Source organism: Suncus etruscus, chromosome 11, assembly GCF_024139225.1.
Source record: "Suncus etruscus isolate mSunEtr1 chromosome 11, mSunEtr1.pri.cur, whole genome shotgun sequence".
Lineage (NCBI taxonomy): Eukaryota > Metazoa > Chordata > Mammalia > Eulipotyphla > Soricidae > Suncus > Suncus etruscus.
The window spans coordinates 40,432,681-40,576,859 of NC_064858.1; the positions used below are offsets into that span (position 1 = coordinate 40,432,681).

A 144,179-nucleotide genomic window follows, 5' to 3' on the forward strand; every position below is an offset into this window, starting at 1 on the left:
AAAATCCAAAAATCAAAACATTTTCAGCACTCCATAAATCCTCTAGTACTCCCTAGCAGAGACTTCCACATTTTTTTCACCTTTAATCTGTTTGTAGGAGAGGAGAAATGTAGTTCTGAAGGGCCAGGGATCCAACTAGCAAGGCTCATGGGCTATGCTATCCCAGAAACTGAATCCAGATCTTCACTCATGTAAGATGTGAGATCTTACTATTTAAGTCACATTTCTACCCCTTCACAACTTTCATTAAAAAACAAATTTTGGTGATAGTGCATTGCTTGTAGATATAGACAGCATCAAGTGTGTCTCTTGACTTTCTATTTTTTTATTTTTGGTGGATTTTGAAAGCTATACCTGAGATCATACATGTATGCCCAGGGATCATACATGGTATTAGGAATTGAACTGGGGTTGGCTGCAATCAAGTCTAGCTATGTTTTGTTTCTGAGCTACACTCAATGGACTCAGGCTTACCCTTGCCTCTGACTTCAGGAATTACTCCTGGCAATGATCAGGGCAGTATTCAGAATACTGGGAATCAAACCCATGTATGCCTTGTGCAAGGCAGGTATCATACCTACCTGCTGTACTATCACTTCCACCCAAATAAGGCAAGCTTTTAACTCCTACACTATTTCTCTGGCCCTAAAAGTCACACTATAACTACTTTTCCCACACTGCTTGGTGTCAGGAAACTATGCTATGCTAAAAGCACACAGTAGGAATATGTGAGTTTTGGGGCCTTTGCTCTTTGGACTTTCCCCATCTGGAGATTTAATCTTAGATGATTCCTAATAGAGTGGGTCCAAGAAAATGAAATCCATATTAATTATTGAAACTGTCAGTTCAGCTAGGAGAAACCTTTGAGGCTTCCAAATACAAAAACTTCTAGGTGTTAGAAGAGGATTGAAATTAGCATGGTGAGAGCCCAAAATCACTACTAGCACATGAAAGGAAAAACAAATGAAAGATAATGTCCTGTCAGAGCCTGGATGACAGTCTGTCAGGGAAAGCCAGAATTACAATGGAATTTCCATAGAGAAACTGGCACCTTTGGGCAAAGGATTAAGGTGTTTTCCTTGTGGGTGCTTAACTTGTTTAATCCCAGTCACCACATATGAACCCAAGCACAACCAGGGATCAGTCCTGAACATAAAGCCAAAAAAGTTCCTGAGTACCAATGGGTATGGCCCAACCACCACCTCCCATAGACTCCTAATAAAAATTAGTCTCAAGAAGTCCAGAACCCTGAGATGGGGAAAGCAGGTATTCTGTAGGGCTCTTGGAGGCAAATAACTTTTCTCTATCTGGCTTTGGGCTGAGATGCCAATCAGCTAAGTAAGAGTGATATAGATTTTGCCTGATATATGATTAGGTTGGGAAGAAGGCAGGAAGGGGAGGAGGTGGGATGGTGGGAGCTGGAAGCAGAACATCCAGTAAGTCAAGATCCAACACCCACCCTTGCAGATGTGATTCCAGTGGCTATTTTGCATGTGTGATACCCAGAATTAAAGATTTAGTCCCAGCAAGGCTTGGCTCCCCCAGCCCCACAACAATAGCAACAGCTCAAGTCAAAATTAAAAAAAAAAAATCAAAAAAATTTAATTAAAAAATTAAGTGGTCCCACAATAGCAACAGCTCAAACAAAAATGTTTAAAGATCAAAAAAATCAAGACAAAACAAATCAAATTAAATCAAACAAATTAAATTTAAAAAGCCCTTTTTGAATGTTTGAAAGGGAGAGAATTTGCAAGTCTGCAGCGTGGGTGTTAGTGATAGCTAAATGTTTGTTCTGTGATTGGTTGGCGGGAGATGACGTCACGCAGAGAGAGAGGGTTGCGTGACTCAGAGGCAATTTTACTCAATTGGTTAATGATGCGTTCCACTTAATAGCAGCTACTTTAGATGTTCACAGTTGCAGAGTAACACAGTGTCCTTCTTGAACGGGGGTCCCACCTTTCAGGTCTCGCAGACAAACTTGTCTGAAGATGAATCCCTAACTAGCCGGAGACAGAACTATTGAACTCTCTCCGCAGAGGAACTCTATGAGTTCCTAACTACATCACTCCAGACCTGCTTTTCAGCCTCAATTATGCCTGCTCGAGGCTCAGGGCTGGACCAGAGGTTGAAATATTCTGCACAGAATACCCTTAATTTTTTCTGTTGTGAGTCTCTGATTTCGAATTAGACATATCATCTCTCTAAAGGGAAGATTTTACCAACCTGTGCTTATTGAATTGTTATATAATTCAGTCATTTCTTAACCCTTTACATCCAGCTAGCTGCACTTACAATTAATGTGTTTACTGTGGTGCCAGGGAATAAACTGAGGTCCTGACATGTACAAGGCAAGCAACACTGAAACACTTCCCATGCCCTAGTATTTTTTTAAATTTTATTTTATTTTATTTTATTTTATTTGAGGAACAGTTTGGCCACACCTGGCAGTGCTCAGGGATTACTTCTGATTCTGATCAAGGATCACTTCTGATGGTGCTCAGGGGACCATACCGGGTGTCAGGAATTGAAACTGGGTCAGCAAGTGCCTTCCCAGTTGTACTATCTCACTGGCCCCTAGCAGCACTTTTTTAGCAGCACTGTTCGATTATTTCTTAGGAAATCTATCTGAGGCTGCCAGAGCCTAAGGTGCTCAGCTGCCATTCCTGGCTCTCAACTAAGGAGTGACCCTTTGGTAGTGTTCGGGTACTGTATGCAGTGTTGGGGGTTGAGCGGAGCTGTGTGTGCTGATGCACTTTGCCCCACAGTATTTTACAGCTACTAGCTGTTTGCTCTGTCAGGAATGAACTCTTGCAGTACTTTGGAGACATATGTGGTGCCACGATTTGTACTGGGGTCGGCTGCATGCAAGGCAAGCACCCTGTACTATCTTTCAGACTCTCAAAATTGTCTTAATTGTGTCCTTCTTGTACTAAGATAATCCCTTTTCATTAGTGCTCTGGTTATTAAAGTGCATGCTCTGTCTTTTTTAAAGTGCTTTGTCTCAATCAAATAGTTTCCATAAGCTTGATCAAATAAATTAGGGATCTCACCAGTTAGAATCAACACCTTTTTATTTTTTTCTCATTTAATAAATAATTTCTTGAGGCCTGAGCGATGGCACAGCGGTAGGGCATTTGTCTTGCACATGGCTGACCCAGGACAGACTGAGGTTCGATCCCCCAGCGTCCTATGTGGTCCCCAAAGCCAGGAGTGATTTCTGAGTACATAGCTAGGAGTAACCCCTGGGCATCACCGTGTGTGGCTCAAAATCCAAAATAAATAAATAAATTTATTATTTAAGCACCATGGTTACAAATATATTTCTAATTGGGTTTCAGTCATAAAATGCACACACCCCCTTAACCAGTGCAACTTTCCCACAACCATTGTCTCCCCCATTTCTCTCCTCCCATCTCCTGCCTGTCTTCTGGTCAGGCATTGTATTTCTCTCTATATCATTGTCATGGTACCTATTAGAGTAGTATTTTTCAATTGCACTTAATCACTCTTTGTGCTAAGCTTCTTATCATGGGCTAGTCCTTCTAGCCCTCATCTCTATTGTCTCTGGGTGTTATTATTATACTGTCTTTTATTTTTCCTAAATCCCATATATCAGTGAAACTAATCTGTGCTGATCTCTCTCCCTCTTACTTATTTCATTCAACATAATAGTCTCCAAAACCATCCATATATAAGCAAATTTTGTGACTTCATTTTTTCTAACAGCTGCATAGTGTTCCTGTTCCATTGTATAAGTGTACCACAGTTTCTTTAGCCACTCATATGTTGTTGGGCATTTGGATTGTTTCTAGATTCTAGCTATTGTAAATAGTGCTGCTATGAATATAACAGTGCAGAGAATCACCAGCATCTGACAATATCTTTGCTGTCTAGGAATTTTAAAAATTTGGGTGTAGCATGAAAAAAAAATAGAGTGATGGGGTCATAATACATATATGACCTCCTATGACTTGCCTCATTCTCTGGTAGCTGTTCTTACAAAGTCTATCTTTGAGAGGCCAGAGAGATGATGGATCAGAGAACTGAAGTAACGTGCAAGAGGCTTTACACATGTTCAGAGAGCACTGAGCCAGCAGTGGCCTCTGTTCCTGACAGGCATAACACATACATACTATAAAGAGTCTATTTTTGAGGACAAGGATAGAACACTTGTTTTTTTTTTCTGCTTTTTTGGAGGGCCACACCCATCAGTGATCAGATGCCACCTGGTTCTGCTCTCAGAGATCACCCTGGCAGGTTCAGGGAACCATATGAGGTGCTTGGGATCACATTTGTGTCTGCTGAATAAAAAAAAAAAAATTCCCCCTGCTCTCTGTATAATTGCTGTGGCCCCATAGCTAACTCTAGAAGAGGTTTATAAATCTACCTCTCTTCCCTGTGCTCTCCTCACTGCAAGAGATGTACTACATCTCAATACAAGAACCTCAGGAGGGGAAGGAAGGCTTCCTTTCAAGTGCCATGGAGATGAACCTTCAGAAGCATTTGAATAGCTTTGAAAAATAGGCAGTGTGATTCAGGGCCTCACCTAGACCTTTTATTGCTTTGAAGATCCTTCTTCTTACTAACAGGCTGCACTAATATGGCACTTATCAGCAAATAACAAATATTCATCCAGATCTCTGTCACCATTCACTAGGATTTCAATTTATACTTGACAACTCTTTTCTTGCCTATATTTCTTCTCTTCCTGAGAATGTTAAGGAAACATTTCCTAGTGTGGCATAATTGTCTACTCCATTGGAATACTTTATTCTTTTGAAATTAAAAATCAATTTCTAGTGCAAATGCCATTTTTTCTAAAAGCCTACCTAGATTCATCTCAGCAAGACTGACTCAACCTCCACCATGCTGATTGCCCTTCTTTTGTTGCTATAGCAGAATACCTCAATGCTAGCATAGGAAGATTGTAGGGTGTGTAGGGAACCCAGAGCCCTTGGAATTAGGTGAGCCTTAGTTTGCTTCCTTTTGAGGCAATTATAAGGACTTTACCACGCTGAGCCCCAGTTGTTTCATTGATAAAAGAAAGGGATCAGTAATTTCTAACTCTTATGACTGTTGTGAAAATGAAAAAAAAAATCCTGTACGAGGTAACACAGAACACCTCATTTGGTAGTTGTGTTCTTGGCACATATTGAAGACTCAACTTGATCTTGAATGTTGTTAATAGTATCTGTTCATGGTCTTGATTAGTTTATTATGGAGTATCTTAGTCCACTTGGGCAGTTAAAACAAAATGTTACAGAGTAGGTGGGCTTGCATATAGACAGTGAAACTGTATTCCCCATGAGCACAGAGGCTGAACAACCAAGGTCAAAGTAACAGTAATATGGTGAGAAGCCTCTTCCAGATTGTATAGTGCTTAGTGCTTGTTGTGTGGCACGGGAGGTGGGCGGGGGGGGGGGGGAATGAGGGGCACTGCATCTAGGGACTTCTCTCACTTTTCCTTTATGAGGACACCCATCTTCTTCTCAAAATTCCTCCTCTCCTTTCTTAAGCACCTCTGAATGCCTTGTCTCCTAATAGAACCCCTTTATAGACAAGGATTTCAACACCTGAATTAGCAGGGCTGGCAGTATAACCATTCAATTCATATTAACACAGTAAAGCCCACTAGGGAAGTCCAAGCCCTTCTAATGCAAATTATAATTAGATGCCAATGAAGTAGATCTGTCTATCTATGTATGCCTGGGATCAGGAAGCCACTGCTGCTCTTTGTTTCTATCAGGTTTTTCTAGTATTAGCTCCATTTCTTCTGGATTCTGGATATTTCCCATCTCCCTGTTGCTTTATGGTCCTATTCCCATCTGTCTAATCTACAACTTACCCTTCACTAACTCCTCTAATACCAGAGACTAGTATCTCATGTAAGGTCTTTGTAAGTTCTATGATGTTGGCTAGATTTTGAAACAAATGCAATATACTTTTTAGTCTACAAATCAGAGACCAAAAGTAACTATCTTTATTTTTCTATGGCTAAATATAGTCTCCATCTTCAAACCTCCGTTGACTCACTGGTTGAAAATTGGTCTAGTCCATTTCAAGGCTATTTTGGTGATTTAAGGACTTTCCTGTTATCCCAAGTTTAAAATTATTCTTTAAAATCTTTCTTTCCAAAAAGAAAGTATGTTGCACAAAGGAGGCCTGGGTTGAATCCCTGGCAGTGCACAATGTTCCAAATGTAACAAGATGATCTCTCCATACCATCTAAATATAGAGCTTGGGAAAAGCTCCTAAACACTGCTGGGTATGACCCTGGAACAAATACCTCCCACCCATTCCTCTGCTTCTCTCCATGGTAGCATTCAAATGCACAGGAATCTACAGTTAGCATATTGGAAGAAGAAAGAAGAAAGCTGATCTAGCTGTGATTCCCCACTGCTCACTGATTTGGTTAATTGGTTTATTATTATACCATACCCAATAGTGATATTCATATGTGGTGGTGGGGGGAACTTTAAACGGGTACTTGGGGAAAATTAAATAAGAACTGAAGAGATAGAACTGTGAATATAGAGCTTGCCTTTCCGGCATCCAACTAGAGTGTTGATCCCTAACTGGGATCTGATCCCCAGACTGGAAGCCCAGCCAAGTGGTCCCTGTGCACAGAACCATGAGAAAGCCCTAAACATTGCCAAGGTGATCCAAAACAATAACAAACACACACACAAAGAAGACAAAAACAAAACCACATGGTGCTTGCAATACTATGAAGTACTTGGAGAGATCACTCCTGATGAGGCTCTGGGAACCATACATGGTGCTCGGGATGAAAATTAATTTGACCTTTTGCAAAGTAAACTCCTTCCTGGGTCCTATCTTTTGATTTTGGAAGAGGGCAAAGGAGATAACTTATAGGATGGAGCACATACAGAAGTTCCAGGTTCTGGGGCCAAAGTAATAGCACAGTGGTAAGGCATTTGTCTTGCATGTGGCTGGCCTGGGATGAATCCAGGTTTGATTCCTGTCATCCAACATGGTCCCTGGGGCCTACCAGGAGAGATTTCTGAGCGCAGAGCCAGGAGTAACTACTGAGCACCACAGGGAGTGGCTCCAAAACCTAAATAAATAAATAAATAAATAAATAAATAAATTATTAAATAAATGTTAAAAAAAAAAAACAACAAAAAACACAGAAGTTCCAGGTTCCATATCCTACACAGTATGTTTCCTCTGGGTAGTGCACCAAGATCAGCTGCCAATACTGTTGGGCATGCTCCCATCCAATAAAATTAAATTAAAAAATAAAAGATATCCACCTAAATTATTTTCCTTTAGTTCATATTCCAACCTGACTTAAAAAATGTTTTTTACAGTGTTGAAGAAGAGACTGGAGCACATTTTTTTCTAATTTTCATGTGAATCAAGGCTCTTGAATTCCTGACAAAAGTGTTCCAATTGCAGGCAGATAGGGGGCCCTGATAATGAGTTTTGGGAAATAATAAAATTAAGAAATAATTGCCTACCCCTGATGTACCCAAAGACATGAAGAACACATCTCTTTTGAAATGCAGCTACTAAGCCCTTTGGAAATGAAGAAACTAAATCCAGAGATAGGTGAACCCCCTTAGAAAAGGAGAAGATACTAAACAAAACTAAAGATCCTGATATTGAGCCTAGAGTTAATGTGGGTAGGGTGTGCCTTGCCCACAGCTAACCTGGGATTGGTTCCCTGCACCCATATAGTCTCTTGAGTCTTCCAAGAATAATCCCTGAGCACAGTCAAGGGACTAAGTCCTGAGCACAGTTAGGTATGCCCCCCAAATCAAATAAATGTCCTGATAATAATATGAAAGGAGGGCATTCTCAGAAAAGGGGGGGGGCAGGACAGACTCCCCTTTTTGCATGAACTACAGCAACCCAATACAACTCCAGAAAAAGTCCACGTCTACAACTAAAATCAAATAATATGAGCAGATAAATTCTCCCAGGTAAGAACAGACTATAGAGTTAAAAACTCTGGGTCTTGTCTTTTGAAATGAGATTGGGCTTTGCCCCCGCACCTGCACCTGCATATCCCACCACCAGAAAATGAAACAGCCCCCACACCACTGCCCTTTTCCTAGCACCAGCTCCAAAAGAAAATAATGGCCTCTGGTACTTCCCAGGTAGCTGGGTTCTGGCTGATACTTCTGTGGTATTCTCAGAAAGGGGAACAGATTTCTCCTTCCTGTGTGAACAGCAGCCTAGTGCCACCTCCTAAACCTTCCAACAGAAACCTCCGAGCTTCATGGCTTAACCTTTTCAAACTTCTAAGCCACCAAATTTGCTTTAGGTACATAAGTCGTGGACCATGAAGCTGCATATGGCCATGAGACACCTCAATATTTTCTAGTAGTGTCAGCCCAGCCCAGTAGTATCACAGGAAATCTGAAGGGATAGCTACATAAGTAATCTACCAACCTCAGTGAGCCTAAACAGTAACACCAAAGGCTCAACTAACACCAATCACAGCCCAGTAAATCCTTAGACACCGACTTTAGTAACACCATAAGGAGATATAACAATCATTTCAAACTGACTCTGTTGATCAAAGTTTTAATCATTTCATTTGCCTTTGTGTTGAAACAAGCAATATGTAGTAACGTTTTTTGCCTAGTTAGATGCAGGCTATGGTGGTGGGTGGGAGACTGGGGATACTGGTGAAGGGAAGGTCCTACTGATGGTAGGATTGATGTTTGAGCAATTATTTCCTGAAATCACTGTATTATGAACATAATATGATATAATAAATATATAACAATGTTACAATATTTTTTTTGGCTTTAGAGTCACATCCAACAGCACTCAGGGATTACTGGCTCTATGCTCAGAAATCGCTAATGGCAGTCTCGAGGGACCATATGGGATGCTGGGACTCGAACCACCGTCCTGCATACAAGGCAAATGCCCTATCTCCATGCTATCTTGCCGGCCTACAATAAAATATTTTTTAAAAAGAATATGAAGAACTATCAAGAGTCCAAGGCTTTTCCTGTGACAACACCCAGATTAAATTTTTATAATTTTTATAAATTTATATAAATTATACATATTTACATAATGTATAATATATTTATTACTTATAATTTTTTTGTGCAGAGAACTGCAGGCCAAGACAATTTGGAGAAATTGTATGTAACCTCTCAAAAATCTAATCTCTGCTGTTTAGTCCCTAGAGAAGCCTGTGTTCTCTCTTGAACATGTATCTCTTTTTCTCTGCCCTCACATCTCTCTACATTGCTTTCAGTAAAAAACTATTTTGCCTTCTCCTTACATTCTTTTTTTTGTGAGAAAAAGTGATGGGCCTGAAACCCCTGTGCCTAGGAGAGGACTTTGCTTTTTCTGCAAAGAGCAAAATTTTCACTCCAGCTTGAGTCTACAGATTCCCGAAAAATTAGGTGGTGGGATTCCATTCTCACACTGTGCAGAACAGTGAGTTTGTCAGCTTCCTTGTGAAACTGGCAGGACATGTCTGTCTGTGTCTGTACTGTATATGTGTTTGGAGCAGCCTATACCAATCCTGACACAAATCAGCCTTTCCTCCGGGCAGGGGGGGGGGGGGTCAAGGTGAACGAGCAAGAAGTGGTAGCACTGCTTTCTCTAGGCAACCTCCTTCATGCTCCCACTTTACTGTTACCTGCACTACCTTTGTCCTCTAGCTCTGTTCCTCTGAAGCAACTAAAGACTAATATCCATTGACCTGAATAGGTCAGAGGGCATGAAAAGATCTCAGAGGGGAAAACACTGACTGATATTTCACAATACCATGTTGCCACATTTGTAACTATTTACACTTTTTAATTGCTCTTAATCAAGGAAAAGATTGAGTACAAGTAAGACAATTATTCCCGAGACAGAATAGGAATAGAATAGGGACAGGGTGCTCAAAGATAAGAGTCCTAGACATCTCTAAGAAGGGTTTTGCAACTTGAGAAGGGTGTGGGAACTACTCACTGAGGGAGAAGTAGCCTATGTTGCTCTGGATCAGAAGTACCATGCACATCAGATGCCTCATTGGTGTGAAGAAAACTAGGGGTAGGAGTATATTCAGTAGTTGTGGCTCTGTCCACAGGTGGGCTGAGGCAGGGAAACTGCTTGTTGGGTTCTAGTGAAGCTCGATAGAAGGGAGTTCTGCTGACAGCAGGGAAGTAAGAGTAATGGAAAAAGCTAGTCAAGGGGTGGAGATTTAGTAGAGGGGTCACTGCACTTATATTTCAAGTGACGCAGTCCAGTTCGATCCCTGGCACTGCGTATAGTCCCTGAACAAAGCCAGGAGTTACCTCTGAACACAGAGCCAGAAGTAATCCCTGAGCACCACAAATTGAGACCCACAACAAAAAATAATAAAAGAAAAAGAAGAAAAAAGGAAAAAGGAAGAAAAGAAACAAAGAAAGAGGACTAGGAAAAGACCCCTTCCTCTTAAAGTTTCCCTTCAGTACCCTTTATTGACAAATTGAATGTTGAACATAGTATCATCAGTGATGGAGAAACCCCTTCTTACCAGGATTAGTTCCATTAAAATAGAGGTGGAGACAGTGAAACTGAAGCTGAGAGTTGATAAACGTCGAGAAACAGATAAAATTGTGTTGATTTTATCAATGAAATGTTTTACCCTCTTTATTTTGTTTTGTTTGGGGAGCACACCTGGCAGTACTCAAGACTTTCTCCTGGCTTTGTGCTCAGGTATCAATCCTGGCAAGGCTAAGAGGAGGCATATGTGGTACTATGGATCAAACTCAGGTTGACTGAGTTCAAGAGAAAGTGCCATATTCTTTTCTTTAATATTCTTGCCCCTGATCAAAGGGGTGCTACCTTGGTCTCAAGAAGAATGTTGTTTGATAGTTTGTTATAAACCAGACAGTAAGGTGGGTGCAAATGATAGCCCAAAGAATGCAACAGACCTAACCATTTGTCCTAAAGCAGGTCAGTAAGATAGACAGGTATAGGTTTGATAATCTTTTATTAACTAACTAATAATAATAATAATAACAACATTGGTGCTCTGAAGAAAGAAATGTGATAGATACTAAGAAGGGAATGAATAGACATGAGAATGCTCTATAAAATGGCAAAAATCTGAATAAATTTGAAATGGGTAAAAAAAAAAAAGATGGCCTTTAGTCTGCATCTTTCCAGTAAGTCATTGTCACTCATTATCTTTGAGCTCTACAACTCAGTAATAGATAGAAAATAATATGGTTCTGGGTGTGGAGATGAATGGGAGGGGAGCTAGGGGATTGAGGTGGAAGGGGAAGTGCAATTGATTTCCCTGCCCCCACTCTTTTGTAGAAAAAGCAGTTTGTATATAAGCAAATTCAGCTTTAATGTTCTGGGTAGTCCATATGAGTAACAGCTCTTTGAATTTTCTTTTTTTCCATTGTAACCACTGGCTGGTTCCCTTTTATTTGTTTGCTGATGTAAATTTACATCAGTAAATTTATTCCAGCATGCTGGGGTCCAACATCTCTTAAGAAATGAGGATCTTTACCCTAGGAACACAAAAATACAATACAAAAACCCCTTCCTTACACCTATATTCATTGCAGCACTATTTACTATAGCAAGACTATGGAAACAACCAAGATGCCCTTCAACAGACAAATGGCTAAAGAAACTATGGTACATATACACAATGAAATATTATGCAGCTGCCAGGAGAGATGAAGTCATAAAATTTTCCTATACATGTATGTACATGGAATCTATTATGCTGAGTGAAATAAGTCAGAGAGAGAGAGAGAGAGAGAGAGAGAGAGAGAGAGAGAGAGAAACGCAAAATGGTCTCACTCATCTATGGATTTTAAGAAAAATGAAAGACATTCTTGCAATAATAATTTTCAGACACAAAAGAGAAAAGAGCTGGAAGTTCCAGCTCACCTCAGGAAGCTGTGATGAGTTTAGTTAGAGAAATAACTACATTTTGAACTGTCCTAATAATGAGAATGTATGAGGAAAATGGAGAGCCTGTTTAGAGTACAGGCGGGGGTCGGGTGGGGAGGAGGGAGACTTGGGACATTGGTGATGGGAATATTGCACTGGTTATGGGCGGTGTTCTTTACATGACTGAAACCCAAACACAATCATGTATGTAATCAAGGTGTTTAAATAAAATTAAAAAAAATTTTAAAAAAGAAATGAGGATCTCGTTCCCTTTTAAATGGATAAGTTCCCTTTTAAATTTCCCTTTTAAGTTGACACGTCTTTTTGTTCATATTATGTGTTCCTTTCATTTTCATACGAGAATGATCATTTTTGGAAAATAAAAAAAGGTAAGAATAGTGGCTGGAGAAATAGTATAGAGAGTTCTGTGCTTGCCTTGCATGCATCTGAATGGATTCTATCCCCCAGAGCCCTTTCAGGAGCAACTTCTTGAGTGCAAAGTCAGGAGTAAGCCCTGAAAATTGCAGCTGTGTCCCCAAAACCAAAATAATAATAATAATAATAATAATAAAGAATGCTAGGGTATGGAGAGATAATATAGAGCTCAAGGTATTTTGCTTGCATGTGACTATGGTGACAACAGTAGTTCAAATTCAAACTCTGCATATAACTACCCTTTGTCCCCACCTAGCACTACCAGGAATTATTCCAGAGCACAGAGTCAGGATTTTTTTTTTGTGGTTTTTGGGTCACACTGGCAGTGCTCAGGGGTTTTTCCTGGCTCCGCGCTCAGAAATTGCTCCTGGCATGCACGGGGGACCATATGGGATGCCGGGATTCGAACCGATGACCTTCTGCATGAAAGGTAAATGCCTTACCTCCATGCTATCTCTCCGGCCCCACAGAGTCAGGATTAAGCCCTCAGCTCTGTCAGGCATGACCCCCGAATTATATGTATATCTGCTCTACATATACATACATACATACATACATACATACATACATACATATCAACACATTGTCCAACCTGCCAAAGCCTCTGGTGCACATGTTTGGGTAGGGTGGGAGGGAGTGGCACTCATACAAGGGTTAGCAGCCTAACATTCTCCACATTAAGACGTAATGAAAAGGGGCCATACTGACATCACAGCTTAACCTGGGTTCAATCTCTGGCATTCCATATGCCCGCACCCCCAGCTTGCCAGGAGTGATTTCTGAGCGCAGAGCCAGGAGTAACCCCTGAGCACTGCTGGGTGTGCCCCCTCCCAAGACTAAATGAACTGATCACACTACTAACTTCATTATTTTAGTTGATAACACAAACTGGAAATTCTCTAAGATGGGGTCAACAGACCCCATGTAAACACTGATACACTTTTATGAAGAGTGCTTGTGAAATCAAAGAGCTATGGTTGCCTGCTAAAAAAAATGTTTAACAGCATCTTAGATACCTTTGAGACTCTGGAATGGTTGTTCATAAAATCAAAACACTTTAAAATAGTCTAGGAAATCATCTTGTTAGAAATCTTCCTGGAAATCTTGGAACTCATTTACTTCAATCCAATCATTTTGTAGATGAAGTAATCAGCCCAAGAAAAAGTAATAGCCTAGTCAATGTCTTAGTCACTAGACTCTTTCTACCACACTGAAGATAGTTCCAAACAGAACTTTCTCAATTTCTCATCATACTCTTCAGTCCTTCTTGATTCTTTCCTCCTCAACTCTGGGTGTGGACCGACTCTTCCTACAAAATTAAAATAAAAAGCAAATGAAATGTGTGGAGCAGAGAGATATTTCAATGAGCTTTCCTCACGCTTTCCATGAGGGAAACCCAGATACAATATATCCCACCACCACCACCACCACCAATGGCTTTCCAGAGTGGAGCAGTCTGATTATGGAGCCAGAAGTTTTCCCTGAGTACTGTTGTGTAAGGGCCTTTCCCCTAACTCCCATTTTTAGGAAACCAGGGAGAGGATGCTGTGTTATCCCCCATAGAAATGGGAGCAGGAGTTGGGAAGGCCAGCTGACATATTGGTTGCTAGATGACCTATATATTATACTGTAAATATATAATTATATATTATACTGTATAATGTAGCTGTATACATTTGCTAAAGGCCTTAAAACTTGTATCATTAACAGGGTGGTTTTAGAACAACAGGAATTTATTGCCATATGGTTCTAGAAGCCTGAAAGCAAAGTGTATGGCAGGACTATGTTCCCTGATATTTTTTTGTTTTGTTTTGTTTTGAGATGCTGGAGGTTGAATTCCATGGCTTCCCACATGAAAGGGCCGATACTTTACCACTGAATTACAGTCCATTCCGATGGACCATGTTAACTGTGAAGATGCCATATAAGGGGACTTCTTCCCATTCTCTCTCCTAGCTTGGGAAGTTCCTTGGACTATGGCAGCATTAATGTCATTCCTCATATGGTATTGTCCCTTGAATAGACTTCAGGACCATGTAGTACAGTGGATAGTCTGAGACTCCAGCTATTTATATGCTTGGTTTTGAGAAATCATATTTGAGAAAAACTCAGAGAAGCATATGATGATGGTTACAATTACAACACTTACTTTTGGCTGTGGTGTGTGTGTGTGTGTGTGTGTGTGTGTGTGTGTGTGAAGGGGTGTGGTATTTGGATCACAGCTGACAGTGCTCAAGTTATTTAGGGTCTTCTTCGAATCTGTGCTTGAAGATCACTTCCAGAGGTGCTGGGGGACCATGTGGTCCCAGGGGTGGAAACTGAAATCTTCTTCATACAAAGCCTATGCTCAGCCTATTGAGCCATCTCATCAGTCCAATGCTAGGTGCATTTTCACTTAATCTTCACAATGCCCAGAAGGCTGAAAGAAGTCCTCAATCTGCTCTAAAAACAAGAATATCCTCACAAATTATGTAGTACTTCATCTGTGCCTAAAGGGGACCAGAAAGAATAAGAGGTTGAGGGACTTGCCTTGTATCATATTGATCCCAGTGTGAATCTCTGGCATTGCATAGGGGTCATCCCTAACTCAGCGCCAAAATAGCTCCAGACACAACTGGGTGTGGTCCAAAATGAAAATTAAAAGCAAACTAAACACATGTCTAAAGGGATGGGTGGAGGGCCAAAGAGATGGTACAGTAAATTGGGTGTTTATCTTGCATGTGAATACCCCAGGTTTGATGCATGGCAACCCAGAGTCCATGACCCCCAGAGCAATACCAGCAGTCATTCTTTAGTATTAGTCATTCCTTAAGAGCCAGAAGTAGCTCTTAAACATTCTTGGTGTGACCAAAAAATAAGAACAAAAAGATAAAATAAAGGAATGAGTAGAATCACACAGGTAGCTCAAATACTGCGAATAGAGTCCAAAGAAACATCTTTTTATTGTTTGAGAATACACTCAGAAGTGTTCAGAAATTACTCCTAATTTCTGTGCTCAGAAATTATATAACTCCTACTTCTGTGCTCAGTGATCACTGCTAGAATTTGGGACACTGTATAGGATGCCTGCATATAAAGGAAACTGTTCTTTATACTTATCTATCTCTGACCTGAAATGATTCAGAAAATAAACTCTACCATGTCTGGGATTTAAATTTATTTTCAGTTTATAGCACATGTTCACAATAGTGTTAATATTTGATTTTTATATACATATCCACTTTACCTTACCACCACCAAAGTGCCCAGGATCCTCCATCAATGTCCCAGTTACTTACAATCCAACTCATCATTATCCCACTCTCACTACCCCTCTTGCTTGGTAATCTCTAGTTTAGGGTTAAGAGTTTATTTAATACTATCCATTCCCTTGTTTTGTTTCTACATACTACTGATGAGTCAGACAATGATCTTCTTCTGATTTATTTTACTTAATATTTTCTCTCCAGTTTCAAGTTATAGCAAATTGTCTTATTCCATCTTTTCTGACAGCTCTGACACACACACACGCACGCACACACACACACACACACACACACACACACACACACACACACGCGCGCGCGCACAAACACACTGGGTATATATGTATCACAGCTTCTTTATAATTTCCTTTGTCATTGGAGATTTGGGTTCTTTCCATATCTTGCTCTCGTATGAAGCATTGCAGTGACCATAGGTGTGCAACTAGCTATTCAAACTGGTTTTGTGTTTGGGGAGGGGGGAATAGATGCCAAGAAATGCACTCACTGGGTAGTATGAAAGCACAAGGCTTCGTGAGAAATCCTGGTACTGTTTTCTATGGAGAATGGACCAGCGGACATTCCCACCAGCAGTGAAAGAAGGCTCCTAGTTCACTACTTCCCACAACTTCCCTGACATTGCAAACCCAAGCAAGGATCCATCATGAAGACCAGCCTACGTCCAGTCTAAGAGATCAAGGCTGACATGCTAACCATATACAATATCGATTTCGCATTAAGGAACGAATACTACTAATAAATAGTAGTAGTATTATATAATATAAATATATTATATAATATATAAATAATATGAATATGTTAAAATATTTATATATTATTACGTATATTATATAATAATATATACTATTATATTTATAATCATATTATATCATAATACAATATGTATTATATATAAATATATAATATACATAGATAATACTGCTCTCCTCAGCAGAGCACATCCAAGGGCCCCTGGAAGTCCAGAATGGAAGGAAGAAAGGGAGGAGCACTAGCTCTGACGTAAAAGGAAGAATGAATGGTAGAAGCACCAGCCCGCTCATGACAAAGTAGCCAGAGCTCTAGTCATCGCTTGACAGGAAGCACAAGGTTTCTGCCCCCAAACTCTGACGTGAAAGGCAGTCCTCTCCCCCTCATTCCATCCTGAACCTACTCCCCAGTGGATCCTGACGCTGATGACTACAGCACGGAGGAATGCCAGACCCACCAGAGGACCTCCCTGCGAGCGCTTTCCTAGCCTCCCGCTAGGACGCTCTGGAGAGGCGCCTCCTTCAGCCAAGCGCGCGCGCGCGCGTTCGCGAGCTCCCCCGCAGCCCCGTGCTCATCCGGGACTCTGAGCGCCCCAGCCAATAGGAGCCGCCTCCAGTCCCGGAGGGCGTGGCTAAGCCTGTCTTCACACGGGGGGAGGCGGGGCCTGCGAGGTTCTCTCTCGGACTGTCGCCGCAGGAAAGAAGGGAGCGAGGTGCGAGAAGCTCGCCGTCTGACTGACTGCCAAGCGCCGGCGCCGCGAGCGGAGAGCGGTTCTCTCCGGAGAACCGGAAGTACGGCTCGGGCCCCTCATTCGGAGCCGCCGTAGTAAACACACTTCAGAAACGTGAGGTGCCGGTGGTCACGTGGGGCGCGCGCCGCCCAATCAGGAGCCCGAGGGGGCGGGGCCGAGACGCGGCTGACGCGGCGGTGGCTGTGGAGACACACACACTCCGGGGCGGCTTCGGGGACCGGCAAAGCGAACCGTCCCGCCGCCTCCGCCGCCTCCCTCGTCGGTGGGCTGCTTCCACCGGGGCTGCGTGCCTCTCCTCAGGCCCGTCCGCCCTCAGGGGCTTGCCAAGCGTTCTCGCTAACCCGACGGGCGGGCGCTTTTCTCCTCAGGGGCCGCCTGTGTGGGGCGAGGTGCCCGTGACGAACGTCCTGGGGCTTGAGTGGAGGCGTGCGGGTGTCCCCCGCAGCTGCCTCACGCGCGGGGGCTCCTCGAGACCCGCCGAGTGATGCGTCCGGTGGCGGGCGCCGTCTCCTAAATTTTGAGGGCCCCCCCCACACCCACACCCATTCATCGTCCCTGAGCGCGCTTTCGCCACCTCTGACTCTCTTCCCCGGCCCTCAGTGGTCGTCGTCGTCGTCGTCGTCAGCCCGTGACTCGGCCGGCGGGGTGCTGGTGGTGGAGGAGCCGCACCCCGAAACCTAACCCCGCCATGGGGGTGAACGCCGTGCATTGGTTCCGCAAGGGGCTGCGCCTGCACGACAACCCCGCGCTGAAGGAGTGCATCCAGGGCGCCGACACCATCCGCTGCGTCTACATCCTCGACCCCTGGTTCGCAGGCTCGTCCAACGTGGGCATCAACAGGTGGCGGTGAGTCCGGGGCTCCCGAGGAGAAAAGGGTTTCGGGCTTTGAATGACAGGAGGGACTCGGGGGTGCTGTGCGCGGGGTGCGATGGGGAAGTGGCGTGGCATGGGGAGACTGTGCAACGGGGTGAGCAGGGCTTGCCCCCTGCCACCTCCCAGGGAGATGGTGGGGTTCCACTGAACCCCAGCTCGAGGGTGCCTGGCCCAGGTAAGTTGTGTCTCTGTGTGACACACACACACACACCCAGGTAAGTTATGTCTCTGTAACACACACACAACACACACACACACACACACACACACACACACACACACACACGAGAAACTTCTCCCCCACTTCTCCCCACCCGGATTTTGTGGCGCAGTTGAAGTTTTAACACCCGCCCGAATCTCTTCAGTGACCCCTGGACTGACTTCCTTCGCCTCTTTTTTTCATGAGTTTTCTTCCTTCCCAAAGGACTTGGAGCTTCTGAATGGTTGCCATTCTGCCTGTCTTAGGTTAACTCCCATTCGGAGGGAAATCATTCATTCAGTCATTCATTTCCGTGACTGTCCGTCCCTTGCTTCCAAATCTAGTTCGGCTTCCACCTGGAGGTTGCCGGAGGAAAAGCAAGGGAAATTTTGCACGATCTGATTTCTTCCTCGCCGGACGCTTTTTTTTTTCCTCTTCGACTCCTCCTTGTGGTGGACTAGACAAAGCGCAGTTCTTTCTAGGCAAAGTCAAAACCTTCTAGGGAATCGGAGCACTCACTGCATGAAATCTTAGAGCTGTTTTCTCTGATCTTTCCCTGAAAAACTGAGCTGGCCAGACTATTCCCGGCCCCTTGCAGCGAAGGAACGTGCTTTTTTTTTTTTTTTTAAGTAGATGGGCAGTTGATCACCTGTTTTATGGAAACTGGGGAATTATAACAGTGAATGAAACAAATGCAGGTCTAATTCCAGACCAAGTCCCAGGAAATAAAATAGGTAGTATTTACTATAGCAAATACTGTAGAAGAAAAGAGAGTAGGTTAAAAAAGAAAAATACAAGGGAAGGGACCAGTGAAATAGTACAGTGGGTGCCTTGAATGCAGATGACCCTAGTTGGATCCCTTGCTTTGCATATGGCCCTTTGAGCACTGCCAGAAGCGATCCCTGAACACTTAACCAAAACCAAATAAATCAAAAGCAAACAGAAATAATACAGGGGGGGGAGGTGCCAGAGAAATTGTTCAAAGGGCTAGAGTGTTTGCTTTTTATTTAGGACCTCCTTTCCACTCTCTGCACTACATGGTGCTCTATGAGCATCTGAGAGAATGGTCCCCCAAAAAGGAGCAGTGGAACAACCACTGAATACTACTGGGTATAACCCCAAACTAACCCCCCAAAAAAAACTATTGGTATTTAGGAAAGTTCCTGGATGATGGCTTCCCACTGAAAATATTAATCCATGATTACAAACTTGGACTTCTCAGTTTTCCCAAATTCTCTTGAGAAGGGTGGACTAAAAATAAAATTAATAATTGATCATGCCATGTGATGGAAACTCATCAAAATTCTCAAAGTAATTTTCAGAGAACTTCTACATATATGGGCATGTTTATACACTAATAAAATAATCTACCTAAATACACACACACACACACAACCCATTGGTAGTGAGGTGAAATAGAGTTGTATGCTAAAATCTGAATCAAGAAATCTAGGCAGGTGGCAATCAAATAAGGGGACGAGGCCAAAAATGGTTTGTAGATATCTAGGGGAAAGCACTCAGGGAAAGGTGGTGTGGGATAAATCCTTGAGGAAATATGCTTAATCTTTGGTAGAAGCTACCAAAGATTGATTGATCCAAACTAAGTGAGCAGGGGAATGGAGGGAAGTAGGAGGTGAAGCTAGAAATTCGCAAGTTTGGGGTCGAGAGATATCATGGCGATAGGGCGTTTGCCTTGCATGCAGAAGGACAGTAGTTCGAATCTCGACCCATGTGGTCCCCTGAGCCTGCCAGAAGCGATTTCTGAGCATAGAGCCAGGAGTAACTCCTGAGCGCTGCAGGGTGTGACCCAAAAAATAAAATAAAATAAAAAAAAAAGAAATTCCCAAGTTTGTTAATAGGCTATAGAGATGTTATCTGTTCTCTGTTTTGGGAGCCACACCTGATGTTCTTTAGGGTTACTCCAGGCTCTATACCCTCAGTCCTTTGAGTTCCAGCCCTAGTAAAGTTATCTGACTTTAGTTCTTTCCTATGTTTTTGGTTTGAGATGAGGGAGTGACTACAGACAGGGTCTCTGGGTACCACTCCTGGTGAAACCAGCTTTCCCAGTTGGTTCAGTGCTAGACACTACTGTGGCTGTTTAGACCCAATGATGCCCAATAGATGAAAGGTGGGGTGGACAAGAAGCAGAATAACTATTAAAGAGGTTACTACAGTCCTCTAACTAATAGGGGAAATGACTTGTAACCATGTGATAGTGGTGGACAGGTGAGAAGTAATTAGATGCTGAACATACTTAGAGGGCACGATGACTAGTATTTGTTGGCTGATTAGATATTTAGTGTGAGAGAAAGGAGAGTAGGAATTAGGAATGATTTAAATTGGGAGGAGGGGCTGGAGAAATAGTACAGTGGCTAAGGTGCTTGCCTTACATGTGGAACAAAACCAGGAGTAACCCCTGAGCATGGCTGGTGTGGCCCAAAGCAAAACAAAAAAAATTTTTTTTTTTAGTTTGAGAAACTAGAAAGATAGATCTGTGTTATTCTACTAAGAAAGTGAAGTCAGTTATGGGCCTAAGGGAACTCAGTGGTCTGACTACATGCTTTGCATGTGGGAAGCCCAGGCTCAAACTCTAGTACCACATGGTGTCCTGAGTTCTGATGGGAATGACCCAACTATTGAGTGTGAACCCCCTCCCCCAAGTGGGGAAAAACGTAGTCAGAGCTTTTAGGAGTCAGAGGTTGGAGTTAATCCCCCCCCCCCCCTTTTTTGTTTTGCCATCCAACAATGCTCAGTGTTCAGAGGTCATTACTTATGGTGTTTGTATCGCATACAGAGTTGGGACTCAAACAAGGGGGCTTCTAAATTCACAGTTTGTTCTTAGTCCTTTCTGTGTGCTATCTCTCCACTTTGGAATTCACTTTTGAACTTCATTAAATTTGAGATGTTTTTGACACGTCTAAGTCGCAGATAGAGTTGAATATATCTGGAGTTCAGGATAGATCCAAGGAGAAGGGAGGAGCACTGAGGGTGAGGAGAAGAACTGGGAAAGTCATTGATTTGTATATTTCATTCTGATATAAGTAGATTCTCTACATATTGATCTGCTGTTTGAATGGATTATGTTATCTTCTGCAGGTAAAGCACTGTACTTGCACAAAGGGAATTCACAGGGAAGCCTGAACTGAATTTAGTTCAGGGAACCATATTTGCTCTCCCAATCCCTGTTAGGTGTGCTCCCTGACCACAATGCCAGGAGTAAGCCCTCAGCACCACTAGCAGTGCACAGAAATAAACTTCTGAAATAAAATTGAGTTCATCTTCTCTTTTAAATTTTTATGAAAAATAACACTAATAACAAAACAAAAAACCTGTTTCCTCTTTTTATAATTCACCATTTTTCCACTTCCTTAGACAACTCAGATTATGAATCCTGTGTCTGATCAATTTACTAATTTCTGTGGGTAAATGGTAGTCAATAAGTTATTTCTTTGTCCTAGAGAAATTGAAGTATAATCAGGGATTTGTTCAGAAATTTTAGAATTATAAAATTTTTTTCTTCTCATTGCCATTTTGGTTCACACCACTATTCTTTTTGCCTAGAATACTTGAGTATTTTACAAATAATTGTCCCCCATGCTATTCTCTAATTATAGAAACCAGAAGTAATTTTTGAAAATCACAAATTGATCTTGTTTACTCTTTAAAATCTTTTAGTGATATTTGTTTAACCCTGGGCTAAATAAAATTCAAAAAGGTGAGGAGAGAATTTACCCCTGGCATCACTTTGCATATCAACACCACATTACTGAATAGATCTAAGAGATGTTAGGGCCACACAGTATTGCTGGGAAGATACCTTGGTGTTCTGTGCACACAACCTGACAGCCACCCTCCCTCCCTTCACAGAAGAGTCCAAAGGCTCTAATCATGTTGCTTAATATCCCTACTTTAAAATTTAGGATGTTACTCACTGTGAGCATTTGCCTTACCAAGCACTGGGTTTGCTCTCAGCACCACATCATGACACCTTACTAACCTCTAACACTGCCCTGAGTGGCCCTACTAACTCACAAGCACCATTGAGTGTGGCTCCCACATTTAAAAAATAAAGTTTAAAAAAATACCTATATTATATGTTCCTTCACTTTATTTTTTGTTGGAATTGGGGCCTACCTAGCAGTGGTCAGTGGCCACACCTGCACACTTAGCATTTTTTCTGATTTAAACTATTGTCACAGCCAAAGCTGCATACAAGATGAGTTCTTTCACCTACTACTTCTCTGGCTCCCTCCATTTGTTTCCCATCCTGGGAGACTTGCTTCACTGAAGTATTTGAGCTGGTTCTTACAATGTGAGATGTATCTTAATACAATTACTGGAGGGTAGGGACTTGCAGGTTGAAGAATTAACAGTGAGGCAGAAGAGAGTTATTATTTAGTACTGTTTTGGTTTAGAGCATAGTTCAGTGATTCTGGATTCCCCCCCCCCCCACCCAGTTCAGTGATTCTTAAAGCTCATTGCACACTGGAATCACCAAACAGATTTAAAAATACTGAAACCTAAATCTTTTGTTAGTTTGTTTTTTGTTGTTGTTTTTGTTTTTGGGCCACACCCAGTGACGCTCAGGGGTTATTCCTGGCTATGTGCTCAGAAGTCGCTCCTGGCTTGGGGGACCATATGGGACACTGGGGGATCGAACCGCGGTCCATCCTAGGCTAGCGCAGGCAAGGCAGGCACCTTACCTCTACTGCCACCACACCGGCCCCCTGAAACCTCAATCTTTTTTTTTTTTTTTTTTTTGTGGCTTTTTGGGTCACACCGGCAGTGCTCAGGGGTTATTCCTGGCTCCATGCTCAGAAATTGCTCCTGGCAGGCACGGGGGACCATATGGGACGCCGGGATTCGAATCGATGACCTTCTGCATGAAAGGCAAACGCCTTACCTCCATGCTATCTCTCCGGTCCCCTGAGACCTAAATCTTACCTGCAAATTATTCTGATGTTACTGTCATGCTGTCTGGTTCTCAACCACATTATTAAGAATATTACGAAGACCAATGAGAGTGTATTTGTGTGGTTTTGGGCCACACCTTGTAATGCTGAGGACTGTTCACTTGGGGAGTCACTTCTCTTACTGCTTGGGAGACCATATAGGCTGGGAATTGAACCTGGACCTCCTGCATGCTAGCTCTCAGCCAACTAAGCTAGCTTTTTGTGCCTTCCATTGGGGATTTTAAAAGCTCTCCAGGTCACCCAAATAAGGAAAGTTCAGCTACCTTTGCTCTAGTTAGATGTTTCTTTTTTCCAACCTTAATCTTCTTTACTTCCCCTTCCCATCCTATTTACACACACACACACACACACACACACACACACACACACACACACACACACACACACACACCTGTAGTTGCTTGGCTCAAACAAGCATAAAGAAGAAAGTTATTGGCGGGTAGAATTGAACAATTTAATGGAAATTGTCTTTAACATTGGTTGGCTTCAGACATTGGCTGAGGCTCAAGTGTCTCCAGAATCAAACTTTCCTCTTTAAATGTCCAAACTTATTCTCTGTTGGCTTCTCATAATGATGTCCTTTTGTGGTAAAATCTAACAATAATAGAGCAGTTAAAGAGGTAAAAAACACATGCCTCTGCCCTAGAAGTCGGCAAGACTGTGGCACTTCCATGGCTCTGTTGGGATAATATCTGAATCAATTATTGTGAGACTCATTGTGTACAGGCAGAATCAGCTCAACTGAAATAGAATAAGGAGGAAGAAAGTGGATATCCCAAAACAACAGATGCCTGTTACATAACAACCCAGAAAATGAGACCAAATTAGAAAAACTTTGACCCTTGACTGAGAATATAACACTGGATTCTGAGTGAATGATAGAAGAGGTAGTATAGCAGCATGGAGGCTTTGACAGTTGATTAAAGAAAACAGAAGTTTAAAGAAAAGACTTAGAATAGGAAAGACAGTATAGTGGGTAGAGTACTTGCTTGCACGTGGCTTATCCAGGACCTCATCTGATCTCTCAATTCGCCAGTAGAGATTCTTTAAGTGCAAGCCAAGAGTAAGCTCTGAGCATTGCTGGGTATTGCCCCCAAAAAACAAGCAAAAAAAAAAAAAAAAAAAAAAAAGCTATAGGAAAGGGCTAGATCCAAAAAGAGTGGTTTTGGAGCCACAGTGGATACCACTTATATGGTTGGAAAATGCAGCTTTAGGGAAGAAGAAAAAGAATAAAACATAAAATTTGTATTCTTTGTGCTGTTACAGTTAGAAAACTGTAGGATAAACCATACCTAATCATAGCCAAGAGTTAAGTTTAGGTCATTGATGAATATGAGATTCTGCAACATCAACATGGCCAATGAGGAGTATAAAAGTTCAAGTTGGGAGATGTGTACGTTCGAGCTATAGATATGATAGTAATGCTTATATAATTAATAGGTGAAACATTACTGGATGATATTGAATAGAATTACATCCATATATATACATATATACATATATATATGGGTATATGATATATTTATAAGATGAATAGGAACTAGGGAGAGAGACTGGGTAGAATCAGAGTGGGAGAAGAGGAACCAGGGGAATTCTGTGGAAACCAAAGATGGCAAGAATTGTTCTGCAATGCCAGCGAAGTCAGATTAGAATGCGTTTTAATGTTATGTAGGAAAAAATTTTCAAGATTTGGAAATGGTTGAAAGAAATCAGCAGTCTGAAATGCTAGATGTTATCTAGAGCAGAGGTTCACAGACTTTTTACTTGAGTCATCTGGAGAGCTTTTAAAATCCCTAATGCCTTTTTCTTTTACCTAATGATGTGGTTGAGACCAGACCACAACCATGGCATTGACATCAGAATCATCAGAGACAGGCTGCAGAGTTTTAAGTCTGTTTAGATCAGGGGTCTCAAACTCGTGACCTGCGGGCCGCAAATGGCCCTCCATATAACATTTTGTGGCCCTGCCCTAGAGGAATCTTTTTCTGTTTTGTTTTGTTTTAGTTGTTTGGGTCACACACACACACACACACACACACACACACACACACACCAATATTCAAGGCTTACTACTGACTTTGCACTCAAGGATCACCCCGACTTTGCCTCCTGTGGCCCGCAGGTAAATTGAGTTTGAGACCCCTGGTTTAGATAATTACAATATGCAGTCAACCTTGAGGATTACTAAAATGGTCCCTTTAGGAGTTTCATTATTCTGATTTAGGAAGTGCAACTTTGCCCTTGATTGACTAAACTATTTTACAACTCTGTAAAAGAGAAAACAGTAAAATCATAGTAATCTGGTAACAAAACAACTGTTTCCTGCTTACATCAATGAAATTATTCTTCATGCCATGCAAATGTTTTTTATAGTATAACAATAGAAATCTATTTAAGTCAGAATTTCATTTGAACTGATTTTAAAATGTTACTGGTTTCATTAATGAAATAAATAAAAATCTTTGCCATATTTATTTTATGTTTGGATAATAATTGTGATTTTTTTTTTTTTTTTTTTGGCCACAGCCAGCAGTGCTCAGGTGTTACTCCTGACTCTGAAATTTCTGGCTCAGAAATCACTCCTGTCAGGCTTGGACCATATGGGATGCTGGGGATCAAACCTGGGTCGGTCATGTGCAAGGCAAATGCCCACCCTACCCACTGTGCTATTGCTCTGGCCCGATAATTTTGATCTTACATTTGAAAATTACACTGTAACAAAGGCCTTTGATAAACTGAGAAAGCAGTGTTGATGTACATTTAAGGACGGAGTTAAGATTGTATAAGTTTACTGAAAGTATGTGCAAACAGTATATGAGAGAAACTGGAGGTTTTTATGGGAAAGGCAAGATAAACTTGGATGCGTTCATTCTGGGTAGGCTGAGGAAAGTGAATTTTGAACAGATCACCAAACTTATTTTCAAGACTGTGCCTAGTGAATTTATGTATAGGATGATAGATAGAAAATAAATATTAATAAATAAGATAAGGCCTGAGTGAGGTTTTTGTGAAAGACAAGAATTTAGATCATGGAGTTGTCTTAAATCCCAGATTTTAACTCCTACTTTACTACTGAGTAGCATTGGAATGAATTGGGCCAAATGAATCCTCTTCATTTTATTTATTCAAGAAACATTTCTAAGAGCTTGTTACCTTTAGATACTTTTCAAATTTATGGTTCCTTTACATAAGAAAGTTTTTATAACATTTGTGTCCTGAGAGATAGTACATTGGCAGAGTGCTTGCCTTGCACACGTCCAAGCTGGATTTGATCCCTAGAGTCCCATATGGCCCATGGATCACTGCCAAGAGTGAACTCTGAGTATTGCCAAGTATGGCCTAAAAAATAAAGGCCAATAAGGGGCCAGAGAGATACGCAGTGGTAGGGCATTTGCCTTGCATGCGGCCAACCCAGGACAGACTGGGGTTTAATTCCTGACATCCTATGTGGTCCCCTGAGCCTGCCAGGAGCGATTTCTGAGTGCAGAGCCAAGAGTAACTCAATCATCATTGGGTGTGGCACAAAAACCAAAAACAAAAACAAAGCTTTTATACCACTAAAAGACAAATTAATTGTAAAATGCTTAAATTAATTCTCATATGGTCTCTAGAAGTATGCAAAGAATCATATGGGGCACAAAAGAGGATTCTGGGGGAGGAGAAGAAAATTTAAGGAATTGTTTATATCATAGTAAGAGTGGGGGTGGGCCATAGTTTAGGGGTTAACCATCTAAGTTAAATTTTCAGCATTGGATGGCACCTTGAACATCTTGGAGTGTAGCTCTGATGGCCTGACTGAGCACTGCTGGCGGTGGCCCTCACTGTCCCTGATTAATACTGAATAGCACTTGCCACATCTATCATTGAACTCTTTGCCTCCTTTGGTCAAGTATCTCCAGTAGTAGCTCCAAGGCTCCCTGTGCACTGCATGGGAGACCATACCTGCTATTCTGATGAAACACAAAGAGGCTAAATGGATTTAACTGTTTATAAGAGACTCACTTTGTGTAAAGGTTAGCATTTAACTTAAATAAGGCCTAGTTCAGTAATTTTTCAACCACTGTGCTGCGGTACACTAGTGTGATGTGAGATGTTGTCTGGTGTGCTGTGGGAAAAATTCCAATTTCATCTGTAACATGCGGCTTTGGCTCACAAATAGACCAATCATTATTAAATACTTTATTACAATAAAGTATTTATAAAATAATTTCTTTGTTTATTTGATTCCTATTCAAGAGACTTACTTTATATATAGTCAATATAGTTACAGAGTTAATGTTTTTTTTTTTAACATTTTCTAATGGTGGTGTGCCTCATGATTTTTTTTCATGCAAAAAGTGTGACTTTGCACAAAAGAGTTGAAAAACACTGGCCTAGTTGGTGCAGGATGATGCCCCTGGTATCTCTAAGCACCACATAAAGGCATTTTTCTTCCAGTCTCCAACAGATAAAGAGCATAGTAAAAGACAGAGATGGATGTTGATTGTATGGAAGAAATCAATTAAAACTTAGCATGTCACTAAAATATATGCACTCAAAATAGCATCAAAATTATGCAAATGTAAATAATTATCACCTTGATTATATTATCAGAAAAACCCAAAGAAAACTATAATATATGGAACATAGCAAAAAAATCTGTAGCGATTAGTGTTGGCAAGAATGTAGTGAAAAAGAAAAATCTCATCCAGTGCTGGTGGGACTGCTGCCTCATTCAAGCCCTACAGAAAACAGTAAAGGAACTCCTTAGAAAATCTGAATAGAGAAGTAGAATGCCTGTCTCTAATACAGGCAGGGGTGGGAAAGGAGGGGGCCATTGGTGGTGGGAAGATTGCACTGGTAAAGGGGAATGTTCTCTTATGACTGAAACCCAACTACAATCGTGTGTATAATTATGGTGCTTAAATAAAGATTTTATTAAAAAAATGAAAAAAAATAGGCAAATATTAGCAGACCTAAATGGGAGAAATAAAATTTGACAATAAAATAATAACAGGCTTCAGGCTGGAGATATAGTAGGGTGCTTGCCTTGCAGACAGCTAAAACCAGTTCGATTTCTGGCATTCCATGTGGTTCCCCAAGTACTACCAGGAGTAATATCTGAGTATAGAGCCAGGAGTAACCCCTGAGCATCTCTGGGTGTGGCCCCCCATAAAACAAACTAATAGGGGCAAGAGTGATAGCAAATTGGTAGCCTTGCACATGGCTGACCCAGGATGGACCTAGGTTTGATCCCTGGCATCCCATATGGTCCCCCATGCCAGGAACAATTTCTGAGTGCATAGCCAGGAGTAGCCCCTAAGTGTCACCAGGTGTGGCCTAAAAACCAAAAACCAAAACAAAAAATAGTAGATTTTAACCACCACACATTCATCAATGGATAGGTATTCACCAACAAGGAAACTGCTTTTAATTATATATAGACTAGATGGACTTAATTATATCTATATCTAGAACATTCCATTCTAAAGCCAGCAGAATTATCTCAAGTGCAGATGAAACATTATGAAGAATAAGTCATATTGGATACAAAATTAATCTCGGTAAGTTTTTTTAAATGGCAATTATATCAAGTATCTTTTCTAATCATACTAGTATGAAGTTAGAAGGAAACTTGAGAAAAACTGAACTATATAGAGATTGGGTCAAAAAATAGATCAAAGATTTAAATAAAAAAATACCTATTTATGACAAAAAATACTCCTTACCAATCTAGCAATTCTTACCAAGTAGCAAAAGTGGTACTACAAGGTTTGTTGTAGTCATACAGACTTAGTATGTACGTCGATATAACTAATATAAATCAGAGTAGAAATAAATAAAACAGACCAAAAGAAGATTGTATAAAAGATAAGTGAAACTAAGAGTTTATTGTTTGAGAAAGTAAAATGACAAGACTTTAATTGTCAAAAAAGGGAAAGACTGAAAATTAGAAGTTGGTCAGAGAGATGGCTCAAAGATTGGAGCACATGCTTTACAGATTGGAACCTGGGTTCAGTCCTTTTCATTGCATAGCCCCACAGTGGACAGATTGGGAATTGTCCCCAGAGTGCTGCTAAGTGTTGACCCCAAAACCAAAACAAAGAAACAGAATCTGAAATTTACTTAGAAGAAATTGTTGAAAGTGAATACCACAAATATTCAATAGATCATAAAAGACTGCTATGAATATCTGTATGCCATCAAATTGAACAACCTGGAAGAAATGGGTCAATTCTCAGAATTGACCTTCCAAGACTGAATCATGAAAAATAGGAAATCTAGTGAGCTAGTAAGAAAATTGGTACAATAATCAAAAACTCCTAATTTAGCCAAGTTAAAAATCAGAGGATTTCACTGGCAAATTTATTTATTTTTTATTTTTGGGCCACACCCAACTGTATGCTCAGGGCTTTATTGTGGCTCTGCATCCAGGGATCATTTTTGTGAGCTTTGGGAATCATATAGGATGTTGGAGATTGAATTTGGGTCAGATGCACTTAAGGCAAGCCCCTCACCCACCATACTATCTCTCAGTCCTTCACTGGTAACAGATATTCATAGATGATTTGACAAATATTCTTAAACTATTAAAAAATCAAAGAGGAAACATTTCCCAAATGATTTTGCAAGGTTTTATTAATAATATCACCAACCCCCTAAGAAAAACATTTGGGTTAAACCCCCCCCAAAGTTTTTCATCTTTGAAGAAAAGTGAAAAAGTCCTCAATAATATAATTATGTTAACATTTTAACTGAATTTAATGATACAGTAAATGATTCTATTGCAGAGATGCAAGGATAGCTGACATGTGCAAATAAAAATGAAAGGGCAATTTGTTTCTGAATGTAAAAAGATATTTTCAAATAATAATCAAAAGGATTTATATATAAAATAAACAATTGGTACCATTTACCAATAATAATAATACTGACAAAAATAAAACAACTGGGCAGGGATCTAATCTACATTACACACAAGATGTGTACATGTCCAACAGATATATAAATTTTGTCTGAAAGTAGTGTCTTTCTGCCCTTATTTATTCTTGGTAGAGTCTAAGTTGATATTTTTCCTCTCGGTAATATTAGTTTTCATTCTCACTGTCACTATTTTTGTGTTATTTTCCCATCTCTGTTGTTATTTTTGTCTAATATTAAATTTATTTATTATTATCAGTTTTTCAGTGGTGAATTTTCCTGTGAGCTCTTTAGTATTCTTTTGAATTTATAAGACACTCGACCTGCAAATTGATATCTTTTATCAGATCTGAAAATATCTCAGATATTACTTTTTCCTTTTTTCTATATTTGCAGTACTGGGGATCAGACTAGGTGCTTCATACCTATAAGGCATGTTCTCCTGCTATGCTATTTGCTTGTCCTCTCAGCTCTAACCTTTTCAAATATTGCCTCTACCTTATTCTCTAGGACTTCATTTGTATACCTGTTAGATGTTTTCGCTGCATTCTTCATGTCTTCTCTATATTTCCATCTTTTTGTCTCTCTTTTGCTCCTTTTGTAATATTTCTTTCTTTGGTAATGCCAGGCTCCATGTGAAACATGCAGCCAAGTTGTTTTTCCACTAACATGACTAGTTCTCCAACTTTTCCTTCAGGTTTCTGCTCAAATGTTCCTTATCATGAAGGATTTTTTTTTAGAAGACATATAAAATAATCTCTATTTCTTTATTTACTAAAATCTCTATTCCCCTTTAATCCTATTCACTAATTATCATCTGACTGATCATTTCTTTTGTCTTTTTTCTCCATTAGAATGTAACCTAACAAAGGTAGAAATGTCTTTATGGTTTTTTTTTATGGTGCTAGGAATTGAATTGAGGGCCTCAGCTCAAAATTAAGAAGTGTATACTTTCCCACTGAGCCCAAGAATCTGACCCTAGGAATATCTCTCTCTTTTTTTTTTGGTTTTGGTTTTGGGCCATACCCAGTAATGCTCAGGGGTTCCTCCTGGCTAGGCACTCAGAAATCGCTCCTGGCTTGGGGGACCATAAGGGACGCTGGGAATCTAACCGAGGTTCAACCTGGTCAGCTGCATGCAAGGCAAATGCCCTACCACTATGCTATTGCTCTTGCTCCTCTTCTGCTTTTTGCTTTGATTTTTTTTTTGATAAGTCAAAGCAATGCTTAGGATTTACTCTTGGCAGGGCTAAGGGGCCCATATATGTGATTCTGAGGGATAAATCTGAGTTGGCTGTGTGTAAGGCAAGTGCCTGATCTGTTGTACAGTATCTCTGACCCCAAGGAATGCCTTTTTGTTTGTTTGTTTTTTGGGCCACACCTGGTGACACTCCTGGCTATGCACTCAAATTGCTCCTGAATCAGGGGACCATATGGGATGCCTGGGGATTGAACCACAGTCCATCCTAGGCTAGCACGTGCAAGGCAGATGCCTTACCACTCGTGCCACCACTCCAACCCAGGAATGCCTTTTTCTTTTTTTTAATTTTAATTTTTTTTTTTGGTGTTTTGGGCCACACCCATTTGATGCTCAGGGGTTACTCCTGGCTAAGCACTCAGAAATTGCCCCTGGCTTGGGGAGACCATATGGGACGCCGGGGATCGAACCGCGGTCCTTCCTTAGCTAGCGCTTACAAGGCTGACACCTTACCTCTAGTGCCATCTCTCCAGCCCCAGGAATGCCTTTTTAAAGTGAGTCATTGTTATGTTCTTAATGTGTAATAGGTTATCAATATTTGTCAGATTTATGATATTGTGGCATTGTTCAAGTGACTATGATTATGGTGAGTAGGTACTGCTATTTGGGGAACAGGTTACAAATTTGTATTAGAATATTATGGTTTCCTATTCTTTAACATTGTCATGTTAGTTGTTAGTGTAGTTATTTTCCTAACAGAGTTCACCACTCTTTGTGCTGAGCTTCAAATTGTGAGCCGATCCTTCCAGCCCTTCCAGCCTTTAACTTTATTGTCTCTGGGCCTTATTAAATGTCTTTAATTTTTCTTAAAACCCATAGATGAGTGTGACTATTCTGTATCTATCTCTCTCTCTCTGACTTACTTCACTCAGCATAATAGAGTCCATGTATATCCATGTATAGGAAAATTTCATGACTTCATCTCTCCTGGCGGCTGCATAATATTCCATTCGGTATATGTACCACAGTTTTTTTTTTTGTTTGTTTGTTTTTTGGTTTTTGGGCCACACCTGGCGATGCTCAGGGATTACTCCTGGCTATCTGCTCAGAAATAGCTCCTGGCTATTTGACCATATGGAATGCCAGGATTCAAACCAACCACCTTAGGTCCTGGGTCAGCTGCTTGCAAGGCAAACACCACTGTGCTATCTCTCCGGCCGTACCACAGTGTCTTTAACCATTCATCTGTTGAAGGGCACCTGGGTTATTTCCAGAGTCTGGCTATTGTAAATAGCGCTGCAATGAAGATAGGTGTGAGGAAGGGATTTTTGAATTCCGAGGGTATATCCCTAGGAGTGGAATAGCTAGATCATATGGGAGTTCAATTTCCAGTTTTTTGAGGAATCTCCATATTGTTTTCCATAAAGGCTGGACTAGATGGCATTCCCACCAGCAGTGAATAAGAGTTCCTTTCTTTCCACATCCCCACCAGCACTGATTGTTCTCATTCTTTGTGATATGTGCCAGTCTCTGTGGTATGAGATGGTATCTCATTGTATCTCATTTGCATCTTCCTGATGACTAGTGATGTGGAACAATTTTTCATGTGTCTTTTGGCCATTTGTATTTCTTCTTTGAGGAAGTGTCTGTTCATTTCTTCTCTCCATTTTTTGATGGGGTTATATGTTTTTTTTCTTATTAAGTCTGTCAGTACCTTGTATATCTTAAATATTATCCCCTTGTCTGATGGGTATTGGGTGAATAGTTTCTCCCATTTTGTAGGTAGTGTTTGTATCTTAGGCACTATTTCCTTTGAGATGCAGAAGCTTCTCAGCTTAATATAGTTCCATCTGTTTATCTCTGTTTCCACTTGTTTGGAGAGTGCTGTTTTCTCCTTGAAGATGCCTTTAGTCTCAGTGTCATATAGTGTTTTACTTATGTGTTGTTTATATACCTTCTGGTTTCAGGCCTCATATAAAGGTCTTTAATCCATTTGGATTTGATCTTTGTGCATGGTGTTAGATGGGGGTTTGAGTTCTCTCTTTTGCAAGTGGCTAACCAGTTGGGGGAGGAAGGATGGCATTTGTGGTGGGAATGTTGCACTGGTGATGGGTGGGTGTTCTGTTTATAACTGAAACCCAACTACAAACATGCTTATAATTATGGTGCTTAAAGATTTATAAAAAAAGAATATTATGGTTCACTGTGACCTTGATTTTTTTCTTTTTCTTTCTTTCTTTTTTTTTTTTTTTGTGGTATACATTCCTAATTGGTTAAACTGGGAAAAAGTTTGGCAACTTCAGCTAAGTGTATAATTTAAGTCATAGATCAGAAAAAAAATATCAGGTTATATTTCAACATGTTTTGGTTAAACATTTTTTAAATAAATAATTTGTTAATATAGAAAACAATTATGTGTAGCTCTTGAAGACAATTTGCTTTTTACATATGTTTAACATATTTTAATTTTATTCCATATAAGTTTCCTAAAGTCTTCAGATAGTTGTCTCTTACCTGATTTGCCATCCTTTTGAGGACACAAAACCAAGCTTTCTAAAAATAGACAAAGTATTAGGAGGCTTACATTATGCTTATATTACAGATACTAATATGAGATTTTTTTAAAATAAGAGTAGCATCAGTTACATGTTACTTCTATTATAGTAATTTTAATACCAGGTGATATCAGACCCTTTATTCTTTTTGTTTGTTTGTCTGGGAGCCACACCCAGCGCAGTGCTCAGTGGCAACTCCTGGCTAGTACTTGGAGGGAACCGTGTGGTGCTAGAGATTGAAACCAGGCCTCCTGCTTGCAAAGCATGTGCTTAACCTGTTGAGTTATCTCTCCAGCCCATGTGAGTTCGAATTTTTTTCATTGAAGAGTGTTTCATCTCTCACAGTTAATTCTTCAGTAATTACTTATAAAAAATATGAAAATTTACTTTATTCTTTGGGTCTTTTTTTGGGGGGGGCACGCCCGTTTGATGCTCAGGGGTTACTCCTGGCTAAGCACTCAGAAATTGCCCCTGGCTTTGGGGGACCATATGAGATGCCGGGGATCGAACTGTGGTCCTTCCTTGGCTAGCGCTTGCAAGGCAGATACCTTACCTCTAGTGCCACCTCACCAGCCCCGGGTCTTTTCTTTTAATCTTAATTTATTATTTAATTTATTCTGGTTTGGGCATTCATCTTGTCTTCAACATGCACCCATCTTATTTATTATGACTGCTTCCTTCTGTTAGGATCATACCCAGCAGTGCTTAGGGCTTATACTCCTTGCTCTGTGCTCAGGGATCATTCCTAGTGGATACAGTGAACCATATGGTGTCCTAGGAACAAACTCAGGTTGGGTGCATAAAAAGCCAAGGGGGATTCCCTTTTCGAATGATCCCAATATTTACTGTACCTATGCAGGAGGAAAAAAAAAGAGACAAAAAGCACAAAATAATCTTTTTTTTTCTTTTATTTAGTTTTTATCGATTTCTTTGTTTTGGTGTGGATGTTGAAGTAGTTGTCCACTTTTTTTTATTTATATAGTTACTTTTTCTTTCTTCTTTTCTCTTCCTTTTTGCGCTCTGTCATGTTTTTTTATCTGAAAACCATGGCAATTATGTGGTGCATATCTTTATTGCTGCAGTGCTTACTGGATATTTTATTTGATACTTCTTTTTGAACTTTTGTGGTGTTTCACCTTCTTTTTTCCCCTTGGTCTCTCAAACCGAGGATAAGAGCATCTACAGGGGTCTCAAACTCGCAGCCTGTGGGCCATTTGCGGCCCTCCGTACAACATTTTGTGGCCCTGCCCTAGAGAAATCTTTTTTGCTTTGTTTTGTTTTAGTTTTTTGAGTCACACCCCCCAATGTTCAAGGCTTACTACTGACTTTGCACTCAAGGATCACCCCAACTTTGCCACCTGCAGCCCCCCAGGTAAATTGAGTTTGAGACCCCTGAGAAGGACTCTGCCCATTATTGGCATAGTTGATTTTTATCCCATTTTATTACTTTTCTCTTCTTCAAACAAAACCACGTAACTTGAAGTATCTAGTCCCGCCTCCCAATTAGAGGGGGAAGTAATGGAGGTACCAAGACCAAATAGTTATAAGATCACTAAGTAGTAAATGAGACACAGAGGAGACCACTCATTGTAGCAGTCCCCGGGATGAGGGTGGAGGATATGGGAGGCAGGATGGGAGCGGAGATGGAGGGAGGACAATTCGGTGATGGGAATTCCCCTGATTCAATGTTAAAATGTACCTGGAATATTACTGTGAACGATATGTAAGCCACTATGATTAAAATAAAAACTATATTTTAAAAAAGCAGGTATTCAAGAAAAGAAAAAAAAAAAAAGCAAGTGCCCTACTCTCTGTACTATTTGCTCTACCTCTGCTTTCTTTCTTTTCTGATATCATGAATTGTACCAGCCCATTTCATATTTTTCTACTCAGCCCTGGAAATAGTCACTGCTCTGTGGAACTCCTGGTCCTTTTTGTGTTTTGGGGTTTTTTTTGTTGTTGTTTGTTCCAGGGCCACACCTGGCAGTGTTCAGGGGTTACCCTGACTCTGCACATAGGAATCATTCTCACACTGGCCCCTGATTCTTCTTATTGGAGAAATATACCGTATTTTCTGGCGTATAAGACGACCCCCTAATTTTGCAGTTAAAACGTAGGTTTAGGCCTATATTCGCTGTATCAGACAGAACATTCCTGTGCTGCAACTGTATGTACCACAGTGAGCCAATCACAAGCAAAGATTCAAAGGTTATACTGTAATAGACTTCCTCTCTGACTCTGGCCAATCTGAGCAGGCTTTTTACAGTGTAGATTCGGGTCCAGAACATTGTCTAATTTGCATGCATTAAAAGCCTGCTTGGATTGGCTGAGTTAGAGAGGTGGTCCGAGCAGCCTGGCAGTGATTGGTGCAGGATCGAGTTGGAAAATTCGTTTTGTGGCAATATTCAGACAATATTCAGACAATTTTCGTTTAGTGGCATATTAAAACATTTTTTGTGATATACTTGGCATATAAGATGACCTCTGATTTTTAGTTGACTTTTTTTTGTTTCAAAAGTCGTCTTATACGCCGGAAAATACAGTATTTAGAAATATTTGGCTGAATGTTTTTATCATTTTTAATTTTTTTTAATATTTTATCATTTTTTAATTTTGTTATTTTTGTTTATGGACCACACCTAGTAGGGGCTACTTCCTGTTTGGTGTTTGGGATCTCTCCTATTGGTGCTCTGAGAACCATGCAGTGCAGGATATTAAACTCAAAGAGTTTAATTAAACTCTTTGAGTTTAATATCTGGTCTGCATGCTTTATCTTTGAGAGTTATTTATTTTAAAACCTGACATATATTTGACCCTCTAGTCATAACAACAACAAATGGAAGGTAAGAGTACATCTGTTATTGTTGTTATTGTTTTTTGTTTTTGTTGTTGTTATTTTGGGAGTCCATCTAGTGCTATCAGGGATTACTCCTGGTTCTCTTCTGAGACATCACACTTTGCAGTGCTCAGGGGATCATATGCAGTTCTGGGGGTCAAACCCAGAATGTTGCATGCAAGCCACGTGCCCTATCCTATCTCTCCAGCCAGTCCCCAACTTTTTAAAATTTAAAACAAAAGTTAAGTCTCTTATTTATTTATTTATTTATTTATTTATTTATTTATTTATTTATTTATTTATATTTGCCTTTGGTGCACACTGGCAGTGTACAGGACTGTTTCTGGAATAATTTCTAGAAGGCTTTGCTCAAGGGACCATATGGAATGGCAGGAATCAAACCCTGGTCACTGGTCACCTTACTTACTTACTTACTTACTTATTTATTTATTTATTTATTTATTTATTTATTTATTTATTTATTGCTTTTGGGCTACATGTGTCTACTCAGGGCTTACTTCTGGCTCTGTACCCAGGTCACTTCTAGCAATGCTTAAGGTACTGTATGAGGTGCCAGGGATTGACAGCCTACAAGGCAATGTTTTCGTATCAGTCCCCTCAAGCCCAGTTTTTGCACATCTTAATCTCTTTAAACTGAGAGTCTAGAATTTTACTTAAGGATTTATTGTTTTATAACGTATTTGGTTTCTCAGATGTTGATTATATAGTTGAAAGAATCTACCTCAGGATATATGATACACAGATAATTAGTTTATTAGTAAATGACTCAAATGTATATAAAGAGAATAAAAGTTCATGTGACTCAGAGGTTTTTTTTGTTGTTGGTTTTTCGTTTTTGTTTTGAGTACATACCTAGTGGTGCTAAGGGCTTACTCGTGGCTGTGCTCAAGTATCATCCTTCCTAATGGTGATCAGGGGATTGAACCTGAGTTGGCTACATGCGAGGCAAGTGCTTGACCCTCAGCATTATCTCTCAATCTCCCAAAGTTCATGCAACTCTAAATAAGAATCTTTAAAAATAAGAAGTGAGGGGCTGTAGTACACTGGGTTTGGTGCTTACTTTGCACACAGCTGACCTGAGTTCAATCCTTGGCACCCCATTTGGTCCCCCAAGCACTGCTAGAAATAATTCCTGAGTGCAGAGCTAAGAGTAAGCCCCGAGTATCACTGGGTATGCCCTCTAGGAAGGAAGGAAGGAAGGAAGGAAGGAAGGAAGGAAGGAAGGAAGGAAGGAAGGAAGGAAGGAAGGAAGGAAGGAAGGAAGGAAGGAAGGAAGGAGGGAGGGAGGGAGGGAGGGAGGGAGGGAGGGAGGGAGGGAGGGAGGGAGGGAGGGAGGGAAGGGGGAGGGAGGGAGGGAGAGAGGGGGAGGGAGGGAGGGGGGAGGTAAGGGGGAAGGAGGGAAGGAGGGAGGAGGAAATGATGGAGAACTAGTTTACCTTCATTTACTTTCACTTTAGATTTCTCTAAACCAAGTTCTCTATATAGTTAGATAGTGTACTATATCATTGTACTATCTTTTTTGAATAAGAATGAACAGGTACAAATGAAGTGAGGTAGGTTGCCATAAAATGATAATATGGTCAAAAGTGGGAAGGAGGAAGGGAGGTAGGAGGAAATGATAGAGTACTAGTTTACCTTCATTTACTTTCACTTTTTAGATTTCTCTATACAAAACAAGTTCAAAATATATAGCTAGATAGTTGTATTATATCATTATACTATGATCCTTTTTGAACAAGAATGAACAGATACAAATGAAGTGAGGCAGGTTGTCATAAAATGATAATATGTTCAGAAGTGGGAGAGAGGTGGTAAAAAGGGAAAATCAATTCCAGATTTTAAAAACTAAATCTTTTTTAAAATATCTTTAAACACCTTGATTACAAATATGATTGTAACGTTAGGTTTCTGTAATATAAAGAACACTCATCTTCACCAGTGCAACGTTCCCATCACCAATGTCCCAAATCTTCCTCTTCCCCACCTCACCCCTGCCTGTATGTTAGACAGGCTTTCTACTTCCCTCATTCATTCACATTGTTATGATAGCTGTCAGTGTAGTAATTTCTCTTAACTGCACTCACAACTCTTTGTGGTGAGCTTCATATCATGAGCTGGACCTTCCAGCCCTCGTCTCTTTTGTCTCTGAGAATTATTGCAAAAATGTTTTTTTATTTTTCTTAAAATCCATAGATGAGTGAGACTATTTTGTGTCTATCTCTCTCTCTCTGACTCATTTCACTCAGCATAATAGAGATTCCATGTACATCCATGTAGAGGAACATTTCATGACCTCATCTCTTCTAATGGCTGCATAATATTTCATTGTGTATATGTATCACAGTTTCTTTAGCCATTCATCTATTGAAGGGCATCTTGGTTGTTTCCAGAGTCTGTCTATTGTAAATAGCGCTGCAATGAAGGTAGGTGTGAGGAAGGGATTTTTGAATTGTATTTTTGTGTTTCGAGGGTATATCCCTAGGAGTGGTATAGCTGGTTCGTAAGGGAGCTCAATTTCCAGTGTTTTGAGGAATCTCCATATTGGAAAAACTAAATCTTGTTTTAGTTTTTAGGGACAATGAATGGTTAATTTTCTTAATTACTAAGTTATAGTCATATAGCTGCAAAAGACTGTTTTCATTTTCAGCCATGTAATGCAGTATATATAGATGTGTTTGAGGTTCATGACAGCTTCATAAACCATTTACTAGTAATTTAATAGAATTGGTCCCCTTTGTTACTGAAAACTGCATCAGATTTAGAGTTCTCATATTTTGATGTGTTGTGTTTTTGTTGTTCTATTGTTTGGATCCACACCCATATGTGCTCAGTGCTTCTCCTGGCTTTGTGCTCAGGGATCACTCCTGACAGTACTCAGGGAACTGTATATTGTGCCAGAGATTGAACCAGAGCTTCCATGTGCAAGACAAGTACCTTAACTATCTCTTCAGTCTAGGCCTCTCAAATTTTGGGATTAGTTGTTTTCCTTCTTTCTCCTCCTTACTTTTAACTCTTCACTATATTACTATCCCCTGACCTGTCCTCATTTATGTCTCTCTATTCTTGTTTCCTTTACACCATTTAGATTTTTTTCTCTTCTGTATATCTTTTCTCTTTTTTTCTCCCATTTGTCATTGTCTTTTTATAGATTTATCTGTCTACCTTCTTCACCTTCTTTCCATCAGTCATGCCATCTTGCCTTCCTATATAATATGTATAGCTGTACTTTATTTTTATCTATCCAGCCTTTATTTCATCTAGCCATTTTTGTTCTTTTCTTTTCTTTCCAGTCTTTTTTGTGTCCTTTCTCATTCCTTTTATTCAAAAATGGAATATATTTCCTTTCATTAGTATTTTTTTTTTGTTTGTTTTAGAACCATAACTGGTGACACTTACGGTTTACTCTTGGCTTTGCACTCAGGGATTATTCCTTATGGGGTCAGGGGACTATTTAGAGTGCTAGGGTTTGAACCAAGACAAACTCCCTACCCATTGTATTATCATTGTGCTCTCACTTTTTCTGATTGAGGAGTGGTCAGAAGCCACTTGCAGTGCTGAAGATATCAGAAAGCAGAGCTGCCAGATGCAATTTGATGCATGTGAGGGTGCCAGGTATCAAACTCTTGTATCAAGCTTACAGAAGGTTTAGCCACTCAGCTATCTCCTGAGCCCCTAATATCTATTATCTGACCATGTATTCCAAGTGACCATTTTAAAAGCTAAATTACGTCCTTCTTTTTTTAATTTTTTTTATTTTTCTTACCCCCACCCCTTTTTTATTTTTCCTACCTACATCCTTCTTTACATTTGTCAAAAACCTTTCAAATGATTCCTTCTACATTCAAAATAAAAATAAAAGGCTTCTGCCATTGAAGTGGAAACCTCATGACCCAATCCCAGGGCATTGAAGAGATGCACCTAGCTCAATGGTGGAAAATCAAAACTACCAGCCCTCTCCCTGAGACCTAGGGTCTTTATTAGGAAGCACAAGGCCACACCCTTGGATGGAGAACAGGTGGTCTAAGGCACCAGTCCAAAGTATACTTCCATCCAAAGGTGCTTCCGACCAATGAATAACAAGCAGAAGATGGAAATCAATTAACCCAACATCTCCTCTTTTTGACTTTATAGAAAAATGCAGAAATGTGTGGTAAAACAAAGTATTTCACATCCCAAAGTCCTATGAAAAAAAGGCAGGTGCCTCTATCTAAAAAATAAAAGGGGTGGCAACATTATGCAGAGGCACAGTAAAAGTTGAAAAATAGAAAGAAAAAAAACTTTTGGCCTAAAAACAGGATGTCTCTACCCACGAAATATATCACTGTAATGTGAAACTATATCCAGACTATATCTTTAAGGATCACTGTGAACAAAAGCATTAAAAGGTTATTAGAAACAATAAAATAGAAATGAAGTCACTAAAACATTCTAATTGTGGGCACTGTAGTGGGAATCCATGTCTTCCTAACACATCTTTTAGCTGTTTCCTGTTGGTAAAAATGGTAGAGCATTATTATAGAAATTTATAAAGTGTACTTAGTTGAACATCTACTAATATAAATAGCTGTATTCATTGCAGCAGGTCTCTTTGAAGTATAAAAATAAGAATATAAGCTGCTGAAGATTTCATAGATGAGTTGGAGATTTCTAAAATTCTTGATTATCAAATTTAAACCAACATTGTTGTGTTGTATTTTTTACAATAGGTTTTACAGTGACCCTTTTTCCTTGAACCATAGTGGTTCAAAACAGAATAAGTTGCTCTTTAGGGTTGTTCTTAGAGTCTGTCGTGTACTGCAATAAGTCAAAATTTTCTAAAGGAATATCTATATAGATCTATAATTTTTTCATCCACTTTCTGTCGTAGAAAAGGCATTTTAAATGTATTAGGAGCTCAGGTGATAATTTCCAAATCTCTCCTTTTTAAGGAATTCTGCTGTGTGTTGCAGTTGTTGCAATAAACCCTATTATTGTCTCTCAGTTCTTTGAAAAATAATTTAAGGCAATCTTGCAACTTGCATTTATCTGTAGATGGCAAAGGCAAGGATAAATGTAAAAAAAGATTTCAAATGTCCAAGATTCTTCATGGCAGTTGAGGAATTGTGTCCAATCCTAGGGCATTGGAAAGACATGGGTCAGGAAGCAAAAACTGACATGGGAAATAATCCACACGTAATAAAACCGGTTCAGGAACTTTCACACACAAGCCTTCCACTCCTAAGAAGCACATAGCTCAATGATGGAAAACCAAAACCGCTAGCCCTCTCCCTAAGACCTGGAGTCTTTATTAGGGAGTGCAAGACCACACCCTCGGGTGAAGAACAGCTGTTCTAAGGCACCAATCCAAAGTTTGCTTCCATCCAAAGGTGCTTCCAACCCATGAGTAACAAGCATATCCTGAATAGGATGGAAACCACTTAACCCAACATACCATGATTTATACAGTCACGTGTAATTTGATTGTATCTTGTGTTTAACATTTATAACCTTATTTTTCCCTTAACCAATTAGCCTGCAAGTATATTAACTTATTATTTGTTAGTCAAAAGATTTAGTGTCTTTTGTTGTTGTTGTTTTGTTTTGTTTTGTTTTTGGGTCACACCCAGCAGCACTCGAGAGTTACTCCTAGCTCTGTGCTCAGAAATCACTCCTGGCAAGCACAGAGACCAGATGGGATGCCAAGATTCGAACCACCATTTGTCAGGGATTGGCTGCATGCAAGGCAAATGCCCTATCGTTGTGCTATCTCTCCGGCCCATGTCCTTACCCTTGATACATATTCTTTCCCATTCTTTCTTGTCCACTCATTACATAAATGTGTATATGTGTATGTATATAGTAATAGTAGTGAAAGATAAAAACCTACCTCTCAAATTGAGGGGGAAATAATGGAGGATACCAAGACAAAACAGTAGTATGATCACTAAGTAGTAATAAAAATGATCGGACTTTAACACTAAATCCAAAGCCAACAACAAAAGAATCGATACCTAATCTACAGCAAGCTAGACACAGAGGGGACCACTTATACTAGCAGCCCAGGGGTAAGGGAGGAGGATATGGGATGCAAGCTGGGAACGGGGTGGTGGGGTGGTGGAGGGAAGACAACTTTGGTGATGGGAATCCCCTGATTCAATGTTAATATGTACCTAAAATATTACTGTGAAAGGTGTGTAATCCACTTTGGTCAAAAAAAATTATTATTATAATAAAAAAACACCTAACTCTCAAGGTGCTTCCAATTTAGGTGGTGATGGGAAACAAATGATACATATATATACATATATGCATCTATGTATCAATTTGCAAGATGATATCATACATAAAAAGAAAAAATCAGCAAGTATGGAGGTCAGGTTTGCTAGGGACTAGAAGTAAGGGAGGTCAAATTCATAGAGTAGTTAAGAGAAGGTCTCACTTAAAAGATGACATTTGATTAAAGACTTGAAGAAAGTGAGGAATTAAGCCATTCATATATGTAAAGGACATGTATTTTAGTGTGACTGAAACGAAATGGGGAAAAAGTAGCAGACATGGAGCCAGAGATGCTTTTCCAAGTTCATTATGTGAGCCTACAAAGACATTTCCAGGACTTCCCTTTTTTAAATTTTAGACGGGATGAGGAGTCATTTCATTTGAAGGATTTGCTGAGATGGCAAGCTTCTTTTTCATTTATTTGTATTTTGGGGCCACACCTAGTAATGCTAAGGAATCACTTCTGACAGTGCTTGGGTACAATATCAGTGCCAGAGATAGAACCCTGTATGGTCATGTGCAAAGCAAAGCGCCCTACTCAATGTATTATCTCTCCAACCCCACAAGGCTAGGTGAAGACTGAGCTAGAGCTGGGAACTGGAGGAGGATTGAAGCAGAGAGATCAGATTAAAAATAATAAGAATAAGAATAATAAAACCAATGTAGCCATCTAAGTGAAAAAATATGAAAGAGAACTAGGCCAGAGTAGTAGAGGAAGGATAGTGAATGGAGTCAGGTTTTGGATTTATTTTGAAGATAGAAAGAACTAGTAAGATCTGACAAAACTTTACATATGGGCTTTGGGAGAAAGTAGGGCCTCGCTCAATCAATATCTTCTTTCTTATCTGGGTTAGATATTTTCTCTAATCTGCAGTTTGCAGTTTGGTGATGCATTAAGATAGTTACCACCAGGCCCGGAGAGATAGCACAGCGGTGTTTGCCTTGCAAGCAGCCGATCCAGGACCAAAGGTGGTTGGTTCGAATCCCGGTGTCCCATATGGTCCCCTGTGCCTGCCAGGAGCTATTTCTGAGCAGACAGCCAGGAGTAACCTCTGAGCATCGCCGGGTGTGACTCAAAAACCAAAAAAAAAAAAAAAAAAAAAAAAAGATAGTTGCCACCAATGAGTAGTAAGTATTCACCAAAAGCAAAGTAAGGCCCCTATGTCCTTCTCTAGCTTTTCCTGACTGTGAAGGATGCCCCACATTGACATCACAGAGCCACAACTGCTGGCATGGTAGTCACCATTGTATAAATCTTCCTTGAATTGCACTAAATATGATTGAGGAAGAATAAAGCTCTTGTTTGGTCTTCACTAATTTTGGTAGCTTTTAATTGATGTTTGTTACATAACATCACTATCCTATTTTACAAACAAGAAACTTGTTTAATTTCAACACTTAACCCTTTACTATTCTCACTAAACAAATGACACTGAATAATACGAAGTGAGACTGAGGCAAGAATGTGGGGATCTTCAAAGGAAATATTAAGGAATAAGTTATACCCTAAGTAATACCTTCTATGACCACTATATAGAAAATTATTTTTCCTCTAATACCCCTCTATCCCAGCCTTTTTTTTTTTTTTTTGATTTTCTAAAATGATCACTATTTCAAGAATCTGGAGCCCAGGCTGAATGGATTTTAAATCATTCTGGACAAATGCAGAACATACTTGTTTATATGTTTTATATAAATGGAAGCAAAGCAAGGGATTAGTAAGTATCAAGTGATAATCTTTGACTATATAGAACTGAGGTTATCTCACTAAGGGGAAGGAAGAGGCAGACCAGAAGTGACATAGGGTAATGGGAGTGAAATGGGAGTGAAATTTTGGTGATGATGTATATACAGTAACTTTGTACATCAGAAGCATAAATGTTAATTCTACTATCACCCTGTTAGTTCAACAACAGTTTAACTTTTTTTAAGAATAAAATGAAAAAATATACCTGTTTTTGCCACTTTTCTATATGCCAGCATAATTACTTATACCTCAGTTTTCTTATTTATAAATAATGGCAATATCTGTATTTCAGAGTTATTGCTTGCACATGCATGTAAAGTCTTGTGTCTGTTAACACTTTCTAATTTTTCAGTTGTTGCCATTGTCTTCATCATCAACCAACAAACAAACATTTTGATACAAATAACTTGATTTTGCTTTCTTTTTTGCCCAGAGACCACAGTGTCATTAGAACTTTTAGTAAATTTGTCATGCATAAATTGTTTATTTTATAATGATTACCTCATTTAGCAATTCCAACATGGAATATTTTTATTTTTAACATTTCATCTTCCCTGCACCCTTTACATGTTGTTGATGTTGTTCACATGTTGTTGCACATATACCATTGGTGTTCACCAGGGGTCACAATAGCATGCTGCAGTGATCCCAAATTTAATAGCCTCAGTTTGTACTGCTTTGTTGGTGCTCATCAAGTGTTGCTATTGTTCTTCCAAAGGTTGCACTTCTTGGCTGTGGCACTTACACATCTTTTTAGTTATGTTTTCTGGAGTCAAAGCTTTTTTGTATTGATTATACAGATCTGACTGTGGTACAACAGAAAATCACTGTGGTGTCAGGCTTGAACTAGTATTTCTAGGATTGTGCTTGGCATGTGACACATCAGGGATTTGAACTTGTGAATGTATGCTTGGAAGTTAGATAGATGCTCTAAGCCCCTGCACTAATCCAATATAAGAACGATTTTTTTTTTTTTTTTTGGTTTTTGGGTCACATCTGGCAGCGCTCAAGGGTCACTCCTGGCTCTATGCTCAGAAATCGCTCCTGGCAGGCTCGGGGGACCATATGGGATGCCGGAATTCGAACCACCGTCCTTCTGCATGCAAGGCAAATGCCCTACCTCATGAAGAAAGATTTTTTAATAAATAAATTCTTTAATTTAATCACCATGTGATACATAGTTACAAAGTTGTTCAGAATCGAGTTCCAGTCATAGCACCATATCCTATCTTTCACCAGTGCACATTTCCTACCATCAATGTCTCCAGTTTCCCTTGTGCCCTACCCCTGTCTGCCTCTGTGGCAGACATCTTTCTTTCTTTCTTTCTTTTTTTCTTTCTTTCTTTCTTTCTTTCTTTCTTTCTTTCTTTCTTTCTTTCTTTCTTTCTTTCTTTCTTTTTTTCTTTCTTTATTTCTTTCTTTCTTTCTTTCTTTATTTCTTTCTTTCTTTATTTCTTTCTTTCTTTCTCTCTCTCTCTCTCTCTCTCTCTCTCTCTCTCTCTCTCTCTCTCTCCCTCCCTCCCTCCCTCCCTCCCTCCCTCCCTCCCTCCCTCCCTCCCTTCCTTCCTTTCTTTTTTTGCGGCAAACATTTTTCTCTTCTCTCGCTTTCTTCTCTCTCTTTCCCTTTTATTTTCCCTTTAGACAGTGGTTTGCAATATTGTTACTGAAGAGGTGTCTTGCATATCACTTTTTCTCCTTTTAGCACCTATTTCTTGTCCAGAGTGGTCATTTTCCAACTTTTATTGTCATAGTAGTCTCTCCTTTGCCCTAACTACATTTCTCCATTATTTGTGGCAAATATACTGTCATGGACTGGTCCTCTTGACTCTCATTTCTAATGTCTTTGGGTGTTATTATCATACTGTACATATTTCCTTATAACTCACAAATGTGTCATTCTATGTCTTCCCCTTGACACATGACTCGTTTTGCTCAGCACATTTTCCATATCCATCCATGCATATGCTAATCTTATGGCTTCATTTTTATAGAAAAGTTCTTGACAATTGGCCAAACCTTAAATCGATCTGGTTACACTTTCCAATTTATAGAGTTATCAACAATTTTTCACCATTTGACTTTTTAACAAATGAAAATAGAAATTGTATTGGTTTTTAGTTTTATTAAAAATATAATTGATGTGTAACTAGTCTTTTTCTGGAAGAGCTATTTCAAATAGTACTATTAGACTACAGACAAGCACTATACCTAGATCTAGGTCATCAAAGTTTGAAAACATATTGGACAGATTTTATTTAGTTGAGGATAAATCCTTTAAAGCCTAATAGTACATCTTATGCTTGACTTTAGCCTATCTTGGCAGGGTCACAGTAAGTTGTATCTAAAATTAAACAAGGAATAAGAGTTTTAAATAGCTCTAAAGGTTATAAATAGCTCTGTGGGATTTTTGAGATGAAAGGCATGTTACGTAAATAGCAGTATGTAAATTGATTACAGAAGGTAAGTGATTTGATCCCACTTAACCCCTGTTAATTTAATTTTTTGTATTTTCACATATTTATATTATGATATTCATCTATAAATGATCGTAATTTTATTTCTTCCTTTCCTTTATACTTTATCTTTTATTATATTATTACCTCTTGTTCTTTTTTTTTTTTTTTACTATACTGTTTAGACCTACTAGTACCAGATTGTATAGAGTGTGTTGATAGTACGGCTTTTGTCTAAGTCCTACCCCTAAAAGATTCTTTCAACCTTTACCATTAGATAAAATGTTTTGGGGAAGTAGTCTTGTGGATGTTCTTTTTCATTCTTCTCTTAACTTTAGTTCTTGTTTGTTGAGGCTAAATTGAAAGAGTAAATTTTAGTGGCGATTTCTTTTTTTAAAAAATAATATATTTAATCACCATGATTACAAACATGTTTGTAGTAGGGATTCTGTTATAAAAAGAACACTCCCTTCACCAGATCAACATTTCCACCACCAGTGCCACTGTTAGAGAAATAACTACATTAACAACTAACATGATAATGGTAATGAGTGGAGGCATTGATGGTGGCTATTTCTTTTGGTACTGTATTTTTTCCCTCCTTTATTCTATGAAGAGGTAGTTTATATCAACAAAATGCTTTGAGAGACTGTAGAGATAGGACAGTAGTAGGGTATTTGCCTTGCATACAGCTGACCCAGGAGGAACCTGGTTTGATTCCATATGGTCCCCCAGCCTGCCAGCGGCAATTTCTGAGTGCAGAGCCAGGAGTAACTCCTGAGAACCCTGAGCACCACTGGGTGTGGCCCAACATCCAATCTATAGAAATAAAGTTTAAAACAAAACAAAACAAAAATGTTGGGCTAGACCTATGGCGCAGCAGAAGGGCCTTTGCCTTGCATGTGCTAACCTAGGACAGACTGCGGTTCGATCCTCCGACATCCCATATGGTCCCCCAAGCCAGGAGAGATTTATGAGTGTATAGCCAGGAGTAACCCCTGAGTGTCACTGGGTGTGGCCCAAAAAGAAGGGGAAAAAAATGTGTTTTGTGCTCTTACCTTGCATGTGGCTGACCTAGGTTTGATCCCTGGCATTCCATACGAATTCCTCTGCATTACCAGGAGTATGATTCTTGAACACCTGAGCACCATTAGATGTAACCCCCCCCCCCCCAATGTAACTTGTGTGGGGTTTTTTGTTTGTTTGTTTGGTTGGTTGGGTTTTTTTTGTTTTTTTTTGGTTTTTTTTTTTTGGTTTTTTGGGTCACACCCGGTGTTGCTCAGGGGTTACTCCTGGCTGTCTGCTCAGAAATAGCTCCTGGCAGGCACAGGGGACCATATGGGACACCGGGATTCAAACCAACCACCTTAGGTCCTGGGTTGGCTGCTTGCAAGGCAAATGCTGCTGTGCTATCTCTCCGGGCCCACTTGTGTGTTTTTTGAGGGAATAAGGAGCAGGATTTTGGACAACACCTGCTGGTCCTCAGGGATTTACCCTTGGTTGTATACTTAGGGGTTGCTTCTGATAGTGCTCAAGAGATCATAGGTTGTGTCTGGGATCTAATCAGGCTTTGCTATATGTGAGGTAAACTCCTTAATCCCAGTACTGTCTCTCTTGTCCCTACATCAGCCAGTTTTTGACAGTAAGTCTAATCAGCTCTGAGGATAAACTCAACTTGACCATGATGTATAATTTCTTTTCTTTTGGTGGGGGGTGGTTTGCACCACACCTGACTGTGGTGTTGGCAGGGCTTACTCTTGACTCTGTGCTAAGGGGTCATTCCTGGCAGACTCAGTGGATCATATGGGTATTGGAGATCAAACCTGGATCATCTATATTAAGGCAAGTGCTTAACTTTATGGCTCCATATATAATTATTTATAATATTGTTACATTTGTTCAGTGGAACATGTATGGCTTAGGGTTTATTCTGCAGTGCTCAGGGGACTTTATGTAGTGGTAGAAATTAACTCAGTCCACCTTCCACAAGACAAGAAAATTTACCCACTCTACTGTCTCTCCAGTGTACATTTGGTTTATTAATATACTTTATTTATGAGTAAGATTACTTGTAGTTTTACTCTAATATTCCATGTCTAATTTTGATGTTAAAGTAAATTCAATTTCATAAATTTGAAGATTATTTCTTGTTTAATCTGTTCTTTTTGTGTAAGATTAGAGTCTTACATAGAAAGCAGAATATAAGAAATCAGAATAGAATTTACACAAAAATAAGAGTAAAATCAAAATCATTAATTATTTTAATGTTTGGTCAAATTAATCTGTGAAGTTGATTATTCTTCTATATTACTAATAAGAATTTTTGATGACTGGTTGAAGTTGTTTTAGGGCTATGGAAACAGTTCACATCATTTTTGTTTAAATCTGTTAAATTTTAATTTTTTATTATTTTGTTTGGAGGCCACATCTGTTACTCCTGGCTCTGCCTTCAGGAATTACTCCTACTGGTACTCAGGGGCTGTATGGGATGCCAGGGATGGAACCAGGTCAGCTTCATGCAAGGCAAATATCTTATGTGCTTTATTGTTAATTCAGCCCCCAGATCTGTTAAGCTTTAAATTTTGTCTTGAGTCAGTTTGGGGAAGGAATTTACCCATTTTAAGTAAGTAAATTAACCATTTTACCTAGGTTTTCTAATTTAATTTGTATAGAATTATTTGCATTTTCTCATTGTCTTGATGAATTCTTGTAATCACATTCTTTTATATTCATATTTATTTTTATCTCATTTTATTTTATTTTGATTGGAATTTTATATTCAATTTTATCATTCCTATTCCGTAGCTTTTCTTCTTTCAATTTTTTAAATTCTTTCTGCCTTTAAAAAAATTGGGGGACCACTCTAACAATGCAGAGCTTAACTCCTGACTCTTTACAGAGGGTTCACTCCTAGAAAAGGCCAGGGGACTTTATATATATATAAACCAAACCTTGGTTGGCTGCATGCAAGGTAAGTACCATACCTGTTCTCTCTCTCTCTCTCTCTCTCTCTCTCTCTCTCTCTCTCTCTCTCTCTCTCTCTCTCTCTCTCTCTCTCTCTCTCTCTCTCTCTCTCTCTCTCTCTCTCTCTCTCTCTCTCTCTCTCCCCCTCTTTCCCTCCCTCCCTCCCCTCCCCATGTCTGCTATTTGTATATCTTACTTTCAACTTCTTTTATTTTTGGTTTTTGGGGCCAAACCTGATGACACTCAGGGGTTACTCCTGGCTATGCACTCAGTAATCACTCCTGGCTCGGGGGACCATATGGGACACCTGGGTCCATCCAGGGTCAGTCATGTGCAAGGCAAATGCCATACTGCTGTGCTATCACTCCAGTCCCTCTACATTTCTTTTTTTTTGTTTGTTTGTTTTTTGGGTCACACCCGGCAGTGCTCAGGGGTTACTCCTCTATGCTCAGAAATCGCCCCTGGCAGGCACAGGGGACCATATGGGATGCCAGGATTCAAACCACCATCCTCTGCATGAAAGGCAGACCTTACCTCCATGCTATCTCTCCGGCCTCTCTACATTTCTTTCTAATAGCACTTTTTTCTTTTTATACTGAAATTTTAAGGTATTTGCTTTATTATCATTTTTTTCTGGATATCTTCTAAAATTATGTTCATTATTTTATGAATTGTTTAATACATTTTTGATTTTAAAGTATATGAAATCAGTTCTTTTCATTTTATTAAAATGCTATAATCTATATGATGTCAGTTTTCAAAAATATTCTATGTGTACTTGAAAAATATTCTCTTTCTTGGGTATGTTACCTGTTTTTTATATTATGTTGTCTTTGATTTTGTGTAGTTTCAATATGATATAACTAGATGTGAATTCACTCATCTCTCCAGATTGATATCTCTTTCTATACATGTCTGTTCTCCATTCCTGTTTGTCCTTACTTTACATATTTACTTTTATTACCTTCCCACCTTCTTCATCCTAATCCCATGACAAGATCTTCATTCCTGTACTTGGAATTCATTGGCTTTTTCGGGAGTTTGGGTGAAACCCGGCAGTATTCAGGGCTTTCTTCTAGCTCTGTGCTCAGGGATCTCTGTTGGCAGGACTCTGAACCATATGGGGTGCCAGATAATGAATGCAAGGCAAAAACTCTACCCACTGTACTGTTCTTCACTCCTAGAGTTCATTTACTTCTTAAGTTGTTATCTTTCAAAAGAAAGCTCTGTCATTAGGTCATTCTAACTCAGATTAGATTCTTATTTCCACCTGCTTTTGTATTTTAGTCTGGGTGGATTCTCTTTGTTGTTGTTGTTGTTGTTGTTGACTTTGAGCATTTAGAGAGGATTTATAATTATTTTTAGCAATTGTCTCAGGTCACTCCAATTTGAGAATCACTTCTTTTGAGGTGACAAACTTAAGGTCTATATAATCACCTAAATTTCATGGAATTGCACTGCAATTACACATACTGGTGTGAGGGGAAAACATAAGAATTTTAAAAACTAAATAAAGTAAATTTTAATTTATTTGGAGGATTTGGGGCCATGTCCAGCTCTGCTCAGGTCTTACTACTGGGTCTGTGCTTCAGGATCACTTCTGATGAATTTGGGGGCCCATATTTGTATTAGGGACTGCACTTGGGTTGGGCATATGTAAGGCAGTCACTCTACCTACTATATTCTCTTGCCAGGTCCTAAGTTAGATTTATATAAAGTATAGCTAGTACAGACAGTTCCTAAGTGTTCTGTACAGTTTCCTCTAATATTAACATCTTACCTTACTGTTGTACTTTCTTTGAAAAGGAAACTAGACTCCAGACATTCTTCAAATTTCCACTGAAGTTCATTTATTTGTTCGTTTTTTTGTGTCACTCCCAGCTGAGTTCGAGGGTTACTTCTGGCTCTGCACTCAGGAGTCACTCCTGGCAGGCTCAGGATACAGGGAACAGGATCTGGGTTGGCTGCATACGAGACGAGCACCCTTCCTTGTGTACCATTGCTCTACCTTTCCCCCTTTTGCATTTAGTTATATCTCCTTAGACTCCTCTGTCTTGTACTCTCTTAGGCCTTTTGTTTTGGATACTCTTTATGATTTTTAGTAGAAATCGTGCATTTTGTGGATAGGTCCTCAAATGTGTCTGAAATTATATTCATGATTATATTAGATTGTAGGGGTCTCAAACTCAATTTACCTGGGGGCCGCAAGAGGCAAAGTCAGGGTGATCCTTGAGTGCAAAGTCAGTAATAAGCCTTGAACATTGGGGGGTGTGACCCAAACAACTAAAACAAAACAAAACAAATTCCTCTAGGGCAGGGCCACCAAATGTTGTACGGAGGGCCGCAAACGGCCCTCGGGTCACGAGTTTGAGACCCCTGATTTGTGGAAAATAGCTACAGTAGTAGAATGTTTTTCTCACAGCATAACTGAATAATAATAAAGTAATAATAACATAGATAGGTATCAAGTTATTATTATTTAAGTTAATTCATTATCTTCTTGTGTTATGCCTAGAAAAATAGTAGAGAGAAGTACATGTGACCTGTTATTTTAGATGGGTGTCCCAAGTAATGATGGATTGATGGATCTGAGGGCTACTCTGTTTATACATGGCTTGATTCTGTGGCGCAGTCTCAGCCAACAATGTTGAGCTGCTTATGCCCATCTTTTATGAAACCACCTACATCACCCTAACAGTGCTTAGGGGCCATCAGGGTCACAACTGTGGTGCTAGTGTAGGGACAATATAGCATTATTGGCAAACTTTTAGCCTCATGCATGCCAGACATGAGCATCTTGAATTCTTTTTTTTTTTTTTTTTTTTTTTTTTTGGTTTCTGGGTCATACCTGGCAGTGCTCAGGGGTTACTCCTGGCTCCACACTCAGAAATCGCACCTGGCAGGCACGGGGGACCATGTGGGATACCGGGATTTGAACCAATGACCTTCTGCATGAAAGGTAAAACACCTTCATGCCATCTCTCTGGCCCCAACTTGAATTCTTTTAAGCTATTTTCCTGTCACCTTAATTTTAAAGTATATGTGATCTTTAATTTCTTCTACCATATTTTCTGGCATTTAAGGCAACCGGGCGTATAAGACGACCCCCTAATTTTGCAGTTAAAACATAGGTTTAAGCCTATATTTGCTGTATCAGACAGAACGTTCCTGTGCTGCAACTGTATGTACCACAGTGAGCCAATCACAACAAGCAAAGGTTCAAAGGTTATACTGTAATAGACTTCCTCTCTGACTTTGGCCAATCTGAGCAGGCTTTTTACAGTGTAGATTCGGGTCCAGAACATTGTCTAATTTGCATGCATAAAAAGCCTGCTTAGATTGGCTGAGTTAGAGAGGCGGTCCAAGCAGCCTGGCAATGATTGGTGCAGGATCGAGTTGGAAAATTCATTTTGTGGCAATATTCAGACAATTTTTGTTTAGTAGCATATTGAAACATTTTTTGGGATATACTCGGAGTATAAGACGACCCCCGATTTTCGGTTGACTTTTTTTTTGTTTCAAAAGTCTTCTTATACGCCGGAAAATACGGTATATATATTATATTAGGCATCTTATTAATTTTAAGTTGTATATTTAGATATGTTATCTGTAAATTTCATTTTAGAGTTCAAAAGGACATTGGAAAAAAAATTGTAATAAAAGGTGACATTGGGCCAGAGCTGTAGTATAGTGGCTAGGGAGCTTGCCTTGCATACAGCCAATCTGAGTTCTATCCCTGGAATCCCATATCTACCAGGAGTAATGACTGAGTGTAGAGCCAGGAGTTACCCTGAGCACCACCAGATGTACTCTTTCCTCCAAAAAAGTGACAGTGTGTCATGATATTTGTTTAGTATTATTTTTGCTTACTAGGAACTGGTAAAATACAAATTTTTACTTTCTAAATATGTATTGAGGGGAACCAGAGGTAATAAAAGAGTACAGGATTTACTTTGCAACATGCAGTGTAGTTACTTCACACAATCCTAGTTTGATTCCTCAGAATTGCCAGGGATTATACTTCTGAAGACAGAGCCAGAAATAAACCTTGATTATTGCTAGGTGTGGTCCAGTCCCCATAATAATAAAGTAATAAAGCAAAATATGTAGTTAATCTTTATCAAATGTGAAAATGTCCAGGGGAATGGTGGCCTACAAATATTCTAACATTTTGAATAATGACTGCATTAAATAAAGCAGCAAAAAGTTTTAAACCTGGATCAGAGAGCTAGTACAAGGGTTGCTTTGCACTCAGCTGACCCTAGTTGGAACTCCTGTGCTGCCTGAGTCCCCGAAGTACCGCTAAAAGTGATACCTGAGCGAAGAGTCAGGTATAAGCCCTGAGCACCACTATGTATGGCCCCAAAACAAAACATTTAAAGCCCAAAAGAAAGCATATGTATGCTTTATTCAATTTTTGAGGGGCAAATTTGATTTGTTACAATAAAAAAAATTTAATAAAGTACCTAAACTTTTGGTTAATAACTGAGACACTTGATTTTTGACTTCTTTATTATTAATATGCCCAGTAAATTAAGAAAACTTAGTTGTTTCATGCAGAAGATAGAGAAAAGATTGTACATGTGGGTTTTATCATCTTAATTTGACCGGGGGGGGGGGGGGGTGTTCCCAGCAGCACTTAGGGGAACATTGAAAACAAAGCTTTCAATAAACTGGGCCAGGTAGTTCAATGCTAAGGCCTGAAGATGCAACTCTACTTAGGCCTTCTGGTGCTGGGGATCAATTGGGCAATTCCCTGATTGTGCTCAAAGGACCAGGCAGTACCAGGTCAGGGTATAAATTTATGTCATTGGTACTTGTAAGGTATGTGCCCCTGACCACTCATTATAATATTATTTAATTGTTTAGGGTTAGCAATACTTTTTTTTGGTTTTAGATAATCTTTTTCACTGTTGAGCACATGGTAAGATACATTTCATAAATTTAGGAGTAAGACCAGATGGCTTTATTTTGATATGATACGTGTTAATTCATAATGTGTTTTTAGCAGAGATAGGATTATACTGTATCTTACTAGTACCTTTTTTAGACTGTCTTATAGACAGGACTAGAAATTTTAGTTATATAAAGCTGTTGTAGCACATGCTGGAAAGTGGGTCATTGTGACGAGGGAGTACGCCAAAACCTCCCAGTGGTTTCTATGGCAATGACCTACTTTAAGAAACTATTTCTGTTTATTCATGTTGAAATCATCTTTTGGAAATAGTATGAGAGACTTCACTGCATGCTATATTTTTTTTCTAATAGCAAGCAGTAAGGTAGTGTAAAGGGAAAAATACTCAAAATGTTAAAGTTAATAAATTTTTTCACTGAACATTTCTTTAAAGTGCAGTTAGCATTTTAATTAAATAACCAAGGACTATAAATCTGTGTAGGCAATTCAATTATACAAAGAAGAGGTGATTTTTTCTGTTATTTGGTCTACTTAGAAATTAACCTGTTGTCTAATAGCAGCATTTTATCTGAGTCTTCTAATAGATTTCAAGAAAATATTATATATAACAAATTGGAGTGTGAAAATGTGTTTCTATTAAAGTGCACCCTGTGTATTTTCCATGTATCATGAAATAATTCCTTCCATTCAATATTGAATGCTTGTTATCAGGGATATTCATTTGTGTATATATAAAGGTTAAAATTGTTTGATCAGGAACACGGTGATTCTGAACTCTGACAAATCTCACTGTGTTCCCAGTTGAGGCTAGGATGAAAGGTTAAGTCTTATGTAACAGCCTTTCAAATAACAGTATTCCTTCAGTACTAAAAATAAACCTCACCTATCAGAGAATTAGTACATCTTTAAGGGTAAAGTTTTGGGGGATAGTGGAATGATTTTGGGGGTCAGACCCAAGATCTCATACATGCAAGACAAGTGCTCTACCACTGAGCCTTACCAGGAGCAGTTAGTACATTGAACCTGAATTATTAGATATTTAATAGTATCATCAAAGAAAAATGTAGTTTATTATTCTGAGGGGGACCATGTGATGCTGGAGATTGACCTAAGGACCCCAAAAGCAAAGAATTTGACTCAACCCTCTGACCAGTCTCCCTGACCTTAATTTAGAGTCTTAATTTAGTGTTCTCTATTTTATATATTTGTATTTCTAGATATGTTTATATATTCATATATTTTCTTACATTCTCTTTTTTTGTCACTGGGAAAGTTTTTCATGGGCTGATTGTTCTATTATATTTATATTAAATTATATTTGAAGGGAGTTTTTTTTTCTTTTTTTTAGAAGGAAGGGAGGGAGGACGAAAGGGAGGGAGGAAGGAGGGAGGGAGGGAGAGAAGGAAGGGAGGGAGGGAGGGAAGGAGGGAAAGAAGGGAGGGAGGGAAAGAAGGGAGGGAGGGAAAGAAAGGAGGGAGGGAAGGAAAGAAGGGAGGGAGGGAAAAAAGCTGAAGGAAGTTTTTTTGGGCCACATCTGGCTGTGTTCAGGAGCTACTCCCAGTTGTGTTCTCAGGGGTCACTCCAGGGGGCACCAAGAAACCATATGTTTCTTGTTGGAGATTTATCCTGGGCCTTCTGAATGCAAAGTTTGCGCTGAGCCAGTTAAACTGTGTCTCCAGCCCAGATAACTTTATAATTGTAGACATTCTGCCATTTCAGTGTCTTTTAGTGTCATTTTCAGGTCTGTACATATAGAAATAGGTTACACTAAAAATATGTTATTCCCCAAAGTGTTATAACTTCTGCTTAATACCCACCAAATTCTGGATGATTTCATATTTCATATTGTTTTCAATGCACCCATTTGCCCAGAGTAATCATTTCCATTGAAATAATTTCTATTGTCTTTGGATATTGTTCATTGGGTGCATATATATGTTCAGGAGTGTGATTTCTTCCTGTTGTACAAGTCTCTTGATTATTACGAAATGTCCATCTTTGTCCATTATAACTTTTTTAAGTCTAAAGTTTATGTCATCTGACATTAATATGGCCACTCTAGCATTTTTAAGGGAATTGCTTGCTTGGATGATTGCCCTCCAACCTTAGATTGACTCTACATTTGTTCTGACTATTCAGATGTGTTTCTTGTAGGCAGCAGAATGTTGGATTCAGCTTTTTGGTTCCATTTTGCCACTCTATGTCTCTTAACTGGTACATTAAGTCCATTCAGAGAGATGATTGTCATGGGATTTAGTGTCATCTTTATATAGGACTTTGGTGTGTCTAGTGGTCTGTTTTGTCTTAAAGTAGGCTTTCCATTTGTCTTTTTGTGTGTGTGTGTGTGTGTGTGTGTGTGTGTGTGGTTTTTCGGCCACACCCGTTTGATTCTCAGGGGCTACTCCTGGCTAAGTGCTCAGAAATTGCCCCTGGCTTGGGACCATATGGGACGCCAGGGGATCGAACTGCAGTCCTTCCTTGGCTAGCACTTGCAAGGCAGACACCTTACCTCTAGCGCCACCTTGCTGGCCCCTCCATTTGTCTTTTAAGACTGAATTTGATTCTGTAATGTTTCTGAGCTGTTATCTTTGAAGCTTCAAAGATATTGTTATCTTTGTTTCCTTCAAACCTGACTGTGAATCTGGCTGGGTGCAGTATTCTAGGCAAAGCATTCATTTCATTGAGTTTTGTCACTGTATTACATTACACCACTGCCTTCTCAGGTCTTAAGGGTTTCTTGTGACAGGTCAGCTGTAAATCTTAAGGATGCCCCTTTGAATGTGATTTCACTTTTTTATCTTGCTGCTTTCACTATTCTATCCTTATCTGTGGGATTCATCATTGTGACTAGGATGTGTCTTGAGGTATTTTTCTTCTGATCTCTTTTAGCTGGTACTCTTTGGGCATTGAGGATTTGGTTGCATGCAGTTTTTAGCTTTGGAAGTTTCTCTGCAAAGATGTCCTTGACTATTGATTCTTCCTGGGGATTTTCTTCCTGGGTCTCTGGGACTCCAATGATTGTTATGTAAGTTTCTGTTGAGTTTTTCAGACTTCTATTTTCATCTGTTCACATACTTTGAGGACTTTTTCCATTGTTTATTTGTTTTTTCCATTTGCTTTAAGGCTCTTTTCCAATCTAGCCTGTTATATGGAGTTGTTCTGCATCTCATCTTACAGCTCACTGATTCTGTCCTCAGCTGTTACTGTTACTCTGTTGGAGAGGCTTTCCAGTGAGGCTTTCACTTCACCTAAGTTTTTCAGACCAATTATTTTAGTTTGGAGGGTGTCTTTTTTAATTTTTATTTCATATTATCTTAATTCTTATTTGTACTTCATTCAGCTTGGTCCATGCTTTGAGTTTTATGAGGAACCTCCATATTGCTTCTCTAAACTCTTTTATTTGAGAGGCTAAATAAGTGTTTAGCACTTTTTGGGACATCAGAGCTGCCATCTTCATTCTCTATGCATGTTGAAGGCCTGCGTTGTTTCCCCATTGTCATGCTTATAGTGTGGTGTTTTCTACATGGTGTGCTGGGTTCATTGACTAGAAGTTGTGTGCAGCCACAAAGTGAAATGGAGTTGGCCTGGCTCCTATGGCTCTGCCCTTTGTGGGCAAGGTCAGCTCACCTCTGTTGATTTGCTGTCAGTAGCTCTTCTGGGTGGGGTGGTTCACAGAAGCAGCTTGGCAGATCTACCCCATATGAAGACCACCAGTTACCACTTATCTCCTGCCCCAAATTGGACACCAGATGTAGATGAAGTCAGTAATGTTGGGTCCCGGGTGACTTAGCGATCAGGCCCAGGGAGGATGGCCATCCATCTGTATTTCTTCTTTGAAGAAGTTTCTGTCCATCTCCCCATTTTTTGTCAGTGTTGGATGCTTTGTTCTTGTTAAGCACTATCAACACCTTATGTATCTTAGATATTAGCATCTTATCAAAAGGGTATTGGATGAATAATTTCTCCCAGTCTTTGGGTGGTCTTTGTATCATGGTCATCATTTCCTTTGAGATGAAGAAATTTATTTTAATATAGTCCTATTTGTTTAAATGTAGGTAAAGATATAGTAAATATATATAGTATATATATACATCTTTGCTTCTACTTGCTTGGCAAGTGGTGTCTCATACTTGAAGATACCTTTAGCTTTAATACCATGGAGAGTTCTTCCTACACTTTCCTCTATGGACCTTATGGTTTCTGGGCTGAAATCAAGGTTTTTAATCCATTTTTTAAATCCATTTTTATTTGACTTTTGTCCTTGGTATTAGAAAGATATCTGAGTTCACTTTCTTGTACTAGTTCACCAGTTTTTCCAAGACCACTTGTTAAAGAGGCTTTTCTTGATCCATTTAATTTTTTCTCCTTTATGGAAGATTAACTTATCATATACCTGGAGATCTGTCTCAGAATATTCATTTCTACTCCACTGATATTAAAGTCCATCTTTATTTCCAGTATCATGCTATTTTAATTACTACCCCTTTGTAATAGAGTGTGAAGTTGGGGGGAAATGATGCCTCCCATCTCTAGGACTGATTTAACTGTTTATGGAGTTTTATTGTCCCATGTGAATTCCAAAACTGTTTCATCTATTTTCTTTTGGAAATACATCATGGGTATCCTTAAGGGACTGCACTGAATCTGTACAACTTTGTTTTGGAGAGTATTGTCATTTTAATGAAGTTAATTGTCTCAGTCCATGAACAGGAAATATGTTCCCATTGCCTTTAGACCTCTTTTATTTCTTCAAGCAGTGTTTTGTAAAGGTCTTTTTCCTCCTTGGTTGATTTTGAAGTACTTGATTTTCTGAGGCACAATTGTAAATGGGATTTATTTTATCTCTTCTCTTGGACTATTTCTGTATATTAAAGCCAAGACCTTTTGTATGTTAATTTTATAGCCTGCCACTTTACTATACAAATCTATTGTTTCATAAACATTTTTTGTAGTGTCTTTAGAATTTTCTAAACAGAGTATCATGTAATCTGCAAATCAGTGCTTGAATTCTTCCTTTCCTCTCTGGATATCCTTAATATCTTTTTCTTACCTAATTGCTATGATGAGTACTTACAGTACTATATTGAATAGAAGTGGTGAGTGGGCAATCTTGTCTTCTGTCTTAGAAGGCTTTAATTTTTTTCTATCGAGTATGATGTTTACTCTGTTTCTGTGGTAAATGGCTTTGACTATATTTAGGAATGTTCCTTAGATTCCCATTTTGTTAAGAGTTTTTATTATGAATGGGTGCTAATATTTTTTCTCTATTTTTCAACCGCAATGCAAACTTCCACTTCCTAAGGGTAGAGTTATTTTGTACCTTAGCAAGTGTTGTATTCCTTCCTTCCTTCCTTCCTTCCTTCCTTCCTTCCTTCCTTCCTTCCTTCCTTCCTTCCTTCCTTCCTTCCTTCCTTCCTTCCTTCCTTCCTTCCTTCCTTCCTTTGCTCTTTCTTTCGCCCTTCCCTTCCCTTCCCTTCCCTTCCCTTCCCTTCCCTTCCCTTCCCTTCCCTTCCCTTCCCTTTTTTCTTTTTGTTTGTGGGCCAGGTAGCATATCCAGCAGGGCTCTGCACCCAAGAATCACTCTTGGAAGTGCTTAGATGACCATATGGGATACTAGGAACCAAACTTGGATCAGTCATATGTAGGGTAAGTTTCCAATCCATTGTATAATCTCTCTGGCACCTGATATTTTCTATATAAATTATAGCATAAGTAGATACATGAAAGCTAACTTTTGTCTTACATATGCAGGGACCAGAAAGATAGTACAGTGGACAGCCTTCCCCTGGAGGAGGCTCGAAATGCTGCCCTGGCACCAGCCTGCTTTAGGGTTTAGGTTCATATGACACCCTGATGATGAGGAAACAGCAATAACTTGCTCTAAGGGCAGGTTGACCTGCCTGATCACCTAATGGTGAGATGAAATCTGAAGATGCTCCTTCATCCTAGGATCTGTACAAAAATCAAGATGTCTAATTACAGAAGACTGACTATGACAACCACTACTGAGCAGAACGTTCCATGTAACCATAAAGAAAGACTATCCTATGCTTCTTTCTAGGATTTGTGCAAAAACCAAGATCTCTAATTACAGAAGTCTGATTTTTTTAAATTATCTTCACAACTTTATTCCTTCTTTAACTCCAATAATTCCAACTACAAAGAGTTGACATGAGTTAAATTCCTATAGATTATTTCTTGTCACAGAGCATCACTTAACTCCTAAACAAAAACTGCAAAATAAAAATACCCTACATTAAATAACTATTTGAATTTTATATTTTCCAATTTATTTGAGTCCAGAATATTGGGTAGCCAGAACCTATTTTAGCAGGTCATGGTGCAAGGTGGGTGTGAACCTCTGGACAAGACACTTGTTCTAACACAATGCATTCACATCATACTCACACTCAGAGAAGAAGTCTGATTTTGACAATTGCTACTGAGCAGAACTTTTTCTGGGACCATAAAGAAAGACCTTTGGGTTGGACAACCAACATGCCTGGATCCTGTAATTGGTCTTATGATAGTATGCTTCATGGGTGGAGACACCCTGTATTTCTTAGGCCAAGGAAATTTCCTTTCTAATTTCCCCAACATTTACTGCACCTATGCACCACACACACATACACACACAAAACTTGCCACATCTTCCCTTCCCTTATTTCTTCCTTTTTCTTTTTTTTTTTTTTTTTTGTTTTAGTTTTTGGGCCACACCAGTGTCACTCAGGGGTTACTCCTAGCTATGTGCTCAGATATGGCTCCTGTCTTGAAGGATCGACCATATGGGATGCTAGGGGATTGAACCGTGATCCTTCCTAGGTTAGCGTATGTGAGACAAATTCTCTACCACTTGCACCAACATTCCAGCCCCTATTTTTTTCTTCTTTTAATTTTATTTATATCTTCTAGATAGGGGCCCCCGCCTTTTTCATTGAACCTTAGAACTTGAATCATTTCTGCTTCATATTTCTATGTCTTCATACAAATTGAGAAAAAAAAATAAGTAGATGGGACCCAGGGGCCAAGTGGTCTCAGGAACATTGATTGGGGGGAAAAAAAAGGTCATATATAAATACTCAAGCCAAAATTAATGACAGTAGATTCATGAGACCCAAACTACAACAAGATAAAACACAAAGCACTAGTAGTCCAGGGGGCTAAGAATGGAGATATGGGATGCATGTGGGGAACTGTGGTGGAGGGAGGTCAACACTGTTGGTGGGAATGATCCTAATTCACTGTCACTATATGCCTGAAATACAACTGTAAAAGACTTGTAATTCACAATGGTCTCAATAAAAAATTTAAAATATATATTCTAGTGATTTCATTATTACTTTTTTTTACTATTACTATTACTTTTTTTAAAGTATCCACACTTACATTCATTGAAATGTGTGAAATTTTATATGAAATTATACTGGCATAAGTGTTTATCCATGGAAGAAAAACATATTATGAAGGAAGAACATATGTGAAAATAAAATATGTGGAAGAAAAGACTACACATAAATACAACTTCTGTTATTTTGCTTTCTCAAGTACCAAAGAAAGATTTCTTAGGTTGCCAAACTTTCCATTTGATCACTTCAGTTCAGTACATGTCATCCTCTGCAATATGTATTTGGTTTGTAGGATGTCTTTAGAAAACAGTAAAGATGTTTATTTGGGGGCCAAAGTGATAATACAGCAATTAGGCTCTTGCCTTGTAAGCAGCTGAACTAGGGTGAACCCCACCATCCTATATGGTCTCCTGAGCACCTCAGGAGTAATTCCTGAGTGTAGAACAGGAATAAGCCCTGTGTACCACTTGATGAGGCCTCAAAACAAAAACAAACAACAATAAAACCCAAAAACATTAAATAAAAGAATTAGATGTAAAGAACTTTTGCCAATTCTGGTTAGTTAAGATACTAAGACTATGGTAAGAATTGGGAGGCCTTATCTTTTCTTTTCTTTTGATTTTTTTAATACATATAATCCTTCACCAGTGCAACATTCCCATGACCAATATCCCAAGTGTCCTTCCTCTCCACCCCACACCAGCCTGTACTCTAGGCGGACTTTCTACTTCCCTCATTCAGTCACATTTTGTTTTGTTTTGTTTTGTTTTTTAGTTTTTGGGTCACACCCAGCAGCGCTCAGGGGTTACTCCTGGCTCTATGCTTAGAAATCACTCCTGGTGGGCTCAGGGAACCATATGGGATACCAGGATTCGAACTACTGACCCTCTGCATGAAAGGCAAACACCTTACCTCCATGCTATCTCTCCAGCCCCCAGTCACATTTTGTTATGATAGTTCTCAGTGTAATTATTTCTGTTACTGCACTAAACAATCCCTGTGGTGAGCTTCATGTCAGAAGCTGGACCCTCCAAACTCCTCTATTTTGTCTCTGAGAATCATTACACAAATGTTTTTTATTTTTCTCAAAACCCATAGATGAGTGAGACCATTCTATGTTTATCTCTCTCCCTCTGACTTATTTCACTCAGCATGATAGATTCCATATACATCCATGTATGGGAAAATTTCATGACTTCATCTCTTCTGATGGCTGCATAATATTCCATTGTGTATATATGCCATAGTTTCTTTAAACATTCATCTATTGAGGAGCATCTAGGCTGTTTCCAGAGTCTGCTATGAATATAGCCAATGAATATAGGTGTGAGAAAGGGATTTTTGTATTGTATTTTTGTGTTCCTAGGATATATCCCTAGGAGTGGTATAGCTGGATCGTATGGGAGCTCAACTTCCAGCTTTTGGAGAAATCTCCATATTGCTTTCCACAAAGGTTGGGCCAGATGGCATTCCCACCAGCAGTGAATAAGATTTCCTTTCTCTCCACATTCCCGCCAGCACTGCTTGTTCTCATTCTTTCTGATGTGTGCCAATCTCTGTGGCATGAGATGGTACCTCATAGTTGTTTTGATTTGCATCTCCCTGATGATTAGTGATGTGGAGCATTTTTTCATGTGCTTTTTAGCCATTTGTATTTCTTTTTTGTCAAAGTGTCTGTTCATTTCTTCTCCCCATTTTTTGATGGGGTTAGATGTTTTTTTCTTGTAAAGAAAATTCTTACCATAGGCTGTGTTCTTTACACTGACTGTATAGAAAGAGGAGGTATAATAAATGCACCCCATATACACCTCACCCAGGCCCTTTGTCTGGTCTGTATTGTGAATTGGGGGACAAAAAAAAAAGAGGACAAGGTGAAGTTACAGTGGGAAGACGATCACCCATAAATAGAATTCTCAGAAGAAATCCCCTTGCTAACACCTTAATTTTGAACTTTCAGCCAAAAAACATCAAGAAAAATAAAACAAAACACGTGCACAATTACTTTGCCCCTCAAGCCCCCAGCTAGTAGTACATTATAATATCTCTTATTACACAAAGCAATCTAAAGCCACAAAATTTATGTAACTCCTTTAACATTGAAGGCATAGTATTTGTTTACAGTTCCATGCACATGCATATTAATTTAAGTTAACCTCAAAAGTTAAGTGATAGACCTTGAGACTTCCTGATCTGAAGTTTAATACTATTATATTAGTCTGCTTTTGACTTTTCTTTTTTAATTTATTTATAGAAAGTATATCACATAGTTGACACAATTGATCATAATACATTTGTTTCAGGAAGAACAAAGGCAAAGTTATTATTTTCTTCTTCACTCTTTCTTTTTTTCTTAAGGATAAGAGTCAAAGGAGCACAGCAAAAACAGTGTTAGAGTGGCAATTGTTATTTGCATAGACCCAGTGAAATATGGGGGACATGGAAAGAAAAAAGCCTTGGCCTAAACACAAGGAGACCTTTCCTCTGAAGTTTTCTGGCATAGACCAACTCTAGGCTCCAAGCATACTAGGTTGTCCAACCCAAATCATTGTCTGTCGTGCCAATACACTTTTATTTTTCACACAGTCGCTGTTGTTGGTGTCAGGTTTCTGTAGTTAAAGATCCTAGAATCTGTACATATCTTACATCAAAGTCAGGATGATGTGGAGCATCCTCTAGTTTCACCTCACAATTAGAGGGCAATGTAGAGAGCCCTGTCCTGAAAGCAGGTCATTGTTGTTGTTAAGTTTAGGGAAGTCTCTTTTGAGTAGGTCGATGCCAGAGCAATGGTAGGGTCTTCCCTAGTAGAGGATTGCTTCTAGGTGATGTTATAGACAACCATGTTTGATTTGTAGATGGCATCCCTGGTTCAGAGGTGAATGGAGAATGCTCATTCTTCTGAAGCCTGAGCCAGGTCAATATGACAATGTTCAGGGTATAAAGTCCCATTTGTGTGTTCCTATCCCTATTTGTGTGTTCCTATCTCTATTAGATAAGAACTTGTTTGTATGTATATTATTTTCCCATTTTAATGTACCTATGCAAAAGAGGAGCAATGCCACATGACATTATTGGTGCATATGGGGGCTGCTAGAACAAGTCCAACAATCCCCGTGACTTGGTTCTAACATAAACTTTAAACTGAGGGACTCTTCTACCAGAATTCCTTATTGAACAGATCACAAAGAGAAGAACAAACAAAACAGTGGGGAAAATCTTCACTGTATAAGAGAATATTTAGTAAGAGTTATATCTGTTAAGGAAATACATATAAGGTACTCAAGGTAAAAAAGGTAAATGTGGGGTAATAATGGTGTGGGTGAGGGAGTGAAGGACTAGAAATGAGCTTGTAGGGCAGGGGGCAAGGGCAGAATACAAGATGGACGTTCTGCATATGCAAAACATACATTAATCATAGGGGAAAAAAGATGCTAAGACTATGAAGCAAAGAGATTTGAGAATAATTTTTTACTATAGATTATCCTTCTGAGACATCTTAACATTGTTTTATTTAAATTTAAGAAAACTTAAAAGAGCTAGAGAGGTGTAGTACACATGACACTTGACTTGCACACAGCCAGTCCGGATTCTATCCCCACATCTTCAAGTGGTTCCCCAATCCCTGTCAGGAGTGATCCCTGAGCATAAAGCTAGGAATATGTTCTGAGAACCACTGAATGTGGGTTCCCTTCCTCCCAAAAGATCTATTAATTCTGGAGTCAGTGGTTTTATTTGTCAAAGATAAAAAAAAAAATACATTGACATTTTAATTTTTAAAATAATATCTTTGTAATATATTGTATCTTCTGAATATATATTGTTAAAGAATTTTAATGTTTTTGTTATCTTAGATTTTTGCTTCAGTGTCTCGAAGACCTTGATGCTAATCTACGAAAATTAAACTCTCGTCTCTTTGTGATTCGTGGACAGCCAGCAGATGTGTTTCCGAGGCTTTTCAAGGTAATTTGAAAAACAATTGCATAATAAAATATTGTTATAGATGATACTATTTGGATATAAAAGGTATTCGGGTAATTAAGAAATAGAACTATTGTGTTTGTTTTGGACCATACCCATCAGTGCACAGGGCTTACTCCTGGCTCTATTCTCAAGCATCATTCCTGGCAGGGCTCCTCACAGACCATATGTGGTACCAATATCATACCCTTGTCTGCTGTGTGCAAGGCAAAAGCCCTACCATAGCTCTGTACTATTGCTTTGGCCCAAAAAATGGAAACTATTTTTAAATAAAATTTGCGAAATTCTTTTCTTTTCTTTTTTTTTTTTTTTTGTTTTTTTGTTTTTGGTTTTTGGGTCACACCCGGCCACGCTCAGGGGTTACTCCTGGCTCTATGCTCAGAAATTGCTACTGGCTCACTCTGGGGACCATATGGGATGCCAGAATTCAAACTACCGACCTTCTGCATGCAAAGCAAATGTCTTCCCTCCATGCTATCTCTCCGGCCCCAGTTCTTTTCTTTATTAAAGTTAAATAAGATCAAACTTCATAAAGTGTTCACAAAATATTTAGTTCCTTTCTCTGTCTTAAAATACTAGTGTCCCTTTTGTTTATTTCATACTTACTAGAAATATTCCTTGCTATAAAATAAGAATGTATATATGAATGAATGGATGATTGGATAGATAGACAGATACACATTTACTTATCCTTAAAATCCAAGATGGGAACACATTTTGTGTTCTGGCCATGCTTTAATATACACAACCATGTATTTTGGGGGTGGAGCTCACACTAGGTGACACTTAGGGGGTTACTCCTGGCTATGCACTCAGAAATCGCTCCTGGTTCAGGGGACCACATGGGACACCAGGGATCAAACCCAGGTCTGTCCTGGATCAACCACGTGCAAGGCAAATGCCCTACCACTGTGCTATCACTTTGGCCCCACAATCATGTATTTTTGAGGTTGTTTACAATTGCTTCTTCTGTCTTTTTAATGACTGTGATCTTCCATGGTGTAAATAGATTATAATTTTTTTAGCTTTTTTCCTGAGTTATTAATTTTTTAAACTTTACTAATACAAATAATGTTGTTAATGAATATTCTTTTGTTTGCTATTGAACCACACCTCGCTGTATTCAGGGGGTTCTTCCCACTTGATGCTTTAAGCACCATGTGGTGCCAGGAATCTAACGCTGGGTTGCACTCAGGCAAGACAAGTTCTCTACCACTTAGCCACATCCCTGGCTTTAGAGAACATTCTTGTCCTATTATTTTTCTTTGCTCACATGGGCCATTGGGATATGTAATTGGGATAATTACATTTTTGGGATAATTCTTAGAAGTAGATTTTTAGGTCAAATGATTTTAATAATTGACATACTGCTTAGTGATACTAAATTATAAGGGGGGCTTTTTGTTTGTTTTGTGATACCTAGAACAGAATCTAGGGCCTTTTTAAATGTATTAATTATGCATTTCTTTCCTGTAGAGTAGTTTATGAATAATCACTTGATATGCTTGTTTTAAAATTTTATTTTTATTCCAGTCTGTGTTATAACAAAAAAACATTTTTAATTATGTATACATTTTTTCCTTTTCTCTTGTTCTAGGAATGGAACATTAGTAAACTCTCAATTGAGTATGATTCTGAGCCCTTTGGAAAAGAACGAGATGCAGCTATTAAGAAACTGGCTACTGAAGCTGGAGTAGAAGTCATTGTGCGAATTTCACATACATTATATGACCTGGACAAGTATGTTTTCTTTATGTTTTTTTCTACTATGGTAAATTACACATAGTATTTCTCACCTTAAACAATTTTAAATGTTACCATGAATAACAGATATTAAGTACATAGCTGTGTAATGCTTTGGGGTTTTTTGTTTGTTTGTTTGTTTTGGGGCTACACCTGGCTCTGTGCTCAGAAATCACTCCTGGTAATTTCTCCTTGTGGGCTTAGGGGACCATATAGAATGCTGGGAATTGAACCTGGGTCAGATAGCTGCTTGCAAGGCAAAAAACCTACTGTACTATCGCTCCAGCCCCAGCCATGTAATTTTTAACCAATGTGGTTTATTTATCTTTTGGTTTGGAGACCACAACCAGCAGTACTGTGAATCTCTCAAGGAGGGGCACAGGGGACCCTATGTGTTGCTGAAGATTGAACTCAGGTCAGCTGTGTACAAGGCATGTACCCTACCCACTGTACTTTCAACTCTGGCCCATGTGATTTAAATATGATGGAAAAACATGCAACATAGAGTTGTAGGGAATTAAGTGATCAGATGTCAAACTCTTGGCATTTTATTTACCGCTAAGATATTTATTGTTTTTGATTTGGGGACCATACTCATTGGGGTTCAGATCTTACTTCTGGTTCTGTGCTCAGGGATCATGCTCAGGGTACTTGGGGAGCTGAACCATGTGTGATGCTGTGGATTGAACCAAGGCCAGGGTCTGTCACTGCAAGACAAGCACCTTACCCTCTGAACTCTATCTCTGGTCCTTGCTGTGATTTTTAATTTACCCAAGTGACAAATACAAAAATTATAGGCAGTTCTTAAGATAAAATTATTCAGGGGCCAGAGTGATCGCACAAAAAGTAGAGTGTTTGATTTGCAAGCAGCCAACCTGAGTTCATTCTTAGCATTTCATATGGTCCTCCAAGTCTACCAGGAGTGAATTATGAGTGCAGAGTCAGGAGTAATCCCTGATACCACTAAGTATAGCCCAAAAGAAAACAAAAATATTCAGAATATGGGGCCGACAAGATAGCATGGAGGCGCTTCTTGGCCTTTTGGTTAAGATCAAGTGAGATAGCATGGAGGTAGGGTGTTTGCCTTCCATGCAGGGGGATGGTGGTTCGAATCCCAGCATCCTATATGGTCCCCCACACCTGCCAGGAGCAATTTCTGAGTGTAGAGCCAGGAGTAACCCTTGAGCGATGCTGGGTGTGACCCCCCCAAAAAATATTCAAAATAGTTTCTGAACTATGTTTCTAAAACTAAGAGTAATATAGTTTTTTTGTGTGTGTGTGAGAATGGGTCATCCCTTAGAACTTACTTTGGGGTCACTTCTGTGCTTAGAGAATGAGATGTAGTGCTGGGGATCAAACTGAAGTTGACCATGTGCGAGGCAAGCACCTAAATTTCTTTACTATCTCTCTAGCTCAATTTTCCTTGATACTACTATTAACTCAGCTTACTATGATTTACCTGCTGTAGGCCTGCTAAACTCTTAACAGTACTAATTTCATTGTTTATATGATATATAACTACAAATTAGCTTAATATATTTTGTTTTATTGTTTTATTTCACAGCTGTACATTTTATCTATATGAATTTTTATTCCAAATACAACTTAGAGGGGCCGGTGAGGTGGCGCTAGAGGTAAGGTGTCTGCCTTGCAATTGCTAGCCAAGGAAGGACAGCGGTTTGATCCCCTGGCATCCCATATGGTCCCCCTAAGCCAGGGGCAGTTTCTGAGCGCTTAGCCAGGAGTAACCCCTGAGCATCAAACAGGTGTGGCCCGAAAAACCAAAAACAAAATAAATAAATAAATACAACTTATATACAATGTTACTTTGCATATCTGTGAAGAATGGTTTAATAGTTCTTAAGATATATATTTGAGCATTTTTTCATGTACCTGTTTTTCATTTAAACTTTTTAAAATGTTTTCATTGAGGGGCCAGAGTGATAGCGCAGTGGTAAGGCATTTGCCTTACATGCATGCAGCCAACACAGGACAGATCCCACTTCAAATCCTGGCATCCCATATGATCCCTTGATGCTGCTGGGAACGACTGGGTATGACCCAAAAACAAAAATTAAAATTTTTTATTGCTTTTTAATTATTTTATTACTAATACAGTTTTTATTGGTTTACTATATTGCTTAATTTTTTATGTTAAAGCATTGCACATGCTATTAAAATTCTGATGCCATCTCACTATCAAATTGACCACCTCCATGCTTTTCCCTCACCCTTTTTGCCATTTCTTTCTACTATATAAATGTGTATTTCTTGGGACCAAAGAGATAGTACAGGATTAAGGCATATGTCTTGCATGCAGTTGATTGTTGTTCAGTCTTTGGCACCACATGATACCCTAAACATCCCTGATGGGATCCAGGCATTGCTGTGGTAGCCTTAAAATCCTCAGCACTCCAAGTCCCAAGCAATACTGCATCCTAGGACTCTCAAATTGAATAGCTAGCCTGGTTGGCTGAGGATTCTTGGAAAGGACCCTTGGGCCTGTGAGCACCATGGTGGGAGGGCCTCAAATCACCCCCAAAAATTTTTTTTGACGAAGTCAATCAACTTTTATTAGAATATATTTCAAGAAATACTGATCACTAGTGTTGTGATGTCCACCATTGATTTTTTTTTTCCTGCCATTGATTTTATAGTGAAATTCAAATTTAGGAAATATTACAGTCTCTGATTTTGAAGATTTGTGATAGAGTGGTTGACTCCATGACAAAAAGCAGCTGCCTTAGTTTTGATTCTTACATGTTTTGAATACAAGCCTGGTAAATGTCTTGTCTGGAACTCCCAACATTGCCACACAGCATGTGAGCTCCAGGGCCTCATGGTCAGGTGTTGCAAGCACCACAATTGAAATATGCTCTCCAATACCACTATAATTTTACAAAAAAGAAAATTGTGAGGGGTTGTAGATGAACTCTAAGGGTTGAGCACATGCTTTATATGCTGATGGCCTAATTTTCATTCCCAGTACTGCATGGTTCCCCAAGCACTTCTAGGAATGAAGCCTGAGCATAGAGCCAGTAGTAGCTACTGAGCACCGCAAGGTGTGACCCAAATAGATCCCTCTTATCTCCTTAAAAATGTTTGAACACTCAGGCCAGGACCATGACATCTGGTGTGCAAGAGTGCTAGTCCACTATGAGCAATACAATAAGAATGTTCCCGGACACTACAACTAAATGTGCCTTGCAATCACTAACAAGCATTAAAGCCAGATGTGTGACATCTATTGAGCACCATAACCAATAATGTTTGTGATTCTATACCTCATTCACATAACTACAAGTGTAGCAACAACAAAAAAAAAAGGATAGGAGAGGGAAAGAGAGTAAGAATACCATAAGACCTTAAAAATCGAAAAGAATCCGTGGACCAGGACTTAGCGCAAAGGTCCAAATTCTTTTCCTTACATCTTCTGGTCCCCTGCGCATCACTGTGAATGACCCTTAGGGAAGACCATACCTTTATTCCCCTGAACTGTGCTAAGTACCAGCACCCCTTTGCACTGCCAGGTCTGGCTTGAAAATCAAAATAACAAATGTTTATGTTATTATTTTTGTTGTTAACTTATGCTTTGGGGACTAAACCCAGCTCTGTTCATGGCTTACTCCTGGCTCTGCACACTACTGACAGGCACTACAGACCATATGGGATGCCATGGATCGAACCTCAGTTATGCATATTAAAGGCAAGCACCCTACCCATTGTACTATCTCTCTGGCCCCTATTTTAAAATTTATTAAACATTAGTTTTAGTGTATTTTTCCTTATTAGTGCTAAAATCTATGACTTGGGTATATTTAAATTTTGTTTTAATTATTTTTATTAAGTTAATAAAACTAATTCTCAAAGTAATATAACAAACTAGTTAATATTATTTCACTTCTACAACTGTATTAAGAGCATTTGGTTAGGTATTTTTGAAACTCAACTATCAACAACTTTTTAATTGTATCTCATGGTGATTTAATAAAAGAAAAAGAATATCTTATTCAGGCAAGGATCATACTTGATAGTAAGCTAGAAGTCATATATTTTAATAATAATCATTCCATATCTAGTTTGCCAGTTTTTCTAGCTTTAGAGAGCTAGAAAGCAAGGAAGAGGAGGATAAACAAGATAAGAGCAATTGCTTCTAAGTAGGAATTTATAAAATGCATAAAATTGGTATATATTGACTTGAATATGAATAATTCATCATATTAAAATGTAACAGAAATAATTTTTCTAAGGTTTTTTTTTTTTTGCTTCTGTTATATAACTAGCAATGTTCTCAGTTGTATCTTGCAGTATCACTATGATCCACAGTTTTATTACAGTCCTTTATATACTCTTAAGTACGCTAAAGTAAAACTTAAAAACGGGCTGAAGATGGGCCGGAGAGATAGCATGGAGGTAGAACATTTGCCTTGCATGCAGAGGGATGATGGTTTGAGTTCCGGCATCTCATATGGTTCCCCGAGCCTGCCAGAAGCAATTTCTGAGTGTGGAGCCAGGAGTAACCCCTGAGCGCTGCCGGGTGTGACCCAAAAACAAAAACAGAAAAACATGGGCTGGAGAGATAGGGTACTTGCCTTGCACACGGCCAACCCAGGTTTGATCTCCAACATCCCATATAGTCTTCCGAGTACCACCAGGAGAATTTTCTAGTAGTTTCTGAGTGTAGAGCCAGGAATAAGCCTTGAGCACTGAGCATTGCCAGGTGTGGGCATCCCAAAACAAACAAATAAGACAAATAAAAGCTGAAGAGAGTAATTTTATGATAATTGCTTTCTGTATTTATACTTGACAAGAAGTTATGTATGGTATAATGTGTTATATTTAGATTAAGAAAGACTTCGTGGGGCCGGAGAGATAGCATGGAGGTAAGGTGTTTGCCTTACATGCAGAAGGACAGTGGTTCGAATCCCAGCATCCCATATGGTCCCCTGAGCCTGCCAGGAGCGATTTCTGAGTGTAGAGCCAGGAGTAATCCCTGAGCACTGCTGGGTGTGACCCAAAAAACTAAATAAATAAATAAATAAATAAATAAATAAATAAATAAATAAATAAATAAATAAATAAATAAAAGGAAAGCCTTCATTTGTTACTGTGTGACCTTAACTAATTATCTCTCTTAGTTGGTAGGTTTCAGTTTCAGGTCTATAAAATTTATGAGCATGAAATATGTGCACAAATGTGAATTAAAAATGTTGATATGTTTAGTAATGGTCATGTACACATAGAAAATAGCAATTGATATTGAAAAAAGGATATTTTTGTTTGTTTCGTTTTTTGTTTTGGGGCCAAACCTGGTGACACTCAGGGATTACTCCTGGCTATGTGCTCAGGAATCACTCCTGACTTGGGTGACCATATGTGACATCAGGGGATTGAACTGCCATCTGTCCTAGGTTAGCACATGCAAGCAAATGCCCTGCTGCTTGCACCACCACTCCGGCCCCATCTTCCTTCCTTCCTTCCTTCCTTCCTTCCTTCCTTCCTTCCTTCCTTCCTTCCTTCCTTCCTTCCTTCCTTCCTTCCTTCCTTCCTTCCTTCCTTTCCTCCCTCCCTGCCTCCATCCCTCCCTCCCTCCCTCCCTCCCTCCCTCCCTTCCTTCCTTCCTCCCTCTCTCCCTCCCTCCCTTCCTCCCCTCCTTCCTTCCTTCCTTCCTTCCTTCCTTCCTTCCTTCCTTCCTTCCTTCCTTCCTTCCTTCCTTCCTTCCTTTCCTTTCCTTTTCTTTTTTCTTTTCTTTCTTTTAGTGGCCACACCTGGCAACTCTCAGGGGTTACTCCTGGCTCTGTGCTCAGAAATTGCTTCTGACAGGCTCAGGGGAATGGGATGCCAGGATTCGAACCTGGTTCTGTCCTGGGTCAGCCGCATGCAAGGCAAATGCCCTACTGCTGTGCTACCTCTATGGCCCCCAGGAATATAGAGTTTTAATTACTGAAACTTGTTGCCTTTTTTTTTTTTTTAAGTTTTGGGTAACATCCAGTGGTGCTCAGGACTTATTCCTGGCTCTGTGCTCAGAGACCACTCCTGGTGGCCTTGGGGGATCAAACTTAGGTTGGCTGTATGAAGGCAAGCATGCCACCTGCTATATTATTACTCCAGCCCCTAAACTTGCCACTTCTTGATAGGATATTGTCCTGTCTTGCTTTTATTGCCATTTAGAAGTTATTAGAGTTGGAATCAACATGTTCTATGTTTTCATATATATTACTCTGCTGTTACTACCTTTAGCCACACTTTTTTTTTTTTGGTTTTGGTTTTGATTTTTGGGCCACACCCGGTGACACTCAGGGGTTACTCCTGGCTAGGCGCTCAGAAATAGCTCCTGGCTTGGGGGACTATATGGGACGCCAGGGATCGAACCGCAGTCTGTCCTAAGTTAGCCATGTGCAAAATAAATGCCCTACCACTTGTGCCACCACTCTAGCTCCATTTAGCCACACTTAACTCATAGATGCTTTAATAACCTAGTCTTACAGCTTTGATACTTGCATACTGATTTTTTTTTTTTTTTGGTTTGTGGTTCATACCTGGCAGTGTTTGGGAGCTCTTTTTGTCATGTTCAGGAGAACATATGGGGTGCCAGTGATTGAACCTGGGTCATCCACATGCAAGGCAAGCACCCTATATGCTATCTTATCACTAGCTCCAATATTGTTATTTTTTGACATGCAGCATATATTTAGAAAATGAGGATAATTATTTTCAAATTTATTTACATTTTTAACATAATTTCTAGTCAAATAACTAGCCAATGTTCTCCTAGAATGTTTATTTTGAGAAAGGAAGATATTAGTGTTTGGGATCCCAGTCTGTGTCACTATTCCTAACTTGATGCTCAGGGCTCACTCCTGGAAGTTTTGGGGAACCATGCTTTTCTGAGAGTTACAAGCAAAGTATGCGTTCCATTGAGCAGCCTCTCTGGTTGGTGTCTCTTCTAGAATCTTTTTTTTTAAGGGGGATAGGAAGAGGTTTAGGCCTACTGTTGCTCAAAGACTGTTTAGATGCCACTCTGGACAGTATTTGTGGGGTCATGTGTTGCCAGGGATTGAACCAGGGTTGACTTCATATAAGGTTTTTTGGGGTTTTTTTTTGTTTTGTTTTGTTTTTGTTTTATGGGGGGGCACACCCAGCGATGCTCAGGGGTTACTCCTGGCTATCTGCTCAGAAATAACTCCTGGCAGCCACAGGGGACCATATGGGACGCGGGATTTGAACCAACCACCTTGGGTCCTGGGTCGGCTGCTTGCAAGGCAAACACCGCTGTGCTATCTCTCCGGCCCCTACTTCATATAAGTTAATTGTTGTTTTCTGTCTCTTGTGTCTTCTCTGGAATTAAGTGATTCTTTTTGCTTTGTGATTTTTATCTGAAAATAATTTATCTATCAAAAATATATTGTCACTTTCAAATACTCAGCACATTTTAATGATTCTTACAATAGGATCATAGAACTCAATGGTGGACAGCCTCCTCTTACTTATAAAAGATTCCAGACTCTCATTAGCAAAATGGAACCACTAGCAATACCAGTGGAAACTATTACTTCAGAAGTCATAGAAAAATGTACAACTCCTCTGTCTGATGACCATGATGAGAAATATGGAGTCCCTTCCCTGGAAGAACTAGGTAGGTATAACTAGCAGTAGTGTTGAACTCTCTCAAATGATTAAATAAGAAAAATCCCAATTCTAGTTTCAATTTATAAAATATTTTTCATTAAAATTAAAAACATGGAAAATTTCAGAAAGAATACTCTTAAAACTAAAAAATGCTAATGTATCTTTTATAATTAAGTGACCTGTTATCACTTTAAAATGTATATCCTAAAAAATAGAGGCCTTATAATACAACCTTCTTATGTGAGGCCTTGCACAGGGTTCTTGGTTTATTTGATACAGAGTTGGAGTGATAGTTTGGTGGGTAGGGTGCTTGCCTTTCACGTAGTGGGCCTTTGTTCCATTCCCAGCATCACATATAGTCCTTTGAGCACCACAAAGAATGACCCTGAGCGTTGTTAGGCATGGCTCCAGAACAGACAAAAAACTATTTTTATGCTTCTCAAAACTTTTCTGTAGGTAAGTTTGTTCTTTCAGTTATTGTGGTTAGATGAAAATTATTTTAGGTCCAGAAGAATGATGATTTTTTTTATTTTTTATTTTTGTTTAGGTTTTGATACAGATGGCTTATCCTCTGCCGTATGGCCAGGGGGAGAAACTGAAGCACTAACTCGTTTGGAAAGACATTTGGAAAGAAAAGTATGATAATATAAAGCACATTCATATGTTAAAATTGGCTTTTTAGAAAATAATATAGTACCCTAGAAAACAAAAGTAAACTATTGAAAAATAGTAAGAAAAATACTTAAAATCTAATTCTTTATAAAATAGTCTTTGCATTTAAATACCTTTTCTAGGTTGTAAAAATACATGGTTCTGGGTTGGAACAACACATATGGTGCTTGTTTTGCACATGCCAAACTTGGATTCTATTCCCAGGAATCCTTATGTCCCTTGAGCTCATGAGGGGTAATCCCTGAATGCAGAGCTAAATGTAAGCCCTGAGCTTCATCAGTTGTGACCCAAAATAAATAAGTAAATAAGTACCTTTTTCTGTCTTCAGAATATTTCTTCCTCAATACTATCCATTTTTTCTGTCTAAGACAGTTTCTGATGTAATTTACATCTCATAATATGTTCTGCATTGGAATGTCTAGAATAAAAGAATTTTCACTTTTATTCTTGTTTTTTTAAAACTTTTCATTTGTGGCTGAGATTTTATTTCTCAAGAATACTTAATTTTAAAGGAAAACCCAACTTTAAGCATTTTTTAAAGTGAAAAGTAATTAGTGTAGTTAGTAATTATTGTAATTCTTTCTGTATTTTTAGGCTTGGGTAGCAAACTTTGAAAGACCTCGAATGAATGCAAATTCCCTGCTTGCTAGCCCCACTGGACTCAGTCCTTATCTTCGATTTGGTTGTTTGTCATGTCGACTGTTTTACTTCAAGCTAACAGATCTCTACAAAAAGGTATTATCAAAAACAGAAACTTCTTCTTTAAAATATTACTTAAAATTTTGATCGGAGACAGACCAACAAGCTGAGTGTATGCTTTGTAGGCAAGAGGCCTGGGTTCAGTTCCTAGTACCTCATGGTCACTGACTACCAGGAGTTAATCTCACGCATGGAGCTGAGAGTAGCCCCAGAGCACTGCTAGGTGTTACTCAGAAACAAAACCAAAGAAAACAAAATATCTGATTCTTTGCTTTTCTAATCACAGGTAAAGAAGAACAGTTGCCCTCCACTTTCCCTTTATGGACAATTATTATGGCGTGAATTTTTCTATACAGCAGCAACAAATAACCCACGTTTTGATAAAATGGAAGGAAATCCCATCTGTGTTCAGATTCCTTGGGATAAGAATCCTGAGGCTTTAGCAAAATGGGCAGAAGGCCGGACAGGCTTTCCTTGGATTGATGCCATCATGACACAACTTCGCCAGGAGGGTTGGATTCACCATTTAGCTAGACATGCAGTTGCTTGCTTCCTGACACGAGGTGACTTATGGATTAGTTGGGAAGAAGGAATGAAGGTAAATATTCTAAGTGATGTAATATTGTGATCTGTGGATTAAGTTGGGAAGAAGGAATGAAGGTAAATATTCTAAGTGATATAGTGTTATTTTGAAGGACTGTGTACTTTATTAAGGCAATTTTTACAATTTTTTATAATTTTTACTTAATTTTTGTTTATTTGGCTTTTGGGTCACACCCAGCAGTGCAGTGTTCACGGGCTACTTCTGGCAGTGATTGGTAGACAATATGTTGCTGGGGATCAAACCTGGGCCTCCTGCATGAAAAGCATTTGCTCAGCTCATTGTGCCCTAAAATTGATTTATTTGTCAGTTTATTAACAGATTAAGTATTTAAAATAACAGGCAAATTTTTGGAAAGTAGAACTGTATGACCAGACAAGAGAAATGGTGAAAACTGACTAAGTTGATTTGCCTGGAGTTATCTCAGTAGTTAAACCAGCCTGGCTATTAAGGAAACTAAGGTTTTAACACACTGGACTTACATAAAGTAGATCATATCTATCACATCCAAGAGATCTTAATGGTGTATTATCCATTCCTTTTTAGTTTTTTGTTTGTTTTTGGACCACATCTGGTGGTGCTCAGGGCTTACTCCTGGTAAACTCAAGGGAACATACAGGATGCCGAAAACTGAATTGGTTGGCCTCATGCAAAATAAACACCCTATCCACTATACTATCATTTCATCCACTTATATCTTAAAACAAATTATTTTATTGTCACAGCTTTTTTGTTTCTTTTTTGCAGTGCCAGTGATTGAACCTAAAGCATTTGTTCTTCCACTGGCCTATATTCCTAGCAATGTCACAATTTTTAAATTTTACTTTATGTAAAGTGAAGCATCTTCATTTTGTAACTTCATCTCATTTTATACATAATAGTACTTACATAAATATTTCATCTTCTGCAACATGGTTTCTCCTCTCCAAGGACAATTTCTGATCCCTTGTTTTGTATTTAATCATCCTGGTACAGAATTGTTCATGAGGTAGGTGTATAGCACACACTTTAATTCATTAAAATATAATTTGTATTATTTTTTTTCTTTTGGATCAAGTAATTCCAAGAATAAACTCAAATCATGTTCATTTTAAAAGATTCTTTATGCTTGGTGGTTCCCTTTAGTAGGCAGATGAGTATACTAGTAAAATTTTGTTGGTAATTTATTTGTATTTGTGCTTTTTTTGAAAACACAGACTTTTTATGGTACTAGGAATTAATCCCAGTGCCTCACACATTCAGGACTAGTGCTCTACCATGAACTGCATCTCTATCCCCTTCCTTTCTTTAATGTCCTTATATCCCATTTTATCAGTGACTTTGATAATTTTTTTATTCTCTCCCTCCTTAAAACACTGCAAGGAGGGATGGAGCCATAGTACAATAGGTAGGGCTTTTGCCTTGCATTCAGCTGACCTGGTTTCGATCCCTGGCACCCAGTATCATCCCCTGAGTCCACCAGGAGTGATTCCCTGAGTGTGCACCAAAAACAAACAACAAAAACACTGCAAGGATTTTTAAGGTAAATTCTATTCAGAATTCTACTTATATTACTCATATGTTTTTCCCCTGAAATAATTTATTAAAGAACAGAATGTAGATGAATAACTTATTCTAGAATAGAATGCAGGTATGTATGTTAACTTTGGAATGTTTAATTTTATGGTTCTATGCTAGAATTTCTTTGTCTCGATTTTTATCTGTAAGAATGCAGGTATGGGAGGTAACTTTGGAATGTTTAATTTTATAGTTCTGTGCTAGAATTCTTTATCTTGACTTTTTATATGAACATGCTTGCTTTTGAATTATGTAGTGCAAACTAATTGTTTACTGTTACTTCTGAAGGTATTTGAAGAATTATTGCTTGATGCAGATTGGAGCATAAATGCTGGGAGTTGGATGTGGCTATCTTGTAGCTCCTTTTTCCAACAGTTTTTTCACTGCTATTGCCCTGTTGGTTTTGGTAGGAGAACAGATCCCAATGGTGACTATATAAGGTAAATCAAGGATGATTATTATTCAGCTTGGAATAGTACAGGAAGACTTTTTCATAAAGTTTAAAGTATTCCCAATTTACAATGGGCAGCAGAGATGATGAAGGGAAGAATAAACCAATCACTTAAATGGTATTGGTTTGAGTTTGTTAAAATTTACTAATAGTTCATTCTTTTAATGATGTTTCTTCTCCCAAAAGGCGTTACTTGCCTGTCCTTAGAGGTTTCCCTGCGAAATATATCTACGATCCCTGGAATGCACCAGAAGGTATCCAGAAAGTGGCCAAATGTTTGATAGGAGTAAATTATCCTAAACCAATGGTGAATCATGCTGAGGCAAGCCGTTTGAATATTGAGAGGATGAAACAGATCTATCAGCAGCTTTCACGATATAGAGGATTAGGTGTGTAAAGTCTTTGGTTTGTTTCTTTTCCAGTTTATGTCCCTGTGCTTGAATTTGAGCTTGATTAAAAACAAATGGGGGAAAGGCCACCCCAGAAATGCTCAAGGATCACTCCTGGTAGACCTCATGGTGCTAGGGACCAAAATCCATATACTGTATGCAAGGCACATGTGCTTATCTTTGACCTTATTTATAAGACAAATGCCTTACCATGTTTGTGTACAATGCAGGTACCTTATCTCTGTGGCCTCTGAATCATAGTTCATTGTTTTAGGTTTGTTAAAGCAATTGTTTAAATAATATATTTATCTAAGCACCTGATTAGAAATATGTTTGTACATCTGGCTTCTGGTTTCCTCCTTGATTCTGGAGACCAGCTCTTGCCAGGTATAGGGTTTGGGGAGGCCCCATACCAGAACCTTTCTCCCTAGCCTGGGGAGTGCTGGGAGGCTTGGCAGGCCCCCAGCCATCCTTGTCTTTTTCCCCTGACTCCAGGCCTTCCCTGGGTGCCAGCTTAGATGGCCAGAAATGGGTTCAGGTGGACTCTTAGTGGTCCTCAGTTTCCCCCCTCCCTCCATACTCCAGGGGGGAGGTGCATGGGGAGGAGGGCGGGCAGACATCTGGCTTCGGGTTTCCTCCTTGATTCTGGAGACCAGCTCTTGCCAGGTATAGGGTTTTTCTCCCCTGGACTTCAGTCTTTCCCTGGGCACTGGTCTAGGTGGACTCTATAGGGGTCAACAGGCTTTCCCCCTATCTCTCCCTACACTAATGTGAATGCGCTCTGGGAGGAGGGCAGGCTGTTCTACCACTGGTTTATGTTGGGACAGTCAGTGGAAATTTTTTCTCTTTGTTTTCATATTGGTAATATTGTGTGCATATATCCATAATATCCATCTTGTATTGGGACCTTGATACTGCCCTACAGAGCTCATTTCTAATATTTTACTGCCTCAGTCCCAATTCTTACTTCCCCCCATCCTCCCATGCAGATGCAGGTAATGACATGAAACTCACCACATAGAGTGATAAGTGCAGTTAGAGAAATAACTACACTGAAAACTATCATAACAATGTGAATGAATGAGGGAAAAAGAAAGCCTGTCTCGAGTACAGGTGTGGGTGGGGTGGAGAGTAGGTAGATCTGGGAAATTGGTGGTGGGAATCCTGCACTGGTGAAGTGAGGGTGTTCTTTACATGACTGTAATCATACAACTACAATTATATTTGTAATCACGGTGTTTAAATAAAGATAATTTTAAAAAAGAAATATGTTCGTAGTTGGGTTTTAATTATAGAAAAGAACACCCCTTTAGGTCCCTCTCCTCCCCTTCCCTCTCTCTCCTCCCTCTCTCTCCTTCTCCCTGTCACTCTTTTCTCTCTCCCTCTCCCTATCTCTCCCTCCTTCTCCCTCTCCTTCCTCTCTCTCTTCTTTCCTCTCTCTCCTCCCTCTTCCTCCCTCTCTCTCCCTCTTATTCCTTTCTTCTTCCCCTTCTCCCTCTCCCCCATCTCCCTCTCACTCCCTCTGTGTATGTATGTGTGTCTCTCTCTCTCCACTCTCTCCCTTTCCTTCACTATCTCTTTCTCGTCTCTCTCATCGCAGTAAAAAAGAAAAAGAAAAAAAAAAGAACACCCCTTTAATGGGATTTTCTTTCCTTTTAGGTCTTCTTGCAACAGTGCCATCTAATCCTAATGGGAATGGAAATTTCATGGGGTATTCTTCTGGAGAAAATACCTCAGGTTCTAGTAGCAGTGGAAGTAAGTGAAAAAGAAATTTCTTTATCTAGAAACAAGAGATTTATTTTTAAATATACTGTTTATTGAATTTCACTATGATATTTATTTTAAAATGCATCTTTCTTTTGGGGATGGGAAATCCAGCAATGCTCAGGGGCTACTCCTGGCCTTATGCTTAGGGGTCACCCAAGATGCTCAGGATAATATGTGGTGCTAGGGATTAAACTGCACATGCAAGTTCAATGTTCAAAGTTCAAGTTCAGGATAATACGTGGTGCTAGGCATTGAACTGCACATGCAAGGCAAGCTCTTAACCCCAGCACTAGCTCTCTTGCCTAAAAATAAATCCTACCTATGAAGAACTTTGTAAATCAATAAAATATTTTTAAAAAATCCTTAAGGGCTGAGGACATCTTGTGTTTGTATATATTTCATTTTTAAAAAAAAAAACATGAACACTTTATGAATTTGCATGTCATCCTTGCTCAGGGGCCATGCTAATTTTCTCTGTGTCATTCCAATTTTATGTGCTGCAGAAGCGAGCACTCATATATATATATATATATATATATATATATATATATATATATATATATATATATATATATGTACATATATATATGTGTGTGTTTGTGTGTGTGTATATATATATATATTATATACTTCAATGAATGCTCCTTATTGGCTGGAATGTAATAAGGTAGCAGAAGACAAATGTAATATGGAAAATACTTTAAGGTCATGTTCATAGCAGTTGATAAATTGCATTATAAATACCTTAGTACTGAACACAAAAACATACCTTTAGAATGTGTGATGGGGGCCAAGAGATGTACAGCAGGAAGTGGCTTGCTTTGCTCACTGCTGATTCAGGTTCAATCCTTGCATTCATATGGTCCCCTAAGCCCACCCGGAGTGATTCCTGAGTGCAGAGCCAAAAGCATTGCTGAGTGTGGCCCCAAAGCACAAACAAAACATGTGATGGGACAGGAGAAATAGTTTATTGAATCAGGTATTCTCCTTGCACACAGTTGGCACAAGTTCAATCCCTGGGACTTAATCGGTCCTCCTACTGGGGTAGGAGTAATTCTTGAGCATAGAACTAGGAGTAAACCCAAGGCACTGCCAGGTGTTCCCCCTAAAATAAAATAATATGTGATAAGATTCTTTATACTCTTACATATATGTGTGTGCATAAATGCAAACACAAACCCTCCCTCTATTAGTGAAATTTTAAAAATGGAAAGCTTCATTAAATTAGTAAAATTTGAGTCAAAGTAAAGATTTTGTAAAGAGAATAGAAAAACCAATTTTAAGGATAAAATGAAACTTGAGGGCTGGAAAGATAGCATGGAGGTAGGGCATTTGCTTTGCATGCAAAAAGATGGTGGTTCAAAAAAAAAAGATGGTGGTTCGAATCTCGGCATCCCATATGGTCCCCTGAGCCTGCCAGGAGCGATTTCTGAGCATAGAGCCAGGAGAAACCTCTAGCACTGCTGGGTATGACCCTCCCCCCAAATGAAACTCAGATGTTCACAAAGTTCATTCTTTTTTCTCTGCTTAGGTACATATCTATAACATTTTAATGGGGAGTCGGAGTAATGATCACACCTAGGGGTACTCATCACTTACTACTGGATTTACTCCTTTGCTCAAGTGATATTCAGGAAATTATCAGGTTGCTAGGCAAGCACCATTACTCTATGCTGTTTCTCCATCCCTCATATGTTAACTAGAGCAATGACCTATTGAACATGCCAAAAGATTATCATATGTGTAAAGTTATTCTAGTTCTTTTACCATGAACTCTTCTTTATGAAGTCTCTGACAGTTTTCTACATAATATTTTGTTTCTGCATAAATATTAATATTTATATGTGATATTAATGTTAAGTCATGGATAAAAACTAGGAATCATTTTACTAATGTTCAAAAGCTTTCCAGTGCCAGGAATTAAATATACATGCAAAATAAATGCTCTACTGCTAATTTTGGCCTCAGGAATGCTTTAGTTTATTTTTTATGTCAGATGTTCAAAATTGATATAAATAACAAAATCTAGGGCCATAGATAGTCTTGAGTGTATGCAGAAGACCTGTGTTTCATCCCAGTATCACATGGTGCCCTATACACCACGAGGAGTGACCTCTAAGCATTGTGCCAGTAGTTGCTCCTGAACACCACAAATGTGGCTCCTAAACCAAAAATAAAACTGTGAAAAATGTAACCTTTTTGAATTTAGAAATATTCTTTCTTTGAGCTCATTTGTTCTTGCTTTCTCCTCCAAGAATTAGCTTAGGGAGGAACAAAGGCAATCACATTTGACTGCTAGTCAAGGGGATTTTTTTTTACCACATTCTCACATATCTTGGGTAAGTATCAGTGGGACTCTCTTTCTGTGATTGGTGAAAAAAGCCTAGGAAGTTTAGGTAATTGGTCTAAGACCACACAGTTAATTCATAATTAAAGTTAGTCTGATCAGAGTTTGACTAGTTTCAAATTTTGTCCTTTCCTATAAACTAAGCTTTTGCAAATGTGGTACCATTCCTCATTTCTGTGAAATAGAACACCTTATTGCCGGAATGTGTTTCTCTTGATAGTAAAAATTAGTTGCCAGTGATGATGTCATACTTCAGAAATTTTTTTCAGATTATTCTACAATTTGAAGTAAAGTCTTTCAATTTTAAAGTGTCATTTCAAAAGTTGTATCAGATGATTTGTTACGCTTCTTTTGTGTGCAAGTATGAGGGACAGAACTTCTGTGTGTCAGTTTGATAACAGTCAAGTAGCAGAATGTATATGATGCAGCAGTCTCCAGGCACCTGGCTTGTGCATAATGATGGTACATATTGCCTTTGTAGTCCTTTCCAATCTGTAGCCAGTATTTGGAGGCAATCATGCTAGCAACTTAAGTTGGAATAATTTAGTTTCATAACTTTATAAACATACATTATTTTATGATGTGTATTTAATTCTTAAAAGCTTTCTAACCAAGCAAATATTTGTTTGTAACTTACTTTGTAGTCAGATGCTGTGAGACTTTCAAAAGACCTAGAAAGTGTAAAAGCCACCCAGAGCCTATAGTCCACCTGGGAAACAAAAACAAATGAAAAGGTTAAATTGCAAAGTGCTGCTTTCACATGAAAGAGGGAATAAATGGGAGAGAACATTGAGAACCTAAGGAACTAGCTAAGGAAGTTTTGTTGAGAGGTAGTGTGGTAGTGTTGCTTTTATGTTTATTTTTACAGAGCCTGGAAAAAGAGTACAATAGCAGGGCATTTGCCTTGCACGACACTAACCTGGGTTCAATCCCTGGCATCTCATATGGTCCCCTGAACCCCACCAGGATTTATCTCTGAGCACAGAGCCAAGAATAAGCCATGAGCACTGTGTGACAGGCCACCCAACAGAAGTGGTTTTGTTTTGTTATTATTATATTATTATTATAAATACTTATTCATCAACTTTATTAGTCATTTGGGAAATGCAAATTTAAACACTATCAGGATACATTCACCCCCAATTAGTATCAGTGACTACTACTGATAGCCTAGGATGAGGGATTTCAATGTAAATTCTAGAAGAGACCCAAGCCATCCTATACTCACTTTTAAGCAGCTAAAATAGAAAAGACAAGACAGTAATCAATGTTGTAGAGGATGTGAAAAGACTGGAAACCTTACTACTGAGATAGGATATAAAATAGCACAGTCACTTTGGAAACTATTTAGGTTTTTTCAGATTTTTATTTTTATATTCATTTAATTTTTGGTTTGCAGGCCATACCTGGTTGTTCCCAGGGCTTATTCCAAACTCTGCACTCAAACACTCCTTGAAGGCTCAGGGGACAATATGTGGTGTCAGAGATCAAACCAGGGTCGGTCATATACAAGCGCTCTACTCACTGTACTATTGCTTGGGTCCCAAGATTTTTAACTATATATAGTTTGTATCCTTTTAGTGAGTATATCTATTTAACTAGTATTTAATTAGATTAATCTCATTTATCTTAGAACTGAAAGATGAATTGTTGATATTGAATTAAACTAGTAAGAGTTTATGATGACCAAAGGACTGCCACTGTGAATCTTCCAGTAAAATTAAATTTTCTTTCCTTAGTGTCCCCGTTGTATCCCCCATCAACTTCCTCCTTGTTTCTACAGTATCTAATGGCAGCTTTGTCCCAACATCTAAACTACCTGTGATATATATTTTTCTCTTCCTCTCCCTCTCCTATAACCCCTTACATTTTTCTAAATAAAGCAATTAAACAAATCAGTAGTAAATAGTAAATTGTCATGTTTAGGCCATAAGGTCACTTCTCTTGGGGACGAATGCTTCTGTTTTTCCTTAATTTGAACACAATGACAAATAAGGTTTTCTAAACCCCTAGTTTTCTGCAATAACCCAGTCTGCTATGACATTTTGTGTGAAAAAGGTTGATGTTAATAGATTACCTTCTGCTTACATTGTGTTTGTCTCCTCCTTCTGTGATTTATACCATTAACTATCATCTGACAGAGCCCATAAGCTCTGTTTTCCAAAGTAAGGTTTGGGAATAAGAGGTAGAGGAGCACAATTTGGGCCCGGAGAGATAGCACAGTGGCGTTTGCCTTGCAAGCAGCCGATCCAGGACTAAAGGTGGTTGGTTCGAATCCCGGTGTCCCATATGGTCCCCCGAGCCTGCCAAGAGCTATTTCTGAGCAGACAGCCAGGAGTAACCCCTGAGCACTGCCGGGTGTGACCCAAAAAAAAAAAAAAAAAAAAAAGAGGTAGAGGAAAGATGTATTTATTATCACTCTTGATATGTTATGCCTTCTTGGTTGAATGTCTGATTGTTGTCATCCTGTAAAGAAGTGTGTTTTTTATGAAAATGATTATCATTGATTTTGCCTTTTGAATAGCCAACAATTTATTTTAGCCTTGATTTGATCTTCTATTTTTAATGTGTGGTTTTATTTTTATTCACATGAAGGATTGATTTCAGTCTTAAAGACATAAATGATCTTAAATATAAATACTGGATCTGTAGTGTTAATACATACATACATAACTTGCATTTTATTTTAAATACCATCAGGTTACTTTCAAGGAAGTGGTATTTTACATTATGCTCATGGAGATAGTCAACAAACTCATCTATTAAAGCAAGGTAAGAATGAAGCATTTAAGTAGTTTTATTCCCCACCTTTCCTATCTTAAATATTTAAAGTTATTATTTATTTACGTTTTTAAATGAAGTTTTTGTAACTCTGAGCTGTGCAGAATAATATCTGTCTGTATTGTATCCACCTTTAAAAATGGTTTCCATTCTTTTACATTTAATTAAGCCATTGAACTTGATTTACAATTACCCCTTTCCTCTTTTTTTCCTTTTTAATTTAGTGAAGCAAAATAGTTCTTATTGAAAGAAATTTAGAGAAGTGTGAGGGGAAAGAAAGAGAGAGAGAGAGTTATGTTCAAGAGAAAACATGGACTTCTCCAGAGGGGGGATTGAGGGGTGAGCCCCTTTTCTATTTTTTAATAGGGGCCATATGTGCTATGCCTGGAGAAACTTGGGACCACTCCTAGCTGTACTCAATTTGAGAGGGCTGTTGGTACTTGGGGCTCAGTGGTGTTGAAATTACCAGTGTCATAGCCAGCAGTGATAGAGGGATCACAGGATGCCAGAGATCCAGCCAGAGAGATTTCTATCATTTACAGTATTTCCCCTGCCCATTTTCCCCTTATCTTAACCATTGCTTCGCTCACATAGTCAAAGATTAAGTTTGTTTTGTTTTATTTTGGTTTGGGGTCCATATTTGACATACTAGCAGACCACTCCCAGTTCTGTGCTTAGAGGCTCCACCTGGTATTGCTGAGAGATTGTACAGTAGCAGGAATTAAACAGGTTTGCTGTATGCCAGACAAGTGCCTTGACCCCTGCATTATTTCTATGACCTCTAGGAGTTTATGTGTGAGTGAGGTCTTTTTCTTGTTTTGGTGATTAGTTTCTTGATTTTCTAAATGAGTGAAGAATGTAAAAGAATATGTTTTTTTTCTAAATAATTTTACTTACCACAATACCCTTTAAGCTGTGTATGTTGTCAGTAGAAGGATTTCATTTATTTATTGTTTTGTTTTTGTTTGGGAGCACACCTGGCAGTGCCTGGTCTCTCCTGGCTCTTCACTCAGGAATCACTCCTAGCAGACTCAGGGGAGTGTTGGGGGATCAAATCCGGGTCAGCCTTGTGCAAGGCAAGTGCCCTACCCACTATTGCTCTGGCTCAAAGATTTCATTTTTAAAATAACTGAGTAGTATTCTCATGTACACTGTACCATATCTTATTTTGAAATTTTTCCATTAAGTTTAACTTTTTTCATTTGGGATCCACAGATTGTAGGGCTTTGCAAACTAAACCAAGTCTCTGTGCTTAGAGTCACTTCCTCTGACACTTGGGAAACTCTATTGTACTAGGGATCAAATATGGGCCTCACACATGCAGAGCGTGCTTTCAGCTCTTTGAGTGTTCACCCAGCCACATCTTTAAACAGTCTGCCATTATGTTTACAGCATTTGGCTTTTGTATATATATGATGCAATATATCATAGTGATATGTAGTATTAATTATTAATTATAAAGTACTGATGGTGCATGGATGGATAGTGGATGGTGAGGCCTTTCTCGGCCCAGCCTGGCATCTCAGCACCTATGGCCTGGTGTGTCTGTAGGTATCAGGGTGATGGTGAAGAAATGGTCCACAGCAGTCAGATTTCAGGAGACATCCAACTTTCTTTACAAGGCCCTAATCACCATATGTGGCTTCTAAGCTAAACAGCCTCTTTCTTGCTCCTCTGCATCCATGCTGTTTCTCATCTCTCTCTACCCTACCTGCTTCTTCCTGCTGAGTCTCTGTTTCACCATTCCCCCAGGCCACTTGAATTACCAACCACAGACCCCTCCCAGCAGTGGAAGGGTCTCACTATCCAGGTAAGATAGGTAGGAAGTTGGGGGAATGATAACAGTGATATATGCAATTATCATAGCTATATAATCTTTTAAAAAATAGTGTGATTTTCAAATAAATTTCCAGAAATAGAATGACTAAATCATATGAAATTTCTGTTTTTAATTTTTCAAGACATCTCTATATTGATTTTTATATAGCTGTACCCATATGGAAGTTCCCATTAACAGTATATAAAGACTACCTTTTTTTGTTTGGTTGATTTTGGTTTGGGGTCTATAATAATGGTGAGGACTTATTCCTGGCTCTGTGATCAGGAATGGTGGTGACACCTTACATACAAGGTATTAGGGATTGATTTCAAGTTGACACATGCAAAGCAAGCAACTGTTCTGGTTCTCTGGCCCCTACCCTACTTTTTTAAAGTCCCCCCTTCTATTCTCTTTGGACGATTCTTGTATCTTGTCCCCAGCACATTGAGTCAATACTTTTGCTTTTTGTCATTCTGCTGCTTATTCTGTCATTATGAGTTGTAATTCTTCAGATAAGCTCTTCAATTCAGTGACTTACTGAAGTTTTCTCATACTGTTTCTCTTGTTGAAGCTTTTCTCTATTCTTCAATTCAACTTAACGTTTGTTGCTTTGAATCCATCATCAGGAAGAGTAGAGAGCTCTTGTGTATTTGGAATCTTTCTCAGGTTTTTGTCATCATCTATCTGTGCAGGTTAGCTCTTCCACTTCATTGTTTCAAGTACTGTGTGGATAGTAAATGGCCAAGGTGTAATTTTAGGCAGGCATGAGTAGCAGTATATTGTTCTTGATTATTGATTCTCCTTGGAAATAGGATTGCTGTTAAGAGTTTGCCACTTCAGGCTTACTAAATCAGCTCAGACTCACTCATTAGTACAAAGCTGCTGCTCTCTGTTCCTCTTCCTAGAGTTAGTTGGTTAGGGCACATGTGGGACTTGATTGACTGGTCTGGTCCACTTCTATATTTTTAATGCATTCACATTTGAGAAGGCTCTTATTTTTCTTTCTCTGTTGCCAACAGGAAATTGATTTTTTTATCTTTTTGATTATAGTCACTCACAGATATCAAGTGATACCTTATTTCCTTAGTAGGAAGAAATTATACACATTGTTTTTTTGTGATTAATGGTCATCTATCTGTTGTCTTTGTAGAAATATAGACTCATATCTTCTCAATTTTTTATATAGTTTGCTATATAATATATATAACTATATATATAGTTTTTTGTTGTTGAGTTTTATGCATTTGGTATAAACACACATATTGGACCTCATTTCAGATATGTGATTTGAAAATACTTGTCTCTTATTTAGTAGGTTGTCTTTTCTTTTCATGATTATATCCTAAGTTTTGTTTTATTTCGGTTTTCTTTGGTGGTGGGGTCAAACTCAGTGAGGGTAGGGTTGACTCCTAGCCCCGAACTCAAGAATTACTACTGGTATAGCTCGGGGGAACTACATGGGATGCTGGGGATTGAACCTGGGTCAGCCACATGCAAGGCAAGCACTCTATACCCTCCATAATGTCATTCCTACTCAATTAATTGTATCTTTTTTAAATAATTATTTAAACATTGTGATTACAAACATGTTTGTAGTTGGGTTTCAGTTATAAAAAATGAATACCCCCCTTCTCCAATACAACCTTCCCACCACCAGTGCTCCCCATCTCCATCATCCTCCATCCCTTGCCTGTATTATTCATGACAGGCTACTACTTTTTCTCACTCACTACTATTGTCATGATAGTAGTTATTTCAATAACTGCACTCATCACTCTTTGTGGCAAGCTTCATATCATAGTCTGTCCTTCCAGCCCTCATCACTATTATCTATGGTGTTATTAAAATAATGTCTTTTACATTTCTTAAATTCCATAGATGAGTGAGACTATTCTATCTCTCTCCTTCTGACTCATTTCACTTAGTATAATAGTTTCCATGTCCATATATAGCAGAATTTCCATGTCCATCCATGTCATTTTTTCCTACAGCTGCATAGTATTCCATTGTGTATATGTACCATAGTTTCTTTAGCCACTCATCTGTTGTTGGCATCTGGGTTGTTTCCAGATTCTTGCTATTGCAAATAGTGCTGCAATGAATACAAGTGTGCAAAAGGCATTTTTGTATTGTGTTTTGTGTTTTTGTGTTCCTAGGATATATCCCTAGGAATGGTATAGCTGGATCAGATGGAAGCTCAATTTCTAGTTTTTTGAAGAATCTCTATATTGTTTTCCATAAAGGCTGGACTAGACAGCATTTCCACCAGCAGTAAATGAGAGTTCTTTTCTCCCCACATCCCTGCCAGCGCTGATTGTTCTTGTTCTTTGTGATGTGTGCCAGTCTCTGAGGCATGAGATGCTACATCAGTATTGTTTTGATTTGCATCTCTCTAATGATTAGTGAAATGGAGTATTTATTCATGTGTCTTTTGACCATTTGTATTTCTTCTTTGAGGAAGTGTCCCCAGTTTTTGATGGTGCTAGATGTTTTTTCTTATTAAGTTCTGTAATTATCTTACATATCTTAGATGTTAGCCCATTATCTGATGGGCATTGGGTGAATAGTTTCTCCCATTCTGTGGGTGGTGGCCAATTAAGTTTTGAAAAATTTTAAGATGGTAAAATTCATTTTTGTTTTTCTTTTGTCATTGTCATCTATGTTTCCCCTAAGTATTTTAGGTTTACATCTATATTCAAATCTTCTATTATTTTTTTTGTATTTTTTGGGGTCACCCTGGTGCCTGGAGGGCTTAGCAGTTGAGGATGGAGGGCTTAGTATTTGAGGATCACTCATCACAATGCTCAGGAGGCCATGCAATGCCATGGACTTAATTCATGCCTCCTACATGTTAAGCATGCACTCAGACTGTTGAACTATCTCTCCTGATCATCTGTTGTTGTTTTGTGGGAAGAGCACAACTGCTAGTGATCGGGAGCTACTTCTGACTGTCTGTGGAGCCTTGTATTGCTGGGAAAACATGCCTGGTGTTCTGCATACACAGCATGTACCCAACCTGTCATGCTATGTCTTTTTTTTTTGTATAAGGTATAAAATTATTGTCTAGTTTTATTCCTTTGCATGTACTTGTCCAATTTTTCTAATACTTACTTATTGAGTAATATTAAGTATTTCCTTACTTCGTTTTATACCTTTAATCTTTTGTTATGAATTAGTTTTCCATATATATTTGAGTTTGTTTCTGGCTCTTGATTCTTTAAATATATTTTTATTTGTCTTGAGGCCTTACTTAATGGTGTTCAGGGGCTATTATCAGCTATTGCTCAGGAGTCACTCTCAGCAATTCTCTGGGGACCCCATCTGATGCTAGATATTGAACCATGGTTTCTTGCATGCAAAATATACTCTCCAACCTACTAAGGTATCTTTTCAGCCTAAAAGATATGTTGTCTTTATAATTTTTTAAATTGAGATTGTGTGGTTTGCCCTGCTATTAATAGTGGTTTCTCATGTACATAATTATAACATCACACTCATTACCAGTGCATCTCCTCTCGCTTCTAGTGGGAGCATCTTTGCAAAACATACATTCTTTAATTGTGTAGGAAGAAGCTCCTCAGGCACTGGTCTCAGCAGTGGGAAAAGGCCGAGTCAGGAAGAGGACAGGCAGACTCCTAAAGTCCAGCGACAAAGCACTAACTAGGTAACTATTTCAGCGCTGTATGTCTTGCTTTGAAGGTGAATATATAATTTAAATTAAAATAATTTCCAAAATAGAATTGATTTCTATTTTAAAATAAGAATATGAGCAGTTGGGCTGGAGTGGTGGCGCAAGTGGTAGGGCGTTTGCCTTGCACATGCTAACCTAGGACGGACCACAGTTTGATCCCCCAGCATCCCATATTTTCCCCAAGCCAGGAGCGATTTCTGAGTGCATAGCCAGAAGTAAACCCCTGAGCGTCACTGGGTGTGGCCCCCCCCAAAAAATGACGTATATTACTTCCTAATGATATCAGATCAATTCTTTTACAAGAGAAAAGAGTCTCTTTGACAAGGTATTACACGCATTTATATGGTCATTCAAATCAGTGACCTTTAAGTTGGGGCCAGTGCGATAGTTCTGCAGAAAGAGCATTTGTCTTGCATATTCTGGTTCAATCCCAGGTACCCTATATGGTCCCCCAATCCCTGCCAGGAGTGATCACTGAACACAAAGTCAAGACTAATCCATGAACACAGAGCCTACAGTAAGCCCTGAGCAACACTGGTTGTCTCTCCACCTACCCCTCAAAAGGAGTTTATTGTATGCTCAAATCTTTTTTTCTTTCAGAAAAAGACATCATTGGGTTTTTGTTTTTTCACTTCTTTGCTATGTGCTCACAACTTTAAAGCAAAGTGGCCTTCTATCTTAGTGGCATTTATATAATAATCCCAGTATGGACTATTTCTCAAATCTTTGCCTCATAACTCTGCATAAAAATTATTCTTTTCAGTATTGGATAGCTTATAAAATTTCAGTATATATCCTTTCCAGAAGTATAGAAAATCATATCTGTATTCATTTTCATTGATATGGGATATTTTATATTTAACCTATAAAAACATTAACATTTATCAGTTTTTAAAGATTAGTTTATGAAGTTAACTTCAGCTTACTTTTTGTTTGGTTTTGGGCCACACCTGACATGCTCAAGAATTACTTTTGACTCTATATTTAGGGTAGACTCTACATTGGCTGGGGAATTTAGGCTATCTGAAGAACTTGGGTGCTGGGGATAGAACCCAAGAAGTAGTCTACATGCAAGGCAAGCAACCTACCACTATACTACTGTATTATCTCTCTGGCTCTAGCTCTTTGTTTTTTAATTATCACTTAACTTGTTTTGTTTAGTTTTTGTTTCTTGGAGAGTATTTTTATTTTGGGGGTGGGTACACCTGGTAGTGCTCAGTGCTTATTCCTGGCTCCGGGAAGGCTTAGAGATCTTGCTGCACACACCCAGGGGGACTATATGTGGTGTCAGTGATCAAACCCAGATAAAACATTTGCGAGGCAAGTGCCTTACCTGCTGTATTATTTTTTTGGCCCTATCACTTAGCTTTTAATGGCACTCTAATTATACTGTAAATTTCTTGATAAGATCAATAAACACATCAAATTTATAATCATTTAATTTCTTGCAATCAAACTTTACCTAGTTTTTCTTTTCCCCCTTAAATCACAGAAAACGTTCAGGAGGAAAATACTGTTGCAGCTGAAATTGGTGGGGAGTTCAATACTTTTTCAGTTAAATTATTTTAAAATGTTCTTCACTGATGGAAAATAGTTACATTTTTAAATATATTGTTTCTAATGGCATTTTTGTGGTTTTTAACTTTTTAATAACCTTCACATAGATAAAATGGCAATTTGTATATAAAGAATTTGGTCAAAGAGTTTGCTTCATGTAAATACTGTCACAGTTAGCATAGACCCATCAATATATTTTTGATAATTTTTGATGTATGGTAAAGCTTAAGGTTGCAAATGGATTTATGATATAAATAAAAATTTTGAAAGTCAGTGTGGGAAAATAAGAAGTTTATACTTTCTTAAGAGACTTTGTTAAAATTTTAGGTTAAAATTTTCTTGACATTGATTTATCTTTGCAATCTTTAATAATGTTTTCAAAAATGTATGTAATCAAATTGGTAGTTATAGCCTATGTTAACAAAGACAATAAGTGTTCAAACCTCATGCCTATTTGGACTCAAAACTTGTGGAAGTATCATGTGTTAAATACTCCTTGTCTCCTTTTGTTTGTTTACAGCTAAAGTGGCCTTGTTATTAAAGTATTCACATATATGGAATCTTCTGTATTTGGTGTTTTGTTATTAAATTCTTGATTTGGGGGAGTGTAGGGGAAGATTGGGAATTCAAATCTAGAACCTCACCTATGGACTCGTGTGCTTTATACTACTTTAGATCCCAACACTGCTTATTTAGTGTCTCTTTTTTTTTTTATAATTTTTTATTATGAATTATGAGAACAAAAGATGCAAAGAAAGAGGATAAGGTAAAGTTACAGTGGAAGGACAATCACCCATAACATAATTATCAGAAGAAGTCCCCTTGCTGATATCTTAACTTTGAACTTTCACCAAAGAAAGTTAAGATAAATAAAACAGAATCCATGTGCAATTACTTTGTCCCTCAAGTCCCCAGATTGTAGCACATTATAATATTTCTTAACAGCACACCAGGCAATCTAAAGCCATCAAACTTATGTAACTCCTTAAACATTAGAGGCATAGTATTTTTTACATTTCCATGTACATGCATATTAGCTTAAGTTAACCTCAAATTTTAAGTGGGTGCGTTTTAAGGATTAGAGTCAAAGGAGCACAGTAAAAACGGTGTTAGAGTGGCAATTGTTGTTTGCATAGGCCCACCAAAATATGAGAGGCATGGAAAGGAATAACCTTGGCCTAAATACAAAGAGATCCTACCCCTGAAGTTTCCTGGCATAAGACCAGCTCTAGGCCTCAGGAAAGTTATCGTTCGCTCCAAGACATTGTCCGTAGCGCCAACACACTTATCACACAGTCTCTGTTGTTGGTCTCATGTTTCTGTATTAAAGATTCTGGAATCTGCATGTCCTACATTGAAGTCATGATGTGGAGTGCCTTCTCGTTTCACCTCACCATGAAAGGTGAATGCAGGAAGCCCTGTCCTGTAAGCAGGTTGTTGTTGTTAAGTCTTCTCAGTGTTAAGGGAAGTCTCTTTTGAGCAGGACGATGTCTGAGCAGTGGTAGGGTCTTCCGTGGTAGAGGATTGCTTCCAGGTGATGTTATAGACAAACCTCACCATAAAGGGGCAATACAGCAAGCCCTGTCCAGTAAGCAGGTCATTGTTCTTGTTGTCTTCTCAGTGTTAAGGGGTGTCTCTTTTGAGTAGATCAATGTCAGAGCAGCTATAGGGTCGTCCCTGGTACAGGAATGCCTCCGGGTGATGTTATATACAACCTTGGATGTTTTGTAAATGTCTTCTGTAGATCAAGGGGTAAATGGAGAATGCCCATTCTTCTGAGGCCTGTGCCAGGTCTTTATGTCAATGTTCAGGGTGTAAGGTCTCATTGCACTACAAGATTTGTGTGTTCCCATTTCTATTAGATAAGAACTTATTGGTATGTATAGTATTTTCCCATGTTAGTGTGCCTACGCAAACAAGATATAAAGCCACGTGGTGCTATCAGATATATGGGGGCATATGAACATTTCCAACAAGACCCATGACTTGGTTCAAACATAAGTATTAAACTGAGGGATTCTTTCACACCAAATTCCATATTGAGCAGTTCACAAAGAGAAGATAAAAAACATGGGGGGAGATCATCACTGTATAAGAAAGTATTTAGCAAAAGTTATAGCAGTCAAAGTAAACACCCATAAAATGTTGAAAAGATATGTGTCCTTTTTATGCCTTTAAAAATAGTTGGGTGGGTGTTAACTCTAAGGCACCACTTTGGTCTGTGACTTAGGATTCAACAGTACTTAAGTTAGAAAGGGTAAAAAAGGAGTAATGATGATAGGAGTTAAAGAAGTTAAAGAGAAATATGAACTTATGAAGGGGTATGCAAAAGGGCAGAGTACAAAATGGACATTCTGCATACATAAAAACATAATTCAATGATAGTGAGTACTAATAATGTTTCTTGTGAGAGTACTATTAATGTTTCTTGTGAGAGTACGATTAATGTTTCTTGTGAGAGTACTATTAATGTTTCTTCTGAGAGTACTATTAATGTTTCTTGTGTGCGCGGGGAGCGATTTTGAAAATGTAGACTGGATAGAGATTACCAGTGCCAGCCAAACCTCCTCCTGCTAGACTCCCGGCTCCCAGGAAGGAGAGATCCTTCAAGAAGCTGGGAGACCAGAAGTTCAGAGCCCCACCCAGACCCTCCCTAAGGAGCCGCATGGATAGTGGGGGAAGGCCTAGGGTACCTTCAAGCTCCACCAAGGGACCCAACTCACCGGCTTGCCCAGGCGTGTGGCCCGGGGAAGCCCTGGAGATCTGGAGCAAGGCAGCAGAGGGGTGCTGGGGTTACCCAAGTCCCGCACCCCCCCTAGGCCTGGCCAAGCAGGCCTCCGGCATGGCGGGGGCCTGCCAAACCTCCTCCTGCTAGACTCCCGGCTCCCAGGAAGGAGAGATCCTTCAAGAAGCTGGGAGACCAGAAGTTCAGAGCCCCACCCAGACCCTCCCTAAGGAGCCGCATGGATAGTGGGGGAAGGCCTAGGGTACTTCAAGCTCCACCAAGGGACTCAACTCACCGGCTTGCCCAGGCGTGTGGCCCAGGGAAGCCCTGGAGATCTGGAGCAAGGCAGCAGAGGGGTGCTGGGGTTACCCAAGTCCCGCACCCTCCCTAGGCCTGGCCAAGCAGGCCTCCGGCATGGCGGGGGCCTGCCAAACCTCCTCCTGCTAGACTCCCGGCTCCCAGGAAGGAGAGATCCTTCAAGAAGCTGGGAGACCAGCGTGTCTCTTTTAATTTTTTTAAGGGAAGAACATGGATATGTGAGATATGGTAATAAATTAGATTTTTTAAACAATGTGTCAGAATTCTGAAGGAATAGCTACCATATATTTAACAAAGTAAGCATTTTTAAAAGATTGATCCAAATAGTATTGTCATCTAAATACTTTGTAAAGTTATCTAAAATAAAGATTTTTTCAACGGAGTTATTTTTTCAGGTAATGAATCTTGTAACAATGACTTAGTTTGTTTGATTTAATGATTTATTTTAGGAAAATAGTAAGAGCATGAACCTTTCTGGCCAGATAAAATAGCACAGCGGTAAGGCGTTTGCCTTGCATGCAGCCGATGCAGGACAAACCCAGGTCCAACCCCTGCATCTTATATGGTACCCCAAGCCTACCTGGAGTGATTTCTGAGCACAGAGCCAGAAGGAACCCCTGAGCACTGCTGGCTGTGGCCCCAAAACTAAAACAAACCAAAACAAAACAAAGAGCATAGGCCATGGAGTCAGTTGCATGGTCTGCCATTTATCATCAGCTTTGAGATCTCAGGCAATTTATTAACCTTTCTTGTTTGTTTTTGTGACACATTTGGCAGTGCTTAGCACTCTGTAATCATTTCTGATGCGGCTTTGGGGCTATATAGGGTGCCAGGGATCAAATTGTGGTTGGCAGTATGCAAGACAAGCACCTTATCCATTGTGCTACCTCTCCAGCTTCTATTAACCACCTTGACCTTTTTTATTTCTCATCTGTAAAATAGGGGTAGTAATCATATCTTTTTCATACTACACATGAAATGTTCTTAACAGTTCATGGTATGTGAATTATCCTGGCTAATTAATTAACACTGATAAATCCCTTTACTGAGAAAAGAGGAATAAATGTTTTTGTCTTCTTTCACCACTGTTAGAAAGGGGAGAGATTTTTTCATCTTTATTTCAGATACCTGTACCTCACATTTCACTCTACAATCCAAATATATAGTACAGGATTTAAATTTTATAGACATCTAGGGCTGGAGCAATAGCACTACAGGTAGGGCATTTGTCTTGCATGTGGCTGACCCAGGTTCAATCCCTGGCATCTCATATGGTCTCTCAAGCCTGACAGTAGTGATTCCTGAACAAAGAGCCATGAGTAACCCCCTGTGTGCCACCAGGTATGGCCCAAAAGCCAAAAAAAAAAAAAAAAAAATATATATATATATATATACATATATATATATACATACATACATATATATATAGACAGGTATCATCACCATCCAGGGAAATGGACGATTCACTTTTAACGTGAATAAATATTTTAGGGAATAAAAACACTATCTTTATATACCTTATTATCGTTTAATGGGAGACAATTGTGTTTTTTTAGGTAATTTTTACTTTTTCAGCTCAGGCTTAATTGTAGTTAATAATCACTGAAAAGAACAGGAGAGATATTGGCAGATGTGCTGCAGTTTAGTAGATGCATTGTGTTTGAGAACTGTGCATTAGAGAGGTCGTGTTCTAAAATCTTTGAAATTTGTTACAGAATTTAAGACCTTAATTTATTCCACTATTACTTCTTGTACTCTATAGTCATAAACTGTGCTGGCAGCATGAAAAATTGAGTTGAGGGATCCAGGGATGACAACCTATGCAAGGTTCCAGGTTGGATCCTCAAGAACACATTCCCTTTCCCTTCATCACTATCCAGTATGACCGTGTGGCTACCAAAATCACCTTTCCCTGGCATCAATTTGATTCAGTGACTGACACCAAGGGTAGCTCTGGGACCTCCCCCCCATTAAGTTTAAGTTTAAGACTTAAATAAGTCTATGCAAAGTCTTATGTTTTCATCATGACTTGAAATAAATATGGCATATAAAAGACAACAGCTTGAGCCAGAACAATAATACAGCTTGTGGGGTGCTTGCTTGCAAGTGACCAACTCAGCCTCCATCCCTGGCATCCTACATATGGTCTCCCAAGCACCTCCAGAAATTATTTCTAAGTGTAGAGCCAGGAGTAACCCCCGAGCATCCCCAGATGTGGCCACAAAACAACAGAAAATATAATAGTTTGTTTTTTATATTCCTTTTAAATACTAATAACTTCATGGTCACTCCACAATTTCAAATATAATTTTTATAGATAATATGAATGAGACTAGGTTATCTTTCCCATTTCTCCACCCAACTGTTTTTTTCTTATTGTATCTTTCTTGAAATACTCTATTTAAATATTTACAATAGATGGTGTCCAAAAGAGTACAGTGGGTAAGGTGTGTGCCTTGCAAGCAGCTGACCTAAGTATCCCTCACACCACATTACAGTCCTCTGAGCACAGCCAGATGTGCCACAAACCCTTTCACCTGCACTAGGGGAAATCGTGTATGTGTGTGTTGTATTTTGGCCAGCTGTGCTTAAGGCTTACTCCTAGCTCTGTGCTCAGAGATCACTGCTGGTGGTTCAAGGCACAGGGAGGAAGACTTTTGAAGGTAGCTCCAGGACTGCTGTGGGGTAGAGGAGTGATAGTATCAGGAAGAGTAGATAAGTTTAAAAATTGTAAGAAGAGTTTTTATTTTTGTCAATAATCTAGTTTAAAAGGTAATATATATGCATATATATATATATATATATATATATATATATATATATATATATTAGTGAATGACACTTCCTAAGATGTTAGGGGAGAGAAAGGGAGGAAGTGTATATTTAAGAAAGAACACAGGCTTATTGCTGGTGGAAATGTTGCACTGGTGAAGGGGGTATCCTTTTTTATAACAGACACCCATCTAAAAACATGTTTGTAATCATGGTACTTCAAGAAAGATATTAATAAAAAATAAAGCAGGCTTCACCAGAGTGGGGATGAAGGAGGCAAAGATATAGAGACAAAAGAAATACTTGTTCAGGGAAGAATATGGGCTTAAAGAGCAAGCCTCTCTGGTAAATTCTCCTTTGTTTTGTTTAGGGGCCACACCAGGCGGTGGGTGCTAAGGGGTCACTCTTGGCAATGCTCAGAGGATCACTTAGGGTGCCTGGCTTGATCCCGAGTTGGCTGTGTGCAAGACAAAACACCCTATTCACTGTACTATCACTCCAGCCCCCTTTTTAGTAAATTATTGGTTTATTTTTTGGGAAAATTTTTTGAATAGCTTAAATATAAAATGGTTTCTAAGTTCCTTCAGGGTTTGTTTGTTTTGCCTCTTGTTTTTATTACATCCACAAGTGCACAGGGACTTTTAAGGGTCACTCCAAGCTGTTATCAGGGACCAGGCAGTACTGAGAATTGAACCCCAACCTCTTGCATGAGAATCATGCTCATGAGTTCTTAATCTCTCTCCAACCCTCTTGTATTTTTTCTTAATGGATTTGTGAGTTTCCATTGTTTTGACATCCCAGAGAAGTGAAATACCATTTTAATTTCTTCTCATTTTAATTCATATTTATAGTAAAAAAAAAAAAAAGACAAACAAAAAATAAAAAGAAATACCGTGTTTTCTATAATGCTGGGAAGGAAAGGGTATGAATATCCCTGTTTACAAAAAATGCTGGGAAGGAAAGAGTGAAAGTGCTCGCAGCATTTTGCAGATCCCCACGCCCCACCCCGCACGTACAACGTGGAGCTCATAGCACTTGTGTTCTGCACCCTAATTGGCTGCTTAGCGTGAAGCCTAAGCGAGCTCAAGTTCCCAAGCCCGGATTGGCTGCAGGCAAAGGGACAGGTGTCCCCTACCAGAGAAATTTACCGGCTGCGTGGCGCGAGTTCCAAGTCCTGAGCCTCCAAGAAGTAGCCCGTCCATCTCCAGGGGAAGAAGGAATAACGGAGCTTGATGTCCAGTCCTCACTGTGCCCTGCAGAACTGAAGTCACAGATGAGCTGTGTCACTTATCAGGATGACCAACAGCGATTCTGCGGGCCTACAGAGAAGGTCAGAGAACTATCCGCTCTTCGTTCGGCAATGCCTGCTTCGCCCTGTGGTGGCCGCTGTGGCCTAGCGGCTTGGTTGGTTTAAAAGTTCCTCAAGGGAAAGTGCAGGCAGGCCCTAAATGGTAAATAATGTAGCATTTTATGATTCCCGAGAGTGCCCCCCCCTCTCTCTCGGGTCCTTCCTATCTTATAAACATTGGGGTTAACATGAAACTATCAGATTTTATAGGTTATAAAAGTGGTTAACTTAATTGAAATTACATTAAATATGAGAATTGTACATGTTGGAGAAGTGAATTTGGGCTCCCAGAAAATGCTATCACATGATTTAGCCAATATGGTGACCTGTATAAAAATATTTCCCAAGTGTATTACTTTATGTAGAGTTCAGGACCAGGAACTGAATTCTGGAGCAAAGCTATTGGGTTTGAATTCAAAGTCTTGCCCTTTTTTTCTCCCATTTATTGGGAGGGTAGGTTACTCTTAATGCATCTGTTTCCTCACCATTTTGGGGGAGTGGAGGAGGGAGCAGGGGCACACCCCATAGAGGTGCTCAGGGATAACTGTCAGTGATCATTAATGAGGGTGATAGGGGACAGGAAAGAATTAGGTGGTGCTAGGACATGAGACCTGGTTCTCTTGGGCTCCAGCCCTGTTTCTTCAGCTTTAAAACGGTTGTATATTTTATTTATTTATTTAAGCACCATGACTACATACATGATTGTAGTTGGGTTTTAGTCATAAAAAGAACACCCCCTTCACCAGTGCAACATTCCCACAACCAGTGTCCCCCATTTCCCTTCTCCCCCTCCCCTGCCTGTATTCAAGACTTGCATTCTACTTCTCTCGCTCATTAATATTGTCATGAAAGTGTAGTCAACTCTCTAACTACACTCACCACTCTGTGGTCAACTTCACATCCAGAGCCAGTCATTCCAGCCCTCATCTCTGTTGTCTCTGGGCATTATTACAATAATGTCTTTTGTTTTTCTTAAAACCCACAGTTGAGTGAGACTATTCTGTGTCTATCTCTCACCCTCTGATTTATTTCACTCATGGTTATATAGGGGACCCTGAGAGATAATGTATTTGTTTTGTTTGTGACCTGGGTTTGATCCCCAGAACTTCATATGTATAGATCTCCTGAGCTCACCAGGAGTCATCCTTGAGCATAGAACCAAGAGTAAGTTCTGAGCACAGCTTGACCCCAAAACAAAAACAAACAAAAAAGATGGTATTTAATGATTTTATATAGGTAGAGACTTTTCTGCATACCCTAAGTCATTGCTGTAACTCCTTGCCTTTTCCCAGTCACCCAAAATAGTGAGTTCCCCTTTCTTGATTGAGGCACAGAAAAGTGAAATACCTTCCCCAAGTCAGTATAGCTGATAATCCTGAATTTTGTTCACTGCATTAAATTGCCTCATAAGTTAGGGTCTGTTTATTCGATATCAGTCCCCAAATTCTGATTAAGTCCCAAATTCTGACTAAGTCTGATTAATGTTAAGCAAAGAATATTGTAGATCAATTTTTGTTGTTGAAAGTAAGGCCTTTGACTTTCAAATGACTATTTTGCATTTGTATAGCATCTTTCATAGACAGTACTTTATATCCATCCATCAATGTAAATACACTTCGTTTACAAATCTAAAGTGCTTTAAAGTCAGCACTTATTCTGGAAAATCAGTAGCAAATTCATAGACTAGAAATCTGGTAGAATATACTATAAAAAGATGCAAAATGTCAGCAGAACTGCCCTTAGAGTTTGTCCTCATGAATGCTATCAAAATCTTGGGCAAGATAATGTGAGTTCTGGATGTACACAGAATCTATTATGCTGAGTGAAATAAGTCAGAGAGAGAGAGAAAAACGCAGAATGGTCTCACTCATCTATGGGTTTTAAGAAAAATGAAAGACATTCTTGCAATAATAAATTTCAGACACAAAAGAGAAAAGAGCTGGAAGTTCCAGCTCACCTCAGGAAGCTCACCACAAAGAGTGATGAGTTTAGTTTGAGAAATAACTACATTTTGAACTGTCCTAATATTGAGAATGTATGAGGGAAATGCAGAGCCTGTTTAGAATACAGGCAGGGGTCGGGTGGGGAGGAGGGATATTTGGGACATGGGTGATGGGAATGTTGCACTGGTGATGGGTGGTGTTCTTTACATGACTGAAACCCAAACACAATCATGTATGTAATGAAGGTGTTTAAATAAAAAAAATTTTAATATGTAATATAAAAATAAAATAGTATAATTCAATAAAAAAAAAAAAAGATAATGTGAGTTCAGACCCAACCTGTACCCCCTACTTCCAGGGTGCAATTCCTGGCTTTCATTTGGTTTTCTGAGAGTCCGTAAATTCCAAAATTTGAAAAGTGTTGTTAGAAACACAAAAATCTAGCACAATTTTCATCACACTATTAAAACAAAATCAAGCCCACTATTGAATGAAGAACTTGATGTCACAAGTGCTACTCTAAGATCAAGTACACTGGGTACTGTGAAAGAGCACTCACAAAGCTTGCCTACCTGGAATGCTTCCTGTTTAGTATTGCCAGCTCTGGGAGCTGGGGAAGGAGATCATTGGAACATGGTCCTGAGGGCTGAGACAGAAAGAACCTATGAATAGCTGCAGCTATGGCAGCAGGCATAGAGAAATGACCTGTGATAGTCTGAAAGCCTGTAACGAAGATAGGAGATTTACCTATTTATTCATGGAGGTGAGGGAAATTTTCCTGAGAACAATATGCTTACACAGAGATGGTGGGAACAGTTAGATGCCCAGGACTGAAAGTAAACAGTCAGGAGAAGGGGGAAAGGGTTAGAGCCCAGAGAGGCCTTGTAGGACATAGGATGTCATTTTTATTTTCTTTTATGTCGTTATTCTAAAGTACTATTGAAAAGTTTATTGCAGGGAGGGAGGCAACGAGATCACATTTTGAAAAGAAGCTGGAGCAAAACCTGGCTGGATTGATTGATGTCCTGAATGAGGATTTCTGGCTCTTTGGGAAGCAACTGTAAGGTATGAAAAAGTTTAGAATCCACCTTTAAGGAGGAGACAAATATAGGGAGGTCAGAAATGTATGGATGAGGCACTTGGAGAGTGTGAAGTACTAGAAGTCAAATGAAGAGCATTTCAAGGGGAAAGTAGAAAACTTTGGAAAGTTGTAGATATCAAAAAAGAGAGGAAGGGTGAAGTACTTACAAGGGTAAGTCACTTGCCTTACACACAGCTAACTTGGGTTCAATCACCAACACCCCATAAGGTCCCCTGAGCACCACAAGAAATATTTCTTGAATGCAAAGCCAGGAGTAACCCTTTAGCAGAGAGAGAAATTAAAATTATTCATACTACTGATACTGGGGCTTGTTTTACAAGTGGCCAACTTGGGTTTGATCCTCAGCACCACATATGGTCCACCAGGAGTGATCCCTGAATGCACAGTCAGGAGTAAATCCTGAGCACAGCAGGTCTGACCCAAAAACAAAACCAGAAACAAATAATTCACTAAACAAGGCCCACCCTTTACTAGATAAGAGAACCCTGGTTTGAATACCTGGCATCACAAATGGTTCCTGAGTATAAAACCAGAAATAGCCCCTGAGCACTGCGAATGTGGCCCCAGAACAAAAAAAAAATGGAGTACTGTTGGTATCATAGTTGTTTTATACATATATAAATTAAAGATAATGAAAAAAACTCAATGATGAACAAATGTATGTATCTCACAATGGTTGATTTTTAAAAAAATTAATTGTAGGGGCCAAAGAGTTATCACAGTGGTAGGGCATTTGCTTTGCACAAAGCCGACCCAGGATGGACCTGGGTTTGATCCCTGCATCCCACATGGTTCCCCAGAGCCTGCTAGGAGTGATTTCTGAGCACAGAGCCAGGAATAACCCCTAAGCACTGCCAGGTATGACTCATAAACAAAAACAAAATTAATTGTAAACAAAGACAAGAACATTGTCACCTGTTAATTTTCCTTAGAAAATAATACATTTAAATTAGGTAGGACAATCTTGAAAAAAAAAAGTTGTTCGCATATATGGGTAGTACCATATCAAAGGCAGGAATTGGAAAAGGTTTGCTGCTGCCTTTTTTCAGTCCATTATTTACAAATAATAAAGGAAAAGCTGCTAACAAATTAAAAATTGGCACCATACTATATACTTTAGGCCAAACCAAGGCACTCAAGAATACCTTCAGATACTACAAGTTAGTGCTCTTACATATATATATTTTTTTTCCTTGTGGGGGAGCATACAGGGAAAGTGGTAGCTGTAGACATCCTATGCTGCTTAACAACTATTCCTATACAGAGCTTAGGCGTGACCCCTGGGATGCTTGGTGAAATATATATAGCACAGGAGATCAAAACAGGGTCAGCTTCATGGAAGGCAACTATCTTAGCCTCTGAACTAACTCTCTGTTCCAGTTTGTATTCTAAACACTAACACTCTTAGATTAAGCATCTAATTTTTTTCTTGCAGGTATAATAAACAGTGGGATTCAGCCAGTGATTATAAACATGTTGTGGAAGTTAGTACTGAGATCCCAGCCCTACAGGCTATGTTCTGTCAGAAAGATGCTATCACCTCCAAAATACAGACCTTTATTATCCTACCTTCTGTATACAACTGATAGACAGCAAAACAAAGAAAATAAAAGAACAGTGGAAAAACTCTACAAATTTTCGGTTGACATTAGGAAAATCCGCAAATTGAAAGGATGGGTGCTTTGGGAAGATGAAACCTATGTTGAAGAAATTGCAGATATTTTACAACAACTGGGTGCTGATGCAACTGCTGTGGCCAATATTTTGGAACGCTGCCCAGAAGCAATCACCTGTAGCCCAACTGCTGTCCACACCCAGAAAGAACTCTGGCAGTTAGTCTGTAAAAACAAGGAAGAATTAATCAAGTTAATAGAACAGTTTCCAGAATCTTTTTTTACTGTTAAAGACCAAGAAAGACAAAGGCTAAACATTGAGTTCTTTCAGAAGTTAGGACTCAAAAATGTGGTCATTAGCAGATTTCTAACAACTGCACCTAATATTTTTCATAATCCTGTTGAGAAGAATGAAGAGATTATAAAGATTCTCCAAGAAAGTTACCTAAATTTAGGTGGCTCTGAGGCTAACATGAAAGTTTGGCTACTAAAATTATTAAGCCAAAACCCTTTTATTTTGTTAAATTCATTGCCAGCTATAAAGGAAACACTTGACTTTCTCCGGGAGCAAGGTTTCACTAACTTTGAAATTCTCCAACTTCTATCCAAACTCAAAGGATTTCTTTTTCAACTTTGTCCAAGGAGTATAGAGAGCAGTATTTCCTTCTCTAAAAAGGCTTTTAAATGTACAGATCATGACTTGAAGGAATTAATTTTGAAATGTCCTGCTCTTTTATATTATTCTGTTGAAGTTTTGGAAGAGAGAATTCAGGGATTATTGAAAGAAGGTGTTTCTATAGCTCAGCTACAAGAGATGCCCATGGTTCTTGAATTAACACCACAGATAGTACAATACAGGATAAAAAAATTGAATTCCTTAGGTTACAGTATAAAGGATGGACATCTAGCAAGCTTAAGTGGAACAAAAAAAGAGTTTGAAACTAACTTTGGTAAAATTCAGGCAAAAAAGGGAAGACCATTATTTAACCCGGTAGCACCATTACATGTTGAAGAGTGACTTACTGGCTGAACTTGCTAATATCTGGCAGTGCAGAATAAAACCGAGAAGTAAAGACCAGTGATTTTTGTCATTTATACGAGTCACCTAAGATTCACCTAGGAGCCAGTCACCTAGGAACATCCTTAGCTTTTGAGTAATGTTAAATTTATCTATAAAGAGAAAATCTATGGTTAATGTGCTGTGTTTTAAGATAAAATTGCATTTGTTGTTTTATTATTTATGAAGTTTTACTTTGAAAGCTATTTTTGTAATATGTGAATTATTTCAAAGAAACTGACTTCCTTAATATGAATATATCTTTATCCACACAGTATATGTGAACTGGATGCTTCAAAAATGTTAGTGACCTGATTTCTCTAGCATAAAGTCAGCATTAAACATTAGCAAACTGGTAATGCATTTGAGAAGCAAGTATCACTCATAAAAAAAAGAGCTTGTGTGGTCAATCCATAAAATTCCTTCTTGGGGGCTGGAACAATAGCACAGCAGTAGGGCATTTTACCTTGCATACTGCAGACTATGGATGGACCTGCATTCAATTCCCAGCATCCCATATGGTCCTCTGAGCCTGCCAGGAATGATTTCTGAGTGCAGCCAGGAGTAACCATCAGGCATGCCCCCCCAAAAAAAAATTCCTTCTTGAAACTATTTTCCCCCAATTTATTAATTTTCCTTATGTATTAATTTCTTTCTCTGACTACAGACGAAGAAACTTCTGAAGCTTAGGCCATTCAGCAGCCAAGAGGCATTTGCCCACATTTACTATTATCTGACTTCTGTTCAAACCTTGTGAATAGAAAAGGTATTGTGTATGAGTTGGTATTTAAAAAGTCACTTACAGGGGACGGAGAGATAGCATGGAGGTAGGGCATTTACCTTGCATGCAGAAGGACAGTGGTTTGAATCCTAGCGTCCCATATGGTCCCCCGAGCCTGCCAGGAGCGATTTCCGAACAGAGAGCCAGGGAGTAGTAACCCTTGAGCGCTGCTGGGTGTGACCCAAAACCAAAAAAAAAAAAGTCACCTTACAATTGTTTAATTAAACACACACACAGTCACCTTACTAAATATGACATGAATAAGTACTAATCACAAATTTAGGAACTTTTTTTAATATAATTTTTATTTTGATCATAGTGGCTTACATATTGTTGACAATATTTTAGGTACATATTTACATAAAATCAGGGGGGATTCCCATCACCAAATTGTCCTCCCTACACCTCCGTTTTTATCCTACCTCCCATATCCTCTTCCTTCACCCCCAGGGCTGCTAGAATATGTGGTCCCCTCTGTACCTAGCCTACTACTTAGTAGTCTTGCACCTATTTGGTCTTGGTGCCTTCTTTATTTCCCCCTCTAACTGAGAGGCAGAACTAGCTAGTTCAAGTTGCGTGGTTTTGTTTGAAGAAGAGAAAAGTAATAAACTGGGGTAAAAGTCTAATATGCCGAAAATGGGCGAAATCCTTCTAGAGGCTCTCATCATCGATTTGATGATTTGAGAGACGAAGGAGAAAAAGAAGGTGAAACACTCCACCAGTACAAAAAGAAGTGTCAAATATCCAGTGAGGACTCCAACAATAACAATAAGCACCACAAAAAAAAAAAAAAAAAAAAAAAGGCCCAGAGAGATAGCACAGCAGTGTTTGCCTTGCAAGCAGCCAATCCAGGACCAAAGGTGGTTGGTTCGAATCCCAGTGTCCCATATGGTCCCCCGTGCCTGCCAGGAGCTATTTCTGAGCAGACAGCCAGGAGTAACCCCTGAGCACCGCCGGGTGTGACCCAAAAACAAAACAAAACAAAAAAAAAAATGCCATGGTCTTGAGATAAGAAACATGGCATAGCACATAAAGAAAGAAAAGAAGGGAAAAAAATATAACTGGGGACAACAACTTCAATAACCACACCCAAACAAAGAAATCGACCAAAAATAGATAGGTAAATAATAATAATAATAATAATAAATGAAGATAAAATAATATATAAAAATAAACGATGTTTTGTGCTTTTTGTTTTTTCCCTCCTGCGCTGGCACAGTAAATATTGGGGTCATTCGAAAAGGAATTCACTTGGCCTAAGAGATAATGGGGTTTCTCCGTCCTTGGAGTATATTGTCATGGGATTAACTCTGTTCAGGATCATTTACTCTCCCGGTGGTGCTTTTGTGGTGTTTGGAAGATTTCTGCTCCGTCCTGGGTGATACAATCAGACTTCTGTGTCTAGAGATCTCAGTATCTGCACAGGTCCAGGTGTGGGACTTATGACGAAGTCAGTCTTTGTGGTTCTAGAAGTTCTGTTCCCTCAGTGTCAACAAATTTAGGAACTTTAATGAAAATTTTTGTATAAAATTTCTTATATTTTGGGGGCCGAAGTGATAGCACAGCAGGTAGGGCTTTTGCATTGCAGGCAGCTGACCCAGGTTCGTTCCCTGGCATCCCAGATGGTCCCCAAACCTGCCAGGAGTAATTTCTGAGTGCCGAAATTCCTGAGCATTGCTAGGTGTGGCCCCCCCCCAAACTATATTTCTTAAATTTTAAAACTCTTAAATATTTCTTAAAATCCAGATCTGCCAATAAAAGAGAATCTGTGTGGCTGTTAATATTGGTTTTGGAAGCTTTCAAGTTTCTAAATTCTGTTTCATGTCTAAATCTTAGACATGACCAAGTTAATAAGCTATAGCTTGCTTTTAGCCATGAAGTTGTTGCTAATGTTATTAATGTGAATCGGGGAGTTTGGCCACAACTAAGTGATTAGAATTTATTTTGTCAGTGCTGGAGAGACTAAATGTAGTGCTGGGGATCAAACCTAGCAAGTGCCTTAAGACAAGTGCCTTGCCCAATGTATTGTTTGGTCCTAAAGCTTGAACTTTGTAAAAAAATACACAAATAATTCTGACACTCAATTATTTGTGCACTGTTTAACAAAAATAGTGAAAAAATTACTAAAATAACAACCCATGTAGGCCAGAGATGGTGCCAGGGATAAAATATTTGCCTTGCATGCAAGAACCTATTTCTGGCACTGCATATGGTCCCCTGAGCACCATTAGAAACAACCACTGACCGCAGAGCTATGAGTGAACCCTGCACACCACTGGGTGTGCCCCTCAAAAAAAATAAAACATGCCATCTCTTCACTGCTGATTTGTTCTGCAAATGCAGATGACCATCACTATATGTTTTGTTCCTTAGAATAGTGAAACTTATCTGCATCACACCTTATACAAAGTGCCTGATGTTAGCTTAATACCACTCTGAGTTGAGTTCCATTGTTCATTATTCCAGTTGAGATTACTTGGCCCAGAGAGGGTAAGTCACTTACCTAGGGTCATTCATGAACAGGCAAGTTCATTCATGATAACGAATGGGATTGGGCAGGGAGATAACACATGGGTCATGGTACATGTTTTATGTGTGGAACCCGTTTGATCCCTGGCATTTCATGGCTTAGCAGCACTGGGTGGAAAAATAGTGGCAAATAGACATCACAGGTTCATCCAAGAAGCAGAATCTTTTAAGGTAATGGGAATCTCTCAGAGAAATATTAGTCTTTTCCACCACTGACAGAAATTTCAGTGGTGATCTCTCATACACAGACATTTCCATTTGGGATACTTTGTAGGATCATTTTGTTCTAAGATAGATGCTAATGTTGGAGTGCTTACTATTTATCTGAGTAAAGATATTCAAGAGGCAAGTGGTCAAGTCTAGAATTGAGAAATCAGTACTGGAGGTACGTATTTGGGTTTCAACTCTGCACATTGATGGCCATGGCTATAGATGAGATTGCCCAGAAAGTCTCTACTTTGTAGTAGTATTAGCTAGAGCTCAGCAGAATTGGCCAGACAAATCCACCAAAGAGGGTATCGCTAATAATGAATGGCATAGTAAGGAAAATAATAAACACAAGTAACAAATGGTTTGGCAAAAAATAAATCTTAGACCCTCTTAGGCACTGATGAAGTAAAATAGATGAGATGGCAACTAGAGCTGCTTTCTAGAGTTGAGACAATAGATGATGATGGAGAGAGACTACAAGGGGCAGGACCACTGTCAAGAGAAGGGAAAATGGAGACTTTGGCTTGGGGTGTTTTTGTTTTGTTTTTGCTTTCAAAGGAAATATACTACAACATGTTAATATGCTGATTGCTATGACCCAGGACATATAGACAAGAATGATGGAAGAAATACAGAATTAGTATTATTAAAGAAGAGAGGACTTCAGATAAAATTAGATAATGGATATGCTCCACAGAGCATTGTAAAAAGTTGTAGGAGGTGGAGTAGGCAATGTTAAAAGGCAGGAAAGTTGTCTGGTTGCATTTTTTTTTTTTTGGCTTGGTTGTGGAGCTACATCTGATAGGGGTTGCATTTGGTGGAGGGGGAAGGATGATTCCATACCCAGGGTCAAACCCAGTCCTCTCACTGTAAAGCGTGCATTTGACCCTTTATTTTCTCTTGATCTTTTTGGTTTGGTTTGGTTTGGTTTGGGGTCACACCCGGCAGCGCTCAGGGGTTACTCCTGGGTCTCAGCTCAGAAATAGCTCCTGGCAGGCTTGGGGGACCCTATGGGATGCCGGGATTCGAACCACCATCCTTCTGCATGCAAGGCAAACACCCTACTCCATGTATCTCTCGCCCCCCCCCCCTTTTTTCCTTTGGTGTGTGTCTCTTTTTATAGAGGACTATAGAGCAGAACATTTTAGGAAAACCAAAAGAAATTATGAAATAATGAGTTGGAAAGCAAATATACCTGTGGTATATGAAAAGGGTTGATAGCATTGAGTGGCCATTATTAGAAAGAACTTGGAAAATAGTCACGGATTTACCTTTCAAGACAGTTAGTTTACACAACTGCCTTGAAAAATTTCTGTACAGAGGGGAAAGTCCAGATTGTCTCAACAACACTGTTCTCTAGGCTACATCCTTGTAAATGGTTCCTTCTGTGACATCAACACAAATCCCAGACAAGGATCTCTGATTTCTGCAGGCCCAGCTTACAGGTCGATGTCACATGCTCCTCCAACAAGGCCCAGACACAGAGGATGAGAGACAACTGCAGTTCTAGAAATACATTTGTAGTTAACTTCAAAAGATTGGTTAGTTTTATCTACATTCCTATTCAAATGTACAGTGTATTTGCATTTTCCCTTAGGCCCATAATCTTATTTAACTCGAATCTGCCTTTTGTTAATCTTAATTTTTACTTAATTCTTTAAATGAATAAAAATTAAGGCATAATGGAATATATTCATTTTTTTGTTTGTGCTTTTGTCTTGAGGCCAAACCCAGCAGTGCTCTGGGCCTACTCCTGGCTCTCCATTCAAGGTTCACTCCTGGAAGGATGAGGGGCCTGGGATGCCAAGGATTAAACTCAGGTTGGCAACATGTGAGTCAACAGCCCTACCTGCTGTATTACTACTCTAGTCCCCAGTAGGGGGTATATTAAGTCAATTTTACTTCTTGTGGAATAAAGGGCTGTTGTAACAAAATTTTCAAATATTTTATAATGACATGATTCATTTCTGTGGCAAATGTAATTAAATGACACAGTAAGCAATTGTGAGAACAACTTATAATGGGCCCAAGTTAGCATAATGGGCGCAGATTAGTCTAATGAATGTCATGAAGTAGAATTATTTAATAGTCTTATTTCCACTTTTGGACATAAACTAAAGTAGTATGACTCCACAGTACATTAAAAGTGATGAGCAATTCAACTAACACTGAAAGCAATTGTATTGCTTATCTTAAAAAGAAAATAAAGGTGCTTTCCTCAGAAAATGGGATGTAGAGAATATAGTGGGTAAGGTATTCCTTGCCCATGGCTGACCCTGGTTAGATCCCTAGCACCAAATATGGTCCCCTGAGCACCACCAGAAGTAATCTCTGAACACTGTAGTGTGGCCAAAATACCAAAAGTACATATAATGATTAAACTAGATGAATGGGCATTGCCTACAGTAGCTCCTAGGTCAACTGCAATTTCTTAATCTACAATCAGTCCCCAACCCTCCGAGTCATTTCTATCCAATGACCGTTTTAACTAGGACAAAGGAAAATGAAAATGTTCATTTTTAACTATTCAATACTCAAGTTTTAGTGTGTACAAGGTTAGATAGACTGTTAAGACTTCAGCCCCTGCAGATAAAAACCAGGGTCTCACTAAACCACACCCTCAAGTTCCTACAACCCATCAGCAAACTGGGGTAAAAATCTAGAAATGTACATTATTCATCCTTGAGTTAAATATTTAGCATTAAGGGATAGAAATTGATGGTAGAGCATATGCTTTGCATGAGAAAGATCTTGGGTTTGCTCCTCTGTAAAAATAATTTTTTTCAAAGTGTAAAGTCCAAGAGATAATACAGGGGGTTAGGCTCATGCATGCAGCCAACCCTGGTTTGATCTCCAGTATCACACTACCAGTCGTGATCCCTGAGCACAGTCAGGAGTAAGCCCTGAGCAAAGCCATGGTTGGTCCAAAAAGCAAAACCAAGAAACTCTTTGAGTTGTTTAAAACTGGTTTTCAACCCATTCTGCAGAAATTTCCTGCCAGTTCACAAAACATTATTGAAGCCACTTTTAATTGGCTTTAGTTTATGTAGCCAGCCACAGGATTTATTTAGGTATACCAGGTATTAGTAGCAATACCTTTTTCTTAGACTTAGGTGAATTTCTGTGGATCAGACCCCCAACAATGGCCTAAGTAGGGTTTAATCTATAGAAATCACTGGTTTAAAATATATTTGTATCTCACTGTGTTAACACTAAAATGTATATTCCAAAATGTTTTGTCATGCTTATATATTTTATAAAAAGCAAAAACGATAGTACCTCTAAAGTGCTTACGAAAGTAAAATTTTTCTATTGCCCTATTTTAAAATGTCCTTTATCTCCTTATATATTTATGAAACTTTCGTCTTCTGTAGATCATAGTGCTTTATTAACAGATTTTTATTTCCCCATCCTTTAATACAAAAAAGTATTCAATTAATTAACTTTCATCTGACATTTTACTAAGTACAGGATTCATAATATCAACATTAACAGAGCAGTCATTCAAGTGGGTCACAAGTTTTATCCTCACTATGCCAAATATCTACTCAAAAGAAAAGCTGAATAGCAGACACCTCCAGTATACAACCTTACCTTAGTTTTCCCAAGTGAACCTGTAATGTCAAATTTCTAAGTCAATGAAAATAAACTGGAAATGACTCATGTACAACTGAGTATCAGTGAATGACAAGTTCTTTTCAACAATAAAAATCTAATTCTTCATTTGTACGGTTCTCTGTTCTCATGGAAAAAAAAACTTCCTGGACAAAGTTATAGTTTAGAATTAAACCAACTTGGATAAAATATGCCAGGTGGTCTTTCTGTAGCAGAAATTCATTACAACTATTTTTTTCTTGACAATTTTAAAGACTTAAGTTGTAAATAAATATGCAAATACACAGTAATCTAAAATCTATATTTAGAAAATTTGGTACAAAGTTGAACCTATGACTATAGAAGATAAATTAGAAATAGTAACTAGCAATAAAGCAACTATTTTCAAATAGCAGGAAACAAGTTCTCCAATACCAATATTTATATCATTATTTAGTGTTCAATAATTTTGTACTTTTTTAAAGATCCCCTTTAGTAATATGACATTTAACCATATATACCAACAAATAAATATACCTTCAGTCATACTGCATGAAATAAACATCCATTACATTTCTGATGAACTTCCTGACTTCAGTTTTGTATACATACAGTAGAAAGGTCCAAGAACCTCTAGATTTGTTTAAAATCCCTGCTGGTATTTATGAAAGCTTTTAGAATCGTTACAGTCTCCTATTGTTGAGACCCATTACTGTAAAACTCTTCATGCTTTGGATGTTGTAGTTAACTTGTAAGTTCTAATGTATATGTTCTGATTTATGTAATCCAGTGCATTACCTCCTTTGCTCCCCTCCCAAGCCAAAAGAAAAAAAAAGTTTGCAAATTTGAAGCAAATTTCCAGATTTTAGTATAAGCAACATTTTTAGGCTTGGATTGTACCTTCATATATGCCACGTTATATTTTTCAAAGAGGGAAAAGGGGAATTTAGATCACACCCAGCTGTGCTCAGGGGCTATTTCTGCCTCTATGCTTAGGAGTGACCTCTAGTACTACTCAGGGACCTTGTGTGATAATGGGGGTCCAACAAGGGTCAGTTGTATGCAAAGCAAGTATTTTAACCCCTGAACTATCTTTCCAGTCCCAAAACTGGGATTCAGTTTTTATGAAACTGAGCATGAGACAAAAAATATTAATTCCAGCTAAGTAATATTCTATGAGGGTGAATCGATACATGATAAAACATGTTACCACATGACACACTTCTCTGCAATCAAAAACTTAAATTCCCTGCCTAAAGTTGACCTGAAAAATAGTACTAAAAATATTTCAGTCTTTAAAAGACTGAATAATTTTAAATGCCTAGATAAACCAATGAAAGCGCGCACACAATGAATAAATATAAAATGTTCAAAACTATCACTGGAGCCCATTTTATTTCCTTTCAATCAGCTCCCATATATTTGTGGTTACTTTCTAAAAGTACATACTGCTAAGACTAGGGAGATAGCACAAGAGACTAGAGCACATGACTGTATACACAAAGCACTGAGTGCAATCCTTGGCACCTCATGGCTCCCTTACCACTGCTAAGTGTGGTGCTGGTTGCTCTGGTATACTGGGCTCTAGCACTAAATGATTGACTCACATAAGCTTGAGTGTTGTTGGAGTGGCTTTCAGCCCCCTGAGCCCTGCTTGGGAGCTTCCCACACACATACATAAAAGTATGTGTGTTAGTAAAGCTGATTTTACACTAGGGATAAAATAGGTATGAAATGTTTTTATTTCTTGGATGCCTTAGGTAATTTTTAATAACTAAAAATTAATTATTCCTTCTTCATCAAAAACTTCTTCACTATAGCTTCTGACCAGCAATGTTCTGTAGGCACTATGAGGTGTATTAACAATGGAGCTTTAATAAACTCAGATTGAAGTGTATAATTTGATAATGACTGCTAAATGACTGCTAACAGTTAATAAACACTATTTTATCTGCTGAGAGCAAGAAAAGCCTACATCCCACAACTCCTGAGATTCTTAAGAGAGAAAACAAAACAACCTTTAAAAGAATCTATATAAATTCAAGAACTGCACGTACTTAGGGTATCAGAAAAGACATTTTCTTTTGTAAGGCAACAATGATTAATACAATGCATATCTAACAAAAAATGGTTAACACTCGGTATCATATAACCATTTATCTTTAAACTTCCCTAATTCTTGCTATATTACCAATTAAATAACAATAAAACTCAGCCTAAATAACTATGGTTATAAAAAAAAAACTAGGACTTATGAAACTATTAGGCACATCAAAGGTACAGTTTATGTAGTTCAAGGTTCCCTTCTTAAGGGGTAGATGACCTGGCACATTATACATAAGGAACTATAAAGATAATCCACTAAAATTCAACTTTCACATTTTTAAAACTGAAAGACTTAGAGTAAATATTCAAATATGCTGTATCTTCAGTTACAACTGAATGTAAGTTTTTACCAGATAAAAAGCTGGAATTTAAGTACAAGAAACCTTCATACACTGTGCTAGTATTGGTCTCTTCTTTTTAGATGAAAGTCATCAATACTTTCAACACAGCAGTTTAGAAGATAAAGGTCCAGAACTGGTGACTTGGCTATGTCCATAACTTAGCAATTCAATGCCACTGGCATCATAATGCTCTGAAGAACAAATGTATCTCCTTATTTTAGTCGGATTTGTCTTTCTTCTTTCCTGTTAAGGGCACTTTGTTCACAACAGCAGACCCAACAGCTGTAACACCTCCAGCCACAGCAGAAACACCTCCTTTCACCAGCCCTAATCCCATGGAAGGCACAGTTGTAACAGCTGTTTTGGTAACTTCCAGACTCTTTCCACCAATCCAAGCCACTCCGCCAATGGTTGCACCAACTGCTCCCTTTGTTACACTGAAGATACCCCCAGTCATTCGGGACAACATGCCTGGCTGCTGTTGTGGGTGGTCTTTCATTGAACCTAGTGAGAGAAAAAGTGAGAGGAAAAAAAAGAGTAGATTGAATAATGTAGGTAACCTAAAACTTGATAAAAATTAGATTGTTTTAAAAAATAGATTGTTTTAATTTAGACCAAATGCAAATATCTATCTGATTAAAATAGTGAAGAGTTATGTTATTAAGGCTAAAATTACACTTTTTTTAAGATACCTTGAGGCTCAATCATGTCATTTAAAAAAAATGCTGAAGGGCCACAGAGGTAGCGCTTTACTAGCACATGGCTGATCATAGATGGTCAGCACCATAGATGGACCCAAGTTAGGAGTAAGCTGTCTGCATCATAGGGTAAGTTCCAAACTCCCACTCCCACACAGCAAGAGAAATACTTTAGAGATAAAGCAACTCTTCACTCCATTTTAAATTACTTATCTTAAATGTTTTGTTGCCATCATCTATTTCATATTTTAAAATGCATTTGAGGGACAGAGCATTATTATGAGTAGGGCACATGTCTGAGTTCAATCCCCAATATCCCAAATGGCCCCCTGAACTCCATTGTGAATGACCCTGGGATCTGCCAGTTATGGCCCCCAAAAACCAAAAGAGATTTAATATAAATTTATGTTTACATGAAAATATAAAATATATTTTATGGAAAAAGCTCCTAAAAGCATTGAACTTGAGTCCAACATGCAGGGCCCAGACATTCCCTACCCTATTGAGTCATTAACTGCCAGCCCTAGCCTTATCCCCAAGACAGCATACATTCTTGTCTGCTGAACTCTAGTGCAGTCTGTAGAACATTTCATTTTATTCCTTTTAAGACATACCTACTATGACTGTCCTGTATAAACATGCTATTGTCCAAGATCACTATCTTTAACAGTCAATACCAAAAGTAAATAGAGCAACCTAAAGTCATTTTCTGTACATATTCAGGACATTTAGATATGTAGTATTTCAAAGGATCTCTGATGTGAAGGTAAGAATAAGATGATTTATACCATAAATTTTATGGTATCACAATTTTCCAATTAAAAGAATTTAGTTTTAGGCCACACTGGCAATGCTTGGGAAAACATGTAATACCAGGTATCCTGCCTCCTGCAAGCAAAGCACATGCTCCAGCCTTTTAAGCTATCTCCCTAGCCCATAAATAGGAATTGAACCACCAATCTCAAATGCTTCTTGAATTCACTTTTTGATGCACTGTATCAAAACTAAAGTCATCCACCATTCTTCTGCACTGCATCCACTCCCACTCTATAAACAGAAAGATAGTCTTTTTAAGTATGACTAAAAGTAGCTGATAAAAGAAGTGTGAATAGAAGTGGCTCATATACAGATCTATGTACTAAAATGACACACTAAATCCTTTTTCACCCATACCTGAGCTTTTGTCAGATGCTAAAAACAATTTTAAGTATTTATCATTCTAACAAATATAATATTTTTATATTTTGCAATATAGAAGATTGAACCAAAAGTCTCACTTGCAAGGAAAGTACTTTTATTAATAAGCCACCTCCCTAGCCCCTGTATTATTTAAAATTTAACAAACTATTGGAAGGGCTGGAGAGTGCAGAGAGGGTTGAGTGCTTACTTTGTAGCCAACCCTGGCTGGCTCACTCCCAGGCACCAAATATGGCTCCCTCCCATTGTACAGTTACTCCTAAGTACAAAGCCAGGAGTAGCCCCTGAGTACTCCCAGCTGTGGCCCAATGCCCACCCACCTACCCCACCCTCCAAAAAAAGGAATGTAGCTTTAATTCATTTAAATATTTTTTTACATTTTTAGTGATACAAATGCAAACATACCTTCTGGTGGCTCATCACTAAGGTATGATGGGATTTCTTGATTTTTATCCGTCTGATTCATGATCTCCTTTTAAAAAAAAAAACCAACACATTTAATTTTAACTTCTATATACTTCTCCCATACTAATTAAGACTTAATTGCCTTATTTGAATAGCCCTTTACAACAACCAGTAGAATATGACTTTGACTTATTTATTTTTCTTTCCTCCTCCCTCTCCTTTAACTTTTTTTTAACTCCATCTCCTTTCTATTTAGGAAATACTTTTAATTATACTAATAGATAACCTTATTCTGTTACACCAGTGAGAATGGCAGGAACAGCATAACAAGTTTTCCATGTTATTAATTGCTACTGCTTCAAATCAAACTGAAAATTACTTATTAAGATCGTTTGAAGGTGGGGAATGGCAGACAAAAATTTTACAAGTATTTTTCCTATAAAACATTGCTTAGCTGTAATTTATTTCACAACAGACTTAAGGGGGAAAAAATCTACTATAGCTAACCTTCTTTTGTTGTTGTTTGGGGGGCAGGGGAGTGGACCATACCCAGTAATGCTCAGGGGCTGTTCCTGGCACTGCTCTCAGGAATCACTCCTGTATGTGCTTAGGGGCCCATATGGGATGCCAGGGATCAAAACTGGGTTGGCTGTATACAAGCCAAATACCATCACTCTGGTGACAACTAGCCATCTTTTACCCAAGGTTTTCTAAAATTATAAAAGCCTTCTCATAAAGATGAAACCATTTTCTACTCTGGAGAAGCCTGTGTTCTCTCTTAAACACATAACTTCCCCCCCTCATATTTCTCTAAATAAATTTCTTTAAATAAAACTATTTTTACTTCAAGAGAAAATGAATCCATCAATCTGAATCACTAAGACAGGTTTTGACTAAACTTTTACTTTGTTAGAACTCTTAGTAAAGATGGTAAAAATTAAAAATCTACTATATGTTTATACATATAAACACACTATGATTACCTTTCTCTATATATACAATTTACAGTTATTTACTGCTAAACTTTTACCAGTTTCCTTTATCTTAAAATATATTCTTTTTAGAGCTGAAATGATACTACAGCAGGTAAGGTGCTTCTTAAATGCAGCACCCAGATTCAATCCCTGACATCCCAGATGGTCCCTGGAGCCCACTAGGGGTGACTGCTGCATACAGAGTCAGAAGTAAGCCCTGAGCACCACCAAGTAGGGCCCCAAACAATCAAATTTGTTTTTAAAATCACTTGGCTAAAGGTTAAAACAACTCATGTCTAAGCAAAGTTTTCTTGTTAGCCAGAAAACTAGGACTGTGATTTCAGCAGTCAACTAGTTAGATCTTAGTCAAAGAAAAAGAAAACAAAACAGAGCCAAATTATTATAAAAAACCTTTACTGTTCTGCCTGAACACATACAATAGATTTTAAAAGGATATTGTGAAATTATACCATTTGCAAATGGACAAACCTTTAAGGTATATGCTAAATGAAATAAATCAGAGAAAGGTAAATTTCATATGATCTCACTTGTTTATATTCTAAAAACGACAAACTCAAAGAGTAAACTGGAGGCTGCTGGGGAATTGGGACAAACAGGATGTTCAAAGAATATAAACTCGTAGGGCTGGAGAGACTTTACAGAGCAGATCTTGACTTGCATGCGGTTAGTCTTCCCAGCACTACAGATAACCCTCTAAAGCAGGGGTCTTCAAACTACGGCCCGCGGGCCACATATTGTATTTATTACCATTTTGTTTCTTCACTTCTAAATAAGATATATGCAGTGTGCATAGAAATTTGTTCATAACTTTTGTTTTTACTATAATCTGGCCCTCCAACAGTCTTAAGGACAGTGAACTGGTCCCCTGTTTAAAAAGTTTGAGGACCCCTGCAAGTCTAAACAAAGTTGAATGTGGACCAAGACCCACTTATAAACATGTGAAGTAAATTCTGGGGTATAATGTATAGCATAATGACAAGTTGGTTAACAAATTAAATATTAAACATTATCAGAAACACAGAGTGTAATCATGTTAAGATGGTGAATATATTAACCTTATTTGATAAAATAAGATAATGGGGCTGGAGTTATAGCACAGCAGAAAAGGTGGTTGCCTTGTATGCAGTAGAACTAAGTTGATTCCCAGCATCCCTCAAGCCCAGCCAGGAGTAGTCCCCCATAGGACACATCCAAGAGTAAATCTTGAGCACCACCACGTGTGGCCCCCATACAAAAAATAAGACTATAAAACTTTCACATACATATATACATATATATATATATATATATATATATATATATATATATATATATATATATATATATATATATATATATATCGGGTTATCACATTGTTCACCTTAAATTTACAAAATGCTGGGGCCGGCAAGGTGGCGCTAGAGGTAAGGTGTCTGCCTTGCAAGCGCTAGCCAAGGATCAGGACCTCGATCCCCCAGCGTCCCATATGGTCCCCCCAAGCCAGGGGCAATTTCTGAGCGCTTAGCCAGAAATTTAGCCAGGTGTGGCTAAAACAAAACAAAACAAAAATTTTACAAAGTGCTATACTGGGACCAGAGTGGGTAGGGCATTTGCTTGCATGCGAGTAACTCGAGTTCCTTGGCATCCCATATGGTCCCCGAAGCCTGCCAGGAGTGATTTCTGAATGCAGAGCCAGGGTAACCCAAGTGCTGGGTTACTGCTGGGTGTGGCCCAAAAAAACAAACAAGACAAAACAAAATGCTATATATTGGTCAGGTATATCCCAATAAAATATGGGGAGAAAGGTTATTATGAAAACTAAGAATGTGGGGCCAGAGTGATACACAGCATTAGAGTATTTGCTTTGCATGCAGCCGACCCAGGACAAACCTGGGTTCAATCTCCAGCATCCCATATGGTCCTCCAAGCCTGCCAAGAGTCATCCCTGAGCACCGCTGGGTATAGCCCCAAAATAAGGGAGGGAGGGAAGGAAAGAAAACTAAGAATGTGCTTCAAAATAGTGTTTTAGGTTCACGGGCTACAGCAAAAATCTCTACCATATTAAATGGACAATGTATGACTGAAACCAAACTACAACCATGTTGTTTACAAAAAAGAAATAAAAATTAAATTAAAAATAAATGGACAATGTAGTTGAAAATAATAAATATATAAATATAATTGATGGTATTTGAATGCAATAGAGAAAAGCAAAGGACAGATGTAGGGGACTGGAGTGATACCACAGCATATAGAGCATTTGCCTTGCATGCAGCCAACCCGGGTTTGATCCCCAACATCCCATAAGGTCCCCTGAGCACCACCAGGAATGACCAATGAGCACAGAGCCAGGAGTAACCCCTGAGCACCACCAGGCCTGGGACCCCCCCAAAACATAAAAGGGACAGAGGGAAAGGAAACGGTGTTTTAAACAGGACAGTCTGTGGAAGCTTCAATGTATTACATCCCAAAGGAGATAAGAAAGCATGGGCTGGATGAACAGTACAGAAGGAAGGTAGGACATCTGCCTTGCATGCAGCTGGCATGGGTTCAATACCTGACACTACACTGTCCCCTGAGCATGGTGTGGACCCCAAAACAAAGAGTATCAGCCAGACATTTTGTTTTTGTTTTTTAGTTTTTGGACCACACCCGGTAAGGCTCAGGGGTTACTCCTGGCTATGCACTCAGAAATCACTCCTGGCTTGGGAGACCATATGGGATGCTGGGGATTGAACAGAAGGTCCGTCCTGGGTCAGCCACATGCAAGGCAAACGCCCTACTACTGTGCTATGGCTCCAGCCCCTCTGGGGAATTCTTAACTGATGTCTTTTAATTTATAATTATGGCAAAGTTATGATATGCATACAAGATAGTAATTATGGTTTCAGGAGTATAGACATATATTTGAATCCCAACATAACCATAAACTGTGTTTGAGAACAAATAACTTGATCATGTCCTAGCCTTTCAGGAGATACAAAATCAAAATTAAAGATACAAAGGCCGGAGCAGTGGTGCAAGAGGTAGGGCATTTGCCTTGCACACATTATCTAAGATGGACTGTGGTTCGATCCCCCAGCGCCCCATATGGTCCCCCAAACCAGGAGCAATTTCTAAGCACATAGCTAGGAGTAACCTGAGTCTCACCGGATATGGCCCAAAAACAAAACAAACAAAAAAATTAAAGTACAGCTCTAATTCACTTTAATGAGAATACTATTTAATAGAGTAAAAGTATAGAAATTCCTGACAGAATATGTATGTCCTTTCAAAGGAATATTAACTGAATATTAAGATGGTAGCTGAAACAAGAACATATCTATGAACAGAGAGAGCTCACATGAACTAGGAAGTATAGTTCAATCCCTGGCCTATATCATCTATCATTAGGAGTAGCCCCTAACTATTGTTGATATGGCAAACAAACAAAACAAACACCCTAAGAACTACTTCGTTCCTACAACTACTTAGTTGTAGTATAGTGAAATGAAGTTTTAACTCTTCATTAAGTTTTAACTCTTCCTGTGTTTCCTATCCAAATGTTTGAATCAAAAACCTAGGTATTACCCAAAATTTCCCTTTTTCTCCTCTATTTCTCAGTATATTCTTCTGCATATATAAAACCAGAATATGATCACTTCTACTTTTGATAAAAGTATCATAATCTCTTAAATTTATGAGTATAGCAGCAGATAGCAAAAATGCACAAACTACCTGGAAGTGAATAGTCAAATTTAAGTACAGCCTGCTGGAAAACAAGTAACAAAGTTAGAAGCTTCCTAATATCATACAATATAGACAGAGACCAAACACTATCAAATAATACAAATGTAATAGTTATAGACTATAAAAGGTAAATACAATGAGATACCATATTTAATATACAATATAGTAGGATATTAAAGATAAAAGGTAGAAATGTGTGTATATTACATCACACACATATGAAGAGAAATATGTTAATATTTATATATGTTAATATTTCCACATAAGAAACAAAATTTTAAAATTTTCTACCTATATACCTATTGCTTTTCTTTCTTTCTTTTTTTTGGGGGGGGGGGGGGGTTTGAGTCACACCTGGCAGTGCTCAGGCGTTACTTTTGGCTCTACGCTCAGAAATCGCTCCTGGCAGGCATGGGGAACCATATGGGATGCCGGGATTCAAACCACCATCCTTCTGCATGCAAGGCAAACGCCTTACCTCCATGCTATCTCTCCAGCCCACCTATTGCTTTTCTAGTTTAGGAAAAAATATTACTACATATTGAAAATCTGAGATTCATAAAGAATATTCTTAAATATCGTGTATCTATTCATAATTATTCAAGGTTTCTATCACATCAGGTTCTTAATATAAAAAAACATTCAATGATTGAATCACAAAATGCTAAGTGGAAGAAAATAAATGTCCTTGTTAAGTAACCTGAGAACAGCCTTATGTGAGCTTCTGGGCTGTATTCATTGTACCACCCTGTAAAAGGCGTTTCTATTATGTCACTACTGTTTTAGGAAGTGACACAGGAGAAATTTGTATAAAGCTGATCATTCAGAAAAGATATTGTAAATCCCAAGTATATTTTCTTTTCCACTTTCCTATTTGAAAGATACAAGAATGTATTATATCCCTTCTCTCTTTGCCTCCTAGAAAGAGAGTTTACAGCTTAACCGCAAAAGGGCTTTTGTGATCTACAGAGCAATGTTATATTCCCCATTCCCCTCATTCCCCACTTTCTCTCCATTTATACATCCACATTCTTCTACCTGGTTTATAATTTTAATATCGTGAAATTCTGCCATTATTTATGAAATAAGTGAGGAATGGGCCGGAGAGATAGCATGGAGGTAAGGTGTTTGCTTTACAGAAGGTCATCAGTTTGAATCCGGCTTCCCATATGGTCCCCTGTGCCTGCCAGGAGCAATTTCTAAGCATGGAGCCAGGAGTTTCCCCTGAGCACTGCCAGATGTGACCCAAAAACCACAAAAAAAAAAAAAGAAAGAAAGAAATAAGTGAGGGAAAAGAATTTATTTTATATTAACTTTAAGTTATATATTAACTTTAAGCACCACAGCATACATACCAATACTTTCACAACATGATACTTTCTGGGGAATGCATTAAATCTTTTCATTTTATGACCAGTAGAGATGGTCATATGTGATAAGATGGTCATAGCCGTTTAGGACTATATCAGTCCATCATTAAGTTTACCATTGATTGAAATGCTGTGAAGTCGAATATTATTGCATTTTTTTTTTTATTTAAAACTATTTGGGTTTTTTGGCAAGGTTTTTTGTACCAGTACCTGGAATCAAACTTCTACTAGGAAAGGCCCTAATGCTGCCCTGACACCAACTTGCTCAAAGGTGGGGTCATATGACAACCTGGCAACTTAGAAGCAGCAACAACTTGCTTTCAGGGTGGGGTTTCCTGCCTTGCCACCTGAAAGTGAGATGAAACAAAAAGGCACTTCATGACACCCTGACTTTGACATGGGATCTGTGCAAAAACCAAAATCTCTAATTACTGAAAAATGACTGCAATAAACATGATTGAGGAAAACTATTCCTGGGCCCACGAAGAAAGACTTGAGGGTTAGACAACTTAGTATGCCAGAAACCTGTATTTGGTCTTATGGAAGGATGCTTCAAGGGTAGGGACACCTTGTTTTTAGGCCAAAGGCTTTTTTTTCTTTCTATTTTTCCCAATTTCTGCTGCACCTATGCAAAAAACTGCCACCTCTTTATCTTTTAGATAAGGGCTCCTGCCTTTTTTCACAGAATCTTGGGACATGAATTACTTTGTTTTACCTCATATTTATGTATTTTTCTATAAAATTAAGAAGAGAAGGAAAGGATGGGGCCAGAGGCCAAATAGTCTCAGATGCATTGGTGAAGATAAAAAAAAAAAAGGACAAAACTAAATATTCCAAGCCAAAGTCAACAACAGAATCAAGAGACCCAAACTATAATAATTTAAACTTAAAATGGGCCTATTATACTGGCAGGCCACTGAGCAAAGTGGTGATATAGGATGCATTCTAGGAGCATTGGTGGAGGGAGATCGACACGTGATGGAATTGTCCTTAATTCATTCTATGTCTGAAATCTAATTATGAAGAACTTGGTAAATCACATGAGTTGTTTTTTGTTTTTTGTTTGTTTGTTTGTTTGTTTTGTTTTTTCGGGCCACACCTGTTTGATGCTCAGGGGTTACTTCTGGCTAAGTGCTCAAAAATTGCCCCTGGCTTGGGGGAACCATATGGGACGCCAGGGGATCGAACCACGGTCCTTCCTTGGCTAGCGCTTGCAAGGCAGACACCTTACCTCCAGCGCCACCTCACCGGCCCTGAATCACATGATTTTAATAAAACAAAATTTTAAAATTTAAATTAAATTAAATTTTAAAAAGTTAGGTTTTTAAAAAAACAAAGGGCTGGAGAAATAGAACAGGAATTAAAGTCTTACATGTGTCCAACCTTGATTTCAATCCACAAAACTGCATATGGTGCCCTGAGCATAGCACCAGCCTGAGCACCACCAGGTGTTCCAAAATTCAAACAAAAAAGAAGAGAAAAATACTTGAAATTAGAGTTTATGCTTTTCACATGTGTTTCTTTAATAGTAGGCAGTGTATATCAGGGGCTTTAAGAACCCTAGAAGAAACATAACACTTGTTTGTATGCTTTTTAGTAGTGATTTAAAATACTTGTGTGATGTTACATATAGTTTAGAATTTTAAAAGATGAACTTTCAAATTTTCATTCTCACTTACAGCTTTCAAGGTATATTCAAGATTCACCAACTCTCTTTGCAGCCCAACTACACTACCTCCAACATGTGTTTACTTTGGCCCTACGTGGCCAATTTTGTTCTATTTTGAAATATAAAAAGCTATATATTGATATCACTCCTAAGCACTTCTAAGTAGAAGATAGCATCAAAACATCATATTGCTTCTATTTTGTGAGTCTATGTCCATGAGACATTAAAACCATCTTTACATACCTAGCAGTTTTGTTTTTGTTTTTGGGTCACACAAAAACAGTATTCAGGGGCTGTGGCACAAGTGATAGGCCATTTGCCTTGCACACACTAACCTAGGACAGACCAGGGTTCGATCCCCAGTGTCCCCCAGTGTTCAAGATAAGATTGGGGTTAGAGCAGTGGCGCAACCGGTAGGGCGTTTGCCTGGTACACGCTAACCTGCAGTTTGATCCCCCTGCATTCCATATGGTCCCTCAAGCCAGGAGTGATTTCTTTTTTTTTTTTTTTGGCTTTTGGGCCACACCCGGCGGTGCTCAGGGGTTACTCCTGGCTGTCTGCTCAGAAATATAGCTCCTGGCAGGCACAGGAGACCATATGGGACACCGGGATTCGAACCAACCACCTTAGGTTCTGGATCGGCTGCTTGCAAGGCAAGCACCGCTGTGCTATCTCTCCGGGCCCAGGAGTGATTTCTTAGCGCATAGCCAGGAGTAAGTAACCCCTGAGTGTCACGGGGTGTGGCCCAAAAACAAAAAAAAAAAAAAAGAATTAAGATAATTTTTAAACAAACAAAAATATAAGCAATAGTCTTTTTTTAAAAGATAGTATAGGGCCCGGAGAGATAGCACAGCAGCGTTTGTCTTTCAAGCAGCCGATCCAGCGATCCAGGACCAAAGGTGGTTGGTTCGAATCCCAGTGTCCCATATGGTGCCCCCCCCCCCCCCCCCGTGCCTGCCAGGAGCTATTTCTGAGCAGACAGCCAGGAGTAACCCCTGAGCAACACCGGGTGTGGCCCAAAAACCAAAAAAAAAAAAAAAAAAAAAACTATATTGAAATATAGAAAGCTATATATGTATATATAAATTCAGTTACATTCAATGTTACTAGCAAGAATTACCAACAAGATTATCAATAAACAAACAAAAAAAATAGAACATCTAGAGTCCAGATAGGCCAGAAACCTGGTTACCTACAGAGAAGAACGGTTATTCAGTGTATTCTAGAATTCTTCAGGTAATAAGTTTTAGAACTATATAAATCCTAACTATTCTAATGTAATCTATGCTTTTCACTTAAGAAATCTCCATCTCCTATGAACATATATGTCAAACTTTTTTGAAATATTATGTCCTTTATCAATAAAGAGATATACCTTTTTCTATTAACATCCTTTTAATCTTTTTTTTAAAGGGGATGCTTACTTAGCAGTGCTCAGGCTTTACTCCTGGCTCTATACTCAGGGATCACTCCTGACAGGCTTGGGGGACCATAAGTGGTTCCTAGGATCAAACCTGGGTCAGTTGTATGCAAGGCAGGTAGCTTACCCTTTATCACTCTAGGCAAGTTCAATATTACAGGAGTCTTTTGTTTTGTGTCTTATAAAAACATTAATACATCTCTAAGTCTCCTAAATAAGAAGAATTAATCTACTAAATAAATTTAAATGTATACACATGGAAACAAGTAAAAGTATCAAAATACTTTTTTTTAGGGGGGGGATATCTGGTGGTGCTCAGGGATTACTCTGAGTACAAAGACTAGACTTAAGTTTATAAGCAGTTAATTTAAGCATTTAGGCCAGGAAAATTCTTGTCCAATACAGTAGTAATTTCTATAACACTTGGCAAATATATTAATAACACAATTCCATGAAGAGAAATTTCTCCTAATAACAGAAGCATATACACAGGGTAAGAGAGAATTTAGAAGCTAAGGGACATGTGGTTAGTGCATATGGCTGACCAGAATTTGATTCCCCACATTACACGGCTTCCCAGGCATTACTGCAATAGCCTTCTATGCCCCCTAAACACTACCCAGCAAGACTGAGTGGCGCTGTATCCCCAGGCACCACAACCTTGGTAGGCCAAATTAATGGCCCAGAATCACTGGGAGAGATCCCAGGGCTCCTCCTAAGTATGCTTAAGAACCTCTCCACAAAAATAAAATGAACTGAAATAAGCACATAAATACCTTTTAAAAACTTTGTTTTTTTAAAGGAAAACATACGACTTTATGTTGTTTGTGGATTTGTGAGCACCTATAGTTTCCTAAAAGGAAAGTTTGAAAATTTAGTACACCAATTTACCTACAGCTGAACATCCTTCCTTGAACCAAAGGAAGTTAAACAACACTAACACAATGAATAAAGCCTGATTACAAAATACAATGCAAAAGAAATCACCTTCAACACTGTTTTAAAAACCTGTTATTAAACAGTAAGTGCTAATTTCCCTATAAGAAAAGGACTATAAATGGATTTGCTAAATTCTTCTCTCTAGTCTATACATAGGAACTCTGCCATAATTACACATTTATTTTTCCAAGTAACTACAAGTTTCAAAAATATACACAGAGTTTAAATTTATACACACCAACAAGCAGTGTATATCGAAACACTTGATGCTGCCTTCTAAAGCTAGATGCTTTTAAAGATGGACCCTGCCCACTAAACCAACAGCAAAACAGACTAGAGAAAAATGCACTGGGTCTAGCATGGAAGAAAAAGTAATTTATCAGAAAATTCTTTAAGTGAACATTTAGTGACCATCAGTATTTAAAATGACAATTATAACGGTTAGTTTACATGAGACAGTAAACAAATAACACACTCAAACAGACAGTCGCCTTCACTAGGTCTAGCCTCAGGAATTCAACCTTACTTGTGACCATACTGTGTGCCAGGCCTTATCTGTGTCTGAGCATGAGATATATATTTTTTTAGCCCCTGGAAGAAGGTAGTGGGCTTGAGAAAGGCCTTTTATGTGTAAACCTGGTCTTTATAGTAAGCCAGCAAATGGCCCATAATGGGGAGGTTTTCAGATAGTACTTAGAACATTACCCAAGAACTACTCGACCTTTTCTAATGTTTCCCAAGTAGGAACACATTTTCACAGATGATGGTTTTGAGAACATCTGTTGTAACAAAGACTAAAGAAAGTGGAAAAAACAAAACAGGATGCACGTGGTTCTATTTCAAGGCGGCTTTCCCTCTCAACGCAGGTGTGCGCGCACACACACAAACACACACACGTATTACACTGAGACAACATCACACAGACACTTGTGACACTGACACAACATTCCAGGGGAACGTTTGCAATCCAGGCCTACAAGTGTTGTCAAGGGGATCATCCCAGGATGACCCACACCCCAAAGGTCGTCTCCCCGCACGCATCCGCACCACCCCTTAGGCTTAGAGCAAGGAGCTTGGGATGTTTCCTTCCTTCCTTCCCTCGGGAAGGCCGAGGGAGTCAGTGAGTGACGTGGCAGGGGCGGCAGGAAGCTAGTGACCCGGCCACGCCGGGGTCGCACTGGAGCCTCTTCAGCTCCACGTTGGACACTCAAGCTCACGCCCATGGGGGGGAACGACGACGACGACGACCATCCCGAGCACCCCGGGCTCCGTAGACCGGCTTGTGCAACGCGGGCTCGCTCAGCTCCGAGAGGCCGGACATCATCCATCGGCCCGCGTCCTCACCTTCCACTGGGAGCCGAGATTGGGCGCAAGGGAGGGGGGCGGGTGCGAGAGCCTGAACCCCTCGAGGGAGGGGGGGTTTCCTCAGCAGCTCGGGGCGCGCCTCAGGACACACAGCCCCCCCTCCCCTCCCCGTGCAGCAGCATCCCCGGTGTCCCACGATGCGGTGGTGGCCGAGGGCCTGACGCCCAAAGGTGCTGGGGGAGTCGGGGACCCGCCGAAGGTGAGGTGGGACTCAAGACACACACACACACACACACACACACACACACACACGTAGCAGCCAGGCCCCTAACACACACAGGCTAAATTCACACACACACACACACACACGCCAAACTAACGGAAGGAAGCCCGGCGCGGTGCGTTGCTCAGCTGAGCCCAGCGGCCCTTCCTTCCACCCCGACTCGCTCACTCACCGCCGGGCCGAGCGGCGCCTGGGGCCCGGGCCGAGGCGAGGCGAGGCGAGGCGAGGGTTCGAACGGACCGCGCAGAGGACAGAGGCCGCAGCGGGGCGAAGCGCCTCCCAGCCCCCAGAAGAAGCGCCTTCTCTGGACAAGCTTCCTCAGCGTCTGTGTGTGTGTCTGTGTGTGTGCATATGGAGGCACAAGACTCCCCTCTCCGCCTGCAGCCTCCAACACCGCCTCTGGCTGCAGCTGCGGACGTGGCGCCCGGCGCGACCCGCCCACTCCCTCGCTGCTGCCGCCGCCGCCTCCTCCGCCTCCCTCACAGCGCTGGCTCCGCGGCGCATGCGCACTCCGGGTCCCTCCCACGCCTCCCCCCCCCCGCCCGGCACGCCCCCACCCTTTTTCTCAGACCTCCCAGCAGACCCCCAGCCCTCCTGAGGCAGTGCGCACGCGCAACTCTCGCCCCCGCCCGCCTAGCCTCCTTCCTCTCCCCCTCCCGAGTTAGCCCTCGTCTCGGCTCTTCCTGGGTATCTGAGGGGGAATTCCCCCCGCTGCCCGAGATGCGCGCGCGTCTGCCTTAGTGGTAGCCCCGCCCCCTTTCCTCAACCAGCCAATCAGAGTGGGCTGGGAGGGGGCGAGGAGGGCGTGGAAGGAGCGGCTCGAGTTTAAGCTTCCACAGCGCGCGCTTCTGAAAGACAGGCATCCTTAAGCATCCGCGAGTAACGGTCGCCTCGAAGGCAGAAGCTTCGCTCTGAGGAAGGAGGGGACAGTCGCCACATTTTTGCCCTCTCTTTCTTTTTTGCCCAGGGTGTCTCACTCAGTCTTCGTCCTCAGAGGAGTGACCAGTGGCCCTTCTCTTCGGGGGCCCTGCCGGCCTTGTGTGTCTCTGCTGGCCTAGCAAGTTAGTGACAGAGCTGAGGAGAGCGACGCTGCGCCTGGCTGGTTTCTAGTTCCAGTCGCCCCAGCTTTCTGGACCGACGTCTGGAAAGCCAGAATCCCTCGGGCTCGCTGTCTCCCGGCCTGGATGCTGCTCCTCAGGGTTTGGGTATCTGGGGTGTCTGGAGATGTAAGGAGAAGTGAGGGAGTTGGAAATGAGAGAACTTAGGTGCGAGCCTTCCGGATCCACCTGTAGGTTTGTGAGTGTCGCTGCAAGACACACACACACACACATACATCACTATACACCACACTACACTCATACACACCACATTACACCACACACCACACTACATTCACCCACATTACACCCCACCCCACATTACACCACACACACACACACACACACACACACACACACACACACACACACACGAACTTGGAGAGAGCAAGCCTCGGCTCTGTGCAATGTCACCTGTCACACCTTGCGTTTCTGACTGGGTGTAGGGACTGACCCACCCGCCTTTCTCCCAGAGATGGGGATGCAGGCTAGGAGCACAGTATGTTTCCACCTAGTATCTGTCAACTTTCTTGCTTTCCACATCTGCCAAAGGAAGATGAGGATAAACATAGTCTAGGTATTTGGGAGAACAGAGTGTGGAAGAATTGTATACGTTGTGGACGCCCTGCACAAATGGGACATCTTTACCAACTTATTGGCCACCCATAAAGAAAGACACATAAACTGGATGGTGCAACTAAACTCGCCTTTCACCAGATTCGTGAAAGGCAGGCCGAACGAGGAAAGCATCCTGGAAGACATACTTTGAAAGTACTATTATTACCATTTTTTATCATTGCTGCTGCTATTTTGGGCTTTGAGGCCATGTTTATCCTTGATGCTCAGGGATTACTCCAGGTTCTGCACTCGTAGACAATCCTGGGCCTCCTGCATGCAAAGCACACACTTCACCCCTGGAGCTCTACCGCAGTCCCAGAGGGGCCTAGAACGAACTCATTTTAATGTGCCTTCAGCCTAATTATCAAGATTATCAAGACAGAGCTAGAGACCATCGTGTTGGGTCATTAGTAGATTCAATGGATTGTTAGGTTTATTCAGCAAGAGGAGAGAATCTACTTTTCTTTTTATTGGGGGGAGGTTATTTTCAGGAGGCTACACCCAGTGGCACTTGGGTTACTCCTGGCAGGTTTGGGTGACCATATAGGATGCTGGGGATCGAATCCCAGCTGTATGTAAGGCAAATGCCCTACCCTCTGTACTATTGTTCTGGCCCCAACTTTTATTTTCTTGTTTCCTTAACAATCTCTGTCCCTAATATGTGACCTCTGCAAGGTAAACTGTAGGCAGAATTATGAAGTGCATGATTAGAGTTCCTTTCCTTGAATGTACTCAATACAGGAAATTTGATCACAGCTGCCATGTTTGACCTAGGCCAGCTTCATAGACTCACTCTTTTCTCAAACAAAGTTATAAACCAAGCTGTGAATGAAAGAGCATGGGTACACCCAACCCACACAGCAGAAAGCTGACAATCTGGGAGGGCAGGGTGTTCCAAGCCCCCAGACTGCTGAAGCCATGCCTACTGCTTTCATCACCCAGAATCATCATTTTCCTGATGGCCTTGTCATCAACTAGTCATCAACTCCTCTGATTCCCTTCTAGAACACCAATCTGACCAAAGTTCAGGTACATCTGTCTTTGGGTTGATATCACCAGGGCTTTCTGGAGCAATTGCAGGCCCCTCCCCGCCCATCTTTCCTCTTCTCTGAGATCTGGCAAGTCGTTTGCATGCAGCCAACCCAGGACGGACCTGGGTTTGACCCTTCGCATCCCAGATGGTCCCCCAAGCCTGCCTGGAGTGATTTCTGAGTGCAGAGCCAACCATAACCTCTGAGCACTACTGGGTATGACCCCCCCCCCAAAAAAAAACAAAAAATATACAAACAAAACCAAAAAAAAAAAACTCATTTTTTCTTATTTTTTCTATTTTTTCAATAACTTTGCTTTTATCTATAAACAAATGTATCTTGGTTAACTAAGTCAACTATGTGATTCATTTGTTTTAAATAAAGTAAAAATAAAAAGAGAACATAGGCTTCTCCAGAGTTGTAGAAACAAAGAGCAATAAAGTTATACATTCAAGAGAAAACATGGGATTAAGGCACAAACTTCAGTTATTTGCTTAAAGACCAATTTTTGTTGTGTCTTGGGAATTTTACAGGACTCTAGATTGACCATTCTGGACTGATGATAATAAATTAATATTTATGATATATGTTCATTAAATTATAATTTATCTTGAATATATTAGCAACAATATACTTCCAATAGAGTTAATTTCTAATTTACTATAAAATAACTCACTTTTTTTTTTTTTTTTTTTGCTTTTCTGGGGCCACACCCTGTGATGTTCAGGGATTACTCCTGGCTATAAGCTCAGAAATTGCTCCTGGCTCCGGAGATCATATGGGACACCAAGGGATCGAACCAAGGTCCATCCTAAATTGGCCGTGTGCAAGGCAAAAGCCCTATCGCTGTGCAATAGCTCCGGTCCCTAAAGTAACTCACTTTTTCAGATTGGAAATCCAAGATCCTCTACATAGTTGTTTGCTTTGCTGTTTTATACTTAGTAAGAGTCCTTACTAATAAGCTTATTTATATAATATCATCTAGCAAAAATCAGGAGATATTTGAAAGATTTGATTTTATACAGACTTATTTGTAACAAAGTATTTGTTCAAAAGGAAAGTAAGCTTTCCACCTTTAACTCAGGAACATTATGTCAGCATTTTTTAAATTTTAATAAATACTTATGATAATGGATTGAATTACTTCCCATATCTTAAATGGCAGTTTTCAACAAACTCATATGAGGATGATAAAAAAAACAATTGAAACTTTAAGATTATATTCCTCACTTATCTTGTGTTTCTATGTAAGAGGTATAATAAATGGGCTTCAGGGATATAGAACAACATAGGTAAAATACCTACTTTAAGATTACTTTTAAGACATTCCTTTCACCTGATATACTAATCCCTTTAGAATTCCTTCCATCTGATATATTGATATCAGGCAGATGGTGATTTCTTTGGTTTAATCCCAGTGGCGGCTGGCAAATTATTGGCCTTAGAGCTTCTAGTTGGACATGCCACCCCTGCTAAGGCGCCTTGATTTTCTGATGTGGAAGGAGTTTTGGAAATTATGGGTTGTAAATCTCTATCTACAAGATATATAAAAAAGGACAAGAGCAACATCAGACTGCCCAGTATACAAATCATCACTCCTCTGAAGGATACAGTAAAGGATGATGAGAAAAAGGTGGTAAGGGATGTTTAGAAGAGCTCATGCACCTGGATCAGAAGCCAGGCCAGGAGATTAGACTTGATCCAAAACCAAATCAAAGTCCTTATCCAAGAGGGAAATACCCACCTAATTATCCACTTGGCTCACCCAGGAATCATCTCACTCACTATTGTTGCTGTCCCAGTTCTGAGCTTTCGATGTAGATAAATCCTCCGGAAACAAAGGCTATGCGGGAAATAACCCACACAAAGCTGGGGAGAAGAAACATGGCCTGGAACTTCCACCACAAGCCAGTAGCCTACTTTTTAAGACAAGATCTTCTTAAAGGTTATTACAAATAAATAAACAAATAAAATATAAAGGCTGATGGCTAGAGTGATAGTACAGTGGATAGGATACTTGCCTTGCATGAAGTGGGCTCAATCCCGAGCATTCCATATAGTCCCCCAAGTACAGTGGTCCGCAACCTGAGGCTCGCGAGCCACATGTGGCTCTTTACACTTTTAATTTGGCTCTTCTGTGTACGGGGCGGCCGCTCCAGGAGTCAGGACTCTGCTCCTAGCCTCTGTCAGTGTGCGCCCTGTGTGGCTCTCAAAATAAATTTCAATCATGGTTTTGGTGAAATTTGGCTCAGTTGAAAAAAAAGGTTGCTGACCACTGCCCAAGTACTACCAGGAATAATTTCTGAATGCAAAAAGTAACCCCTGAGCATTGCCGGATGTGGCTCCAAAACAGCTAAAGTCACTTATTTTTTATTTGTATAATTACTTAATAAAGCCAAAATCCACATTAGTGACTAAAACCATTTCATAGACTCACCAAAACTTTGGGGAGCACTTGTGGACTTTGTAAGAGTACCACTGTAAGATCTAACATTTGTCTTACTTAGTTCTCTTGCCTATGCAAATGAATTATACCACTCAGTGCCCATTAACCCACCCCTAAACCCAAAATAAAAATAAGCATTCTTGGGCTGGAGAGATAGCATGGAGGTAGGTCATTTGCCTTGCATGCAGAAGGATGGTGGTTCAAATCCTGGCATCCCATATGGTCCCCTGAGCCTGCCAGGAGCGATTTCTGAGCATAGAACCAGGAGTAACCCCTGAGCACTGCTGGGTGTGACCCAAAAGCCAAGTAAATAAACATTCTTCTGTTGATAGCTTTTATAGAGGGATGATTTGGATTAAACCAATTCAAGGGGTGGAGATGTGGCACAGTGGCTAAGAGTGCAGGTCACTGTTGCATGTGTGACACCCTGGCTCCATCATAAAAGCAGCAACAAAGGAAAAATAAAACCGATTGTTTTAGTGCAGCAGATTTTAAAATTGGATTACGTTGGTACAAGTTATTTTGGCACAGACACCCATTTTGGGGGGACACACCTGAAAATACTCAGGGTTACTCCTAACTCCTCACTCAGAAATTATTTGTAAATCAAAACAACAATGAGGTACCGGAGATGTGGGGAGAAAGAACTCTCACTTCTGGTGGGAATGCCATCTAGTCCCGCCTTTATGGAAAACAATATGGAGATTCTTAAAAAAAAAAAAAACTGGACATCGAGCTCCCATATATCCAGCTATACCACTCCTAGGGATATACCCTAGGAACACAAAAACACAATACAAAAAAAAAAAAAAAAAGGCTTCCTCACACCTATATTCATTGCAGCACTATTTACAATAGCCAGAATCTAGAAACAACCCAATTGACCCACAACAGATGGATGGCTAAAAATATACATATACAAAATGGAATACTATGTAGCCATCAGGAGAGATGAAGTCATGAAATTTTCCTAAACATGGGTGGACATGGAAACTATTATGCTAAGTGAAATAAGTCAGAGGGAGAGAAATGGACCAGAATAGTCTCATCTATGGGATTTAAGAAAAATAAAAGACATTGTAATAATACCCAGAGACAATAGAGATGAGGGTGAAAGGACCAGCTCAAGATATGAAGCTCACCACATTGAGTAGTGAGTGCAGTTAGAGAAATGACTACACTAACAACTATCATAACAATGTTAATGAGTGAGAGAAGTAGAATGCCTGTCTAGAATACAGGCAGGGGTTGGGAGAATAGATGGGGGAAGGGGGATTGGTGGTAGGAATGTTGCACTGGTGAAGGGGGATATTCTTTCTATGATTGAAACCCAACTACAAACGTATTTGTAATCATGGTGCTTAAAGATATTTAAAAAAATTACTCCGAGTGGACTTGGGATTATATGGGATGCTGAGGATCAAGCTCAGGTCAGTCACATGCAAGGCAGATACCCTACCTTCTGTACTCCAGCCCCACACCTTATTCATTTTATAAATGGAATACTTACGCTTAAATATTTTTGAGAGGTGAATATGGGGAAAGCATAGCTGGTGGTACCAGGACATACTTCTGGCTCTGTTCTTTGTGGTCATTCCTGTTATTTGATAGGGGAACCATGTGTGATACTAGGAATTTTAATGGAATCAAATATTTACAAACCCTTACCTTCTGTAGTAAGTTCAAGAGTTCCTTTTAATTGATGAATAAGCAAATGATAACACACAGGACCAGAGAGATTGCACAGCAAGTTAGGTGCTTGCCTTGCATGTGGCCGAACCAGGATCAATCCCCAGTATCCCATATGGTCCCCTGAAACTGCCAAGAGTGATTTCTGAGTGCAGAACCAGTAGTTCTAAATATAAGAAATACTATCACTCTGACATTTCAGATAAAGAAAAATAAAGACTCAAAAATCTCCTGATTTTTAAACATTAAACATTTTGAAACAGACAAAACTAGACCAAGAGAGTTAGTACAGGAGGGCAAAGCACTTTCCTAACTCACAGCCTACCCAGGTTCAATCCCCAGCCCTCATATAACAATTTTCCCTAAGAAAGATTACCATTGCAGTACCTAAAGCCTTCCAATTCTACACCTTTCTTTCTCCCAAGTTGCCTGAGTCTGAAAATTTAAATAGTCAATCTGTTCAGAAGGTCTTAGTGATCTTACATGCCAACTTTTCCAGCATCAGTAACTATATTGTCTTTGTTTTTCTAAAGCTTCTTGACTTGAGCACTGTTTAAGTTACTTTTTTCTCTTCTTTAACTTTATTTGTTTGTTTTTGAGTCACACCCTGCAGCACTCGGGTTACTTCTGGCTCTGCATTCAGAAATCACCCTGGCAGACTGGGGGAACACATGGGATGCCAGGAATCGAACTGGACCCCTTTTGGGTCAGCCACATGCAAGTTAAATGCCCTACAGCTGTGCAATCTCTCTGGCCCCCAGTTACTTTTTTCTTTTTCTTTTTCTTTTTTTTTTTTTTGGTTTTTGGGCCACACCCAGCGATGCTCAGGGGTGACTCCTGGCTGTCTGCTCAGAAATAGCTCCTGGCAGGCACGGGGGACCATATGGGACACCGGGATTCGAACCAACCACCTTTGGTCCTGGATCGGCTGCTTGCAAGGCAAACACCACTGTGCTATCTCTCCGGGCCCATACTTTTTTCTTAATGTAAAACTTTAGGGTGAAGTATTTTATGTCTCACCTGTCTTTGGGCACCTCATGTTGCACTTATAGATCTCTTTATAGTCATCAATAATTAGTACACTCCCATCAAAGATGCCAATCACCAAAATTTTCTGGTATCACTTTCTCTTGCTCAATCACAGTGAATTGTTTGAAAGAAATTCCATATAATTTAAACTCCATTTTCAGTATTGAGTTCAAGATCATCTTTGGAATTTTCCAGTTGTTTTTACTCTATAGTTCTCCCCCATGTCTTTTAAACTTGCCTAGGTCAGAGCCTATAATTGTTGAGAGATTCTCTTTTCCCTGTAGCAAGTTGCTACATGTGGGTCCCTTTTCTTCTTTTAGTCATGGAAAGTTTGTATGTCTTACCTCTTCCATGATTTAGAATTTTCTCAGTTCCAATGTAGTGTGCACTTTAAGCATAACATCCTTTCTCGCCGTGTTCAGAAGAGACAGTACAGATGGGAGTGTGGACACTGAAGATGATGTTCACTCTTCCCAGCTATCCCCAAAGGATCCTGGTTACAGAAGGTACACAATTGATTTTTTATTAAAGCTAGTGATTGAGGAGCCAGAGCAATAACACAATAGGCAGGACACTTGTCTTGCATGTGTCTGACCTGCTTTTGATTCCTGATATCCCATATGGTCCTCCAGGTACCACCAGAAGTAATTCTTGATTGCAGAGCTAGGAGCATCCCCTAAATATTGCTGGGTGTGAACCAAAAAAGAAATAATAAATAAAACCAGTGATTGGGTAAAATAATATGGGTTTAATAGACTGCTACTATTAGTAATCTCAACTAAGAGTAAATTTATTTATTTATTTATTTATTTTTGTTTTGGGGTCACACCCAGCAGCTCTCAGGGGTTACTCCTGGCTCTATGCTCAGAAATAGCCCCTAACAGGCACAGGGACCATATGGGATGCTGGGATTTGAACCACCGTCTTCTGCATGAAAGGCAAACACCTTACCCATGCTATCTTTCCAGCCCCTTATTTTTTGTTTTTAATTTGGGCCACACCTGCGGTGTTAAGGCCTTACTTCCGGCTCTGCACTCAGGACTCCTTAAAGGCTCAGGGATCAAACCTGGGTTGGTAGTTTCCAAGGTAAGTGCTCTCCCCATTGTACTGTCTCTCTTGCTCCTGCCAGTAGAAAACTGACTTGGAGAAAAGGATTTTTGTTGTAGGAAATAGAAGCCCACTTGAGATTGGTATTTAAAAAAAATAGAGTGCCAGAGATAGTACAGCAAGTAGGGAACTTGTCTTGCCAACCTAGGTTTGAGCCGGGGACTCCATAATGTTCCCATCTCACAAGAGTGATCTCTGAGCGGAGAGCCAAGAGTAATCACTGAGTACTACTGGATCTGACCCCAAAACCAAGAAAAAGAGCAAAGAAACCCAAGAGGATCCACCTAGTCTTAAACAGAGCCCAACTACAATATTGGATATTTTGGGTAAGTCTAGTTCCCATAAGGGTCTATAAACTGTGATCTTAGCTGGCTTCTCTCTGATCAAGGATGCTTCCCTTTACTTTCCTCACTTTCACTTAAGCCTCTTTTGTACAGTTTCTCAGTCCTACTCTCATCTTTGTACAAATGAGTTTCAGACCAGTTTTCCTTCTATAGTCATTGGGTTCATATCTTTGGAGAATAACTTAATTTCTGCTAATTGCTTTCCCTGCTTTAGCTTTTAGCATGGTAGAACACTATCCTACAGTCCAATTGTACTACAAGCCCTGCTCTTCCTGTGGGCTGTTTGACTTAGTATGACTTTTTTTTTTTTTTTGGTTTTTGGGCCACACCTGGCGATGCTCAGGGGTTACTCCTGGCTATCTGCTCAGAAATAGCCCCTGGTAGGCACAGGGGACCACATGGGACGCCGGGATTCGAGCCAACCACCTTAGGTCCTGGGTCGACTGCTTGCTTACAAGGCAAACACCACTGTGCTATCTCTCCGGTCCCTAGTCTGACTCTCTTATTTTTAACATTTGGACTGGAGAAAGGACACTGCAGTACTTAGGAGACTGAGGCTCTACATTTAGGAATCACTCTTGGCAAACTCAGGGTACCATATGGGGTTCCAAAGCCTTGTTGTACTACTGTTCCAACCCATTGTATGATTTTTTTTTTCACTCCGGCCCCTGTAAACAATGTTTTAAGCACTTTGAATTTGAAGAAATATCCTGAAGATATCTAACTTTAAATCAAGTGTTTGGTAAGCTACATGGATAAGACTTATCCTAACATGAAACAGTGTTAGCAAACATTAAGCAAATGCAAATGAGTACTTGGCCTGTTTTAGCCTTGCTTTGGAAATATCTCTTTTAAACTCATGTGGCATTTGAGGAAAGTAGCCACCAATCCTTTGCCTAAGTGTGAAGAAGCTAATATTAATATCTCCCTAGATCTGAAACTGCCATGCTAAAATTTATTATCAGTACTACTTGACCTACTTCCTGTTCCTTGATTAGAGAGCACATCTCTAACAGAGGATCTAGTCATTTATTTGCCAAAAGATTAATTAGTTTTTAGAACCTCTGTGCTAGTTAATAGTCCCAAAATAGATACATGGTCCCACTGTGCGTTGCTTCTGAGGATGATGGATTATAGGAGTGAAAAATCTAAGCAAACATATCAGCTAGTGCCTTTATGCTAATGAATGTGACCTCCAGCCCCTAATATGGGTCATTTACTCTTAAGTGTGTTGCTTTTATTATGCCCCTCCTACTTTCCTCATAATTCCTGAGGCCTTATGATGATTAGACCTAAGTTTCAAGGCTCTGTGACTAAGCTAGCTGGTGAGTCAAAGTCCAGTTGCAGTAACTACAATGGAGTGTTAATAGTGATTCTACTATTGTGGTTAGGTTCATTCATTTGTATAGCATTTTTCCCACGATCTCTAAAATGTTAACTAATGCAAATATTTATCACATCAGATTGTGGTAATGGACAAGTAGCAAGTTTTATTTATTTGTATTGTTTTATTTGAGGGCCATACCTAATGGTGCTCAAGGTTTACTCCTGGCTCTACATTCAGGATCTACTCTTGATAGACTCAGGGGACTATATGGAATGCTGAGTATCAAACTCAGGCCAGCCATGTAGCCATGTGCAAGGAAAGTGTCCTACCTCGTACCCTACCTACCAAGTGCTCTAGCCTCTAAATACTCATATTTTTTATTCTGAAATTTTACTGAATTTATCCATTATTTTCAAGTGAAAAACTTTATATCTTCCTTTCCAATGTAGATAGCTTTTGTTTTTCTTGCATATTTCCTCTTGTAGGGTTTCCAGCACTATGATGAATAAGAAAATGGGCAAATCTCATAGAAGTAGAAAGGAAGATCAGTGGTTGGTAATAAGGATTGATTTCAAATGTGCACATGGAATCATTTTCAGGTGATGAAAATTTAATGCTGAATTGTAATACTTGAACACCTATGTAAATTTAATTGCACTGTACACTTAAAGTGGAAAATATTCTGGTAAATATATTCTTTATTAGTGATAAATACTAGTGTAAATAATTTCTTTTTTTATTTTTATTTATTTATTTTTGTTTGTTTTTTGGGCCACACCCATTTGATGCTCAGGGGTTACTCCTGGCTAAGCACTCAGAAATTATCCCTGGCTTGGGGGGACCACATGGCACGCCGGGGGATCGAACCGTGGTCCTTCATTGGCTAGCGCTTGCAAGGCAGACACCTTACCTCTAGCGCCACCTCGCTGGCCCCGTAAATCATTTCTTTAACTTATTTTAAAATAAAGAAAAATTATTTGGACAACAAAGTAAAAATATAGTCACTAATAAAGAAAATTAGTTTCTCAGGGGCCAGAGAGATAGCACAACATTAGGGTATTTGCCTTGCAAGTAGCCGACCCAGGACTAACGGTGGTTCAAATCCTGGCATCCCTTATGGTCCCCCGAGCCTGCCAGGAGTGATTTTTGAGTGCAGACCCAGGAGTAACCCCTGAGCACCACTGGGTATGACCCCAAAACTAAAAAAAAAAAGTTTCTCAAAAACATACTATTCTCATAAAAATATTCAATACAGGGCTGGGAGATGGCTCAAAAAATAGAGCACATGCCTATCATGCAGAGACACTGGAATCCATCTTCAATACTTCATGGTCCCTGAAAAGCCCTGGTGCTTCCTGAGCACATGTGGGTGTGACCTTGGTGACTCTGAGTGGACCCAAATAGTACTTAATGACTGGGTCTGAGCACCAAATGATAAGACTGCCAGATCTGAGTATCATCAGGAGTAACCTCTAGGTCCCAGAGCACTGGGAGAACAACTCTCTAAGCAATACTCAGTACAGAAGACAATAAGGCACACCTACAAAACAGTTAAGGGAAAATGTAGTCAAATTTTAATGTTGATCCAGTCTTTATCCCATATCTCGGGCTTTTCTATAGCATGACATTACCAACTCATCCATCGAAAGTATAGTCTCAATTTCCTTCACTTGAATTTAGTAAAGTAGAGTGATGCTTGCTTTCCAAGACTAAAGTTAAAGAAGTCTTACATCTTCTTCATTGTTCTTTTAAGATACTCCCCAGCCCAAGAAACTGGGGCAAAGTGGCAGTGGGGTCCTTTTTGTAGTATAGAAGTGCCATTTTTGTACCCAGCTTAGAGTGCCTCAAGGGAAAGAAAAACTTCAGTACAAGGGTAGGGGTATTCTAGCCACACAGTCCCAAATAACTGAGACAGACAGACAGAATGGCATGGAATCCTCTTTGTGACTCAGAAGCATAATTTTCGCACCTAGGTCAGTGTGCCCTAAGAAGAGAGTACACACTGTTTTGCTCCCTAGATGCACATTTCTTCCAGCCAGTGAGCCACACAATGGCACATAATAAACACCTCTAGACTGCAAAAGTTACAATGGGAAAGCAATGCAGAACTACATAATGCTTAGTAAGTGAAGATGGTAACTCTAAAGACCCAACCATTATCAACAAGCTACATTATTTCTCTGATAAGGACTATTGATTGATTGATTTTTGGGTTTGGGTCACACCCCGTGGTGGTCAGGGATTACTTCTGTCTCTGCACTCAGAAATTACTCCTGCCAATCTCAGGAACCTATCTGGGATGCCAGTGATCAAACTGGGTCAATAGTGTGCAAGGCAAATGCCCTTCCTGCTGTGCTATGGCTCTGGCCCCTCTGAAAAAGACTTTAGAAAAATGTTGAGAATGTTTAAGGAACTCAATTCAGGGAACAGATAGACAATAAGATTTGAGGGGATATAGAGCAGAAATAAGAAAACCAAACAGAAACAATGGAACTGAAAGAATAAGTTGGTAGGCAAAATGAAAAACTAACTGTAAGATCTCACCAGCAGAATAAAAGCTGCTGAAGATAGAATCAGTGAGCTTGAAGATAAACTGCACAACACCTCCAGATAATAGCAAAAGATGGAAAAGAGTGTTAAAAATATAAATGAACAGCTGAACAAAAGAACTTTGAGATGAATTAAAAAAAAAAACAACATAAGAATCATCAGCAACCCAGTAGGATTTATTTCAGGTATGCAAAGATAATTTAAAATATGCAAATCAATTAATACACCATATCATTCAGAGCAAGGATATGGAAAGTATTTTGCTGAGTGAAATAAGTATGAGGGTGAAGGATATACCTAGAATGGTTCACACTCATTTGTGGTATATAAAAAAGAGATAATATGACAACAATACCAAAGTCAATAGAGACAGGCCAAAGTGAATAATATCTCAGGTAGAGAGAGACAGGCCAGAGTGATAATATCTCAGGTAGGGCTCTTGCCTTGCACAGGGTCCTAGGTATTCAGCTCCAAGGCCCTCTGCCATAAACCTCTCTTTCTCCTTTAACTAAAGTCTATTAATTA

At 39.3% G+C, this 144,179-nt stretch overlaps 3 protein-coding genes, 1 non-coding gene and 1 pseudogene across 4 annotated transcripts; 3 read left to right on the forward strand and 2 right to left on the reverse strand.

Moving 5' to 3' along the window:
* Nucleotides 1-17,763: 17,763 nt before the first annotated feature.
* CRY1 (cryptochrome circadian regulator 1) lies at nucleotides 17,764-94,343 on the forward strand. Its single transcript, XM_049783115.1, has 13 exons — nucleotides 17,764-17,922; nucleotides 66,159-66,267; nucleotides 67,883-68,025; nucleotides 75,480-75,664; nucleotides 76,205-76,293; nucleotides 76,924-77,064; nucleotides 77,315-77,626; nucleotides 79,475-79,626; nucleotides 79,824-80,026; nucleotides 81,686-81,781; nucleotides 86,841-86,912; nucleotides 92,307-92,404; nucleotides 93,924-94,343. Exons 1-12 carry the CDS (start codon nucleotides 17,765-17,767, stop codon nucleotides 92,402-92,404), a joined length of 1,758 nt encoding a protein of 585 aa, XP_049639072.1. The 5' UTR covers nucleotide 17,764; the 3' UTR covers nucleotides 93,924-94,343.
* Nucleotides 64,042-64,166, forward strand: LOC126023219 (uncharacterized; annotated as a pseudogene).
* Nucleotides 82,205-82,306, reverse strand: LOC126023653 (U6 spliceosomal RNA). Its single transcript, XR_007500757.1, has one exon. It is a non-coding gene; the product is annotated as a U6 spliceosomal RNA (small nuclear RNA).
* Nucleotides 94,344-105,641: 11,298 nt separating the features above from the next.
* Nucleotides 105,642-106,993, forward strand: MTERF2 (mitochondrial transcription termination factor 2). Its single transcript, XM_049783124.1, has one exon. It carries the CDS (start codon nucleotides 105,670-105,672, stop codon nucleotides 106,825-106,827), a length of 1,158 nt encoding a protein of 385 aa, XP_049639081.1. The 5' UTR covers nucleotides 105,642-105,669; the 3' UTR covers nucleotides 106,828-106,993.
* Nucleotides 106,994-114,283: 7,290 nt separating this feature from the next.
* On the reverse strand, nucleotides 114,284-118,852 carry TMEM263 (transmembrane protein 263). Its single transcript, XM_049783138.1, has 2 exons — nucleotides 118,728-118,852; nucleotides 114,284-116,931 (listed from the first exon to the last, which is right to left on the reverse strand). Exons 1-2 carry the CDS (start codon nucleotides 118,786-118,788, stop codon nucleotides 116,645-116,647), a joined length of 348 nt encoding a protein of 115 aa, XP_049639095.1. The 5' UTR covers nucleotides 118,789-118,852; the 3' UTR covers nucleotides 114,284-116,644.
* Nucleotides 118,853-144,179: the final 25,327 nt, after the last annotated feature.

What these genes read in the sequence shown, in the direction of transcription:
- CRY1 (XM_049783115.1), top strand. Translation starts at nt 17,765, where the DNA reads ATGGGGGTGAACGCCGTGCATTGGTTCCGCAAGGGGCTGCGCCTGCAC. An exon ending in TGTTTCCGAGGCTTTTCAAG is followed by an intron (nt 66,268 to 67,882) that starts GTAATTTGAAAA and finishes CTCTTGTTCTAG; the next exon opens with GAATGGAACATTAGTAAACT. An exon ending in CCCTTCCCTGGAAGAACTAG is followed by an intron (nt 75,665 to 76,204) that starts GTAGGTATAACT and finishes ATTTTTGTTTAG; the next exon opens with GTTTTGATACAGATGGCTTA.
- MTERF2 (XM_049783124.1), top strand. Translation starts at nt 105,670, where the DNA reads ATGTTGTGGAAGTTAGTACTGAGATCCCAGCCCTACAGGCTATGTTCT.
- TMEM263 (XM_049783138.1), bottom strand. Translation starts at nt 118,788, where the DNA reads ATGAATCAGACGGATAAAAATCAAGAAATCCCATCATACCTTAGTGAT. An exon ending in TAGTGATGAGCCACCAGAAG is followed by an intron (nt 116,932 to 118,727) that starts GTATGTTTGCAT and finishes TTCTCTCACTAG; the next exon opens with GTTCAATGAAAGACCACCCA.